The sequence below is a fragment of the Amia ocellicauda genome, chromosome 14 (assembly GCF_036373705.1).
Source record: "Amia ocellicauda isolate fAmiCal2 chromosome 14, fAmiCal2.hap1, whole genome shotgun sequence".
Lineage (NCBI taxonomy): Eukaryota > Metazoa > Chordata > Actinopteri > Amiiformes > Amiidae > Amia > Amia ocellicauda.
Window position 1 is genome coordinate 904,619 of NC_089863.1, and position 122,074 is coordinate 1,026,692.

The 122,074-nt window shown below is 43.3% G+C and overlaps 4 protein-coding genes and 7 long non-coding RNA genes across 13 annotated transcripts; 2 read left to right on the forward strand and 9 right to left on the reverse strand.

The window, feature by feature from the left end:
* Positions 1-1,880: 1,880 nt before the first annotated feature.
* LOC136767721 (uncharacterized) lies at positions 1,881-3,669 on the reverse strand. The gene is made up of 2 exons (XR_010821883.1): positions 3,155-3,669; positions 1,881-3,038 (listed from the first exon to the last, which is right to left on the reverse strand). It is a non-coding gene; the product is annotated as an uncharacterized LOC136767721 (long non-coding RNA).
* A 1,998-nt stretch (positions 3,670-5,667) lies between these two features.
* Positions 5,668-11,599, reverse strand: LOC136768056 (sialoadhesin-like). The gene is made up of 3 exons (XM_066722109.1): positions 11,347-11,599; positions 7,197-7,403; positions 5,668-6,336 (listed from the first exon to the last, which is right to left on the reverse strand). Exons 1-3 carry the CDS (start codon positions 11,597-11,599, stop codon positions 5,954-5,956), a joined length of 843 nt encoding a protein of 280 aa, XP_066578206.1. The 3' UTR covers positions 5,668-5,953.
* Positions 11,600-11,721: 122 nt separating this feature from the next.
* On the reverse strand, positions 11,722-15,534 carry LOC136768172 (uncharacterized). Its single transcript, XR_010821951.1, has 3 exons — positions 15,465-15,534; positions 12,367-12,455; positions 11,722-11,805 (listed from the first exon to the last, which is right to left on the reverse strand). It is a non-coding gene; the product is annotated as an uncharacterized LOC136768172 (long non-coding RNA).
* A 15,406-nt stretch (positions 15,535-30,940) lies between these two features.
* Positions 30,941-35,203, forward strand: LOC136768213 (lactose-binding lectin l-2-like). 2 transcript variants are annotated; one of them, XM_066722291.1, is made up of 6 exons: positions 30,941-31,066; positions 31,475-31,545; positions 33,578-33,699; positions 33,843-33,977; positions 34,492-34,600; positions 34,969-35,203. In XM_066722291.1, the coding sequence occupies exons 2-6, from the start codon at positions 31,485-31,487 to the stop codon at positions 35,040-35,042; spliced, it is 501 nt and encodes a 166-aa protein (XP_066578388.1). In that variant the 5' UTR covers positions 30,941-31,066; positions 31,475-31,484; the 3' UTR covers positions 35,043-35,203. The 2 variants fall into 2 exon arrangements, with proteins under 2 accessions (XP_066578388.1, XP_066578389.1); XM_066722292.1 differs by having other exon boundaries at positions 30,949-31,066; positions 31,478-31,545.
* Positions 35,204-40,909: 5,706 nt separating this feature from the next.
* Positions 40,910-45,819, reverse strand: LOC136768057 (B-cell receptor CD22-like). Its single transcript, XM_066722112.1, has 5 exons — positions 44,561-45,819; positions 42,114-42,383; positions 41,752-41,845; positions 41,437-41,494; positions 40,910-41,170 (listed from the first exon to the last, which is right to left on the reverse strand). The coding sequence occupies exons 1-5, from the start codon at positions 44,811-44,813 to the stop codon at positions 40,910-40,912; spliced, it is 936 nt and encodes a 311-aa protein (XP_066578209.1). The 5' UTR covers positions 44,814-45,819.
* Positions 45,820-46,381: 562 nt separating this feature from the next.
* On the reverse strand, positions 46,382-49,385 carry LOC136768007 (uncharacterized). The gene is made up of 3 exons (XR_010821932.1): positions 49,316-49,385; positions 47,324-47,412; positions 46,382-46,759 (listed from the first exon to the last, which is right to left on the reverse strand). It is a non-coding gene; the product is annotated as an uncharacterized LOC136768007 (long non-coding RNA).
* An 11,322-nt stretch (positions 49,386-60,707) lies between these two features.
* Positions 60,708-62,494, reverse strand: LOC136767722 (uncharacterized). Its single transcript, XR_010821884.1, has 2 exons — positions 61,982-62,494; positions 60,708-61,865 (listed from the first exon to the last, which is right to left on the reverse strand). It is a non-coding gene; the product is annotated as an uncharacterized LOC136767722 (long non-coding RNA).
* Positions 62,495-70,739: 8,245 nt separating this feature from the next.
* On the reverse strand, positions 70,740-74,552 carry LOC136768215 (uncharacterized). The gene is made up of 3 exons (XR_010821954.1): positions 74,483-74,552; positions 71,385-71,473; positions 70,740-70,823 (listed from the first exon to the last, which is right to left on the reverse strand). It is a non-coding gene; the product is annotated as an uncharacterized LOC136768215 (long non-coding RNA).
* Positions 74,553-89,958: 15,406 nt separating this feature from the next.
* Positions 89,959-94,219, forward strand: LOC136768214 (lactose-binding lectin l-2-like). Of its 2 annotated transcripts, none has more exons than XM_066722293.1 (6): positions 89,959-90,084; positions 90,493-90,563; positions 92,596-92,717; positions 92,859-92,993; positions 93,508-93,616; positions 93,985-94,219. In XM_066722293.1, the coding sequence occupies exons 2-6, from the start codon at positions 90,503-90,505 to the stop codon at positions 94,056-94,058; spliced, it is 501 nt and encodes a 166-aa protein (XP_066578390.1). In that variant the 5' UTR covers positions 89,959-90,084; positions 90,493-90,502; the 3' UTR covers positions 94,059-94,219. The 2 variants fall into 2 exon arrangements, with proteins under 2 accessions (XP_066578390.1, XP_066578391.1); XM_066722294.1 differs by having other exon boundaries at positions 89,966-90,084; positions 90,496-90,563.
* Positions 94,220-100,456: 6,237 nt separating this feature from the next.
* On the reverse strand, positions 100,457-101,354 carry LOC136768217 (uncharacterized). The gene is made up of 3 exons (XR_010821955.1): positions 101,107-101,354; positions 100,745-100,838; positions 100,457-100,499 (listed from the first exon to the last, which is right to left on the reverse strand). It is a non-coding gene; the product is annotated as an uncharacterized LOC136768217 (long non-coding RNA).
* A 3,773-nt stretch (positions 101,355-105,127) lies between these two features.
* Positions 105,128-107,903, reverse strand: LOC136768031 (uncharacterized). The gene is made up of 3 exons (XR_010821938.1): positions 107,834-107,903; positions 105,840-105,928; positions 105,128-105,283 (listed from the first exon to the last, which is right to left on the reverse strand). It is a non-coding gene; the product is annotated as an uncharacterized LOC136768031 (long non-coding RNA).
* Positions 107,904-122,074: the final 14,171 nt, after the last annotated feature.

Below are 122,074 nucleotides of genomic sequence, written 5' to 3' on the forward strand. Positions count from 1 at the left end.
ACATTTCAATATTTCAGTGAATCTTATTCAATTGAAAGTGTATTACAGAGATTACTTTGGAAGTATCTCTGTAGTGCACTTTCAAGTACACGTCAAAATATTCGAAAGTATACTTTTAAGTATTTCATGAAGTCTACTTTTGAAGTTGAAAGTGCATTACACAGATACATTTAAGTATTCAAAAGTAAACTTAAAACATAAAGTGGGCCAATTTAGTCTACTTAGTACAGAAATAGTGTGTGTGTGTGTGTGTGTGTGTGTGTGTGTATACACTCACCTAAAGGATTATTAGGAACACCTGTTCAATTTCTCAATAATGCAATTATCTAACCAACCAATCACATGGCAGTTGCTTCAATGCATTTAGGGGTGTGGTCCTGGTCAAGACAATCTCCTGAACTCCAAACTGAATGTCTGAATGGGAAAGAAAAGTGATTTAAGCAATTTTGAGCGTGGCATGGTTGTTGGTGCCAGACGGGCCGGTCTGAGTATTTCACAATCTGCTCAGTTACTGGGATTTTCACGCACAACCATTTCTAGGGTTTACAAAGAATGGTGTGAAAAGGGAAAAACATCCAGTATGCGGCAGTCCTGTGGGCGAAAATGCCTTGTTGATGCTAGAGGTCAGAGGAGAATGGGCCGACTGATTCAAGCTGATAGAAGAGCAACTTTGACTGAAATAACCACTCGTTACAACCGAGGTATGCAGCAAAGCATTTGTGAAGTCACAACACGTACAACCTTGAGGCGGATGGGCTACAACAGCAGAAGACCCCACCGGGTACCACTCATCTCCACTACAAATAGGAAAAAGAGGCTACAATTTGCACAAGCTCACCAAAATTGGACAGTTGAAGACTGGAAAAATGTTGCCTGGTCTGATGAGTCTCGATTTCTGTTGAGACATTCAGATGGTAGAGTCAGAATTTGGCGTAAACAGAATGAGAACATGGATCCATCATGCCTTGTTACCACTGTGCAGGCTGGTGGTGGTGGTGTAATGGTGTGGGGGATGTTTTCTTGGCACACTTTAGGCCCCTTAGTGCCAATTGGGCATCGTTTAAATGCCACGGCCTACCTGAGCATTGTTTCTGACCATGTCCATCCCTTTATGACCACCATGTACCCATCCTCTGATGGCTACTTCCAGCAGGATAATGCACCATGTCACAAAGGTCGAATCATTTCAAATTGGTTTCTTGAACATGACAGTGAGTTCACTGTACTAAACTGGCCCCCACAGTCACCAGATCTCAACCCAATAGAGCATCTTTGGGATGTGGTGGAACGGGAGCTTCGTGCCCTGGATGTGCATCCCACAAATCTCCATCAACTGCAAGATGCTATCCTATCAACATGGGCCAACATTTCTAAAGAATGCTTTCAGCACCTTGTTGAATCAATGCCACGTAGAATTAAGGCGAAAGGGGGTCAAACACAGTATTAGTATGGTGTTCCTAATAATCCTTTAGGTGAGTGTATATATATATATAGTACATCTCTAGTATACTTAAAAGTACATTCAAAATAGTGTATTTTATATACTTTAGTATACTTACAAAAATAAACTTAAGTATACTATTTTTTTGTAAGGGCTGGTTAAGGACGTCTGATAAGTAAATTATAAATAATACGGCAGAAAGTATTGTTTGCAGTTACAAATCTGTAGTAAGAGTAATAAATGAAGGTTTAAAATACATATATACCAGCACAAATGATGATGATGATAATATCAATACATATTCGCTATTTAGTATTATTGTTGCACATGGAACCGTATTCTTATGGGACGTGCCTGTCTGAATATAACGTTGTCTATACAAATGAATACTAAACATCTTAATACTTATTGACAAAATGTTGCTCTAAGAAAGAAAGACTTCATGAAAATTTGAGTTTTATTTTTAAAATGCATTCTATTCATTCAATTCAATTGTGTTTATAAAGCACTTTAAAGTCATACCAACGTGCTGTACAATTAAAAACATAATCAAACATACTAAAAAACAATGCATCAATACACACATAATCAGCCTAAAAACTTAATAATAAAAAACAGTACAACAGACAATCAATTCGCACCCTACACATAGACAAGGCCATACTATCAGCTCTCATATGCCCTGGAAAAGAAATCCGTTTTCAATCGTGTCTTAAATACTCCTACCGTGTCTGATGATCTAATCGACTGGGGCAAAGCATTGCACAGTTTCGGTGCCGCCGCAGCCAATGCACGGTCGCGCTTCCCCTGAAAACGTGTCCTTGGAATATTAAGCATCAGTTTCTTATTAGATCTAAGGAGTCTCACGGAAGAGTAAGTGTTCATCAACTCCGATATATAATCTGGGGCTATAGCATGTAATGCTTTAAACACAAACCTCAAAACCTTAAATTCTACTCTCTGGTTAATGGGCAGCCAGTGAAGAGAGGCTAAGATCGGAGTAATATGATCCCTCTTTCTGGTATTAGTTAGCAGCCTTGCTGCAGCGTTTTGTACCAGCTGCAATCGTGACAAAGAGGACTGACAGACCCCAGATACAGTGCATTACAGTAATCCAATACAAAAGCATGAATAACTTCTTCAAGGTCCTTAAAAACTAGGACCGATTTCAATTTGGCAATATTCCTAATCTGAAAAAAACTATTCATATTCATGCGTGTTAATATATTGCATACTTAGCTTTGCAAAGTGTAATTCAATAAGAGCTGGTGTGTACAGTGTGACTAAAGTGTGAGCTAACAGCTGACAGACGGGTTGCCTGCTAGATTTACAAACCCATGCTGTGCTAAAGATCCCGTTTATATACATTATACTCAAACAAATATGCATTTCCTCTGCTGAGGTTTGGTTTGCAAATCCTCAACAAGCTACATGTTGACACAAAATAGATGTATTTTAAACTTTCTCCTGCATGTCCTTTTGTCCCCACTGTGTCCATCCCTCTTCACTTCTCTGATCTCCTGATCGTCTCGTGCTCTGAGGACGGAGCTGGTCTGTGCAGTGCAGTGTAGGTGTCGCTGGCGCTGTGCTGAGAAAACTGAAAGACACAAAGCCAGACACACACTGTCACTCTGCAGCTGCTGGACTGGACGCTGTCCTGAGGGCCAGATCAGGCTCTTACTGTCCCCTCTGTCCTCCCACTGACACACTCACCTTCAGAGTGTCGTACTCTGCAGACACAGCCCTTATATCCAGAGCTGTGTAAGTGTCGCTGTGTGGGTCAGACGGGGCGCTCTGTGGAGAGAGAGAGAGAGAGAGAGAGAGAGGTGGGGAAAGGCTGGGACACAGTTCTACATGCACACAGAGCGATCAATAGCCCCCTGATAGTCACCATGTTTAGGGGAATCACCGTCTCTCTCCGTGTGCCCCTCAGTGCTCAGTGTGAAGACCTGTGTGGCCAGAGGCTCTGCTGTAGAGAGTGTGGATGGATCATGGAGTACAATGTGCTCCACACAATGTCCCTCCTTTCCCTGGTATTCTGTGCCAAACCTTTACCTGAGTCCCTGTGCTGCTCTCCTGTCCAGGTGGACCAGCCTTCCTCCTTCAGAGAGCAGAAGACAGAGATCAGAGCAAGCACACAGAGTCAACACCATATAGTGTATACAGTGGCGTGGTTTCCCAACACACAAACCACGCAATTGCATGGTTCCCTGAGGGGCTAGGGGGCCCCTGATGCCTAGTAGCAGTGTTACATTACAAGCTGAATTGTAACTTGCAACAAATTGCTTATTCTTTTCGATGAAAAATAATATATTGTTAATCCCGCCTTTTACTGTTAATGTAGCAATCTTGAAGCCTCTCGGTTTAGTGCTGTGGTAAGGTCTCTGCACTGTGGTGTGGGAGACCTGCGTTCAAATACCCCTGTGGGTCCATTAGCAGTTTTATGAGAATAAAGATACATTTTAAGTTAGAATCCTCATAGCCTATTATACCAGAAAATACACTAGGGCATGTTTTCATATATTTTGTATCATTGTGGGCTATTTTTGATTCAGTATTTAGTATTGTTATGCTAAGAAGTGTGTGTTTGTATACATAGCTCTGAAGTCACACGAATCAGACGAAACTCTGAGCGTTGACTAAATGGTCAGATTCCTGCAGAATGACCACGTCTGCAGGACGTGAACGGCACCCCGTGGAAACGAGCCGACAGAGTGATGCCTGGTACTTCTATAGTGTCTTAGGAAGCCTGCAGTTACAACCATGTAGCCAGAGTCATCAATTAAAACAGATGAGACTAAAGAGTTGAAAAGACTACAAGTGCCATGTGTAACTATGATGTAATTAAAGGCAGATTTGGAAGCATTGTTGGACATTAAGAAGTATTTGATCTCAATCAAACGAGACAGTAAGTGATCAGGTTTTATTTATCTAGCTACTGAATTGACTACATACTGTATCTATTGTGTAGTATTTATTATAATGCTATTTGTTTTTAGCACAGCTTAAATTGTGATTTCCAAAGGAAATGATGATCACAATATTTTGTCGATGACCTTATTGTTTGTGATTAAATGTGTGTGGCAAATTGACGGGATACCGTAGGCTCCATTTAAGAATTGTTTTTGAAACGAATCGTGTACATTGCAGCTCGCTGCAATCGTTAAAGCCAGTCATGTTGGTATTTTTGGCACAGAACCCCCACACACAACCTCACTGAAAGCACACGTGTGTAACACTGTCAATAACAACACTGAAACGGATTCATTTATATATAGTTCTTTAAAATATGTATTTGAATATAAAAAAAATGTATTATAAATGCTCCTTTTAAAGTCAGGATTTTAAGTCAGAAAACTTTATAACAATGAAACTATTTGCAATATAATTGCACATCCATCTTTTAAATATTTATTCAGTTTTTGTTGTGTATTTATTAATATTTAATAATACTACCTTTATTTTGTATTTGTTTAGTAACTAGTTCTACTGTTTGGTTGAACAATAAAACTGAAGACTCCATTTTTTCAGAAAGTGGAACAAAGCCCCTGCATTCTGCACGTCTGTCTATTTACAAATGGTGATTTCATTCAGCTTCATGACACATTTGAGGTACCGTAACTCTGCCAGCTTCAGTCAATGAAAGAGCGCAAAGTGAAGAAGTTCGAGAAGGTAAGAAAATCTTTCACTCTCCCATTTTAACTTTAGTTCGAGTGCACTGACGATACTCTACCCCCCTTATAAAGACATAAGATCGTGTCAGACACTGGTGTGAGGCGACGCTAAAATTGTCATGACAGATAAAGGTGGGGCCCCTAAACTGACAAATACGCCTCTGATTTTATAGCAGCAGCAATAGTACTAGCAGTAGCATTATCATTATTATTCAAATCCCGTAAAAAGCACTATTGTGAGAGCTGCACAGGACACTGCAGCTCCATCGTCTCACTCTGTGAAAGAGCCTGAACCTCACACTGACTCGCTGACTCGCTGACACGCAGACTCGCTGACTCGCTGACACGCAGACTCACTGAGACACTGACTCACTGACTCGCTGACACGCAGACTCACTGAGACACTGACTCGCTGACTCGCTGACACGCAGACTCGCTGACACACTGGCACACTGACTCGCTGACTCGCTGAGACACTGACTCACTGACTCGCTGAGACACTGACTCACTGACACGATCTCATTGAAGATTAGTGGATCCCACTGACCTTCTGACACAGATGAGAATCACTGCAGTGACAATACAGACGCACAGCGCACTCCCCAGGACAGCTGCCAGCACTGTCTCCCACTCGGCTGGAGCTCAGAGTCAGAGTAAAAACAGCATCAAATGACATTTTCAGCAGAGGGACTGAACTGCTTGTGTTGATGTGAAAGACACATATTATTAGATTACTGACACTGACTTTAAATGCCTTAAAGTAATGAACACAGTAAACCAGCCTTCAGAGCAGTGTGTGTAATCCCTCAGGTTCTTAATTAACCAGTGAGTCGGGATTTTAACACAGACTGATCTGACAGTTTCCACTGAATGCCACGCTCATGTCTCTGTGTGTAATACGCACTGTACCTGTTATAGTGAGAGGCACAGCTGTGGAGTTGTGCGCTCCATGTTTATTCTGTGCTTCACAGTAGTACTGCCCACTGTCTCCAGAGCTCAAATTAGAAATGATCAAACTCTGCCCTGATCCTTTCTCCCAGACAGCCGCTCCACTGCTCTGAAACCAGGAGTATCTCTGCACTGGTGGGTTTGCATTGCTGCTGCAGGTCAGGGTGACAGGACTGCCTTCCACTATTTCACCAGAGGGGCTGACGGACACCGAGGTGCTCTTTGGGGCGTCTGGAAGAAAAAGCGATCGACTGTTCAGTTTTTTTTCACTTTCTTAGCAGTGGATAAATATTAAACATATAAAACATAAGCTTTTAAGCGCTTCACTGATGGGAGAATGTGCCCCACTACTAAATGCACCATTTGTCTTTGACCGAAATCAATTATTATGTATGGGGAATTTAGATGCACTGTTTTTAACTTATCAATTGTGATGCGTGTGCACGTTTGTCCTGAAAACTCATGTGAATCAGGTTTGTGGCCAATAAAACACGGCCCCAGAGAAGGACATGGCCAATAGCAAATATTCAAGTAAATGATACAGAAATTATGAAAACACTGGAAATAAATCCCATTTCAACATGTAAACCCACATTTCACATGTAAATGCTTCAGAAATAATCGTATATATGTTTAAATACCCGCATTATAAAAGTTTCAGTTAACTGGTCCAGAGCTGGATGTCCGGGTACCCGAATGTGCCTTGAGCCAGAGACAGCAGATCTGCCCATAGGGGAAGCTGCCACGAAACACAGTCTGCGGGGCCACCTGGTCGCAACCAGGAGCACTGTCACTCACTCTCGCCGGATCTTCTCCAGGACCACTGGGAGAGGGGGGATCGGTGGGAATGCATAGAGAAGATGGTGCAGCCACTTGTGGGCTAATGTGTCAATCACTAGGGTTCGGGAGTGGTCTCGGACAGAGAACCAAGATGAGACACTCTGAGGGCTGGGTTTGGAAACTCCACCACAAACAGAGCTCTTTCCAGCACGCCTGAGTGACCCTCACACAGCTTGCACGATCACGGTGCAGGTGCATTCACTTAATACAGGTCGCTGGAAGCCTTCTGGGATGCGGCACGAGCGGCGGAGGGGGCGCTCTCTGCTTAGCGCGTGCCTTAGCACTGCCCCTACCAGGAGGAGCACGATGACCCCGGGCTGGCGGGGGGCGCATGGTGATCTGGTGTCGGAAGTGCGGTGCCCTCTGCCCCTGGATGCCTGGGTGCGAGCCAGAACTGGAGGCGTGGCAAGAGGGTATGCCTCTGCCAGCTGCCTGGTCTATGTCCCTCTGCTGGATAGAGCGGTTTAACATCTCCTCGACTGACAGCCTGAAGATGAAGCCTGGGGAGATGGTGGCATCCATGAGGCAAGTGCGGTCTGCCTTTGGCACTTGTCACGTCTGGGAGATCAAAACAACAACAAGGCTGCCAGGGAGCACCTGCACCGTCTGCGCCACTGCCTGGAGATTCAGGATTTCAACAACCTGGTCTACCCGGTGAATGCCTCCAGTGTGGCATCGCATGCTCTTCTCCAAGCACTGTGGCCCCTGTGGCGGTGTCTCGGAGACGGCACAGAGAGAGAGAGAGTGCACTGGCGGAGGCGAGGACGAAGAACAGGGGGACCGGGGGCACCGTGTGCCTAAAATACAGAGGGTACCGATGCACCGAAGGCACTGAAGGCATGGGGCCACCCTGAGGTGTGCCGAGTAGCGGAACAGCAAGCACCTCGGGGGGGTGAGCACCGTGGGCACCTAACACTGAAAGCGCCGAAGTACAAACAGCGCAGAGTCACACGGAGCGCGATAACTACCACCAGAGCGCCGCGCTGTCTCAGTGTGGAGGTGGCGGGTGCCATAGGTACTGCCGCACCCATGGACAGGGCAGCGACTCTGATGTGAAACGCAATCAATCCCAGGAAGCTGAGAGACAGATCACAGACCACAGCTGCGGCCACGGACTGTGGCATGAAAGTAGCTGGCAGAGAAGCCCCTCAAGCGGGCAAGATCTCTCACGGCAGACCGCCGCTCTGATGTAAACAACATGTTTTCAATAAGCTTCCATGGGAAACTAAATAACCCCTCCCCTTTGGGCAATGATTTTGATTTGAAAGATAACAATGTAAACCCAGGGAGGGAAGAGGGTCACTTCCTCTTTGACTGGAACTTATTGTCTCAACTCCAACTATGAAACTGAGATGCTGTTGGGGGCATCAGTCAACCCTCTTTCTTGTAACAGCTGCCAAGCAGAGTCAGTGATGTCATGATGTCCTTAAAACTTAAAAAAAGAAAATAACATTTAAAGGAGCAGATTTTACCTTTAAGGCAGATCAAGTGCAGAGTAAACCTGGATGAGAATTGGAGTAAATCATTTAAATGAATCTGACATTGTGCACAGGCTGTAACTGAAGGTACTCACAGTGGACGTCCACAGTGAACCCTTGAGATCGGGTCGCTCTATACTCTCTTACAGCACAGGAGTAGTTTCCAGAGTCTCTATAGGAAACAGGATTCAAGCGCAGTGTGTTGGCGGGTGTCTGTGTGAGAGAGACGGACCGGCCATTCTTAATCCAGATGATCTGTGTCTTTGTGGAAGAGCAGCTCCCTGTGTCACAGGTCAGGGTCACAGTGTCTCCTTCTCTCACTGTCCCATTCACCCCTGATGGGCTCATCTTCACCTGCAGCTCTGATGGGAATTAAAGGGTTCAGGATGACCAGTCAATATGAGATTAAACACCTTAGCTTACTTCTGAGGATCCCCAAGTAAGTATGTATGTGCAGTCAATTTCTACAGTTCACAGGAATTTTAACACACCTCTCATTCCTGATGGAAAATAAACCTACAGGTGCAAAGACTTGTGATGGGTTGTGAAACAAATAAGATTTATTGCAGCCTTCTAGTGTTTTAATGCATGTGCTGATTTCAGTATTGTCTCATTAGCTACTGATATTGTGAAAAGCATTCTCTTAAATGTAGACCTTGACTATAAATTAATGTTAATCTTTCTGCAATTTAAGTGTGGTTCTATGCAATAAAGCAACTTCGTTATAGTAAAGTTTAGATCTTCTGCATTTTTCATAACAGGACAAAATGACTGAATTCAATTCAGCAGACATGGCAACATATTGGAATACAGTGACAATCAAATCCATTTAGAAAAGGCATCGCCTCCATCGAGTGATATCTGTGGGTTTATAACTGTTGTAAGGGGTTGGTGTGTCAATCCTGAGTGCAGGCCTCGTCAATGGCCGGGGCAGCACACTGATTGTGAGTGAATGACAGAGACGTCCGTCTCCCCTGGACCTCTGCACTGTGGCCTCTATTGACTGAGTCCTCAGACTGATTCCTACTCTGTTCTACTTCAAGCTGCACTCGTCTTAAAACAGGTGTAGCATTATGTTGGGTGTATTTTGATAAGAGCATTTTATCTCTGAGCTGAAGCACTGATCTAAAGAAGACCTCCCCCCCCAAAGTTATCAGATTTCCTTAAAGCGTGGGACTGGTTTACATCAAAGTGACAGTTTTGGGGAGGATGGCACCGAGAAGAGGCCAAATAGTTTGTTATTCTGCTATGAGATGTCTGGAGAAAGGGGCCTGTAGGTAATAAAAACTCTTTGAAGTGGATGAGAGCCGAAATCCCGACACAGAGCTACGAACCCGGGCCAACCGGCATTTCCAAAAGATGGCATGGATTGACATCAGTCATAAATCAAGCCCCCCTCCAATAGGACACTGGGGGCTGAAACCGAAATCCAATCTCAAAAACTCAAGAACCAATCACCTATTGACCTGACAGACTATAAGGAACTGCACGGTCTTTCTCTCTCTCTCTCTCTCTCACCTGAACCAGTAACTCGGTGCCACAGCTCAACCTGTAGCTCTGTTGCCCGAACCAGAACCAGAAACCAACCAAGTCTTTGCCGGCAACAGAAGAGTTAAACTGGGAGAAGGAGATTGAGCCGTACGAAGAATTCTTTTAAAGGACTTTATTAAATAAAGAACTTTACAGACTGCGCTGCCCGCCTGTGCCCACCTGATCAGTGGAGTTTTACAGCTGGACAATTGACTAAGTCGACTGAATACGAAAGTGTCAGTCATTTAAATAGCTATTGAGTCTTAAGAAACTTGACCCTTGGAACGAACAGGGCCCTGCTTTCCTCAAAGTCTTTGTCTTCAAATAAGTACGGTGAGAGACCCTGCTTGCCAAGAAGATTTTGTGCACAACCTTGGAGCCTTCAAACCAGTGGAAAATCTGTTTGGAAACGACTCTACTTTCGCGAAACCCCAACTTCCAGGTGCATCGACTGAGTGGAAGTTCTTGGACAAAGCCGAACCGGACTGCCTTTGTTCCAAACCACACGGACCTCGTGCCATGTGCTGTTATCTGAGCCCGAAGCCAGAGAGGCCTCTCTGCGACGAAGTTCACATAAGTTTAACAGTTTGGAGTTCATGATTCATGACATTTGAGAAATCAATTAGAAATGTTAATCTGTGATTCATAACTCTAGAATGTGTAATATCATTTAGTTTTCTTAAATATAAATGTGTGTTGCATTAAACTGTTTTGTTGATAATTTTAGAAATAAAATCTGTCAACGCCGAGAAATATCTTCTCATTCCTGTTTAACTGTTTAGTCTGAAATTGACACAAGTGAATAGACGTTAGATTATTGGTGGCCCTGCCTATCCTTAATCATTGAATAATACTCAGTTAAGGGAAATTGTGGTAACAAGTAATGATAGGATCTTTCTCGGCACCTAAACGTAAATGAGACTGATATATATATAACGAGAAGTTACCTGACATAAAGACTAACCTGCGTAGTTATTTAATGTCTGACTAACAATACTAATGAGAGACTCACCTTCGTCTTACTAACCGGTATTGTAGTCAATGTGTTTATAACCTTTTTTGTTTAACGATTTGTGTTATCATATGCGATCCCATGGTCTTTGATTTGGTCACGGAAGTGATTTGTCTTTGATTTGTTGATCTAGAGTTGAATTTTAATTAGTTTTTCACTTTTGTATAATTAGTGTAGTGCTACATTTAGTCATGTTATGTTTTTGAATAAATTTGACAATTTATATCTTTGGAATTGGTTTCTGCGTCTAATTATTACAGAAATTGAGTTCTACAAGATTCCAGGATTCTTGAAAAGGTGATACTATAAATTGATTTCTTTAATTGAAATTTATAAGAGTACCTTACGCTACACAGGATTGAGCTCACACTGGCCGTGGCTTCTTGCTGAATCTACACTTCAGACACCAGACTCTTGATTAATTAAAACAATCCCAGATCTTACCAGAGACAGAGAGAGTCACTCCAGGCACACCAGTCCATTTACCTCCAGGATCATCGGTTTCAAATCTGAATCTATATGTCCCTCTGTCAGCTGTTCTTATGTCCTTTATCTTCAAAGTGCAGTTCTTCTGTTTATTCCCCAGGTACTCTGCTCTGTGTCGGTATTCAGTGCTGATTGAACCCCCTCCACTGTGATAAACATATGAGGTATCCCTATCCTTGTGACACCACATCACTGTCTGCACTGTAATTGTATATGTAAATATATAGGTATAGGTATCAAATAAGCTGCGAGCCTCAAAAGGAAAAGTGGATTGGAAACTGGGTGCAAGGATGGTATCAGGATAATCATATGAACAGGGAAGGACCACAGAGGAGCCTCTCACAGCACAGATCTTGTCAGGTTGATACCACACAGCCCAGCTCCCACCGAGGACACCTGCAGAAACAGCAGCTCAGTGGTCAGTGTTGACAGTGAAGAGTCCAGCAGAGCTCAGAGTCATGACAGCCTCACAGGACACAGACAAACCCCAGACACACCGTGCATTGTTAGGAGACAAACTCAATGATTTGATATATATTGTGACAGTGTGTGGGGTTGATCCAGCACTGCCGGGGCTCTCAGGGTCTCCTCCTGCCTCCCAGTACAGGATAGATTTGCTTATTTAGTTGAGATGCTATGATAGTTGTTTGTCTAAGTCAGCGACTGGGTGTTTCAATAAAATAGTTTTTCTCTGCGGAAATTATTTGTCTTGAACATTTTGATGTTAATCACGGCATTGTCCACCACTTGCAATTTACACTCTTAATATTTATCCATTCAGTCTTCACAATGTTGTCACTATATTACTTTAGTTTGCACTGTTGATCGGTTGTGATATATACAGACACATTTAACACAGAAGATATCTGTGATGTGATGAGATGCGAGAAACAGTTCAAACAGACGGTGTGCTCTCTAGTGCGCTGTGCGACACAGTGAGACAGAAGGCAGTGGTACCAGGCAGGAGGAGCAGAGTGGCCCCCAGTGAGCGCAGTGTCTCTTCCACACCCATCGCTGCAGCGTCAGTCCTGTCCTTCTCTCTCGCACTGCAGACACAGGACACAAGAGCTGTAGACACAGTGCAAACGCTCCTGAAATCCTTCCCCATCCCCAACTGTGTTTATTACAAATCATATTTTTATCCCAAGTCTATGTATTTCAGTAAATAAAATGATCCCTCACCCTTTTCAACTACAGTATATAATTTAGTGAAAGGCTGTTAAACGCATACACGTAATTTAGTAAATTTTGTTGAGCTTTTGTCAAGTTATCAAATCTATATGTTTAAACCCACTAGTAAATCCTGAATAACAAAAATAAAAACAAAACTGTTCTATATACGATTTATCGCTTCTTGAACTACTATTGCATTTATGACTAATCAACATTACATTCAATAATTAGTGAAACATATAGATTATAATTCCAACCTGCAATCAAACCTATCAGACTTTACCATATGAAAATGAATGTGTCTGTGATGACATCATTCAAATGTGAGGAAACACACATAACTCCACACAAACACGTCCGTGTCTACTTTTGTAGCAAATACACCCTCTTGATACCACCAGCGCTGCCGCCCCTCTGATGCCACAGCTTGAAGTTACATGGTGGTTTTGGGGTTTTCTTTACAACACATTTACGGAGAGTTGACTTTTCATTAATAAAGAAGAAACGTAAAATGTTATATACAGTGCATCTGGAAAGTATTCACAGCGCTTCACTTTTTCCACATTTTGTTATGTTGCAGCCTTATTCCAAAATGGATTAAATTCATTATTCCCATATTGACAACGTGAAAGAAGTTTGTTTGAAATCTTTGCAAATGTATTAAAAATAAAAAACAAAAAGCATAAGTATTCACAGCCTTTGCTCAATACTTTGTTGAAGCACTTTTGGCACCAATTACAGCCTCAAGTCTTTTTGAGTATGATGCTACAAGCTTGGCACACCTATTTTTGGGCAGTTTCTCCCATTCTTCTTTGCAGGACCTCTCAAGCCCCATCAGGTTGGATGTAGAGCGTCGGTGCACAGCCATTGTCAGATCTCTCCAGAGATGTTCATTCGGGTTCAAGTCTGGGGTCTGGGTGGGCCACTCAAGGACATTCACAGAGTTGTCCTGTAGCCACTCCTTTGTTATCTTGGCTGTGTGCTTAGGGTCGTTGTGCTACTGGAAGATGAACATTCACCCCAGTCTGAGGTCCAGAGCGCTCTGGAGCAGGTTTTCATCAATGATGTCTCTGCAGCAATGTACATTCATCTTTCCCTCGATCCTGACTAGTCTCCCAGTTCCTGCCGCTAAAAAACATCCCCACAGCATGATGCTGCCACCACCATGCTTCACTGTAGGGATGGTATTGGCCAGGTGGCCAGCGGTGCCTGGTTTCCTCCTTCAGCTCTAGGAAGAGTCCTGGTGGTTCCAAATTTCTTCCATTTATGGATGATGGAGGCCACTGTGCTCATTGGGACCTTCAATGTTGCAGACATTTTTCTGTACCCTTCCCCAGATCTGTGCCTCGATACAATCCTGTCTCGGAGGTCTACAGACAATTCCTTGTACTTCATAGCTTGGTTTGTGCTCTGACATGCACTGTTAACTGTGGGACCTTATATAGACAGGTGTGTGCCTTTCCAAATCATGTCCAATCAACTGCATTTACCACAGGTGGACTCCAATCAAGTTGTAGAAACATCTCAAGGATGATCAGTAGAAACAGGATGCACCTGAGCTCAATTTTGAGTGTCATGGCAAAGGCTGTGAATACTTATGTACATGTGCTATTTTTGTTTTTATTTTTAATAAAATTGCAAAGATTTCAAACTTCTTTCACGTTGTCATTATGGGGTATTGTTTGTAGAATTTTGAGGAAAATAATTAATTTAATCCATTTTGGAATAAGTCTGTAACATACCAAGACAGACAAGAGAAACAGGCTGAGGACTCGACTGTCGTGTTGAACTACAGGCAGTGTTTCATCGCTCTCAGTAGCCCAAAATGAAAAACACAACTTTCTAATTATAAATATTGGCTGTATTCAATGTGTCCACTAGCCCAGGTATTACTGCTGCTTCTGTCAATGCTATGAGCTGTTACTGTCAATGGAGCAAGAACCGAACCCACTTGGTGAATATGAATATGCTCTGGAAGATTGATATTAACAGTAGAATACAATTTAAAACCCACAGAAGAAAACACCCAACACCATTCTAGTGGACCATTCTGTAACAGAGAGAATAAGACTGCAGGACATTCAGAAATGTGTATTACAGCAAAACTGTGTAATTCATCTAAATACTAATATCTAGAACTGTCTCATATGCAGCACTACCCCAGGACACATATACAGCACGTCTCATTATTTGTAGAAACATGTTGATAATAACTACATACCCCTATTAAAAACATAATATATAATAGAAGTCTGTGCTCATATAACACAATTGGCCCCTTCTTGTTTATTTAAAATACAGGGGATGTACACACCCCAAGAACAAGCAGGAACTAAAGACACTGCAGTGCAGGCCTGGCAGAGCATCACCAGGGAAGAAACCCAGCATCTGGTGACGTCTATGGGTTCAGACTTCAGGCAGTCATTGACTGCAAAGGATGTGCAACCAAGTATTGAAACTCACAATTTAATTCATGATTATGTTACTTTTTCCAAATACATTTGAGCCCCTAAAACTGGGGGAACCACATATAAAAATGGGTGTAATTCCTACACCGTTCACCCAATTTGGATGTAACTGCTCTCAAATTAAAGATGAAAGTGTACTCTCATTGTTCGCTTTCAAATCCAATATGGTGGCATACAGAGCAAAAAGGATGACAAATGTGTCACTGTCCAAATATTTAAGGACCTCACTGTATGAACTGAAGGAAGACGCCCACAAGCACAAGCAGTGCAATCTGAGGGAGATGGAAATATCCTGCTCTATCCTTGCTCTTGCTATTGTACTGATTTGTATTTTAATTACTGCAGATCTGAGGCTGTGCTGAGATCAATGCACAGCTCTGTGCTGCTGTATGGTGTCAGTGCTGTATTACTCACAGTGGCTCCGGGTCCCTTGGGTTGCTCAGTGTCCAGTGTAGAGAGCTCCTCACACACAGGCTGTGCTCTGCGCTCTGACTGAGTTCAGTGACACTGCTGACTTCTTCCCACCACAAAAACCATAACTTTATATAGCATTTAATCTAATTGCCATCTTTAAAAAGCAGAGCACAGAACAGGAAATAACAGCTCACAGATATCTGACCACTGAGAGTGTCATTTTTTTTTATGCTAAAGTACATACCATCTAAAATGCAACAGAATAAGAAATTGCAGTGAAAATAAATCTGCAAATCAGTTTTTTCAGACGCAAAGAAGAGCACAAAGGACATTAATCAAATGCATTGACCAGCTTCACACCATTTCTTATATCTATTCACGACATGTGGTATATTTTAAATACTTAGTAGGCTTAGGCCAGAAAGAGAAATGCTGAGCTAGTTTGTAGTCTATGTTGATGCTATGCTATGCAGGTTTGCATTTGTATAGCACCCCTTTTTAGCTGTTTGATATGTACACTACTGGTCAAAAGTTTAAGAACACCTACATTTTTCCAGTTTTTATAGAAGTTTTCACAGTTTAATGTCTCAATGTACTCTGAAAATAAAGCATAGAACAAATAAACAATTGGAGATAAAAAAATAAATCATGGAATCAGTTCGTTTAACAGAATTTAACCCCTTAGCTGACAAACCCCTCTGGTCCCTTAAAAAGGCACCAAATCCGTGTGCTTCTCTTTAAGCCCATGTTTACTCGTCACTGTTATGTTGTTTGACAAGTGTTTTGTATCCCATGAAAGCTGATTCTCTCAGCTTTCTAATGCTGTGAAGCATTCTCTGATATTAAAAAAAAATGTTTTAATACCCCCTCCCCCCCTCCACATTCTGAAATGGGGGGCTGGGGGGATACTTGGTCTGAGTAGGAATACACAATCTCAGAAAATATTGACAATCATGACATATTCTGGAACCAGACAGTCTACTGATCAAAACAAGACCATCCACGTTTTGGTAGAAGAAACACACACCCGTAGAGAGCTCAACATGTCAGGATGGAAAACTCTGTTTACACTGAACTAATACATGATTTTACATAACTGGTAGCCAAGAGAATAAGCTTTCAAACGATGTGCGCATTGTAGGAATACAGTGTCACTTCTATGCACAGGAGCTGCGTCACACTGCCAAACAATGCTTAAGAGGGTGTAGTAACACAGTATATAACTCTGAAGTGTTTGGTAACCTAAACTTTTTTTTTAACCTCTGGCAGTTTACCGCTTACCTTTGTACCATTTCAGGTTATTCTCTGGACTTGAACTGCTTAAATGGGGGTGTTCTAAATCTTTTGACCGGTAGTGTATAACATATATTCTATGTGAATTCATTGTTTGTCTTTATCTGCAGATTTACAGTTAATATTCAGAATTAGTGCTATTGTGGTGTTTTCATCCAAGACTGATTATCACCAGGAGGCAATTTTGATAGATATTGGTGGATGTCATGCATTTTTGTATGGAGAAAGTTGAGGAACTTGTTACATTGTTCAGGGGAGGGGTCAGAAGGGAAGTTATCGGGTGGCTGAAGTAAATGTTTTACTGTGGAAAAGAGGACTTTTGAGTTATTTTTACCAGAATTGATGATGCTAGGGTAGTATAATGTTCTGGCAGCTGAGAGGGCATTCTTTAGATCAACAGGTGATCTGTGTATGCTTGGGAGTGAATTACCAGGCCAGTCCTCTTGCACAGGCGTACTAGACGCCGTCCACTAGTTTTTAACTGGCGTAATTCCGGGGCGTACCAGGGAGCAGTGTGAGTGAAAGAGACAGAGCGGGTTTTAAAGGGAGCGAGGGCATTCAGGGAAGAAGAAAGACAGTCATTGTAGTGCACAATGAGATTATGAATAGACTTGGAGTCAGGACTGGGGTAAGTCTGAATCAGATATAAAGTATAGAGTATTATTAACTAATTTACTGATGGATGTCACACCAAACGATAATCTGATGTATTATAAAATACCAAATCCATAGTCCTATTTGTTTTTAATTACCAAGCATTTTAAAACTGTTATAATAGCATTTATAGATATACAATATATATGTACATATTAATTGATATGTACATATAACAGTGATAATCAACGCATCGATTTTTCCACAGCTCCTGCCTGTGACCCCTGTGATGCATTTCTAACAGTAATTTCACAGTTTTTGAGAGTCGTAATCATCGCAAATCCACTTCACAGTATTTCTGACCCGTGTGGATAGGAATTGTTTTGAAAGTGGGGTTTATGAGGTTGTGTCATCATGTGTGTATTAGAATACGCTTGAAAGGACGTTTTTGGCGATTTGTTAATTCATGACATGTTGTGACGGCGGCCTCGATCACTCCATAGAGAATAAACAACAGACCTAATATCACGTCTCCTGTTTGCAGTGACTGACTCCTGTTTATCAGTTTTCTTGTGAGGCCGAGAGGTGTAAACCTTGTCAAATGCGTCTCGATGTGACTTCTCCTAAGCGAGAGCAATGCAAGAGTAATCTGTTCGTTTTTTCTTTAAGAGTGGAAACTTCTCTTCTGTTGTTTGAGACAGTCAGGATGAACTGGTATGGAAACAAACTGAGGTAAAGATAGTTTTATTTTCGATATTCATCACACATTCGACAGCTGTCTCCAATAGCTTCCAAAAAACACAGCAGATTCTTTTGAAATTGGTTGTGATTTGAAGGGGGACATGAGTACTACATTTCACAACCTGAATTTAATCATGTCCTCCGGATTTAAGTGTGCATTGCCGAGGTCTAAGTGCGCTCTACCGGGTCAGCACCAGCCACAAGGGGTTTGAGACCTAGAGAGTTAGGGACCAGGGTGAAAGTGCCTATTGGTGAGTTTTTAAAGCCTAAAAGCTTTTCCCTCTTAAATGATAGGGACATAAAACCAACTTCTTTATGTACAGGAAGACACCACACAACTTCCACAGCTATTCATTTTCACCCTATTGTAAAAAAAGGTACAAATTAGCATTTTTGTTTCTTTATTTTTGGATAATAACTTTTTTGTCTTTGTAGGTAGGAACTTGAAACCAAGTGCAGAATGGCCTTTTACAACTTTCACAATCATAAAATAGCATTTTAGGAGCTAGGAATCGGTCTTCGTGTGTTCGTTAGCGCCTTAGTTCGTCACACATTAATGTTGACTTGGTGCCACTAGGGGGCACTACTCTTTGGATAGCCTTTTAAACATGTCCTTGGCGGTGGTGATACCACACTGTGATGCATGCGGACAGGATCATCTAAATAATGCTGTAAGATATTATTTGTTAGAATGTATTTTTCTATGGGAAATTCTGTCCTATCTTGTTCAGTAGAGGAAACAGACTTCTTTCCTTTGATCTAGTTTCTTAAATTTGAGGGAGGCCCCTGGTAGCCCCTGGTAGCCTGGCTTATCTATGTGTCCAGAGACCAAAAGATACCTGTCCTCCGATTGACTCCTGGCCAAATTAAAAAAAAAAAAACACTTCCAAGTTATATTAGCATCAAGCACCCAACTCATGGTGGTGGCAAAATGTGATTGGTTGAAAGGAAACCTTATAAAACCAGGGACAGGACAAAGAGAAAGTGAGTTTTGAGATTTTGAGTTTTTTGGGAGATCAAAGAGAAGACAACGACAAAAGAAGAGCAGGAGGAAGAGAGAGAGAGAGACACACCGCTGCCTGACCAGACTGACCTAAGCTGCCCTGTGAGAGGAGAAAGGAGAAACCGGGTATTATGTTTCTTTCTGTAATCCAGCAGATGCTTAATATTACTTATTTTCAGTAATATAATTGAATGATATTAGTTTCCTATTTTTGTCAAAATAAATGATTATTGCACATCTGTGACTTGACCGCATCTTCCCTCTAAAAAGAATCTTAAAAGAGAAACCAATTGACCTATCAGTTTCCAGTTCGACTATTTATTTAGATTGACTGAAAAACCAAGCATTCAAATTCTCTTACATAGTGGTGGCCAATACGGGGGTGATGACGGATATTTGCTACAAGTCACAGATTGCTCTGCAGTATTAATGTGCATGCATTGACAGAATAGCCTGTATATCCGACTCGCGTAACGGTGTCGTCAGCAAAGCCAGGATTGTACGAACTGATCATTGACCTCAGGAGTGTGTAGTGATTTCAACTCCAAGGAGGAAAACCACATAAAGTGTGGGCGAGTGATTGAAAAGTGACCTTCTGTGAACAGAGGCAAACATGGATCATCTTTGTCAGAAGGCAAGCCGGTGTGTCCATAAGGACCGAATTAAAAACGCCATAGCAAAGTGTCCGAGCACTTCATTACAGAACAGAGTCCTGTTTAGCGGAGTTAACACACGAAAAAGAGAAGAAGTCACAACTGAAATTATCTGCTCTGTATGGGTTAGCTCAGTGTGTTAAGATCTTATCTGATCATTCTGCCGAGGTAGAAACTAAATTGAAACGTGTTGGCGATGACAAATCTGCCTGCTTTTACAAAATGCAGAGTTGAAACTTCAGATGCAGACAGTGAGCAATAATGCTGTGTTTCGATGAAGAGCAGCGCAGATCTGACAATGAGAGTCTGAGAAAAGAGAGCCGCACTTTACAGCAACAGTTCAATGATTAATGACTCCACAAATGTTGCTTATGCAGGGTAAACCACATGAGTGTCCATTGCCTGACACTGATATCTTGTCTAATGCTTTTGTTTTTGAGCCGCGTTCACAGGTTCCGAATGTGTAAATTGATGGATCAGCATACATTTGTAAGAACTCTGGTAGATTGCTAGCAGGTTTTGCAGTTTTGTTCCCTGAGTACACTGTTAAATTTTCTTGTCCAGGACAATCGTCACAATATTCTGAATTGGCAGCTTTGCTAGAAACCCTTAGGATAACTGATGATTCTGCAGATATTTATACAGATAGTGCTTATGTTGTTACTGCATGTACCTTGCTACCTCTCTATGCCAAAAACAATTTCCGATCATCAGATGATCGTCCCTTGAAACATGCTGTCACGGTCTCCCCTGGTTCCACCTTAGTTCACCACCAGAGGTCTCCCTCTCCCGAATACTAGTCTAGTGCTTCTCCTTTCCTTTGCCCAGTCAAACCAGTCTTTCCACATTCTTCCCTACCAGGTGCACCTGTTCTGTCCTCCTCTCCTATCATTGGTCAATCCTTCATTCACCTTGTTCAATCCCTCTCTCCTTCACAGTACTTAAACCCCTCTTTTTCCTAGATTCATCGTGAAGTCTTGCATTCTCTCCTGGATCAATTCTGAGCCTTGTTTCTTGTTTGCTAAACTGTGTATTTTACCCCTTTTGGATCTCCCTACTAGCCTGTTCCCTTATTGATTGACCTTGGACTGTCCCTGTTTACTCTCTCGTTTTGCCCTTATTGGATTATCTGCTCCATCTCTAAGCCTGCTCTTGGATCCTTTCCTTTGGTCCTTGAGGACATCACACATGCTACCTTACTACAACATATCTGGTCTGCTATTCAGTCTACAGCAGGCGAAATTGCTGTTTTGAAAGTTAAGGCCCATGTGACAAAAGATCGTAGAGGTGAACATCATATCGGAAAAATTAGTTTCCTATTTTTGTCAAAATAAATGATTATTGCACATCTGTGACTTGACCACGTCTTCCCTCTAAAAAGAATCTTAAAAGAGAAACCAATTGACCAATGAGTTTCCAGTTCAACTATTTATTTAGATTGAAAAACCAAGCATTTCACATTCTCTTACAATATATAGGAACATACAGGCTTAAAGTGTTTAAATCTTTCTCTGCACAGGGCTTGACTACATAAAAAATCAACTGAAAACCAACATGGACAACGATGTCCTCTCTTACAGCAGCAGCCAATCAGATGAAGATGACTTCTTTGCAACCTTGAAGATGGTAGACTCACAAGAAGGAGAGCTGGAGAGCTACCTTTCATGTCTGTCAACTGGAGGTATGGACATGTTCCATTCCTTCCCACAAGTGAAGAAGTTATGTCTCAAAGTAAACACAGCCATCCCAGCATCTGCAGCCTGAGAGACTTTTTAGTCATGAGGACTCGTGCTCACTGGTAAAAGAACAAGACTGAGAGCCGGTTACTTTTAAAGTTCAACAGTAAAATTCCATAAGACATTATTGTTCAGGACAGAAGTGTGCAAGCATACACTTTACAACACACACACACACACACACACACACACTTTTTCTCTGTGTCCATGTTCTGTCCTCTCCTGTACTCGTACTCAAGTAAATATTTTCATGATTACTTTTACTTTTACTGAAGTAATTGTTTTTTACTTGTGCTTTAGTAAATGTTTTGGCTACTCTACCCACCTCTGCCTATGGCAATGTGTATATATGTATTTTCCATGGACTGAATTGCAACATGAGGGGATTTTTAATGTTTGTTTCTCCTACCTTAAAGCACATCCAGTAATGTAACAGTAGCCTCCATACCAACCACAGATTTGCATTTGTGAATGGTGTGCTTTTAACAAATATTGATAAGACACAGGAACCGGATCAAAATAGTAACATTTATTTTAGTTTATTATGAGTGTTACTGACTGTGAATTAAATTATATTTCCCTGTGTAAACTCACACGATATGCTTGAGCAAAGCACACTCTGCTTTATGAAAATATTGACATTCCTCAGATACCGGATCTTCCTCCTCTCCACAGCTCACATGCTGGGGTTTATGCAGTGTGCTCCATGGGTTCTAGCCAACCCATTTGCTGGAGTGCCACAGCCCTGAAGGACTGACCCTGACCCTCACCCCCTCCGTAGTCCGAGAGCTGCAAACTGGGGCAATTAGAGCTCTTTGGTCAACATGGGTTCAGTCGAGTCACTGAGAGCTGCAGTGCAGTGAAATCCATGGGCTGAAGCTGACAGACACAAGTATGGTGACCTCTCGCCCATCACTGTCCTGGGAGTGGGGTGGGGGGTGGTTGAGTTTGTGGGGGTATCCAGGGAGACTGTTCTCCAAGGGTGTCACATGCCCTCGAACCAGCCCTCCTTGTCTTCGAGCCGATAATGACATTGCTTGTAGACTTGCTTTTGAATTGCGAATTGAACTGGATGTTGTGTCACACTGGAGGTTCGGTATGACACGTGATCCGACTACGCAACCTCAGTTTACAGGCGAGAGAGCAACTAAAAACACACCTTCCTTTTCTCTCTGGGCAGGCTTGATGGCACACAACAACAAAGGTAAGTAATAGCAATGATTTATTTTCACTGGGTTGAATTACCAAACACAGGGCATGGAGGCTGTGCTGGGTCAGTAAGGACACAGCACACAATGGGAAAACTATACAAATGAGAAAATTAGTACACATGGTAAAACCTATGTTGGGGAAATAAAATAATAAATTGCCTTACCCAAAATAGTAATAATAAACAAAATGCTCTAATAAAAGTATTTAAAAACACTTTCCCCCCTGTAAACCATTACACATAGTTAGCAGCAATAAATCAATCAATTTGCACAATCAAATAGCAGCAATAACCTGAAAAACAATAAGCAAGATATTATAGCAACAGGGAATTAATGAATTGTTACTTGTTTCATCAGGTGGAGCAGCAACACCACAAACCACCACAGGTAAGTGAGATGCATACCACAGGATGAATACTTAATCTGTGGCGCCTCGGAGGCTGGTAGCTGTTCTTTCCAGGCAAAACGTGGACTGACTCCCACATAACACTTCCAGCAGTATATTTCAATAAAGAAACCTAAAGCCGTGCCAGTGCTTTACAATCTCGAAACCACAAACACTGTTTTCTTCGACCAAGGAATAAATAAGGTACTTAGCTGTGCAGGGAGCCTTCACCTCTTGCCATGCCCTCCAAACGCTCGGTCCTTCTTTCCACTGATCTCGTTCCAATGCTTCTTTATAGTTCCGGTTTCCTGAGGCTGTGTCTTCACTGTTGCTTCCTTCCACTCTCCCCTCTAGCCCTTGCCCTTGCCCTTGCTGCAAATGTCTCTTGTTCAGGTGTTCAGTAAGTGTGAGATAGTCAACATGGGTTTAGACGAGGCAGATCATGTCTTACTAATTTACTAGAATTTTTTGATGTACATGTAACTGCAGCTGTACATCATGTGAAAGCATATGATATGATATACTTAGATTTTCAGAAAGCTTTTGATAAGGTTCCACACCAAAGACTGATCCTCAAATTGGAAGCTGTAGGCATTCAGGGTAACGTAAGTAGATGGATTATGAACTGGTTGATGTATAGGAAGCAGAGGGTGTTGATTAGAGGAGTCGCTTCTAACTGGAGTGAGGTTGTTAGTGGAGTTCCACAGGGATCAGTACTAGGGCCTTTGCTTTTTCTAATCTATATTAATGATCTGGACTCTGGGATAGTTAGCAAACTTGTCACATTTGCAGATGATACTAAAATAGGTGGCTCAGCAGATACAATCTCGGCAGCACAGGCTATTCAGAGGGCTTTAGATAATATTCAGTTGTGGGCGACACCTGGCAGTTGAAATTCAAGTTGCAAGGTAATACATGCAGGTAACAAAAATGTCCACTATAATTACACTATGGGAGGAATAGAACTATATGAAGTAATGCATGAGAAAGACTTTGTGAGTCTACATGGACTCCTCACTCCTCACTTTCTTGCTAGGGTATATTGTCAAAAGTGTAGAATTGAGAACAAGGGCAGTGATGTTCAGACTGTACAATGCACTAGTTAGAGCTCATCTGGATACTGTGGACAGTTCTGGGCTCCACACTTCAAGAAAGATATCGCTGCTCTAGAGGCAGTTCAGAGGAGAGCAACCAGACTTATTCCAGGTCTGAAGGGAAAGTCCTACTGAGAGACTGAGGACCTGAACCTTTTCACCCTGGAACAGAGGAGACTACGTGGGGACTTGATCCAAGTCTTCAAAATCATGAAAGGCATCGACCACATCAAACCAGAGGAGCTTTTCCAGATCAGCAGGGACACAAATGGAAATTGGGCTTCAAGGCATTCAAGACAGAAAACAGGAGACACTTCTTCACACAGAGAGGCGTCACAATCTGAACAAACTCCCCAGCGATGTGGCTGAAGAGACAATTTGGGAACATTCAAAAACAGACTGGATAGGATCCTTGATCACTTAGTTATTAATGGACACCAACCGAGCACGATGGGGTGAATGACCTCCTCTTATGTTCTTATGTTCTTAGGAGAGCAACCAGACTTATTCCAGGTCTGAAGGGAATGTCCTACTGAGAGACTGAGGGAACTGAACCTTTTCACCCTGGAACAGAGGAGACTACGTGGGGATTTGATCCAAGTCTTCAAAATCATGGAAGGCATTCAAGATAGAATCAGTCAATCAATCAATTTTTATTTGAATAGCGCCCTTCACAGGGTAGTCACTGAGCGCTCTACAGAGTGATAAACGTCGGGCTTCCATAGTGGGTGACGAGGTGCCTCATCGGACCCTCAGAGGAGGCTGTTGCTGGAAGATAAGAGGGCAGTCGTGCTCAGATACTGGTCATGCAGTGCAGGACATTTCCAAAGACAGTTGTGCAATTAAATGTCCATGGCACACCAACGGAACTATGGGCTAGAAAAACAGAGATTAAACAGATGAGTCTTCAGACGTGATTTAAAGGTTAAGACAGAGGAGGCATCTCTTACATTGGCTGGAAGATCATTCCACAGTTTCTGGGCCCTATAACTGAATGCTCTACCACCTGCGCTTCTCTTGTGTATTTTAGGGAGCACTAAGTAACCGGCTTCCTGTGATCTCAATGGCCGACCTGGAGTGTATTCCATAAGGAGATCTTTTAACTAGGGAGGTGCCAGTCCCTTTAGTGCTTTAAATGCTAGTGAGAGTACTTTAAAGTCTATCCTGTAGTGCACAGGCAGCCAGTGAAGAGAAGCCAATACTGGAGTGATGTGTTCATGCTTTTTTGTTTTTGTTAGGATTCTTGCAGCAGCATTTTGGACTGAAGTGCAGAAATAGCTCTGTTTGTGCTGCCTGACAGAATGGCATTACAGTAATCCAATCTAGATGTACCAAATGCGTGTATCAATTTCTCAGTGTCCTGTAACAAGAGGAATTGTCTCAGTCTAGCAATGTTTCTAAGCTGGAGGAAGGAAGATCTCGACACATTCTGACTGTGTGTTTCAAAGAGGAAGGTGGTGAAGTTAGTGATTAGTGATGGTTGGTCCTAATAAATCCAGGCTCCTCATCCACCCCCCAACCTCTCCTCACAGGTGTTCCCCAAGGCTCCATCCTGGGCCCGCTCCTGTTCTCTCTCTACACTCGCTCCCTGGGCCCCCTCATCGCTTCCCATGGTTTCGCCTACCACTTCTACGCTGATGATGCCCAGATCTTCCTGTCTTTTCCCTCTTCTGACCCTCTCATCCCCTCACGCATCTCTTCCTGCATGTCTGCCATTTCCACCTGGATGCACTCGCACCACCTCAAGCTCAACCTCTCCAAATCAGATCTCCTCTTTTTCCCCCACTCTTCCTCACCTTCTGCTGACCTCCCCATCTCGATCCCCTTGGAATCCACCACACTCTCTCCTTCTTCTTCCGCTAAAAATCTAGGAGTCACCCTCGATCCTGCGCTCTCCTACACCCAGCACATCACCACGCTGACGCACACCTGCAGATTCTTCCTGAGCAACATACGCCGGATCCGTCCCTTCCTCACCGACTACTCGACTCAGCTGCTCGTCCAGTCCCTGGTCCTCTCCCGCCTGGATACTGCAACTCCCTCCTGGCCGGCCTGCCTGCATCTAATACCCGCCGCTCCAGCTCATCCAGAACTCTGCGGCTCGTCTGGTGTCTCTCTGCCACGATTTGCACACGCTACTCCACTGCTCCGCTCCCTCCACTGGCTCCCGATAGCGGCACACATTCAGTTCAAGACTTTGACCCTCACCTACCGCTGTCTCGACCACACTGCACCAAGCTACCTTCAGACACTCGTCTCTCCATACATCCCCTCCAGACCACTGCGCTCCTCCAGTGCCAGAAGACTAACTCTGCCTCCTCTCCACTCTCCTTCCTCCAGAGCCGCTCCTTCTCATCCCTGGCCCCTAAGTGGTGGAACGACCTGCCCACTGAAGTCAAAACAGCGAGTCCTTGACCTCATTCCAGCGCTTACTCAAGACGCATCTCTTCCCACAGCACTTGTAATATTAGTCCTCTATCGCTGCTAGATGCACTTCAGCTTATTATGCTCCTCGCGTTCTTGATTGTTTTCCTCCTTACTCCCTTTCAAGTAGCCCTCGTCTGTGACCCTACATCTTGACAGCACTTAGCTTTCACTGTCCAGGATGTAGGAAGTCTCTTACTGTACTTGTCTAAATTGTAAATTGTACGAAGAATTCTTTTAAAGGACTTTATTAAATAAAGAACTTTACAGACTGCGCTGCCCGCCTGTGCCCACCTGATCAGTGGAGTTTTACAGCTGGACAATTGACTAAGTCGACTGTATACGAAAGTGTCAGTCATTTAAATAGCTATTGAGTCTTAAGAAACTCGACCCTTGGAACGAACAGGGCCCTGCTTTCCTCAAAGACTTCGTCTTCAAGTAACTACGGTGGAACCCTGCTTACAAAGAAGATTTTGTGCACAACCTTGGAGCCTTCAAACCAGTGGAAAATCTGTTTGGAAAAGACTCTACATTCGCGAAACCCCAACTTCCAGGTGCATCGACTGAGTGGAAGTTCTTGGACAAAGCCGAACCGGACTGCCTTTGTTCCAAAACACACGGACCTCGTGCCGTGTGCTGTTATCTGAGCCCGAAGACAGAGAGGCCTCTCTGCGACGAAGTTCAGATAAGTTTAACAGTTTGGAGTTTGTGATTCATGACATTTGAGAAATCAATTAGAAATGTTAATCTGTGATTCATAACTCTAGAATGTGTAATATCATTTAGTTTTCTTAAATATAAATGTGTGTTGCATTCAACTGTTTTGTTGATAATTTTACAAATAAAATCTGTCAACGCCGAGAAATATCTTCTCATTCCTGTTTAACTGTTTAGTCTGAAATTGACACAAGTTAATAGACGTTAGATTATTGGTGGCCCTGCCTATCCTTAATCATTGAATAATAATCAGTTAAGGGAAATTGTGGTAACAAGTAATGATAGGATCTTTCTCCGCACCTAAACGTAAATGAGACTGATATATATATATAACGAGAAGTTACCTGACATAAAGACTAACCTGCGTAGTTATTTAATGTCTGACTAACAATACTAATGAGAGACTCACCTTCGTCTTACTAACCGGTATTGTAGTCAATGTGTTCATAACCTTTTTTGTTTAACGATTTGTGTGATATCATATGCGATCCCATGGTCTTTGATTTGGTCACGGAAGTGATTTGTCATTGATTTGTTGATCTAGAGTTGAATTTTAATTCGTTTTTCCCTTTTGTATAATTAGTGTAGTGCTACATTTAGTCTTTGTTTTTGAATAAATTTGACAATTTATATCTTTGGAATTGGTGTCTGTGTCCAATTATTACAGAAATTGAGTTCTACAAGATTCCAGGAATCGTGATGTGATACTATAAATTCACTTCTTAAATTGAAATTTATAAGTGTACCTTATGCTACATCAGTATGTAGTGTATGCATCTCAGTATGTAGTGTATGCATCTCAGTATGTAGTGTATGCATCACAGTATATAGTGTATGCATTTCAGTATGTAGTGTATGCATCACAGTATATAGTGTATGCATTTCAGTATGTAGTGTATGCATCACAGTATGTAGTGTATGCATTTCAGTATGTAGTGTATGCACTTCAGTATGTAGTGTATGCGTCTCAGTATGTAGTGTATGTGTCTCAGTATGTAGTGTATGTGTCTCAGTATGTAGTGTATGTGTCTCAGTATGTAGTGTATGCATCACAGTATGTAGTGTATAAGTCTCAGTATAGTGTATGTACCATGTGTGTATTGTGGGTAATAATTTAATTTAAGGGATACATTGTGTATATAGTTCTACACTTAAATATCACAAAATACAACTTTACAATTTGAATCACTCTATTATAACGTACTGTATGTATTGACATTTAGTGCCTTAAATAGCTCCCTTTACCAGTTGAACACATTTGTGATAAGTATTTGTGTCTATCTGGGTCAGTGGCTGGATCCAGCACTGTCCCCCAGCCAAATCAGGCTGTTAACAGAGAGAGAGACATGGTAAGGACCCTGAGGGAGAGGGGAGAAGGAGCAGAGGGACAGGGTTCCCTGCCTGCAGGCTCAGCAAACTCTGGCTCCTGTCATGCATTCAATGCAAATTCTCTGGACATGCTTGGTTCCTGTGAACACCTACGTCTGCAAGCATCACACTCTTTACTGTATTTACAGAGACACGGTCTGTGAATATGACAATTATTTGACCTGTTTAAATAAGGCGTGTGTGACTTTTAATCCAATACATAATATTTTAATAATCATTCAGTAAATACAAATGTTATAATGCGAACATGATATTATTTTATTTTTAAAACTTGGTAGAGCACAAGTCAAGTCTAATCAAATCTAGATTGTTGCAATGTCTGTTTGTGCTCTTGATGTAAAACTTCACAGCCTTATTGTGTCCAGAGCTCAGGAACTAGATCCCAGACTCACATTGGTCTATCTCACTGTGACCCTGTGCTCTACACTGCCTCAGAGAAATAGTATCTGTATGTTTTATTTAGATGCACACTGTCTGTCTTGTATGACCCCTTTGGAAAACTCTAGTCCAGTTTACAGCAAGAAATGTAAACAGACCTGAGCTGTTCTGTACAGGAAGAACCCCAGAAAGGAGGCTATTAAGTATATATTGCTCTTTCAGTGGCTTCATACAGACTGAGCACTCTGTGTACATTACACTGTGTGTACAGCAATTTATATGTCTTTCAATATTTGTTACATTTTGTATTAATCATCTTATTTTCTGCATTGTAAAATGCAGATCTTCATCTTTTTTGGTTTCATTTGTTTTTCTTCTTACTACTATTATTATCCTGAACAACCACTTTTGTAAATACATCTCCTCCTGCAGTTTTTCATCTCTCAAAATGACACTGTGCACACTTTTTGATCTATATCTGAAACTTGATCTCTGACCTCTGCTTCAAGGTCAAATGTGATTTTCTTGCATTATAGGGTTACAGTTTTCAAATGCAGGGCCTCCAGGACATGTCATCCGAATTTCTGTGTTTCTCTGACAGGAGATGGGAGATGGGAAGCCCTGCAGCTGTTCGATCCAACCCTCCGACTCACAAAATGACATCAGCCAAAACAAGTCAGCATGGTCCATATGGTCGGTAGAGAGAAGGCCATACAGGTATTGCTTAAAGTCCCGCTCCAACTCCACGACCAATAGCAGCTCCTTCCGGGTCATGCAGTAGTTACTCTCGGGCTAGTCCTGAGTCCTGCTGAACTAAGCAACGTCTGCCTCACCTTCGGTCGTCTGCTGGGCCAAGACTGCACCAATGCCTCTATCACTGGGTCCGGGATGAACAGCCACTGGGGATCCAGGGCTACCAGCATGGGTGCACGCTAGAGGGCTCCCTTCAGCACAATGAAAACTTCCTCCCTCTCCCAGGACCAGGCAAAAGTCACATTTCAGTCAGTCGGTTAAGCAAAATGGGGCACAAATCTACAGTAGTAGGAGGCAAGCCTGAAGAATGATCTCAGCTGCCTCTGGTTGGTGAGCAGGGACCAGACAAAAACAGCCTCAATCTTATGCAGTCAGTGCAGTCAGAGCTCCCAGCTCAGGATTTGAACCGCACACCACAGGTATCCCTCCAAGCTCCGCACTGCAGCAGCTCCACCCAGTAGAGTGTTAAGGCTGCTATGGCAAAAGACCGTGTCTCCCAATGCAGGAGGCTTAACACTGTACTGATTTCACTGAGGGGTTATGCTCATATACCTAATTACACTGATCCACCTCAGTGGTGATCCCATTTCCATTCACACGGTGACTGAGCCAAGATACCTCCCTCCACAGCAGGTGACAATTCTCAACCCAGCCTTAGTCACCCTCTCCAGGGCCTCCTGCAGTGCAGTGATGGCATCATCGAAGATGCTCCCATGACCCTGCAGGTCATTCAGGCTGGGCAGTGTGTGGGGGGCACCCCGATGAGGACCCTCTCCATCAGACACTTGAACATCGCCAGTGCATTGCAGAAGCTGAAAGGCATGGCAGTGAACTGTCACTGGCCGCGCCCCATGGAGAAGGCCATCTTGGGTTTTGCCTCTGGGGTCAGAGTCACCTGCCAGTACCCCCTCCACAGATCCAGCAAAGATAACCACTTCCACCCTGCCACCAGATGAAGGGACTGGTTGGAATTAATTGGTGTAATGTTTAAGCAAAGATTGACATATTGACATAGGATGGAGTGATAAGGATGTTTATACTGTCTGTGTCAACATCACCAACCACAGCTCTGAGCCCCCTCTTGTCCCTGAACTGGATAAAAGAGCTGGGATCCAGCTCCACTCACCACTGACACCACTCACCACGCAAAGAGACAGAGACTCCCGCTGATTTACTGAAGACACTCGATACTTATCTCAGAGAGAGACAACCACTGACTCCCTGCCAACAGGTAAGAGAAGCACACCTGTCCTTCACCCCTGCATCCCTCTGCTGTCCTCTGACTGTAGATCTGAATGAGGACACAATGTGTTCCTGTGTGTCTGTGAAGCTGCATTATGTAAGTGTGTTTTCCCAGAGTGCTTCAGTCTGGGTCTGGGTGACTCATCTCGTTTTATTCATATTATTATTATACAGTGCAGTTCAAGGCATAAAACATTACAAATTCCAATGTACATATTACAGTGCAATTCAGTGCAATGTTAAGGGTTTGTGAGCTCCAGTCACTCTTCCTGTTTGGGGTTCAGCTGCATCTCAGATAATCCACAATGAGACTGAAACCTGAACAACTGCTGATTATAGCTGTGAGGAAAACACTGAGAAAAATGAAAGTCATTGCAGAGTGTCTGTGTTCCTCCAGAAGTGTTGCCATGGCCCTCCTCCAGATGTCTGCACTGCTCTGCACCGTCCTGGCGCTCAGTGTGGCTTCAGGTAGGAGCACTGCTGCTGCAGATTCATCTCTTCTCAATTACCATGGATTCAGTGTACTACTATTGTCTTTTGTAATTTATTTAGTTGGTTATAAAATTAAAATGTCTATGCAGCTTAACTGTGTCATGATTAATGGGTAAGTATATGTCCTTGTCCTCTGCTGACAGGGGGCAGTAGTCATGTAGCTTCTGCTCTACATGTGACAGCTGACCTCTAATGTAGTTTTCTATGGTCCACAGCTGCATTCTGTCTCCTGCAGTAACTTTCAGTGTAGACAGAAGTCTGAGGTCATTGAAGATGTAGATAAATATCATCATGCAGAACAACTGGCAAAACAATATTCTGCTCTGCTCCAAACTACTGAATTTACACTGCAGGAACACCCTGCGTCTTCAGCTCTCAGTTCTGTGCCTGGCATTGCAGTTCCCACAGTTTTCTTCTGCTCCATCTTTTCAGCCTCATAATTCTTCTGCAAATTTCTTCCCTTCTGTTTCACTTTCTACTCATCTTTGTTGCCTTCTTCTCCTGTCTTATACATGCCCTTCTGCCAAGGCATACTCCTTACTGTGCCTCAGGCCCCAGAACTCTGCTCATTGTTCTCTTATTCCCCTTTAACTCATTTTCTTTCTCTTTCTCTGTCCCTGCTGACATCCTACCCAGCACTGGCATTGCATGTCATCCTGTGCTGTCAGCTCCAGCTATTCTTACTGACACTTCTGCCCTCGGCGCCCAAGACGCGGCTCTTGCCACTGCAAGCATCCTACCTGTTGTCTCTCACTGCTTTTCGGCAGATGTCCCACATGGCTAGTTTAAGCCCCAATGACACTTTTCCTTTCTGTCACTGGCCCTAGCTTCTAGATCCTGCCTGCCAGCATCCTGGTGCAGCCTGGTTTCGTTATCTCCAGCTTTTCTTACAGACTCTACCGCCCATCGACACTCATGACTCGGCCCTTGCCGCTGCAAGCATCCTACCTGCGGTCCAAGCAGCCAGTGTATTTCTCAACGCCTTTCTGCTGGCATCTCTTGCAGCACAGTTCAGCCCCTGTGGCACTTCTTTCTTGCTGCCGGTACCAGCCTCTGCTCAAACTCCTGTTGCCAGGATGGCAGACCCAGCCCTTGCTCCAGCAAGTGTCCTACCCATTGCCCCAGCAGAAGGCTGCTTGTCCAGCTAAACTTCACCATTTCCAACTTCAGTTTTCTGTCCCTGCTAGGGCATAGCAAACATCCATGGGCCGCATACACTGTATAATATGGCACTATTGCACTCGGAACCAAATTAACTGGCTGCTAACCTGGTCTTTGCTGAATTCTGTCTAGGATTCAAATTAATGGAACCACTCCATGTTTATGCATCCATGCTTGAACAGTCTGTCCATTTGGGAGTCTATATATCGAGCATTTACCGCCATCTGTTTTGTGCCCTGGCTGCTGCTCATTGGAACTGGAACATTTATTCGGGCGCTTCAGACACTAACATCTACAGTCACCTGCACACACACTTCTCGGTCATCCACACATCCTATACCACTGAGCATTGCAACCTTTGTTACTTACAGTTACAGCCAAACAGTTATGGTCACCCAGCAATCATGTGTATAACAATCATCATGCTATAACTTTAACCGTGACTCTTCCTGACAAATTCTGAACATTTGCAGCCACCATGTTCACAACTGCTTAGCATGTGCACATCGCCTCCTAGCTTCCTCGTGCATCAGTAGCTCCTACAATTTGTGTTTTGGTTGCCTAGTGGGTCCAGTAAGGAAAGTTTTTCCCCCCTACAGGTTTTCAGTTGTGCACCAGTTTCTCTGCCACTGGTGTAGGCAAACAATTTTTTGGATCAAATGAGTTGGTAGCATAATTTCATAAAATGTCATTGTTGGTCTATGCAAAAACATCTCTAACGCACTCCTTCATGCCAAGCAGCATGAGTAATCACAGTGCATTGCACAATTTTTGGGGGGACGTTTAATCTACTAAAACACTCTCTGCACTACGTCTGACATGGTTCTGTGCTCCTGCTCCCCTGCAGCTTCTGTGATTGAGGTGGACAAGAGAGACTCGTGCCAGGGCTCCTGTGCTCATGGCTGGACCAGCTTCAAGAACCGCTGCTACCAATACTTCAGTGACCAGAAGGATTGGGCTGATGCTGAGGTAACTGTCTATCATCCAACCAGGGAAGTCACATGTGAAATGTAGCACTGTGTCCCAAAGCTTGTCCAGTGGGTGGGGGGTTCAGGAGATTCAACACTCAACACTGATTTTACACTAATCTCTCTCTGTCTCTCTCTTTCCAGGGATTCTGTCTCAGTGTAGGAGGGAACCTGGCCTCAGTGCACAGTGAGGAGGAGCACACTTTCCTCAAGCAGCTGATCAAGAAGAGTGACAATGCAGAGAATCCCACCTGGATCGGGGGAACTGACTGCCAGAAGGTACAGCACCATGTTTACTGAGAGGAGCAGTGCACTGCCCCCTGCAGGCAACCTGAGTCACAGCCTGGGGCCTATTCTTCATACGTGGATAACCGGGTTAGCCATCTAAGTTTCAGGATAACTTGACAGAAACATTTTATTTTTTTGTTTTCTGAAGCAAGCTTAAAGTAAACTATGTTACCAGAGTAAAATGTCTAGCATCTCAAACCTGCTTCCGGGCAGGTTAACTTGAAGTTAGCTGGCTAAGAATCTGAATGTATTTAATTAATTTAATTAAATGACAGCTGACACACCCCCGAAATGATGGCGCGTTCCTATCACCAGTGGGAGAAATCTTCATAAGGCAAGATTTTCAGCAAGAAAGAATTCTTAGAGATCTCCAAGCTCGTTTAAATCAGACAGATGATTATTTATTTCAGTGTTACAGGTTCGGTTGGCAAGGGATGATTTATGAGAAATGAACATCACTAATCTGTGTCTCTCCTCCCTCTCTCCTCTGTGCTCGTCTGTGCAGGAGGGTGTGTGGCACTGGAGTGATGGGACCAAATGGGACTTCACCAAGTGGAATGGTGGAGAGCCCAACAACCTTAATATTGAAAACTGCCTGCATATGGACTTTCCAGGTAAGAATCTCCTCTGCGAAAGATTCAGATGCGAGCTTTATCTTGCTGCTCCTTCAGACTGTGTCCTGAAGAGCCCCAGAGCCACGGCCTCACTGTCCTGGCTGGGTACACTGTGCCATCCCTGCACACTTCTCTGCCCAATGAAGAATCCAGACAGGGCAGAAAGGTGTGCCCTACAAACTATTCAGAATCACACTTATATTAAATTAAAACAGTATGAATGCAATACCAATAACTTGGTAGTAACTGTGTTCTGTGAATTCTGTGTCACTGCAGTGGCTGTACAGACTGTTTCTACAGTGCTGTATTCAGTGTCGGGAGTCACAGCCAGCAATGCTCAGCTTAATCTGTCTCCTGTGCTCTTTCAGCTGGAATGACTGGAAACTGGAATGACATAGCATGTGGCAATCAATACGCATTCATCTGTGTCTTGAGAGCTTGAGGTGATGCCAGACCTCAGTGAGAGAAGGAGGGCAGCAGAGCATCGCTGGGAGGAGCTTTATCACTTTGCCTCACACCTGCAGTTCTAGGGAGTGCGAGTGCCCTGGCATGGGCCTCTCAACCACTGTAATTCTGTTTCTTCAATAAATACTTGCAGCATCACTAGTGAGTCATCTATCTGTGTTCAGGAGTGATGTGAGAAAGTGTGTTTGTGAGCGTGTGTCTGTATCACTCTGCAGATCCGTGCATGTGTGAATGTGTGAATGTGTGTGTGTGTGTGTCTGTTTGTCTGTGCGTGTGTGCGTGTGTGTGCGTGCGTGTGTATGTGTGTGTGTCTGCGTGCGTGTGTGTGTGTGTGTGTGAGTGCGTGCGTGCGTGTGTGTGAGTGTGTGAGTGCGTGTGTGTGAGTGCGTGTGTGTGTCTGTGCGTGCGTGTGTGTGGGTGCGTGTGTGTGAGTGCGTGTGTATGTGTGTGTGTGTGTCTGTGTGTGTGTGAGTGCGTGTGTATGTGTGTGTGTGTGTCTGTGCGTGCGTGTGTGTGAGTGCGTGCGTGCGTGTGTGTGTGTGTGTGTGTGTGCGTGTGTGCGTGTGTGCGTGTGTGCGTGTGTGCGTGCGTGTGTGCGTGTGTGTGTGTGTGTGTGTGTGACGAGAGCTCAATTTGTTATTATTAGTTGTGATGTACCGTCACATGGCTGAACTTTAACACAGGTCGATATAGATGTACATTTCTCAATTGTAAATACATTTTTAAATATCATAAATAAATACGAAGTACTTATACTGATATATATATATATATATATATATATATATGATATTCTGATCCAGGTGCTGAGAGTAAGAAGGAGAAGGACTTGTAAATATTTGTAAATACTTGTATTGTTTATTGTCATGTTTAAGGTCAGGGCCCTGTTCCTCGTAGCTGGCTAACTAAGATAAGGTATTGTAAAGAGCGCACAGTCGTTGTATGTGTGAATGACACTAGCCGGGTTTCTACTATGGCTCTTCTTGATGTTATTGATCAGCAATGTGGATCTGTGAAAGTCTATGCCCCAAAGGCCTGATGAATATGAGCTTAGTGTAGTGAGCGCTGAAGTGGTGGATGCTTTATTGTTTGGTCTACACTACAGGTCAAAAGTTTTAGCACACCTACATTTTTCCAGTTTTATTGAAATTTACCACAGTTTAATGTCTCAATGTACTCTGAAATTAAAGAATAGAACAAATAAACAATTGCAAATAAAAAAGGAATCGGTTTATATAACAAAATGTAACCCCTTAAGTTGACAGACCCCTCTGGTTCCCTTAAAAGGCACCAAATCCGTGTTCTTCTCTTTAATCCCATGTGTACTCTTCACTGTTGTGTTGTTTGCCAAGTGTTTGGTATCTTATGAAAGCTGAGACTCAGCTTTCTAATGATGTAAAGCATTCTCTGATGTGAAAAATGGGGTGGGTGGGGGACATTCTGAAATGGGGGGCTGGGGGGATACTTGGTCTGAGTAGGAATACACAGTCTCAGAAAATATTGACAATCATGACATATTCTGGAACCAGACAGTCTACTGATCAAAACAAGACCATCCACGTTTTGGTAGAAGAAACACACACCCGTAGAGAGCTCAACATGTCAGGATGGAAAACTCTGTTTACAGTGAACTAATACATGATTTTACATAACTGGTAGCCAAGAGAATAAGCTTTCAAACGATGTGCGCATTGTAGGAATACAGTGTCACTTCTATGCACAGGAGCTGCGTCACACTGCCAAACAATGCTTAAGAGGGTGTAGTAACACAGTATATAACTCTGAAATGTACATTATTTATCGTTTTTGGAAACCTAAACTTTTTTTTAACCTCTGGCAGTTTACAGCTTACCTTTGTACCATTTCAGGTTATTTAACTGCTTAAATTTCAATAAAACCTGGAGAAATGGATGTATCTAAAACTTTTGACCGGTAGTGTAGACCAATGTCTGTCACCACTAATTGTTTTAGTTTCTATCGCAGCTGCAGGGTACTAAGCACAGCTTCCTATTTAAGAAAAAAAAAATTGTCACCCCACAAAAATAAATAAATACATGTTATGTCATTAAAAGATACAAATAATAATCAAATGAATCCATCCATCTTCAAAACCACTCATCCTGGTGAGGGTTGCAGGGAAGCCAGAGCTGATCTCAGCAGGCACAGTGTGCAAGGCAAGAATACACCCAGGACAGGATGCCAGTCCATCACAGGGCAACACACAGACAGACCAATTAACCTGCATGTCTTTGGACAGTGGGAGGAAACCAGAGTGCCTGAAGAAGACCCTCACAGACACAGGGAGAACATGCAAAGTCCACACAGACAGACCCCTGAGACGAGACTTGAACCCAGGACCCCAGAGGTGTGAGGTAGCAGCGTTAACCACCACAACACCGTGCCACCCATCAAATGAATCATATAAGCTTAATGACTACAGATATTGTAAGATGTCATTTTTAATATCAACTCACCTTAATCTGTGTTGAGTTGTATTGCCATTGAAGTTGTGAACTACAGTTCAACTAATCAGTCATAGGTGAGTCTGACTGCAGTGAAGACATGGGCAAACTGCAGTCATCTCAGCCTGTAGGACATCTCCAGTCCCAGATTAGTTTATATGATATTGTATAATATGGAAAGGCAGAGGGCAGGGTGTCTTTACCTGAGTTGACACTGAGGAACACAGGGACTAGTTTATCTCTGAAGGGTATTTTGCCATCTATTGCACACCAGTACCAGCCTTCGTCCTCGGCTCTGAGGTCCCTGACAGTGATGGTGAACTCTCTCGTCTCTGATTGAAGTCCTGCCTCCAGTGTGTTGGGAATCGGTGCTCACAACCGGGCTGCAGTGTTTTTGTTTGGCTCCTTGACACCAGTACTTTGTGTGAGTCTCATAGTATGAAGAATAGGAGCAGCGGATCGTTGTCTCGCCAGATAGCTGTCCAGTGATGTTCCCAGGACCCTGAAGGTCTGGTGTGGAAATTGTAATTTGTAATGCATTTCAGCCGATAGAAGAAGACAATCCTTACCTGTTCTCAAGAACAGTTTGATCATTTACTGGTGTATCTAACCACCTATGAGATTATTTATTCTGCTGATGGGATACTTCAGTATTAAATAGCAGGACATTCATTTTTATTGATGGTATTTGAAGGTATAGAGACTCTGAATGAGCAATTATTCTCTATCAAGACAAGAGGATCATATTAAATGCACCAGTGAGTACAGTTTCGGTTTACCTCTGTTGATGTTGACGTGCACAGCAGCACCATCATCACTTGTCAGTATTTCTGGTCTTGCTATCCCACACCAGTACCAGCCTTCATCCTCCGGTCTCAGATCCCTCATAGTGATGAGAGCGTTCCCCTTGACTGATCCTCACTGAGGGAAACCCTGCTGTCTGTCACAGAGCTGCCAGTCTTCGCCAGTGTTGTACAAGCAGTGTGGTATGATCCTCTACACCAGTACTTCACATGCTGTCTGTAGGCTTCATCATATCCACACAGTACAGTCACTGTGCCGTGAACCCAACTGCTCACCTGCTCTGGACCCCATATTGACCCAGAATGGGCACCTGAGAGGCAAAGCACACAGATCACAAACCTCACCAAACGTTAGACAATGATAAACACAAACACCCTGATTATAGCTGAGGATCCATGAACACATTCCTGAATGAGACTCAGGTACATTATATTGTATAATATAATTGTATAATGTATGAGAAATTACACTCAGCAAATTGAAAGTGACAGATATAGTTGCACTTTCAGTTTGTAAAGTCACAAGTAAGTGTCCTGTTACTATTTGCTTCATAACCAGCTGTTCTGAAAACCAGCCGATTAATTTATTGTTCGTCAAGCACTTTGATGCAGCTGGATCTCCAGCCGGTACGAATGTGAGTCTCTAAGTGCCGTCTGTGCGACTGAATCACACTAGAGCTGTCAGAGCAGAAACCAGCTCAACTCCCCTGTGTGGAGACTGAAAGCCTGAGGTCGCCACCAAGCCGTGCTGTTGTCCTGTCCTCTGATACACAGTGTCCTGTGACGTGTGAAAGCCCATATTGAGAGTCCAGCGCAGTGAGACGCTGTCTTAACCTGACAGGATCGCCTTGATGATCAGGAGCTGCATCGCCGGTGGAGAGGAGAGATCTGCAGAGGCCGTTGTGTCCAGAGGCGAGTCTACAGTCTGAAGGGACCTAGGCAGAAAGCCCCATCTTCTCTTTCCATAACCCTTTTAACTGATGTTCATCACCATTATATTCCCAAAACCCCCATTAAATAATCAAATGTCAAAATGCATTGACACAATCAGTTTTATTTCCACATTGGTTAAGAGTACAAACATAAAATAAAATGTGTTAACATAGCAGACAAAACAGGACACTAAAATAATTGTAAAAAAAAAAAACTTAAAGCAAATGTAAGTAAAGCAAGTGCTAAGCAAAGTTATCAAACTATTGTATTAACTGCAGCTTTGCAAGGGTCAGGCTACAGAGACAGCAGATAACACTGGCTACATTAGCTACAGCCCTTAAAACACAACCCCCACTGCTAATGTACTTTTTGGGCTTTCTGTGAAAGGGGTGGCTGCGGGTCGTTGCAACAGTAGTTAGGAGGGGGAGGGAATCCAGGGGTTTAATTTAGACGGTACTGTCAATGCTGTGGATTCAATTTGGTTGCTTCTTGGGGGCCCCAGACAGTTGCCTGCCTGGCCTGTCCTGACGCGTCGCCTCTGCTGATGAGCCCCAGTGAGAGACATGTCGGGGGTGCTGTTCCTGTCCAGGGCTGCGCAGGGCTGCTGCTCTGTGTCTGTGGATCCTCTGCAGGCTCCTCCAGGCTGCGCTCATTCGGGCTGTTTCAATGGGATCAGCCTGAGGAGGTTAGAGTGCTGCTCTGCTGTGCTGATGGGACACAGGCCTCCCTCCTCACGTCCACAGCTGGGCTGCTGCGCAGCCGTCTCTGCCGCTGCCTTGCTTGCCCATTGACAAGCGTGCCTCCAATGTGCTGGAGCCTGTCTCTTTCATCACAGACCAACCACAGGTCAGCGCTCCTTTAACCGTGTCCAGGGTTACAGAGCCCGTTTACTCAGCACTGAACAGCAGTATTTATTACAAACTGATTATTCACCCCAAACACAGGGATTCTGACACAACTGTCTGTCCGGTGACAGCGAGTGTCTAATCAGCCTCTAAACTAAACAAGTTTTGATCCCTGAGAAACTTCTCACGTCTCAAGAGGCAGCTGTGTGCAGTTCCTGAAGAGATCATTTCAGGACCTGTGAGTTTTACACAAACGTTTCAGTTCCACGCACAGCACAGTGCAGCGGATTCACTTCTGAAACCTGACAAGACTTTGAAGCACGGAGTGTCATGGTGTGTGTAGATCTGTCTTGAACTCGCCGGGCTGTGTGAGCGATGGCCGGGCCATGTGGACGAGGCATCGGACCCGCCCTCCCTCCCCGGTGTCGAATAGCCAGGCAGTTTGCTGCAAAGCTGGTGTTTGGTGAGGACGCAGGGATGAGAAGAGATGAATGCTGGGAAAGTAGGATTTTCTGTATTTAAGCATGGCGAGGGTGGGATTAGGGTTCAGACTCCTCTCCCAACATTTTTATTTACAGCTCCAAGTGTGTCGGGTCCAGATGTGGGTGCCCATCACTCTGTTGGCCTCTTCAGCACACTGTAGACAACTGAGGGGTCGTCTGGTTCGGCCCTTCATGGGGAACAAATATCAATAAATACTTAATTAACAACCTGAAAATGAAAGGGCTTTGATATTAGTTTCATTCAGCGATGCATGCAGAGAGTGACATTTCATTATTAACTGTCCCCTAGATCTGAGCCTCAGTTGACAGTTACAGATGCGTCAGTGTCTTCCTCTTCGACAAGCTGCGATTCTTCCAGTGCAGATCCAGCGCTAGAGCAGACAGACGGGCCCTGATGGCGACAGAGAGAGCTGGAGACTTGCCTAGCTGTTGTCTTTGACTGGAAGAAAACGGTGGTGTAGTTGAGGTCGTCCCACCCCTGTGCTGGAGCGCTGGGGTCCTGTCCTCTCTGTGGGGTGTCTGATGGGCCCACAATGCTGTATATGGCCCCTGTAGCTTCCTGTGTAGAGGTGGACACAGGGACACAGTGAGTCACTGCTCTGCCACTCTGTGTCTCTGAAGAGTGGGGTCCTGTGCCCATGTGCTGCGGCTGTAGTTTTCCTCCAGTGTCCTCAATGCCTGTAAGTCAGTTTAACTCACAATATGGATCTGCGACCTCAATATTAGTCAGTATGTAAATATATCACAGGACAGTAAAAGTTTACTGGTATATTAGTAGACTTCATATTCATATTAAATCTGTTGTTTAATTGTCAGTGTCTGTACCTTCACTGGAGTCCCAGTGTCTCTGTTGCTCTCCTCTGCAGATGGACCAGCCTTCCTCCTTTGGAGCAAACAAGACACACAGAGCAGAGTAAGTAAGTCTCTCTGTCAGCTCTTCTTTTTACACACCGTAAACCTCCCCTTTAATATGTCCTGACTGTAACAGTTCACAAGATGTCAAGAAACAACAAGACCAGCGTCCCTTCATCTCACAGTCCACGGCACTTTCTGAGACCCACACAGAGACACACGGCTGTATTCTGTATTGGCAGTTCAGAAGATACAAACTCACACTCATGCAGAGCTGAACCCACTGACCTTCTGACACAGATGAGAATCACTGCAGTGACAATACAGACGCACAGCGCACTCCCCAGGACAGCTGCCAGCACTGTCTCCCACTCGGCTGGAGCTCAGAGTCAGAGTAAAAACAGCATCAAATGACATTTTCAGCAGAGGGACTGAACTGCTTGTGTTGATGTGAAAGACACATATTATTAGATTACTGACACTGACTTTAAATGCCTTAAAGTAATGAACACAGTAAACCAGCCTTCAGAGCAGTGTGTGTAATCCCTCAGGTTCTTAATTAACCAGTGAGTCGGGATTTTAACACAGACTGATCTGACAGTTTCCACTGAATGCCACGCTCATGTCTCTGTGTGTAATACGCACTGTACCTGTTATAGTGAGAGGCACAGCTGTGGAGTTGTGCGCTCCATGTTTATTCTGTGCTTCACAGTAGTACTGCCCACTGTCTCCAGAACTAAAATTAGAAATGTTCAAACTCTGCCCTGATCCTTTCTCCCAGACAGCCGCTCCACTGCTCTGAAACCAGGAGTATCTCTGCACTGGTGGGTTTGCATTGCTGCTGCAGGTCAGGGTGACAGGACTGCCTTCCACTATTTCACCAGAGGGGCTGACGGACACCGAGGTGCTCTTTGGGGCGTCTGGAAGAAAAAGCGATCGACTGTTCAGTTTTTTTTCACTTTCTTAGCAGTGGATAAATATTAAACATATAAAACATAAGCTTTTAAGCGCTTCACTGATGGGAGAATGTGCCCCACTACTAAATGCACCATTTGTCTTTGACCGAAATCAATTATTATGTATGGGGAATTTAGATGCACTGTTTTTAACTTATCAATTGTGATGCGTGTGCACGTTTGTCCTGAAAACTCATGTGAATCAGGTTTGTGGCCAATAAAACACGGCCCCAGAGAAGGACATGGCCAATAGCAAATATTCAAGTAAATGATACAGAAATTATGAAAACACTGGAAATAAATCCCATTTCAACATGTAAACCCACATTTCACATGTAAATGCTTCAGAAATAATCGTATATATGTTTAAATACCCGCATTATAAAAGTTTCAGTTAACTGGTCCAGAGCTGGATGTCCGGGTACCCGAATGTGCCTTGAGCCAGAGACAGCAGATCTGCCCATAGGGGAAGCTGCCACGAAACACAGTCTGCGGGGCCACCTGGTCGCAACCAGGAGCACTGTCACTCACTCTCGCCGGATCTTCTCCAGGACCACTGGGAGAGGGGGGATCGGTGGGAATGCATAGAGAAGATGGTGCAGCCACTTGTGGGCTAATGTGTCAATCACTAGGGTTCGGGAGTGGTCTCGGACAGAGAACCAAGATGAGACACTCTGAGGGCTGGGTTTGGAAACTCCACCACAAACAGAGCTCTTTACAGCACGCCTGAGTGACCCTCACACAGCTTGCACGATCACGGTGCAGGTGCATTCACTTAATACAGGTCGCTGGAAGCCTTCTGGGATGCGGCACGAGCGGCGGAGGGGGCGCTCTCTGCTTAGCGCGTGCCTTAGCACTGCCCCTACCAGGAGGAGCACGATGACCCCGGGCTGGCGGGGGGCGCATGGTGATCTGGTGTCGGAAGTGCGGTGCCCTCTGCCCCTGGATGCCTGGGTGCGAGCCAGAACTGGAGGCGCGGCAAGAGGGTATGCCTCTGCCAGCTGCCTGGTCTATGTCCCTCTGCTGGATAGAGCGGTTTAACATCTCCTCGACTGACAGCCTGAAGATGAAGCCTGGGGAGATGGTGGCATCCATGAGGCAAGTGCGGTCTGCCTTTGGCACTTGTCACGTCTGGGAGATCAAAACAACAACAAGGCTGCCAGGGAGCACCTGCACCGTCTGCGCCACTGCCTGGAGATTCAGGATTTCAACAACCTGGTCTACCCGGTGAATGCCTCCAGTGTGGCATCGCATGCTCTTCTCCAAGCACTGTGGCCCCTGTGGCGGTGTCTCGGAGATGGCACAGAGAGAGAGAGAGTGCACTGGCGGAGGCGAGGACGAAGAACAGGGGGACCGGGGGCACCGTGTGCCTAAAATACAGAGGGTACCGATGCACCGAAGGCACTGAAGGCATGGGGCCACCCTGAGGTGTGCCGAGTAGCGGAACAGCAAGCACCTCGGGGGGGTGAGCACCGTGGGCACCTAACACTGAAAGCGCCGAAGTACAAACAGCGCAGAGTCACACGGAGCGCGATAACTTCCACGAGAGCGCCGCGCTGTCTCAGTGTGGAGGTGGCGGGTGCTATAGGTACTGCCGCACCCATGGACAGGGCAGCGACTCTGATGTGAAACGCAATCAATCCCAGGAAGCTGAGAGACAGATCTCCCACAGCTGCGGCCTCGGACTGTGGCATGAAAGTAGCTGGCAGAGAAGCCCCTCAAGCGGGCAAGATCTCTCACGGCAGACCGCCGCTCTGATGTAAACAACATGTTTTCAATAAGCTTCCATGGGAAACTAAATAACCCCTCCCCTTTGGGCAATGATTTTGATTTGAAAGATAACAATGTAAACCCAGGGAGGGAAGAGGGTCACTTCCTCTTTGACTGGAACTTATTGTCTCAACTCCAACTATGAAACTGAGATGCTGTTGGGGGCATCAGTCAACCCTCTTTCTTGTAACAGCTGCCAAGCAGAGTCAGTTGTCATGATGTCCTTAAAACTTAAAAAAAGAAAATAACATTTAAAGGAGCAGATTTTACCTTTAAGGCAGATCAAGTGCAGAGTAAACCTGGATGAGAATTGGAGGAAATCATTTAAATGAATCTGACATTGTGCACAGGCTGTAACTGAAGGTACTCACAGTGGACGTCCACAGTGAACCCTTGAGATCGGGTCTCGCTATACTCTCTTACAGCACAGGAGTAGTTTCCAGAGTCTCTATAGGAAACAGGATTCAAGTGCAGTGTGTTGTTGGGTGTCTGTGTGTGAGAGATGGGCCGGCCATTCTTAATCCAGGTGATCTGTGTCTGTGTGGAAGAGCAGCTCCCTGTGTCACAGGTCAGGGTCACAGCGTCTCCTTCTCTCACTGTCCCATTCGCCCCTGATGGGCTCATCTTCACCTGCAGCTCTGATGGGAATTAAAGGGTTCAGGATGACCAGTCAATATGAGATTAAACACCTTTGCTTATTTCTGAGAATCCCCAATAATTAATTCATATGATTGTCATTTTACAAACATTTTAATTCTGGGAAGAAAATTAATAAAAATATAAATGTGAACATGAGTCTTTCAATTCTAATCATTCTCAAATGATAAGGGGACCCTTGTTGTGTGGCATGATGCCATGGCATTGTAGTGTGCAAGTAATGTGCAATGATTCATCGCATTCGAGAATCCAGTATTGCAGTCCAGTCCATGAAGCAAATTGCAGATCTGGATTTGTTCTGGCAGGCAGATTTCTGCAGCTCACTGTAAGGAAACAGGTGTCGGGTGACTCACAGGTATTTTAACGTGCAGTGACAGATAAGACAGCAGTCAGGGGATCAAAACCTCTCATTCCTTATGGATAGGGTGACCAGACGCCCCACTGGAGAAAACAACGTCTGGAGAAAACTGCAGGGTGAACTAGGTAGGGCGGTGGTGGGCATAGGCTGTGCTGCGCTATATTATCCACAATTGTCTGCAAACAGCAGCGGATTGCCTTCTGATTGACTTGAGTGTTTTGCAGTGAAAGTGTACAAATACTTTTATATCTATAGTGTTCGAGTGGAGCAGTTTAAAGATGTCTGTCAGTTTGTTCATCTGGAGTATTCAAAATTAATACAACACGGCAACATACGTTTTCTCTCCCTTGGCCCAGTTCTTGAGAAGATATTGCTCTTATTTGATGCATATTATCTCAAGAAAAGTGCCCAACAATTTTGAGAAAACATTTCATTGACCCGTGCACTAAACTGTGGATTAGCTTTGCAACAAAGCCAACAATTAGATGAGCTCATTGACGCTGGTGATAATGTGATCATGTTATCCGGAGTGCAAATACTCTTTTGTTGTTCTTTCAATCCAATTCATGAATTTGTCTCATATGCAATATTTTATGACAGTATAGCTTTTACAGTTGAAACTGTTCATCTTTGCCTTCTTCAGAGAAGCATAATGTGTTGTTCTGAGTGAAACGCTCTTTTCTTGCTTCACTCCAATTCATTCTGTACAAACTCAATATACTGTACTTGTGTATTTGATAAAACAATTTGATGTACAGTAAAACAGTAGGCCCTACTCTGAAAAAAACATTTCTACAACATTATTATCAACTTAATATACATTTCATTTCCATAGTGTTTGTGTGTATCAATATAATATATATATTTAGATATTTACATTTTATATATAGATTAGCCTCGTTTTGTGTGCGTGTGTGAAAATAGCTCGTAGCAGGAGACTCGAGATCCTGAGGTAAGTTTTTTTTTTTTTATGTGATTAATGTTATCCGTACATCTTAATAAAAGAGATTTGTCAGGGTTCAAATATTTTATCATCCAAATTCACTTTAATTGAAATTTATAAGTGTACCTTACGCTACACAGGATTGAGCTCACACTGGCCGAGTCTTCTTGCTGAATCTACACTTCAGACACCAGACTCTTGATTAATTAAAACAATCCCAGATCTTACCAGAGACAGAGAGAGTCACTCCAGTCCAACCAGTCCATTTACCTCCAGGATGATTGGTTTCAAATCTGAATCTATATGTCCCTCTGTCAGCTGTTCTTATGTCCTTTATCTTCAAAGCGCAGTTCTTCTGTTTATTCCCCAGGTACTCTGCTCTGTGTCGGTATTCATGGCTGATTGAACTCCCTCCACTGTGATACACATATGAGGCGATAAGACAGTCACTATTATTGTGACACCACATCACTGTCTGCACTTCATATTTATAATAATTATTATTATTATCATTAGGATAGTCATATGAACAGGGCAGGACCACAGAGGAGCCTCTCACAGCACAGATCTTGTCAGGTTGATACCACACAGCCCAGCTCCCACCGAGGACACCTGCAGAAACAGCAGCTCAGTGGTCAGTGTTGACAGTGAAGAGTCCAGCAGAGCTCAGAGTCATGACAGCCTCACAGGACACAGACAAACCCCAGACACACCGTGCATTGTTAGGAGACAAACTCAATGATTTGATATATATTGTGACAGTGTGTGGGGTTGATCCAGCACTGCCGGGGCTCTCAGGGTCTCCTCCTGCCTCCCAGTACAGGATAGATTTGCTTATTTAGTTGAGATGCTATGATAGTTGTTTGTCTAAGTCAGCGACTGGGTTTATTTTCAATAAAATAGTTTTTCTCTGCGGAAATTATTTGTCTTGAACATTTTGATGTTAATCACAGCATTGTCCACCACTTGCAATTTACACTCTTAATATTTATCCATTCAATTTTCACAATGTTGTCACTATATTACTTTAGTTTGCAATGTTGATCGGTTGTGATATATACAGACACATTTAACACAGAAGATATCTGTGATGTGATGAGATGTGAGAAACAGTTCAAACAGACGGTGTGCTCTCTAGTGCGCTGTGCGACACAGTGAGACAGAAGGCAGTGGTACCAGGCAGGAGGAGCAGAGTGGCCCCCAGTGAGCGCAGTGTCTCTTCCACACCCATCGCTGCAGCGTCAGTCCTGTCCTTCTCTCTCGCACTGCAGACACAGGACACAAGAGCTGTAGACACAGTGCAAACGCTCCTGAAATCCTTCCCCAACCCCAACTGTGTTTATTACAAATCATATTTTTATCCCAAGTCTATGTATTTCAGTAAATAAAATGATCCCTCACCCTTTTCAACTACAGTATATAATTTAGTGAAAGGCTGTTAAATGCGTACACGTAATTTAGTAATTTTGTTGACCTTTTGTCAAGTTATCAAATCTATGTTTAAACCCACTAATAAATCCTGAATAACAAAAATAAAAACAAAACAGTTCTATATACGATTTATCGCTTCTTGAACTACTATTGCATTTATGACTAATCAACATTTAATTAAATAATTAGTGAAACATATAGATTATAATTCAAATTTGCAATCAAACCTGTACCATGTGAAGATGAATGTGTCTCTGATCACATCATTCAAATGTGAGGAAACACACATATCTCCACACAAACATGTCTGTCTACTTTTGTAGCAAATACACCCTCTTGATACCACCAGCGCTTCCGCCCCTCTGATGCCACAGCTTGAAGTTACATGGCGGTTTTGGTGTTTTCTTTAAATACATATACTGATAGATGACTTTTCATTAATTAAGAAGAAACGTACAATGTTATACACAGCAATATTATTTTATACTTCCACTCATTGATAACACCTGTGAAATCACTGTGACTGTGATCACTGTATTAATAGTCACATGGTGCTACGAGTCCAGTCTGTACTGCAGGAAGACAGACAAGAGAAACAGGCTGAGGACTCGACTGTCGTGTTGAACTACAGGCAGTGTTTCATCGCTCTCAGTAGCCCAAAATGAAAAACACAACTTTCTAATTATAAATATTGGCTGTATTCAATGTGTCCACTAGCCCAGGTATTACTGCTGCTTCTGTCAATGCTATGAGCTGTTACTGTCAATGGAACAAGAACCGAACCCACTTGGTGAATATGAATATGCTCTGGAAGATTGATATTAACAGTAGAATACAATTTAAAACCCACAGAAGAAAACACCCAACACCATTCTAGTGGACCATTCTGTAACAGAGAGAATAAGACTGCAGGACATTCAGAAATGTGTATTACAGCAAAACTGTGTAATTCATCTAAATACTAATATCTAGAACTGTCTCATATGCAGCACTACCCCAGGACACATATACAGCACGTCTCATTATTTGTAGAAACATGTTGATAATAACTACACACCCCTATTAAAAACATAATATATAATAGAAGTCTGTGCTCGTATAACACAATTGGCCCCTTCTTGTATATTTAAAATACAGGGGATGTACACACCCCAAGAACAAGCAGGAACTAAAGACACTGCAGTGCAGGCCTGGCAGAGCATCACCAGGGAAGAAACCCAGCATCTGGTGACGTCTATGGGTTCAGACTTCAGGCAGTCATTGACTGCAAAGGATGTGCAACCAAGTATTGAAACTCACAATTTAATTCATGATTATGTTAGTTTGTCCAAATACGTTTGAGCCCCTAAAACTGGGGGAACCACATATAAAAATGGGTGTAATTCCTACACTGTTCACCAAATTTGGATGTAACTACCCTCAAATGAAATGAAAGTCAAGTCATATTAAATGAAAGTCTACACTTATTGTTTCCTTTCAAATCCATTGTGGTGGAGTACAGAGCCAAAATGAGGACAACTGTGTCACTGTCCAAATATTTAAGGACCTCACTGTATGAACTGAAGGAAGCCGCCCACAAGCACAAGCAGTGCAATCTGAGGGAGATGGAAATATCCTGCTCTATCCTTGCTCTTGCTATTGTACTGATTTGTATTTTAATTACTGCAGATCTGAGGCTGTGCTGAGATCAATGCACAGCTCTGTGCTGCTGTATGGTGTCAGTGCTGTATTACTCACAGTGGCTCCGGGTCCCTTGGGTTGCTCAGTGTCCAGTGTAGAGAGCTCCTCACACACAGGCTGTGCTCTGCGCTCTGACTGAGTGCAGTGACACTGCTGACTTCTTCCCTCCACAAAAACATCATCTTTATATAGCATTTAATCTAATTGCCATCTTTAAAATGTAGGGCACAGAACAGGAAATAACAGCTCACAGATATCTGACCACTGAGAGGGTAACTTTTTTCATTTTATTTTTATGCTAAAGTACAGATGTCACAAATGTAGCCATCTACACCACCTAGGTTTAAGAAGGCTAGGACCTCTGCGAGTGCGAGTTCATTAAACTGATTAGAAAAATAAAGATACAACAACGTGTACATTTTTAACATAACAAGACCGTGAAAAACACCGTGAAATTGCAAACGATTACTGAATAAAAAAATTGTGATCATATGTAAGAAAAGCAATAAAGCAACCCGTGATATAAATCAATAAATACGAACAAGATAAAAAATAAGTAAAAACAACCATAATAATTATACAAACATAACGAAACAGGAGAATAATAAAAAAAAAACAGTATAAATAGTCACGTCTGTGACACATACCATCTAAAATGCAACAGAATAAGAAATTGCAGTGAAAATATGTTTTTACAGACGCATAGAAGAGCACAAAGGACATTAATCAAATGCATCGACCAGCTTCGCACCAAACTGTCATTTCTACACGGGGACGATTGCTCCCCAAAATATTGAACCTCATGTCAGATCAACGTTGTTTCAGACAAGTGTAAGGAATGCAGAGTTAGACAGACGTGCTTTTGTGAAGCCTCGACTCCACTCTGAACACTAGCTAACATTGGTACATGAATTATAGAGATGTACATTTAATTTAATAATCAAACACTTGATCAAGATCAACAATAGTTAATTTGGTAAAGTAAAAACACATTGCTAATGTGTTGTGCTCTTTGAGTTGCACACCTGGATATGTGGTGCCAGAATATTATAATATAAAGTGGCCTTACCTGAAACTTACCAAAAGTCGGATAGGAACGAAAACTGCAGTGTGGATGGTTCCCATTAAACAGTTAGAAGATGCTGTTGGTCTTCTCTCTTTTGATTGGTTGCTGGTGTCTTATTAATCCAAGGATCATCTTCAATAATGTGGCTGTTTGCCTTGTTCACGCTGCCCAACCTGCTGTGTAAAGTAAAGTAAATTTTAGCATTCTAAAATGCTTCTCCTCTTAAATGCCCAGGCGTTTGCACTACATGATGCCGGAGAAACAACAAAAGATTGAAGATAGATCGAAGCTGTCTAAGGCATATGAGACAAGGTCATTGGCCTCCATATCGTCAAAGGGGTCCAAAGATTCATCAGCAATTGCTGCAGTCAAAGCTCGTGCCACGCTAGTGGCTGCCCGCACCCGAGCTGACTTCTTTAGTCCACGAGCTGAGACCTGAGACACCTGTCAGACTTCATCGTACTACCCTGTACAACAATACAAGAGCTTCGCACATGAAAAGTGAAGACGGCATTATGGTACAGCAGCCTGTGAAGCAAACGCCATGCCAGACGACAGGGCTGAGATACCAACCCCATATTTTGCACATTTTCACACCCACCTGAAGTCCATAGCCCATCACATTCTTGCTCTGGATCCTGAAGCCCAGATTGTACTCTTGCTGGGTCGTGACATCATCCAAGTCCATAAAGTGCGAGAGCAACGCAATGGTGTTCATGACACCCTCAACGCTCAGCGGCTTGACCTAGGATGGGTCTTAGCAGGAGATGTCTGCTTAGGCACAGCTCACAAGCCTGCAATCGTCAGCTCTTACTGCACCAATATACTTGACATCAGACGTCCTTCCCTCCTCAAACCCCTCTGGTACCCTTAAAATAGCACCAAATCCATGTGCTTCTCTTTAATCCCATGTGTACTCTTCACTGTTGTGTTGTTTACCAAGTCAGCTTTCTAATGATGTGAAAAAACAGTTTTTTACCCCTCCCCCCCTCCACATTCTGAAATGGGGGGCTGGGGGGATACTTGGTCTGAGTAGGAATACACAGTCTCAGAAAATATTGACAATCATGACATATTCTGGAACCAGACAGTCTACTGATCAAAACAAGACCATCCACGTTTTGGTAGAAGAAACACACACCCGTAGAGAGCTCAACATGTCAGGATGGAAAACTCTGTTTACAGTGAACTAATACATGATTTTACATAACTGGTAGCCAAGAGAATAAGCTTTCAAACGATGTGCGCATTGTAGGAATACAGTGTCACTTCTATGCACAGGAGCTGCGTCACACTGCCAAACAATGCTTAAGAGGGTGTAGTAACACAGTATATAACTCTGAAGTGTTTGGTAACCTAAACTTTTTTTTTAACCTCTGGCAGTTTACCGCTTACCTTTGTACCATTTCAGGTTATTCTCTGGACTTGAACTGCTTAAATGGGGGTGTTCTAAATCTTTTGACCGGTAGTGTATAACATATATTCTATGTGAATTCATTGTTTGTCTGCAGATTTACAGTTAAATTCATGGAAGATTTAGTCAACAACCTCAACTTCATTCCTGCCTCTGATCTTCTTTGAAGCCATGTGTGCTATCTGTCGATTTGTGTAGCGTAACGCACATTGGGGACAGAATACCACTCGTGTCCTCAACTGCCTGTGTCCTTCTGGATCCTGAAGCAGTCTCTGGGTCAGCTGGTTCCCTTCAGGGCTTCTGAACTCGAGTCGCGTCCCCTGGGAACCATCTGTTCAATTCCAGAAGATCTGTTCTTCCAACTCATCTGTGCAGCCGAGGACCGCTTGCTTTTCGATAGACCTCTCAGGGCCTTTTTGTGATCTAGGCTCTATTCTGATTGTGGACGTGTCAATGTGTGGTTTCATTTTAACCACTTCCTGTGATTGTGTTCACACTTTGCCTGTGTAACCAAGTGTTCTGGTGGCCTTTTATAGATCAGACACATCCTTTCTTCTAACTGTGGACACTTCCATTCAAACCCTTGCATCAAATGTCAGAAGCTTTGCGTGTAATGGAACATTGATTTGAGATCAGTTTTATGCTCTTTTGTCAGGTTGATGTCTAACTAAAGATGCGACGCAGATTTGGAAAGCCCACCAATAGCGCACCCTCAAAATTGTGATTGTAATTGTGTGGTTTGTCTGAAACTCTGTGAGAGTTACTGAATGTCAAATATGCTCCACTGACTGATCTCCCTCCCCACTCGTTGTATTAATGTGTTTCTTTTAAGGGGAAGTTAGAGCATGTAATTAAAAATGGATTTCCTCATGTGCTGGCCATCCATTGGCTGACTGCTGCAGGCCAGTCCAGCAGTGCAATGACTTGTCCCATCTTATTTTACAGGACATCCTGAAGAGCAGATCAGAACACATTGGTAGCGGGTGCTACTGATTGGTCCTGATGACTTCCTGAAGCACTAAACACATACAGGTGTAGATCATTTTGCAGAATTTAAAAGAGCACGGAAGGTACTCTCTATTGAACCTGAGCACGATTGCCGTGTGTTAGTGAGAGCGGCCCAGTGTGATATTTTAATTGTTGAATGTTGATTTTTAACTTTGATTTTGTACTTGTAGGGCAAGCAGTAGAGGACTGAATGAGGACTCACCTGAGGTGACCCTGTTCAAAGGTATGTGTGGGGCAAACTGCATACATTTACATTTTATATATATGTGTGTGTGTGTTTTAGATTAATTGTCACCAGCAGTGTGCCTGAGGTATTGTGACTTTGTTTTACTTGTTTTTTAAAGTGATAACCGGATTGATAGTGGAGACACTTTTTAACTCTTGTTGTTGTTTCCTTCGTATAGGAAGAATAGCACCTCCACTGTTTTTCTGATCTCATAGTTTTACTATTGTTTTGACTGGTTTTATATTTGCATACTTTTAATAGTTTTTATTACAAATGTCTCTAATTATATTTGTCTGGAGGCAGTTGAACTCCAGTCACTGTGATGAGGATAGGGTCTCAGTGTTTTCTTGTTGTTGTTTGTGGTTTGAGCATGATTAGTATAAGTAGAAAGGTTTTACTTTCAATGCACATTTGATGGTTGTGGTAATCTGTTTGTCTTTCTAACATAACAGAATGTGTGAGGTTGGATTAACACTGACTCCAGATCCCATGGGCATTGGTAACACCTTAAAGGGGACAATGGCATCTGATATTAGATGGCAGGAAATACTGGGGTCCGGGGTCAAGGGTCAGAGGTATAAATGGGGTGCCCCGGTTCCTGCGAGGCAGTTAAGTGTAGAGTAGGTTCAGGTTACTGAGTGACTGATAGAGCACAATGGTATAGTATATCACACTTATAACACAATAAGAGCAACATGTATCACAATTCAGAGAGAGACCAGTTAAATTCATGTATGAATGGTACTTATAGGCTTACCTTATAGGGGGAGCTATAACATAACAAGTCGTATTCATATAGTACATGTAATTAAATAGCATTATAATAGCAATATTAATCAATGGCATGGCACATTATGATAATAGATTGATGTCGGCATGTAAATGTCATGTTTTAATACCTGTTATAATGTATGTTATTAAATATAGCAACAAATATAATATTTTTATAATTTATAATATAACAATGAATATAATGAATAAGATGTGAATAGATTGTTCATAGTTGTTAATAATCCCTGTGCTCAGACTCTGCTGTGCTCACTGGCTGCCCCACAGAGCTGTGCTCAGCTATAGCCTATGAAATGGATTGCAGTTTGGCTGGATTAGCTGACTTCTCACAATGAAGGAGGGGTTCTCACTTCTCTTTTCAGAAGTCTGTATTTCCCAGGCAATAAAGTGTAAAATATTGTCTGCAAAATGAACCCCAAAACAACCTGCACCCAGCCGAGAGTCAACGCAGGCCCCAGTCACCCCTGGGGTCCGTTCTTCATAAGTGGTTTAACAAATCCAGGCTAAATTGATTTATCCCGGCTTAAGATAACACGCTAACTGATATCCGGGATATTCAATTCTTCAAACCCTTATCTCAGATGTAATTAACTCTTTAGCTTAAACCAGACTTAGCTCATCGAGGATAAATGCGCGTTCCTGTTTGGACATGGCGCGTCGAAAATAAGATTTGGCGAAGGCTAAAGTGTGCTTATTATGGAAGGGCTCTTGATAAATAGATATTAGTCAGTGAGTCAAACTGGTCTAAAAGGCAGTAATATAAGAACTAGACTTAATCTGTATCTGTGAAAATGCTCAGTTACATTCCAAAATACACACTTGCTTGCAACATACCATGGCAGATGAAGAGTAGTCCTCTTCACCGCTGGGATCGGGTATGTCATCGTCCTCTTCACCGCTGGGATCGGGTATGTCATCGTCCTCTTCACCGCTGGGATCGGGTATGTCATCGTCCTCTTCACCGCTGGGATTGGGTATGTCATCGTCCTCTTCACCGCTGGGATCGGGTATGTCATCGTCCTCTTCACCGCTGGGATCGGGTATGTCATCGTCCTCTTCACCGCTGGGATCGGGTATGTCATCGTCCTCTTCACCGCTGGGATCGGGTATGTCATCGTCCTCTTCACCGCTGGGATCGGGTATGTTATCGTCCTCTTCACCGCTGGGATCGGGTATGTCATCGTCCTCTTCACCGCTGGGATCGGGTATGTCATTGTCCTCTTCACCGCTGGGATCGGGTATGTCATCGTCCTCTTCACCGCTGGGATCGGGTATGTCATCGTCCTCTTCACCGCTGGGATCGGGTATGTCATCGTCCTCTTCACCGCTGGGATCGGGTATGTCATCGTCCTCTTCACCGCTGGGATCGGGTATGTCATCGTCCTCTTCACCGCTGGGATCGGGTATGTCATCGTCCTCTTCACCGCTGGGATCGGGTATGTCATCGTCCTCTTCACCGCTGGGATCGGGTATGTCATCGTCCTCTTCACCGCTGGGATCGGGTATGTCATCGTCCTCTTCACCGCTGGGATCGGGTATGTCATCGTCCTCTTCACCGCTGGGATCGGGTATGTCATAGTTGGAGACATCAACTCGATGAACCTGTTCCTTTAAAATTATTTATGATGAACTAATGGACCTATCTTGTTTATCTTGTTAACTAACGTGTTATTTCTTTTTACAGACAACTACAAATAGCTTTGTGAGAAACAGGAGCATTTCATTAAAGGAGAAGACATCTGGACCAATGAACCTCACCTTAAAAGGAAAGTAAAGCTCAAGAAAACGTTTGATGGAGAAGAAGACCGACCAGCAAAAGTCAAAAAGGTATCATTCAAAAGAGATCAATCTACCAGCAATGTAATATGTGAATGTGTTTAAATAAATCAGTACTAGTCCAATTGTTAGCCATTGACCAATTAAATCCAGTGGTTTTATGAGTTATTTTTTTATTTACAATAATATCATTATTTTATTTTGTTTTTAAAGCGCAATAAGGAACGCTGCCCTGAGAAGGAGGCCGCAAACAAAATGATAGAAAGTTTAAAAGAAGAGTTGATGGTTAAAATGAAAAGCACTTCTGATCAGCAAGTAAGCATTATGTTATTACCTTTTTGAAATTAGAAAATTAGGCAGCAAATATGCAATTGTATTCTGTTAAGTGAGTTATATGGATAGATTGTATGCAGGCTACATTATGAATATTTTAGTGGAGTTGCTTGGTGTGTGAGTTGAAACTACCGTACTGTACACTTGATTTGTGTTGTAGCCTTCTGAATCAGAGGAAGATGAGGCCTCCAGAAGGAAGTAAAGTCAGGAGGTAAAAAGGCTTAAAGAGGAAAATGAAAGGCTGAAGGAATGACTTGTCAGTAATAGTGATGAAATCCTCAGTGTCCTCAAAGGTAATTTCTCCAGGAAAGGAACGTTTCATAATGTAAAACTGCAGTGTGCCCAGACATCACAGTTGTGTGCCTTCATGCCCATGTTAAAATATCATAAGGCTGCTTCTAATTATACATGTGATTTTCATGGTCATTGCATGATAAATATAATTCTTATCCTTCTTCTTCACCTTTACTTTTTTTATAAAGACTTTCCATCAATTGTGAGTTCCTTGAAAGCAATGCTGGAGCGACGTCCATCGTCATGGTCCACCCCACCATGCAGTGCATCAGATAATCCTTGTCCATCTCTGTGTTTGAGTGTTATGCCAGGGAATGTTATTGATGAGGTACGTTTCTAATACACAGGATGCTGTGCTATCAACTAAAAGCTGCTATAGCAGATAAACATACCTGTATGAGGGGTGCTACAGTATATAAACACAATCTTTTGTTTGTTATTACTGTCATTTAAGGTGTTGTTTAATGATGTATACTAATGAAGAATTGTATTGTTCTGAAGAACTCACCAGCGCTGAACTGGTGCTGAGTAAGACAGCTTCCAAAGTGTAAGAAATACCTGTTTTTAAAAACAATTGCAAACCGCCAGTGCTACGACACATGCCTTCAGATTTTTTAATGTTTTATTGTCGCTGCACTGAAGGTGCATTTCTTATGCTTTGGATACTGTTCCACTACCATTAGGAACGGCTGTGGAGGAATTTAGTGCTGGTGAGTTCTTCAGAATGACACAATTCTGAACTTCCTTTGAATTAACATTTTTCAGATACCTTTGATGCCAGGATCTGCAGTTTGTGTATCTGCTCGCCAATTGAAGTCTCTAAAGAGCCTGAACCCTTCCGTCTACATTGGAGATCTTGCTGTCCTGGTGATTGGAAGGGAAACCTTGGCTGCATCCAGTCTGACTGGCCGGCAATCTGGAGCACACAAAGACCTTGAATCCAAGCCAGCCTTGGACCCTGAGAAGATTGCTGCCATAATCGGTGTGTAGGATGCATTAAGTACACATTTTAAAGTCTATGTACTATGTTAAAGGCACTGTGAATTTCTTGTTAGTGTTTTGTTAATTATTTCGCTGTTCAATCAGTAGTGATTGTGCGTTATGATTTCAGTAAACAAATGAGAACATTCCCTCCACAAGAGAGCCTATGAAATAGCTTCTATTAGGTATTTTCAGTCTGAAGGAAAAATCCTTGAATTCCTCTTTTCTGATATACTTCTGTATTCAGAGTCTCTTGTCGTCTTGCCCGGCTCACTAACGTGCAAAAATCAAATCACTGATTTTTTTGTGCAATCGATAAGGGATTCGTTGGTAGCGTATTTGAAACTGGAGATATTTCATGTTTTTTGACATGGTTTTGTGGACAGCTTCAAAATCCCAGAAAATACACACACGTTTTAAAACGAATAGTGCTTATGGTTAAGTGACAGTATGCTTTTTTTATTTTATTTTTATTTTACAGGGCATGCTATGGAGAAATTCAAAGAAGTAACAGTGCAAGATGTCCGGAGAATCATACGCAAGAAATGCAACAATGCTTCAAACAAGTGAAGGCAGACAGTATGTGAGCCTGCATTTCATGTACGGAAAAAAAAAAAAGAAATATATTGTTACTTAAAATAACCATGTTCATTTTAACATACCGTAGGTCAAAATAGGTCAACCAGTTGTTTAGTTTTTTTGTTTATATACAACCAGAATTCTTAGTTATTTGTAATTTCAAAGTCCATCCTATGCACAGATTATGGCATCAATATTTTCAATGTTCAAAGCTGGTTCTAGTGCTTATGCTATTGTTTAGCCCCCTTTCGGACTGAAACTATATAGCTAGATTGTCGGTATTGTCAGTTTTACAATATTGCTTTAAGTTTGTTAAATACTGTTATTATGTTTAAATATTCTTTCACTAAACAATAAATGTGTCTGAGTCACAACTTGTGTCTTGAGTTTCTACCAGTAAGGGTATACAAGTGATTCCTTTATTTTAAAGATGTTAAATATACAGTAGTATGTTTCTTGTAAAGTCTGAAGTGGAAGTCATACCAGACACATGACCCCAAGTGTTAAAGTATTGTTTAAGTAAACAGTAAACATGGCTCGTAGGTATACTGAAAATGTATAGTTATAGTATACGGTCACAACTACCTAGCACTTACACTACATCCCCGCTAGATGTCGTCATTACCTTGTCATGTTCAGTCACTTCTGCCAGCTTCAATCATCCCATTAACATTTCGGAAACCCTCATGTACTTGTTCTCTCACACGCTGCTCCCATTCGCCCTGCACCTCCCAACCTAGTTCACTGTTCCGTTTATAATCCCCTCACTTCCCTCAGTCTGGGTGAAGTTTTGTTAGTTCACGCTACATCTCTGAGCATTTCTCCTTGAGCCGTTTGACCGTAGTATTTTCGAACCCTTGTCCGACATCCCGACCACGACTCTGTCTCTCCCTTGTTACTCTGTTTGCCTGATCCCACGACCCTCGCCTGTGACCTCGACACCGACTCTGTCTTGCCTTTCTTGCCCTGATCTGCCAGCACCCGACCTACGCCTGTTCAACCACCCTTTCCGCGCTCTGCAACTGGGTCCACTGATCCCGTACCCGAGGTACCCGTGACATATACATTTCAATATTTCAGTGAATCTTATTCAATTGAAAGTGTATTACAGAGATTACTTTGGAAGTATCTCTGTAGTGCACTTTCAAGTACACGTCAAAATATTCGAAAGTATACTTTTAAGTATTTCATGAAGTCTACTTTTGAAGTTGAAAGTGCATTACACAGATACATTTAAGTATTCAAAAGTAAACTTAAAACATAAAGTGGGCCAATTTAGTCTACTTAGTACAGAAATAGTGTGTGTGTGTGTGTGTGTATATATATATATATATATATATATATATATATATATATATATATATATATACACACTCACCTAAAGGATTATTTGGAACACCTGTTCAATTTCTCAATAATGCAATTATCTAACCAACCAATCACATGCCAGTTGCTTCAATGCATTTAGGGGTGTGGTCCTGGTCAAGACAATCTCCTGAACTCCAAACTGAATGTCTGAATGGGAAAGAAAGGTGATTTAAGCAATTTTGAGCGTGGCATGGTTGTTGGTGCCAGACGGGCCGGTCTGAGTATTTCACAATCTGCTCAGTTACTGGGATTTTCACGCACAACCATTTCTAGGGTTTCCAAAGAATGGTGTGAAAAGGGAAAAACATCCAGTATGCGCCAGTCCTGTGGGCGAAAATGCCTTGTTGATGCTAGAGGTCAGAGGAGAATGGGCCGACTGATTCAAGCTGATAGAAGAGCAACTTTGACTGAAATAACCACTCGTTACAACCGAGGTATGCAGCAAAGCATTTGTGAAGCCACAACACGTACAACCTTGAGGCAGATGGGCTACAACAGCAGAAGACCCCACCGGGTACCACTCATCTCCACTACAAATAGGAAAAAGAGGCTACAATTTGCACAAGCTCACCAAAATTGGACAGTTGAAGACTGGAAAAATGTTGCCTGGTCTGATGAGTCTCGATTTCTGTTGAGACATTCAGATGGTAGAGTCAGAATTTGGCGTAAACAGAATGAGAACTTGGATCCATCATGCCTTGTTACCACTGTGCAGGCTGGTGGTGGTGGTGTAATGGTGTGGGGGATGTTTTCTTGGCACACTTTAGGCCCCTTAGTGCCAATTGGGCATCGTTTAAATGCCACGGCCTACCTGAGCATTGTTTCTGACCATGTCCATCCCTTTATGACCACCATGTACCCATCCTCTGATGGCTACTTCCAGCAGGATAATGCACCATGTCACAAAGGTCGAATCATTTCAAATTGGTTTCTTGAACATGACAATGAGTTCACTGTACTAAACTGGCCCCCACAGTCACCAGATCTCAACCCAATAGAGCATCTTTGGGATGTGGTGGAACAGGAGCTTCGTGCCCTGGATGTGCATCCCACAAATCTCCATCAACTGCAAGATGCTATCCTATCAATATGGGCCAACATTTCTAAAGAATGCTTTCAGCACCTTGTTGAATCAATGCCACGTAGAATTAAGGCAGTTCTGAAGGCGAAAGGGGGTCAAACACAGTATTAGTATGGTGTTCCTAATAATCCTTTAGGTGAGTGTATATATATATATATAGTACATCTCTAGTATACTTAAAAGTACATTCAAAATAGTGTATTTTATATACTTAAGTATACTTACAAGTATACTATTTTTTTGTAAGGGCTGGTTAAGGACGTCTGATAAGTAAATTATAAATAATACGGCAGAAAGTATTGTTTGCAGTTACAAATCTGTAGTAAGAGTAATAAATGAAGGTTTAAAATACATATATACCAGCACAAATGATGATGATGATAATATCAATACATATTCGCTATTTAGTATTATTGTTGCACATGGAACCGTATTCTTATGGGACGTGCCTGTCTGAATATAACGTTGTCTATACAAATGAATACTAAACATCTTAATACTTATTGACAAAATGTTGCTCTAAGAAAGAAAGACTTCATGAAAATTTGAGTTTTATTTTTAAAATGCATTCTATTCATTCAATTCAATTGTGTTTATAAAGCACTTTAAAGTCATACCAACGTGCTGTACAATTAAAAACATAATCAAACATACTAAAAAACAATGCATCAATACACACATAATCAGCCTAAAAACTTAATAATAAAAAACAGTACAACAGACAATCAATTCGCACCCTACACATAGACAAGGCCATACTATCAGCTCTCATATGCCCTGGAAAAGAAATCCGTTTTCAATCGTGTCTTAAATACTCCTACCGTGTCTGATGATCTAATCGACTGGGGCAAAGCATTGCACAGTTTCGGTGCCGCCGCAGCCAATGCACGGTCGCGCTTCCCCTGAAAACGTGTCCTTGGAATATTAAGCATCAGTTTCTTATTAGATCTAAGGAGTCTCACGGAAGAGTAAGTGTTCATCAACTCCGATATATAATCTGGGGCTATAGCATGTAATGCTTTAAACACAAACCTCAAAACCTTAAATTCTACTCTCTGGTTAATGGGCAGCCAGTGAAGAGAGGCTAAGATCGGAGTAATATGATCCCTCTTTCTGGTATTAGTTAGCAGCCTTGCTGCAGCGTTTTGTAGCAGCTGCAATCGTGACAAAGAGAACTGACAGACCCCAGATACAGTGCATTACAGTAATCCAATACAAAAGCATGAATAACTTCTTCAAGGTCCTTAAAAACTAGGACCGATTTCAATTTGGCAATATTCCTAATCTGAAAAAAACTATTCATATTCATGCGTGTTAATATATTGCATACTTAGCTTTGCAAAGTGTAATACAATAAGAGCTGGTGTGTACAGTGTGACTAAAGTGTGAGCTAACAGCTGACAGACGGGTTGCCTGCTAGATTTACAAACCCATGCTGTGCTAAAGATCCCGTTTATATACATTATACTCAAACAAATATGCATTTCCTCTGCTGAGGTTTGGTTTGCAAATCCTCAACAAGCTACATGTTGACACAAAATGGATGTATTTTAAACTTTCTCCTGCATGTCCTTTTGTCCCCACTGTGTCCATCCCTCTTCACTTCTCTGATCTCCTGATCGTCTCGTGCTCTGAGGACGGAGCTGGTCTGTGCAGTGCAGTGTAGGTGTCGCTGGCGCTGTGCTGAGAAAACTGAAAGACACAAAGCCAGACACACACTGTCACTCTGCAGCTGCTGGACTGGACGCTGTCCTGAGGGCCAGATCAGGCTCTTACTGTCCCCTCTGTCCTCCCACTGACACACTCACCTTCAGAGTGTCGTACTCTGCAGACACAGCCCTTATATCCAGAGCTGTGTAAGTGTCGCTGTGTGGGTCAGACGGGGCGCTCTGTGGAGAGAGAGAGAGAGAGAGAGAGAGGTGGGGAAAGGCTGGGACACAGTTCTACATGCACACAGAGCGATCAATAGCCCCCTGATAGTCACCATGTTTAGGGGAATCACCGTCTCTCTCCGTGTGCCCCTCAGTGCTCAGTGTGAAGACCTGTGTGGCCAGAGGCTCTGCTGTAGAGAGTGTGGATGGATCATGGAGTACAATGTGCTCCACACAATGTCCCTCCTTTCCCTGGTATTCTGTGCCAAACCTTTACCTGAGTCCCTGTGCTGCTCTCCTGTCCAGGTGGACCAGCCTTCCTCCTTCAGAGAGCAGAAGACAGAGATCAGAGCAAGCACACAGAGTCAACACCATATAGTGTATACAGTGGCGTGGTTTCCCAACACACAAACCACGCAATTGCATGGTTCCCTGAGGGGCTAGGGGGCCCCTGATGCCTAGTAGCAGTGTTACATTACAAGCTGAATTGTAACTTGCAACAAATTGCTTATTCTTTTCGATGAAAAATAATATATTGTTAATCCCGCCTTTTACTGTTAATGTAGCAATCTTGAAGCCTCTCGGTTTAGTGCTGTGGTAAGGTCTCTGCACTGTGGTGTGGGAGACCTGCGTTCAAATACCCCTGTGGGTCCATTAGCAGTTTTATGAGAATAAAGATACATTTTAAGTTAGAATCCTCATAGCCTATTATACCAGAAAATACACTAGGGCATGTTTTCATATATTTTGTATCATTGTGGGCTATTTTTGATTCAGTATTTAGTATTGTTATGCTAAGAAGTGTGTGTTTGTATACATAGCTCTGAAGTCACACGAATCAGACGAAACTCTGAGCGTTGACTAAATGGTCAGATTCCTGCAGAATGACCACGTCTGCAGGACGTGAACGGCACCCCGTGGAAACGAGCCGACAGAGTGATGCCTGGTACTTCTATAGTGTCTTAGGAAGCCTGCAGTTACAACCATGTAGCCAGAGTCATCAATTAAAACAGATGAGACTAAAGAGTTGAAAAGACTACAAGTGCCGTGTGTAACTATGATTTAATTAAAGGCTGATTTGGAAGCGTTGTTGGACATTAAGAAGTATTTGATCTCAATCAAACGAGACAGTAAGTGATCAGGTTTTATTTATCTAGCTACTGAATTGACTACATACTGTATCTATTGTGTATTATTTATTATAATGCTATTTGTTTTTAGCACAGCTTAAATTGTGATTTCCAAAGGAAATGATGATCACAATATTTTGTCGATGACCTTATTGTTTGTGATTAAATGTGTGTGGCAAATTGACGGGATACCGTAGGCTCCATTTAAGAATTGTTTTTGAAACGAATCGTGTACATTGCAGCTCGCTGCAATCGTTAAAGCCAGTCATGTTGGTATTTTTGGCACAGAACCCCCACACACAACCTCACTGAAAGCACACGTGTGTAACACTGTCAATAACAACACTGAAACGGATTCATTTATATATAGTTCTTTAAAATATGTATTTGAATATAAAAACAATGTATTATAAATGCTCCTTTTAAAGTCAGGATTTTAAGTCAGAAAACTTTATAACAATGAAACTATTTGCAATATAATTGCACATCCATCTTTTAAATATTTATTCAGTTTTTGTTGTGTATTTATTAATATTTATTAATACTACCTTTATTTTGTATTTGTTTAGTAACTAGTTCTACTGTTTGGTTGAACAATAAAACTGAAGACTCAATTTTTTCAGAAAGTGGAACAAAGCCCCTGCATTCTGCACGTCTGTCTATTTACAAATGGTGATTTCATTCAGCTTCATGACACATTTGAGGCACCGTAACTCTGCCAGCTTCAGTCAATGAAAGAGCGCAAAGTGAAGAAGTTCGAGAAGGTAAGAAAATCTTTCACTCTCCCATTTTAACTTTAGTTCGAGTGCACTGACGATACTCTACCCCCCTTATAAAGACATAAGATCGTGTCAGACACTGGTGTGAGGCGACGCTAAAATTGTCATGACAGATAAAGGTGGGGCCCCTAAACTGACAAATACGCCTCTGATTTTATAGCAGCAGCAATAGTACTAGCAGTAGCATTATCATTATTATTCAAATCCCGTAAAAAGCACTATTGTGAGAGCTGCACAGGACACTGCAGCTCCATCGTCTCACTCTGTGAAAGAGCCTGAACCTCACACTGACTCGCTGACTCGCTGACACGCAGACTCGCTGACTCGCTGACACGCAGACTCACTGAGACACTGACTCACTGACTCGCTGACACGCAGACTCGCTGACACACTGACTCGCTGACACGCTGAGACACTGACACACTGACTCGCTGACACGCAGACTCACTGAGACACTGACTCACTGACTCACTGACACACTGACTCGCAGACTCGCTGAGACACTGACTCGCTGACACGCAGACTCGCTGACACACTGGCACACTGACTCGCTGACACGCAGACTCACTGAGACACTGACACGCAGACTCGCTGACACACTGACTCGCTGACACGCAGACTCGCTGACACACTGACACACTGACTCGCTGACATGCAGACTCGCTGACACACTGACTCACTGACACACTGACAGGAAGCTGATTGAAGATTAGTGGATCCCACTGACCTTCTGACACAGATGAGAATCACTGCAGTGACAATACAGACGCACAGCGCACTCCCCAGGACAGCTGCCAGCACTGTCTCCCACTCGGCTGGAGCTCAGAGTCAGAGTAAAAACAGCATCAAATGACATTTTCAGCAGAGGGACTGAACTGCTTGTGTTGATGTGAAAGACACATATTATTAGATTACTGACACTGACTTTAAATGCCTTAAAGTAATGAACACAGTAAACCAGCCTTCAGAGCAGTGTGTGTAATCCCTCAGGTTCTTAATTAACCAGTGAGTCGGGATTTTAACACAGACTGATCTGACAGTTTCCACTGAATGCCACGCTCATGTCTCTGTGTGTAATACGCACTGTACCTGTTATAGTGAGAGGCACAGCTGTGGAGTTGTGCGCTCCATGTTTATTCTGTGCTTCACAGTAGTACTGCCCACTGTCTCCAGAGCTCAAATTAGAAATGATCAAACTCTGCCCTGATCCTTTCTCCCAGACAGCCGCTCCACTGCTCTGAAACCAGGAGTATCTCTGCACTGGTGGGTTTGCATTGCTGCTGCAGGTCAGGGTGACAGGACTGCCTTCCACTATTTCACCAGAGGGGCTGACGGACACCGAGGTGCTCTTTGGGGCGTCTGGAAGAAAAAGCGATCGACTGTTCAGTTTTTTTTCACTTTCTTAGCAGTGGATAAATATTAAACATATAAAACATAAGCTTTTAAGCGCTTCACTGATGGGAGAATGTGCCCCACTACTAAATGCACCATTTGTCTTTGACCGAAATCAATTATTATGTATGGGGAATTTAGATGCACTGTTTTTAACTTATCAATTGTGATGCGTGTGCACGTTTGTCCTGAAAACTCATGTGAATCAGGTTTGTGGCCAATAAAACACGGCCCCAGAGAAGGACATGGCCAATAGCAAATATTCAAGTAAATGATACAGAAATTATGAAAACACTGGAAATAAATCCCATTTCAACATGTAAACCCACATTTCACATGTAAATGCTTCAGAAATAATCGTATATATGTTTAAATACCCGCATTATAAAAGTTTCAGTTAACTGGTCCAGAGCTGGATGTCCGGGTACCCGAATGTGCCTTGAGCCAGAGACAGCAGATCTGCCCATAGGGGAAGCTGCCACGAAACACAGTCTGCGGGGCCACCTGGTCGCAACCAGGAGCACTGTCACTCACTCTCGCCGGATCTTCTCCAGGACCACTGGGAGAGGGGGGATCGGTGGGAATGCATAGAGAAGATGGTGCAGCCACTTGTGGGCTAATGTGTCAATCACTAGGGTTCGGGAGTGGTCTCGGACAGAGAACCAAGATGAGACACTCTGAGGGCTGGGTTTGGAAACTCCACCACAAACAGAGCTCTTTCCAGCACGCCTGAGTGACCCTCACACAGCTTGCACGATCACGGTGCAGGTGCATTCACTTAATACAGGTCGCTGGAAGCCTTCTGGGATGCGGCACGAGCGGCGGAGGGGGCGCTCTCTGCTTAGCGCGTGCCTTAGCACTGCCCCTACCAGGAGGAGCACGATGACCCCGGGCTGGCGGGGGGCGCATGGTGATCTGGTGTCGGAAGTGCGGTGCCCTCTGCCCCTGGATGCCTGGGTGCGAGCCAGAACTGGAGGCGTGGCAAGAGGGTATGCCTCTGCCAGCTGCCTGGTCTATGTCCCTCTGCTGGATAGAGCGGTTTAACATCTCCTCGACTGACAGCCTGAAGATGAAGCCTGGGGAGATGGTGGCATCCATGAGGCAAGTGCGGTCTGCCTTTGGCACTTGTCACGTCTGGGAGATCAAAACAACAACAAGGCTGCCAGGGAGCACCTGCACCGTCTGCGCCACTGCCTGGAGATTCAGGATTTCAACAACCTGGTCTACCCGGTGAATGCCTCCAGTGTGGCATCGCATGCTCTTCTCCAAGCACTGTGGCCCCTGTGGCGGTGTCTCGGAGACGGCACAGAGAGAGAGAGAGTGCACTGGCGGAGGCGAGGACGAAGAACAGGGGGACCGGGGGCACCGTGTGCCTAAAATACAGAGGGTACCGATGCACCGAAGGCACTGAAGGCATGGGGCCACCCTGAGGTGTGCCGAGTAGCGGAACAGCAAGCACCTCGGGGGGGTGAGCACCGTGGGCACCTAACACTGAAAGCGCCGAAGTACAAACAGCGCAGAGTCACACGGAGCGCGATAACTACCACCAGAGCGCCGCGCTGTCTCAGTGTGGAGGTGGCGGGTGCCATAGGTACTGCCGCACCCATGGACAGGGCAGCGACTCTGATGTGAAACGCAATCAATCCCAGGAAGCTGAGAGACAGATCACAGACCACAGCTGCGGCCACGGACTGTGGCATGAAAGTAGCTGGCAGAGAAGCCCCTCAAGCGGGCAAGATCTCTCACGGCAGACCGCCGCTCTGATGTAAACAACATGTTTTCAATAAGCTTCCATGGGAAACTAAATAACCCCTCCCCTTTGGGCAATGATTTTGATTTGAAAGATAACAATGTAAACCCAGGGAGGGAAGAGGGTCACTTCCTCTTTGACTGGAACTTATTGTCTCAACTCCAACTATGAAACTGAGATGCTGTTGGGGGCATCAGTCAACCCTCTTTCTTGTAACAGCTGCCAAGCAGAGTCAGTGATGTCATGATGTCCTTAAAACTTAAAAAAAGAAAATAACATTTAAAGGAGCAGATTTTACCTTTAAGGCAGATCAAGTGCAGAGTAAACCTGGATGAGAATTGGAGTAAATCATTTAAATGAATCTGACATTGTGCACAGGCTGTAACTGAAGGTACTCACAGTGGACGTCCACAGTGAACCCTTGAGATCGGGTCGCTCTATACTCTCTTACAGCACAGGAGTAGTTTCCAGAGTCTCTATAGGAAACAGGATTCAAGCGCAGTGTGTTGGCGGGTGTCTGTGTGAGAGAGACGGACCGGCCATTCTTAATCCAGATGATCTGTGTCTTTGTGGAAGAGCAGCTCCCTGTGTCACAGGTCAGGGTCACAGTGTCTCCTTCTCTCACTGTCCCATTCACCCCTGATGGGCTCATCTTCACCTGCAGCTCTGATGGGAATTAAAGGGTTCAGGATGACCAGTCAATATGAGATTAAACACCTTAGCTTACTTCTGAGGATCCCCAAGTAAGTATGTATGTGCAGTCAATTTCTACAGTTCACAGGAATTTTAACACACCTCTCATTCCTGATGGAAAATAAACCTACAGGTGCAAAGACTTGTGATGGGTTGTGAAACAAATAAGATTTATTGCAGCCTTCTAGTGTTTTAATGCATGTGCTGATTTCAGTATTGTCTCATTAGCTACTGATATTGTGAAAAGCATTCTCTTAAATGTAGACCTTGACTATAAATTAATGTTAATCTTTCTGCAATTTAAGTGTGGTTCTATGCAATAAAGCAACTTCGTTATAGTAAAGTTTAGATCTTCTGCATTTTTCATAACAGGACAAAATGACTGAATTCAATTCAGCAGACATGGCAACATATTGGAATACAGTGACAATCAAATCCATTTAGAAAAGGCATCGCCTCCATCGAGTGATATCTGTGGGTTTATAACTGTTGTAAGGGGTTGGTGTGTCAATCCTGAGTGCAGGCCTCGTCAATGGCCGGGGCAGCACACTGATTGTGAGTGAATGACAGAGACGTCCGTCTCCCCTGGACCTCTGCACTGTGGCCTCTATTGACTGAGTCCTCAGACTGATTCCTACTCTGTTCTACTTCAAGCTGCACTCGTCTTAAAACAGGTGTAGCATTATGTTGGGTGTATTTTGATAAGAGCATTTTATCTCTGAGCTGAAGCACTGATCTAAAGAAGACCTCCCCCCCCAAAGTTATCAGATTTCCTTAAAGCGTGGGACTGGTTTACATCAAAGTGACAGTTTTGGGGAGGATGGCACCGAGAAGAGGCCAAATAGTTTGTTATTCTGCTATGAGATGTCTGGAGAAAGGGGCCTGTAGGTAATAAAAACTCTTTGAAGTGGATGAGAGCCGAAATCCCGACACAGAGCTACGAACCCGGGCCAACCGGCATTTCCAAAAGATGGCATGGATTGACATCAGTCATAAATCAAGCCCCCCTCCAATAGGACACTGGGGGCTGAAACCGAAATCCAATCTCAAAAACTCAAGAACCAATCACCTATTGACCTGACAGACTATAAGGAACTGCACGGTCTTTCTCTCTCTCTCTCTCTCTCACCTGAACCAGTAACTCGGTGCCACAGCTCAACCTGTAGCTCTGTTGCCCGAACCAGAACCAGAAACCAACCAAGTCTTTGCCGGCAACAGAAGAGTTAAACTGGGAGAAGGAGATTGAGCCGTACGAAGAATTCTTTTAAAGGACTTTATTAAATAAAGAACTTTACAGACTGCGCTGCCCGCCTGTGCCCACCTGATCAGTGGAGTTTTACAGCTGGACAATTGACTAAGTCGACTGAATACGAAAGTGTCAGTCATTTAAATAGCTATTGAGTCTTAAGAAACTTGACCCTTGGAACGAACAGGGCCCTGCTTTCCTCAAAGTCTTTGTCTTCAAATAAGTACGGTGAGAGACCCTGCTTGCCAAGAAGATTTTGTGCACAACCTTGGAGCCTTCAAACCAGTGGAAAATCTGTTTGGAAACGACTCTACTTTCGCGAAACCCCAACTTCCAGGTGCATCGACTGAGTGGAAGTTCTTGGACAAAGCCGAACCGGACTGCCTTTGTTCCAAACCACACGGACCTCGTGCCATGTGCTGTTATCTGAGCCCGAAGCCAGAGAGGCCTCTCTGCGACGAAGTTCACATAAGTTTAACAGTTTGGAGTTCATGATTCATGACATTTGAGAAATCAATTAGAAATGTTAATCTGTGATTCATAACTCTAGAATGTGTAATATCATTTAGTTTTCTTAAATATAAATGTGTGTTGCATTAAACTGTTTTGTTGATAATTTTAGAAATAAAATCTGTCAACGCCGAGAAATATCTTCTCATTCCTGTTTAACTGTTTAGTCTGAAATTGACACAAGTGAATAGACATTAGATTATTGGTGGCCCTGCCTATCCTTAATCATTGAATAATACTCAGTTAAGGGAAATTGTGGTAACAAGTAATGATAGGATCTTTCTCGGCACCTAAACGTAAATGAGACTGATATATATATAACGAGAAGTTACCTGACATAAAGACTAACCTGCGTAGTTATTTAATGTCTGACTAACAATACTAATGAGAGACTCACCTTCGTCTTACTAACCGGTATTGTAGTCAATGTGTTTATAACCTTTTTTGTTTAACGATTTGTGTTATCATATGCGATCCCATGGTCTTTGATTTGGTCACGGAAGTGATTTGTCTTTGATTTGTTGATCTAGAGTTGAATTTTAATTAGTTTTTCACTTTTGTATAATTAGTGTAGTGCTACATTTAGTCATGTTATGTTTTTGAATAAATTTGACAATTTATATCTTTGGAATTGGTTTCTGCGTCTAATTATTACAGAAATTGAGTTCTACAAGATTCCAGGATTCTTGAAAAGGTGATACTATAAATTGATTTCTTTAATTGAAATTTATAAGAGTACCTTACGCTACACAGGATTGAGCTCACACTGGCCGTGGCTTCTTGCTGAATCTACACTTCAGACACCAGACTCTTGATTAATTAAAACAATCCCAGATCTTACCAGAGACAGAGAGAGTCACTCCAGGCACACCAGTCCATTTACCTCCAGGATCATCGGTTTCAAATCTGAATCTATATGTCCCTCTGTCAGCTGTTCTTATGTCCTTTATCTTCAAAGTGCAGTTCTTCTGTTTATTCCCCAGGTACTCTGCTCTGTGTCGGTATTCAGTGCTGATTGAACCCCCTCCACTGTGATAAACATATGAGGTATCCCTATCCTTGTGACACCACATCACTGTCTGCACTGTAATTGTATATGTAAATATATAGGTATAGGTATCAAATAAGCTGCGAGCCTCAAAAGGAAAAGTGGATTGGAAACTGGGTGCAAGGATGGTATCAGGATAATCATATGAACAGGGAAGGACCACAGAGGAGCCTCTCACAGCACAGATCTTGTCAGGTTGATACCACACAGCCCAGCTCCCACCGAGGACACCTGCAGAAACAGCAGCTCAGTGGTCAGTGTTGACAGTGAAGAGTCCAGCAGAGCTCAGAGTCATGACAGCCTCACAGGACACAGACAAACCCCAGACACACCGTGCATTGTTAGGAGACAAACTCAATGATTTGATATATATTGTGACAGTGTGTGGGGTTGATCCAGCACTGCCGGGGCTCTCAGGGTCTCCTCCTGCCTCCCAGTACAGGATAGATTTGCTTATTTAGTTGAGATGCTATGATAGTTGTTTGTCTAAGTCAGCGACTGGGTGTTTCAATAAAATAGTTTTTCTCTGCGGAAATTATTTGTCTTGAACATTTTGATGTTAATCACGGCATTGTCCACCACTTGCAATTTACACTCTTAATATTTATCCATTCAGTCTTCACAATGTTGTCACTATATTACTTTAGTTTGCACTGTTGATCGGTTGTGATATATACAGACACATTTAACACAGAAGATATCTGTGATGTGATGAGATGCGAGAAACAGTTCAAACAGACGGTGTGCTCTCTAGTGCGCTGTGCGACACAGTGAGACAGAAGGCAGTGGTACCAGGCAGGAGGAGCAGAGTGGCCCCCAGTGAGCGCAGTGTCTCTTCCACACCCATCGCTGCAGCGTCAGTCCTGTCCTTCTCTCTCGCACTGCAGACACAGGACACAAGAGCTGTAGACACAGTGCAAACGCTCCTGAAATCCTTCCCCATCCCCAACTGTGTTTATTACAAATCATATTTTTATCCCAAGTCTATGTATTTCAGTAAATAAAATGATCCCTCACCCTTTTCAACTACAGTATATAATTTAGTGAAAGGCTGTTAAACGCATACACGTAATTTAGTAAATTTTGTTGAGCTTTTGTCAAGTTATCAAATCTATATGTTTAAACCCACTAGTAAATCCTGAATAACAAAAATAAAAACAAAACTGTTCTATATACGATTTATCGCTTCTTGAACTACTATTGCATTTATGACTAATCAACATTACATTCAATAATTAGTGAAACATATAGATTATAATTCCAACCTGCAATCAAACCTATCAGACTTTACCATATGAAAATGAATGTGTCTGTGATGACATCATTCAAATGTGAGGAAACACACATAACTCCACACAAACACGTCCGTGTCTACTTTTGTAGCAAATACACCCTCTTGATACCACCAGCGCTGCCGCCCCTCTGATGCCACAGCTTGAAGTTACATGGTGGTTTTGGGGTTTTCTTTACAACACATTTACGGAGAGTTGACTTTTCATTAATAAAGAAGAAACGTAAAATGTTATATACAGTGCATCTGGAAAGTATTCACAGCGCTTCACTTTTTCCACATTTTGTTATGTTGCAGCCTTATTCCAAAATGGATTAAATTCATTATTCCCATATTGACAACGTGAAAGAAGTTTGTTTGAAATCTTTGCAAATGTATTAAAAATAAAAAACAAAAAGCATAAGTATTCACAGCCTTTGCTCAATACTTTGTTGAAGCACTTTTGGCACCAATTACAGCCTCAAGTCTTTTTGAGTATGATGCTACAAGCTTGGCACACCTATTTTTGGGCAGTTTCTCCCATTCTTCTTTGCAGGACCTCTCAAGCCCCATCAGGTTGGATGTAGAGCGTCGGTGCACAGCCATTGTCAGATCTCTCCAGAGATGTTCATTCGGGTTCAAGTCTGGGGTCTGGGTGGGCCACTCAAGGACATTCACAGAGTTGTCCTGTAGCCACTCCTTTGTTATCTTGGCTGTGTGCTTAGGGTCGTTGTGCTACTGGAAGATGAACATTCACCCCAGTCTGAGGTCCAGAGCGCTCTGGAGCAGGTTTTCATCAATGATGTCTCTGCAGCAATGTACATTCATCTTTCCCTCGATCCTGACTAGTCTCCCAGTTCCTGCCGCTAAAAAACATCCCCACAGCATGATGCTGCCACCACCATGCTTCACTGTAGGGATGGTATTGGCCAGGTGGCCAGCGGTGCCTGGTTTCCTCCTTCAGCTCTAGGAAGAGTCCTGGTGGTTCCAAATTTCTTCCATTTATGGATGATGGAGGCCACTGTGCTCATTGGGACCTTCAATGTTGCAGACATTTTTCTGTACCCTTCCCCAGATCTGTGCCTCGATACAATCCTGTCTCGGAGGTCTACAGACAATTCCTTGTACTTCATAGCTTGGTTTGTGCTCTGACATGCACTGTTAACTGTGGGACCTTATATAGACAGGTGTGTGCCTTTCCAAATCATGTCCAATCAACTGCATTTACCACAGGTGGACTCCAATCAAGTTGTAGAAACATCTCAAGGATGATCAGTAGAAACAGGATGCACCTGAGCTCAATTTTGAGTGTCATGGCAAAGGCTGTGAATACTTATGTACATGTGCTATTTTTGTTTTTATTTTTAATAAAATTGCAAAGATTTCAAACTTCTTTCACGTTGTCATTATGGGGTATTGTTTGTAGAATTTTGAGGAAAATAATTAATTTAATCCATTTTGGAATAAGTCTGTAACATACCAAGACAGACAAGAGAAACAGGCTGAGGACTCGACTGTCGTGTTGAACTACAGGCAGTGTTTCATCGCTCTCAGTAGCCCAAAATGAAAAACACAACTTTCTAATTATAAATATTGGCTGTATTCAATGTGTCCACTAGCCCAGGTATTACTGCTGCTTCTGTCAATGCTATGAGCTGTTACTGTCAATGGAGCAAGAACCGAACCCACTTGGTGAATATGAATATGCTCTGGAAGATTGATATTAACAGTAGAATACAATTTAAAACCCACAGAAGAAAACACCCAACACCATTCTAGTGGACCATTCTGTAACAGAGAGAATAAGACTGCAGGACATTCAGAAATGTGTATTACAGCAAAACTGTGTAATTCATCTAAATACTAATATCTAGAACTGTCTCATATGCAGCACTACCCCAGGACACATATACAGCACGTCTCATTATTTGTAGAAACATGTTGATAATAACTACATACCCCTATTAAAAACATAATATATAATAGAAGTCTGTGCTCATATAACACAATTGGCCCCTTCTTGTTTATTTAAAATACAGGGGATGTACACACCCCAAGAACAAGCAGGAACTAAAGACACTGCAGTGCAGGCCTGGCAGAGCATCACCAGGGAAGAAACCCAGCATCTGGTGACGTCTATGGGTTCAGACTTCAGGCAGTCATTGACTGCAAAGGATGTGCAACCAAGTATTGAAACTCACAATTTAATTCATGATTATGTTACTTTTTCCAAATACATTTGAGCCCCTAAAACTGGGGGAACCACATATAAAAATGGGTGTAATTCCTACACCGTTCACCCAATTTGGATGTAACTGCTCTCAAATTAAAGATGAAAGTGTACTCTCATTGTTTGCTTTCAAATCCAATATGGTGGCATACAGAGCAAAAAGGATGACAAATGTGTCACTGTCCAAATATCTATGGACCTCACTGTATGAACTGAAGGAAGACGCCCACAAGCACAAGCAGTGCAATCTGAGGGAGATGGAAATATCCTGCTCTATCCTTGCTCTTGCTATTGTACTGATTTGTATTTTAATTACTGCAGATCTGAGGCTGTGCTGAGATCAATGCACAGCTCTGTGCTGCTGTATGGTGTCAGTGCTGTATTACTCACAGTGGCTCCGGGTCCCTTGGGTTGCTCAGTGTCCAGTGTAGAGAGCTCCTCACACACAGGCTGTGCTCTGCGCTCTGACTGAGTTCAGTGACACTGCTGACTTCTTCCCACCACAAAAACCATAACTTTATATAGCATTTAATCTAATTGCCATCTTTAAAAAGCAGAGCACAGAACAGGAAATAACAGCTCACAGATATCTGACCACTGAGAGTGTCATTTTTTTTTATGCTAAAGTACATACCATCTAAAATGCAACAGAATAAGAAATTGCAGTGAAAATAAATCTGCAAATCAGTTTTTTCAGACGCAAAGAAGAGCACAAAGGACATTAATCAAATGCATTGACCAGCTTCACACCATTTCTTATATCTATTCACGACATGTGGTATATTTTAAATACTTAGTAGGCTTAGGCCAGAAAGAGAAATGCTGAGCTAGTTTGTAGTCTATGTTGATGCTATGCTATGCAGGTTTGCATTTGTATAGCACCCCTTTTTAGCTGTTTGATATGTACACTACTGGTCAAAAGTTTAAGAACACCTACATTTTTCCAGTTTTTATAGAAGTTTTCACAGTTTAATGTCTCAATGTACTCTGAAAATAAAGCATAGAACAAATAAACAATTGGAGATAAAAAAATAAATCATGGAATCAGTTCGTTTAACAGAATTTAACCCCTTAGCTGACAAACCCCTCTGGTCCCTTAAAAAGGCACCAAATCCGTGTGCTTCTCTTTAAGCCCATGTTTACTCGTCACTGTTATGTTGTTTGACAAGTGTTTTGTATCCCATGAAAGCTGATTCTCTCAGCTTTCTAATGCTGTGAAGCATTCTCTGATATTAAAAAAAAATGTTTTAATACCCCCTCCCCCCCTCCACATTCTGAAATGGGGGGCTGGGGGGATACTTGGTCTGAGTAGGAATACACAATCTCAGAAAATATTGACAATCATGACATATTCTGGAACCAGACAGTCTACTGATCAAAACAAGACCATCCACGTTTTGGTAGAAGAAACACACACCCGTAGAGAGCTCAACATGTCAGGATGGAAAACTCTGTTTACAGTGAACTAATACATGATTTTACATAACTGGTAGCCAAGAGAATAAGCTTTCAAACGATGTGCGCATTGTAGGAATACAGTGTCACTTCTATGCACAGGAGCTGCGTCACACTGCCAAACAATGCTTAAGAGGGTGTAGTAACACAGTATATAACTCTGAAGTGTTTGGTAACCTAAACTTTTTTTTTAACCTCTGGCAGTTTACCGCTTACCTTTGTACCATTTCAGGTTATTCTCTGGACTTGAACTGCTTAAATGGGGGTGTTCTAAATCTTTTGACCGGTAGTGTATAACATATATTCTATGTGAATTCATTGTTTGTCTTTATCTGCAGATTTACAGTTAATATTCAGAATTAGTGCTATTGTGGTGTTTTCATCCAAGACTGATTATCACCAGGAGGCAATTTTGATAGATATTGGTGGATGTCATGCATTTTTGTATGGAGAAAGTTGAGGAACTTGTTACATTGTTCAGGGGAGGGGTCAGAAGGGAAGTTATCGGGTGGCTGAAGTAAATGTTTTACTGTGGAAAAGAGGACTTTTGAGTTATTTTTACCAGAATTGATGATGCTAGGGTAGTATAATGTTCTGGCAGCTGAGAGGGCATTCTTTAGATCAACAGGTGATCTGTGTATGCTTGGGAGTGAATTACCAGGCCAGTCCTCTTGCACAGGCGTACTAGACGCCGTCCACTAGTTTTTAACTGGCGTAATTCCGGGGCGTACCAGGGAGCAGTGTGAGTGAAAGAGACAGAGCGGGTTTTAAAGGGAGCGAGGGCATTCAGGGAAGAAGAAAGACAGTCATTGTAGTGCACAATGAGATTATGAATAGACTTGGAGTCAGGACTGGGGTAAGTCTGAATCAGATATAAAGTATAGAGTATTATTAACTAATTTACTGATGGATGTCACACCAAACGATAATCTGATGTATTATAAAATACCAAATCCATAGTCCTATTTGTTTTTAATTACCAAGCATTTTAAAACTGTTATAATAGCATTTATAGATATACAATATATATGTACATATTAATTGATATGTACATATAACAGTGATAATCAACGCATCGATTTTTCCACAGCTCCTGCCTGTGACCCCTGTGATGCATTTCTAACAGTAATTTCACAGTTTTTGAGAGTCGTAATCATCGCAAATCCACTTCACAGTATTTCTGACCCGTGTGGATAGGAATTGTTTTGAAAGTGGGGTTTATGAGGTTGTGTCATCATGTGTGTATTAGAATACGCTTGAAAGGACGTTTTTGGCGATTTGTTAATTCATGACATGTTGTGACGGCGGCCTCGATCACTCCATAGAGAATAAACAACAGACCTAATATCACGTCTCCTGTTTGCAGTGACTGACTCCTGTTTATCAGTTTTCTTGTGAGGCCGAGAGGTGTAAACCTTGTCAAATGCGTCTCGATGTGACTTCTCCTAAGCGAGAGCAATGCAAGAGTAATCTGTTCGTTTTTTCTTTAAGAGTGGAAACTTCTCTTCTGTTGTTTGAGACAGTCAGGATGAACTGGTATGGAAACAAACTGAGGTAAAGATAGTTTTATTTTCGATATTCATCACACATTCGACAGCTGTCTCCAATAGCTTCCAAAAAACACAGCAGATTCTTTTGAAATTGGTTGTGATTTGAAGGGGGACATGAGTACTACATTTCACAACCTGAATTTAATCATGTCCTCCGGATTTAAGTGTGCATTGCCGAGGTCTAAGTGCGCTCTACCGGGTCAGCACCAGCCACAAGGGGTTTGAGACCTAGAGAGTTAGGGACCAGGGTGAAAGTGCCTATTGGTGAGTTTTTAAAGCCTAAAAGCTTTTCCCTCTTAAATGATAGGGACATAAAACCAACTTCTTTATGTACAGGAAGACACCACACAACTTCCACAGCTATTCATTTTCACCCTATTGTAAAAAAAGGTACAAATTAGCATTTTTGTTTCTTTATTTTTGGATAATAACTTTTTTGTCTTTGTAGGTAGGAACTTGAAACCAAGTGCAGAATGGCCTTTTACAACTTTCACAATCATAAAATAGCATTTTAGGAGCTAGTAATCGGTCTTCGTGTGTTCGTTAGCGCCTTAGTTCGTCACACATTAATGTTGACTTGGTGCCACTAGGGGGCACTACTCTTTGGATAGCCTTTTAAACATGTCCTTGGCGGTGGTGATACCACACTGTGATGCATGCGGACAGGATCATCTAAATAATGCTGTAAGATATTATTTGTTAGAATGTATTTTTCTATGGGAAATTCTGTCCTATCTTGTTCAGTAGAGGAAACAGACTTCTTTCCTTTGATCTAGTTTCTTAAATTTGAGGGAGGCCCCTGGTAGCCCCTGGTAGCCTGGCTTATCTATGTGTCCAGAGACCAAAAGATACCTGTCCTCCGATTGACTCCTGGCCAAATTAAAAAAAAAAAAACACTTCCAAGTTATATTAGCATCAAGCACCCAACTCATGGTGGTGGCAAAATGTGATTGGTTGAAAGGAAACCTTATAAAACCAGGGACAGGACAAAGAGAAAGTGAGTTTTGAGATTTTGAGTTTTTTGGGAGATCAAAGAGAAGACAACGACAAAAGAAGAGCAGGAGGAAGAGAGAGAGAGAGACACACCGCTGCCTGACCAGACTGACCTAAGCTGCCCTGTGAGAGGAGAAAGGAGAAACCGGGTATTATGTTTCTTTCTGTAATCCAGCAGATGCTTAATATTACTTATTTTCAGTAATATAATTGAATGATATTAGTTTCCTATTTTTGTCAAAATAAATGATTATTGCACATCTGTGACTTGACCGCATCTTCCCTCTAAAAAGAATCTTAAAAGAGAAACCAATTGACCTATCAGTTTCCAGTTCGACTATTTATTTAGATTGACTGAAAAACCAAGCATTCAAATTCTCTTACATAGTGGTGGCCAATACGGGGGTGATGACGGATATTTGCTACAAGTCACAGATTGCTCTGCAGTATTAATGTGCATGCATTGACAGAATAGCCTGTATATCCGACTCGCGTAACGGTGTCGTCAGCAAAGCCAGGATTGTACGAACTGATCATTGACCTCAGGAGTGTGTAGTGATTTCAACTCCAAGGAGGAAAACCACATAAAGTGTGGGCGAGTGATTGAAAAGTGACCTTCTGTGAACAGAGGCAAACATGGATCATCTTTGTCAGAAGGCAAGCCGGTGTGTCCATAAGGACCGAATTAAAAACGCCATAGCAAAGTGTCCGAGCACTTCATTACAGAACAGAGTCCTGTTTAGCGGAGTTAACACACGAAAAAGAGAAGAAGTCACAACTGAAATTATCTGCTCTGTATGGGTTAGCTCAGTGTGTTAAGATCTTATCTGATCATTCTGCCGAGGTAGAAACTAAATTGAAACGTGTTGGCGATGACAAATCTGCCTGCTTTTACAAAATGCAGAGTTGAAACTTCAGATGCAGACAGTGAGCAATAATGCTGTGTTTCGATGAAGAGCAGCGCAGATCTGACAATGAGAGTCTGAGAAAAGAGAGCCGCACTTTACAGCAACAGTTCAATGATTAATGACTCCACAAATGTTGCTTATGCAGGGTAAACCACATGAGTGTCCATTGCCTGACACTGATATCTTGTCTAATGCTTTTGTTTTTGAGCCGCGTTCACAGGTTCCGAATGTGTAAATTGATGGATCAGCATACATTTGTAAGAACTCTGGTAGATTGCTAGCAGGTTTTGCAGTTTTGTTCCCTGAGTACACTGTTAAATTTTCTTGTCCAGGACAATCGTCACAATATTCTGAATTGGCAGCTTTGCTAGAAACCCTTAGGATAACTGATGATTCTGCAGATATTTATACAGATAGTGCTTATGTTGTTACTGCATGTACCTTGCTACCTCTCTATGCCAAAAACAATTTCCGATCATCAGATGATCGTCCCTTGAAACATGCTGTCACGGTCTCCCCTGGTTCCACCTTAGTTCACCACCAGAGGTCTCCCTCTCCCGAATACTAGTCTAGTGCTTCTCCTTTCCTTTGCCCAGTCAAACCAGTCTTTCCACATTCTTCCCTACCAGGTGCACCTGTTCTGTCCTCCTCTCCTATCATTGGTCAATCCTTCATTCACCTTGTTCAATCCCTCTCTCCTTCACAGTACTTAAACCCCTCTTTTTCCTAGATTCATCGTGAAGTCTTGCATTCTCTCCTGGATCAATTCTGAGCCTTGTTTCTTGTTTGCTAAACTGTGTATTTTACCCCTTTTGGATCTCCCTACTAGCCTGTTCCCTTATTGATTGACCTTGGACTGTCCCTGTTTACTCTCTCGTTTTGCCCTTATTGGATTATCTGCTCCATCTCTAAGCCTGCTCTTGGATCCTTTCCTTTGGTCCTTGAGGACATCACACATGCTACCTTACTACAACATATCTGGTCTGCTATTCAGTCTACAGCAGGCGAAATTGCTGTTTTGAAAGTTAAGGCCCATGTGACAAAAGATCGTAGAGGTGAACATCATATCGGAAAAATTAGTTTCCTATTTTTGTCAAAATAAATGATTATTGCACATCTGTGACTTGACCACGTCTTCCCTCTAAAAAGAATCTTAAAAGAGAAACCAATTGACCAATGAGTTTCCAGTTCAACTATTTATTTAGATTGAAAAACCAAGCATTTCACATTCTCTTACAATATATAGGAACATACAGGCTTAAAGTGTTTAAATCTTTCTCTGCACAGGGCTTGACTACATAAAAAATCAACTGAAAACCAACATGGACAACGATGTCCTCTCTTACAGCAGCAGCCAATCAGATGAAGATGACTTCTTTGCAACCTTGAAGATGGTAGACTCACAAGAAGGAGAGCTGGAGAGCTACCTTTCATGTCTGTCAACTGGAGGTATGGACATGTTCCATTCCTTCCCACAAGTGAAGAAGTTATGTCTCAAAGTAAACACAGCCATCCCAGCATCTGCAGCCTGAGAGACTTTTTAGTCATGAGGACTCGTGCTCACTGGTAAAAGAACAAGACTGAGAGCCGGTTACTTTTAAAGTTCAACAGTAAAATTCCATAAGACATTATTGTTCAGGACAGAAGTGTGCAAGCATACACTTTACAACACACACACACACACACACACACACACTTTTTCTCTGTGTCCATGTTCTGTCCTCTCCTGTACTCGTACTCAAGTAAATATTTTCATGATTACTTTTACTTTTACTGAAGTAATTGTTTTTTACTTGTGCTTTAGTAAATGTTTTGGCTACTCTACCCACCTCTGCCTATGGCAATGTGTATATATGTATTTTCCATGGACTGAATTGCAACATGAGGGGATTTTTAATGTTTGTTTCTCCTACCTTAAAGCACATCCAGTAATGTAACAGTAGCCTCCATACCAACCACAGATTTGCATTTGTGAATGGTGTGCTTTTAACAAATATTGATAAGACACAGGAACCGGATCAAAATAGTAACATTTATTTTAGTTTATTATGAGTGTTACTGACTGTGAATTAAATTATATTTCCCTGTGTAAACTCACACGATATGCTTGAGCAAAGCACACTCTGCTTTATGAAAATATTGACATTCCTCAGATACCGGATCTTCCTCCTCTCCACAGCTCACATGCTGGGGTTTATGCAGTGTGCTCCATGGGTTCTAGCCAACCCATTTGCTGGAGTGCCACAGCCCTGAAGGACTGACCCTGACCCTCACCCCCTCCGTAGTCCGAGAGCTGCAAACTGGGGCAATTAGAGCTCTTTGGTCAACATGGGTTCAGTCGAGTCACTGAGAGCTGCAGTGCAGTGAAATCCATGGGCTGAAGCTGACAGACACAAGTATGGTGACCTCTCGCCCATCACTGTCCTGGGAGTGGGGTGGGGGGTGGTTGAGTTTGTGGGGGTATCCAGGGAGACTGTTCTCCAAGGGTGTCACATGCCCTCGAACCAGCCCTCCTTGTCTTCGAGCCGATAATGACATTGCTTGTAGACTTGCTTTTGAATTGCGAATTGAACTGGATGTTGTGTCACACTGGAGGTTCGGTATGACACGTGATCCGACTACGCAACCTCAGTTTACAGGCGAGAGAGCAACTAAAAACACACCTTCCTTTTCTCTCTGGGCAGGCTTGATGGCACACAACAACAAAGGTAAGTAATAGCAATGATTTATTTTCACTGGGTTGAATTACCAAACACAGGGCATGGAGGCTGTGCTGGGTCAGTAAGGACACAGCACACAATGGGAAAACTATACAAATGAGAAAATTAGTACACATGGTAAAACCTATGTTGGGGAAATAAAATAATAAATTGCCTTACCCAAAATAGTAATAATAAACAAAATGCTCTAATAAAAGTATTTAAAAACACTTTCCCCCCTGTAAACCATTACACATAGTTAGCAGCAATAAATCAATCAATTTGCACAATCAAATAGCAGCAATAACCTGAAAAACAATAAGCAAGATATTATAGCAACAGGGAATTAATGAATTGTTACTTGTTTCATCAGGTGGAGCAGCAACACCACAAACCACCACAGGTAAGTGAGATGCATACCACAGGATGAATACTTAATCTGTGGCGCCTCGGAGGCTGGTAGCTGTTCTTTCCAGGCAAAACGTGGACTGACTCCCACATAACACTTCCAGCAGTATATTTCAATAAAGAAACCTAAAGCCGTGCCAGTGCTTTACAATCTCGAAACCACAAACACTGTTTTCTTCGACCAAGGAATAAATAAGGTACTTAGCTGTGCAGGGAGCCTTCACCTCTTGCCATGCCCTCCAAACGCTCGGTCCTTCTTTCCACTGATCTCGTTCCAATGCTTCTTTATAGTTCCGGTTTCCTGAGGCTGTGTCTTCACTGTTGCTTCCTTCCACTCTCCCCTCTAGCCCTTGCCCTTGCCCTTGCTGCAAATGTCTCTTGTTCAGGTGTTCAGTAAGTGTGAGATAGTCAACATGGGTTTAGACGAGGCAGATCATGTCTTACTAATTTACTAGAATTTTTTGATGTACATGTAACTGCAGCTGTACATCATGTGAAAGCATATGATATGATATACTTAGATTTTCAGAAAGCTTTTGATAAGGTTCCACACCAAAGACTGATCCTCAAATTGGAAGCTGTAGGCATTCAGGGTAACGTAAGTAGATGGATTATGAACTGGTTGATGTATAGGAAGCAGAGGGTGTTGATTAGAGGAGTCGCTTCTAACTGGAGTGAGGTTGTTAGTGGAGTTCCACAGGGATCAGTACTAGGGCCTTTGCTTTTTCTAATCTATATTAATGATCTGGACTCTGGGATAGTTAGCAAACTTGTCACATTTGCAGATGATACTAAAATAGGTGGCTCAGCAGATACAATCTCGGCAGCACAGGCTATTCAGAGGGCTTTAGATAATATTCAGTTGTGGGCGACACCTGGCAGTTGAAATTCAAGTTGCAAGGTAATACATGCAGGTAACAAAAATGTCCACTATAATTACACTATGGGAGGAATAGAACTATATGAAGTAATGCATGAGAAAGACTTTGTGAGTCTACATGGACTCCTCACTCCTCACTTTCTTGCTAGGGTATATTGTCAAAAGTGTAGAATTGAGAACAAGGGCAGTGATGTTCAGACTGTACAATGCACTAGTTAGAGCTCATCTGGATACTGTGGACAGTTCTGGGCTCCACACTTCAAGAAAGATATCGCTGCTCTAGAGGCAGTTCAGAGGAGAGCAACCAGACTTATTCCAGGTCTGAAGGGAAAGTCCTACTGAGAGACTGAGGACCTGAACCTTTTCACCCTGGAACAGAGGAGACTACGTGGGGACTTGATCCAAGTCTTCAAAATCATGAAAGGCATCGACCACATCAAACCAGAGGAGCTTTTCCAGATCAGCAGGGACACAAATGGAAATTGGGCTTCAAGGCATTCAAGACAGAAAACAGGAGACACTTCTTCACACAGAGAGGCGTCACAATCTGAACAAACTCCCCAGCGATGTGGCTGAAGAGACAATTTGGGAACATTCAAAAACAGACTGGATAGGATCCTTGATCACTTAGTTATTAATGGACACCAACCGAGCACGATGGGGTGAATGACCTCCTCTTATGTTCTTATGTTCTTAGGAGAGCAACCAGACTTATTCCAGGTCTGAAGGGAATGTCCTACTGAGAGACTGAGGGAACTGAACCTTTTCACCCTGGAACAGAGGAGACTACGTGGGGATTTGATCCAAGTCTTCAAAATCATGGAAGGCATTCAAGATAGAATCAGTCAATCAATCAATTTTTATTTGAATAGCGCCCTTCACAGGGTAGTCACTGAGCGCTCTACAGAGTGATAAACGTCGGGCTTCCATAGTGGGTGACGAGGTGCCTCATCGGACCCTCAGAGGAGGCTGTTGCTGGAAGATAAGAGGGCAGTCGTGCTCAGATACTGGTCATGCAGTGCAGGACATTTCCAAAGACAGTTGTGCAATTAAATGTCCATGGCACACCAACGGAACTATGGGCTAGAAAAACAGAGATTAAACAGATGAGTCTTCAGACGTGATTTAAAGGTTAAGACAGAGGAGGCATCTCTTACATTGGCTGGAAGATCATTCCACAGTTTCTGGGCCCTATAACTGAATGCTCTACCACCTGCGCTTCTCTTGTGTATTTTAGGGAGCACTAAGTAACCGGCTTCCTGTGATCTCAATGGCCGACCTGGAGTGTATTCCATAAGGAGATCTTTTAACTAGGGAGGTGCCAGTCCCTTTAGTGCTTTAAATGCTAGTGAGAGTACTTTAAAGTCTATCCTGTAGTGCACAGGCAGCCAGTGAAGAGAAGCCAATACTGGAGTGATGTGTTCATGCTTTTTTGTTTTTGTTAGGATTCTTGCAGCAGCATTTTGGACTGAAGTGCAGAAATAGCTCTGTTTGTGCTGCCTGACAGAATGGCATTACAGTAATCCAATCTAGATGTACCAAATGCGTGTATCAATTTCTCAGTGTCCTGTAACAAGAGGAATTGTCTCAGTCTAGCAATGTTTCTAAGCTGGAGGAAGGAAGATCTCGACACATTCTGACTGTGTGTTTCAAAGAGGAAGGTGGTGAAGTTAGTGATTAGTGATGGTTGGTCCTAATAAATCCAGGCTCCTCATCCACCCCCCAACCTCTCCTCACAGGTGTTCCCCAAGGCTCCATCCTGGGCCCGCTCCTGTTCTCTCTCTACACTCGCTCCCTGGGCCCCCTCATCGCTTCCCATGGTTTCGCCTACCACTTCTACGCTGATGATGCCCAGATCTTCCTGTCTTTTCCCTCTTCTGACCCTCTCATCCCCTCACGCATCTCTTCCTGCATGTCTGCCATTTCCACCTGGATGCACTCGCACCACCTCAAGCTCAACCTCTCCAAATCAGATCTCCTCTTTTTCCCCCACTCTTCCTCACCTTCTGCTGACCTCCCCATCTCGATCCCCTTGGAATCCACCACACTCTCTCCTTCTTCTTCCGCTAAAAATCTAGGAGTCACCCTCGATCCTGCGCTCTCCTACACCCAGCACATCACCACGCTGACGCACACCTGCAGATTCTTCCTGAGCAACATACGCCGGATCCGTCCCTTCCTCACCGACTACTCGACTCAGCTGCTCGTCCAGTCCCTGGTCCTCTCCCGCCTGGATACTGCAACTCCCTCCTGGCCGGCCTGCCTGCATCTAATACCCGCCGCTCCAGCTCATCCAGAACTCTGCGGCTCGTCTGGTGTCTCTCTGCCACGATTTGCACACGCTACTCCACTGCTCCGCTCCCTCCACTGGCTCCCGATAGCGGCACACATTCAGTTCAAGACTTTGACCCTCACCTACCGCTGTCTCGACCACACTGCACCAAGCTACCTTCAGACACTCGTCTCTCCATACATCCCCTCCAGACCACTGCGCTCCTCCAGTGCCAGAAGACTAACTCTGCCTCCTCTCCACTCTCCTTCCTCCAGAGCCGCTCCTTCTCATCCCTGGCCCCTAAGTGGTGGAACGACCTGCCCACTGAAGTCAAAACAGCGAGTCCTTGACCTCATTCCAGCGCTTACTCAAGACGCATCTCTTCCCACAGCACTTGTAATATTAGTCCTCTATCGCTGCTAGATGCACTTCAGCTTATTATGCTCCTCGCGTTCTTGATTGTTTTCCTCCTTACTCCCTTTCAAGTAGCCCTCGTCTGTGACCCTACATCTTGACAGCACTTAGCTTTCACTGTCCAGGATGTAGGAAGTCTCTTACTGTACTTGTCTAAATTGTAAATTGTACGAAGAATTCTTTTAAAGGACTTTATTAAATAAAGAACTTTACAGACTGCGCTGCCCGCCTGTGCCCACCTGATCAGTGGAGTTTTACAGCTGGACAATTGACTAAGTCGACTGTATACGAAAGTGTCAGTCATTTAAATAGCTATTGAGTCTTAAGAAACTCGACCCTTGGAACGAACAGGGCCCTGCTTTCCTCAAAGACTTCGTCTTCAAGTAACTACGGTGGAACCCTGCTTACAAAGAAGATTTTGTGCACAACCTTGGAGCCTTCAAACCAGTGGAAAATCTGTTTGGAAAAGACTCTACATTCGCGAAACCCCAACTTCCAGGTGCATCGACTGAGTGGAAGTTCTTGGACAAAGCCGAACCGGACTGCCTTTGTTCCAAAACACACGGACCTCGTGCCGTGTGCTGTTATCTGAGCCCGAAGACAGAGAGGCCTCTCTGCGACGAAGTTCAGATAAGTTTAACAGTTTGGAGTTTGTGATTCATGACATTTGAGAAATCAATTAGAAATGTTAATCTGTGATTCATAACTCTAGAATGTGTAATATCATTTAGTTTTCTTAAATATAAATGTGTGTTGCATTCAACTGTTTTGTTGATAATTTTACAAATAAAATCTGTCAACGCCGAGAAATATCTTCTCATTCCTGTTTAACTGTTTAGTCTGAAATTGACACAAGTTAATAGACGTTAGATTATTGGTGGCCCTGCCTATCCTTAATCATTGAATAATAATCAGTTAAGGGAAATTGTGGTAACAAGTAATGATAGGATCTTTCTCCGCACCTAAACGTAAATGAGACTGATATATATATATAACGAGAAGTTACCTGACATAAAGACTAACCTGCGTAGTTATTTAATGTCTGACTAACAATACTAATGAGAGACTCACCTTCGTCTTACTAACCGGTATTGTAGTCAATGTGTTCATAACCTTTTTTGTTTAACGATTTGTGTGATATCATATGCGATCCCATGGTCTTTGATTTGGTCACGGAAGTGATTTGTCATTGATTTGTTGATCTAGAGTTGAATTTTAATTCGTTTTTCCCTTTTGTATAATTAGTGTAGTGCTACATTTAGTCTTTGTTTTTGAATAAATTTGACAATTTATATCTTTGGAATTGGTGTCTGTGTCCAATTATTACAGAAATTGAGTTCTACAAGATTCCAGGAATCGTGATGTGATACTATAAATTCACTTCTTAAATTGAAATTTATAAGTGTACCTTATGCTACATCAGTATGTAGTGTATGCATCTCAGTATGTAGTGTATGCATCTCAGTATGTAGTGTATGCATCACAGTATATAGTGTATGCATTTCAGTATGTAGTGTATGCATCACAGTATATAGTGTATGCATTTCAGTATGTAGTGTATGCATCACAGTATGTAGTGTATGCATTTCAGTATGTAGTGTATGCACTTCAGTATGTAGTGTATGCGTCTCAGTATGTAGTGTATGTGTCTCAGTATGTAGTGTATGTGTCTCAGTATGTAGTGTATGTGTCTCAGTATGTAGTGTATGCATCACAGTATGTAGTGTATAAGTCTCAGTATAGTGTATGTACCATGTGTGTATTGTGGGTAATAATTTAATTTAAGGGATACATTGTGTATATAGTTCTACACTTAAATATCACAAAATACAACTTTACAATTTGAATCACTCTATTATAACGTACTGTATGTATTGACATTTAGTGCCTTAAATAGCTCCCTTTACCAGTTGAACACATTTGTGATAAGTATTTGTGTCTATCTGGGTCAGTGGCTGGATCCAGCACTGTCCCCCAGCCAAATCAGGCTGTTAACAGAGAGAGAGACATGGTAAGGACCCTGAGGGAGAGGGGAGAAGGAGCAGAGGGACAGGGTTCCCTGCCTGCAGGCTCAGCAAACTCTGGCTCCTGTCATGCATTCAATGCAAATTCTCTGGACATGCTTGGTTCCTGTGAACACCTACGTCTGCAAGCATCACACTCTTTACTGTATTTACAGAGACACGGTCTGTGAATATGACAATTATTTGACCTGTTTAAATAAGGCGTGTGTGACTTTTAATCCAATACATAATATTTTAATAATCATTCAGTAAATACAAATGTTATAATGCGAACATGATATTATTTTATTTTTAAAACTTGGTAGAGCACAAGTCAAGTCTAATCAAATCTAGATTGTTGCAATGTCTGTTTGTGCTCTTGATGTAAAACTTCACAGCCTTATTGTGTCCAGAGCTCAGGAACTAGATCCCAGACTCACATTGGTCTATCTCACTGTGACCCTGTGCTCTACACTGCCTCAGAGAAATAGTATCTGTATGTTTTATTTAGATGCACACTGTCTGTCTTGTATGACCCCTTTGGAAAACTCTAGTCCAGTTTACAGCAAGAAATGTAAACAGACCTGAGCTGTTCTGTACAGGAAGAACCCCAGAAAGGAGGCTATTAAGTATATATTGCTCTTTCAGTGGCTTCATACAGACTGAGCACTCTGTGTACATTACACTGTGTGTACAGCAATTTATATGTCTTTCAATATTTGTTACATTTTGTATTAATCATCTTATTTTCTGCATTGTAAAATGCAGATCTTCATCTTTTTTGGTTTCATTTGTTTTTCTTCTTACTACTATTATTATCCTGAACAACCACTTTTGTAAATACATCTCCTCCTGCAGTTTTTCATCTCTCAAAATGACACTGTGCACACTTTTTGATCTATATCTGAAACTTGATCTCTGACCTCTGCTTCAAGGTCAAATGTGATTTTCTTGCATTATAGGGTTACAGTTTTCAAATGCAGGGCCTCCAGGACATGTCATCCGAATTTCTGTGTTTCTCTGACAGGAGATGGGAGATGGGAAGCCCTGCAGCTGTTCGATCCAACCCTCCGACTCACAAAATGACATCAGCCAAAACAAGTCAGCATGGTCCATATGGTCGGTAGAGAGAAGGCCATACAGGTATTGCTTAAAGTCCCGCTCCAACTCCACGACCAATAGCAGCTCCTTCCGGGTCATGCAGTAGTTACTCTCGGGCTAGTCCTGAGTCCTGCTGAACTAAGCAACGTCTGCCTCACCTTCGGTCGTCTGCTGGGCCAAGACTGCACCAATGCCTCTATCACTGGGTCCGGGATGAACAGCCACTGGGGATCCAGGGCTACCAGCATGGGTGCACGCTAGAGGGCTCCCTTCAGCACAATGAAAACTTCCTCCCTCTCCCAGGACCAGGCAAAAGTCACATTTCAGTCAGTCGGTTAAGCAAAATGGGGCACAAATCTACAGTAGTAGGAGGCAAGCCTGAAGAATGATCTCAGCTGCCTCTGGTTGGTGAGCAGGGACCAGACAAAAACAGCCTCAATCTTATGCAGTCAGTGCAGTCAGAGCTCCCAGCTCAGGATTTGAACCGCACACCACAGGTATCCCTCCAAGCTCCGCACTGCAGCAGCTCCACCCAGTAGAGTGTTAAGGCTGCTATGGCAAAAGACCGTGTCTCCCAATGCAGGAGGCTTAACACTGTACTGATTTCACTGAGGGGTTATGCTCATATACCTAATTACACTGATCCACCTCAGTGGTGATCCCATTTCCATTCACACGGTGACTGAGCCAAGATACCTCCCTCCACAGCAGGTGACAATTCTCAACCCAGCCTTAGTCACCCTCTCCAGGGCCTCCTGCAGTGCAGTGATGGCATCATCGAAGATGCTCACATGACCCTGCAGGTCATTCAGGCTGGGCAGTGTGTGGGGGGCACCCCGATGAGGACCCTCTCCATCAGACACTTGAACATCGCCAGTGCATTGCAGAAGCTGAAAGGCATGGCAGTGAACTGTCACTGGCCGCGCCCCATGGAGAAGGCCATCTTGGGTTTTGCCTCTGGGGTCAGAGTCACCTGCCAGTACCCCCTCCACAGATCCAGCAAAGATAACCACTTCCACCCTGCCACCAGATGAAGGGACTGGTTGGAATTAATTGGTGTAATGTTTAAGCAAAGATTGACATATTGACATAGGATGGAGTGATAAGGATGTTTATACTGTCTGTGTCAACATCACCAACCACAGCTCTGAGCCCCCTCTTGTCCCTGAACTGGATAAAAGAGCTGGGATCCAGCTCCACTCACCACTGACACCACTCACCACGCAAAGAGACAGAGACTCCCGCTGATTTACTGAAGACACTCGATACTTATCTCAGAGAGAGACAACCACTGACTCCCTGCCAACAGGTAAGAGAAGCACACCTGTCCTTCACCCCTGCATCCCTCTGCTGTCCTCTGACTGTAGATCTGAATGAGGACACAATGTGTTCCTGTGTGTCTGTGAAGCTGCATTATGTAAGTGTGTTTTCCCAGAGTGCTTCAGTCTGGGTCTGGGTGACTCATCTCGTTTTATTCATATTATTATTATACAGTGCAGTTCAAGGCATAAAACATTACAAATTCCAATGTACATATTACAGTGCAATTCAGTGCAATGTTAAGGGTTTGTGAGCTCCAGTCACTCTTCCTGTTTGGGGTTCAGCTGCATCTCAGATAATCCACAATGAGACTGAAACCTGAACAACTGCTGATTATAGCTGTGAGGAAAACACTGAGAAAAATGAAAGTCATTGCAGAGTGTCTGTGTTCCTCCAGAAGTGTTGCCATGGCCCTCCTCCAGATGTCTGCACTGCTCTGCACCGTCCTGGCGCTCAGTGTGGCTTCAGGTAGGAGCACTGCTGCTGCAGATTCATCTCTTCTCAATTACCATGGATTCAGTTTACTACTATTGTCTTTTGTAATTTATTTAGTTGGTTATAAAATTAAAATGTCTATGCAGCTTAACTGTGTCATGATTAATGGGTAAGTATATGTCCTTGTCCTCTGCTGACAGGGGGCAGTAGTCATGTAGCTTCTGCTCTACATGTGACAGCTGACCTCTAATGTAGTTTTCTATGGTCCACAGCTGCATTCTGTCTCCTGCAGTAACTTTCAGTGTAGACAGAAGTCTGAGGTCATTGAAGATGTAGATAAATATCATCATGCAGAACAACTGGCAAAACAATATTCTGCTCTGCTCCAAACTACTGAATTTACACTGCAGGAACACCCTGCGTCTTCAGCTCTCAGTTCTGTGCCTGGCATTGCAGTTCCCACAGTTTTCTTCTGCTCCATCTTTTCAGCCTCATAATTCTTCTGCAAATTTCTTCCCTTCTGTTTCACTTTCTACTCATCTTTGTTGCCTTCTTCTCCTGTCTTATACATGCCCTTCTGCCAAGGCATACTCCTTACTGTGCCTCAGGCCCCAGAACTCTGCTCATTGTTCTCTTATTCCCCTTTAACTCATTTTCTTTCTCTTTCTCTGTCCCTGCTGACATCCTACCCAGCACTGGCATTGCATGTCATCCTGTGCTGTCAGCTCCAGCTATTCTTACTGACACTTCTGCCCTCGGCGCCCAAGACGCGGCTCTTGCCACTGCAAGCATCCTACCTGTTGTCTCTCACTGCTTTTCGGCAGATGTCCCACATGGCTAGTTTAAGCCCCAATGACACTTTTCCTTTCTGTCACTGGCCCTAGCTTCTAGATCCTGCCTGCCAGCATCCTGGTGCAGCCTGGTTTCGTTATCTCCAGCTTTTCTTACAGACTCTACCGCCCATCGACACTCATGACTCGGCCCTTGCCGCTGCAAGCATCCTACCTGCGGTCCAAGCAGCCAGTGTATTTCTCAACGCCTTTCTGCTGGCATCTCTTGCAGCACAGTTCAGCCCCTGTGGCACTTCTTTCTTGCTGCCGGTACCAGCCTCTGCTCAAACTCCTGTTGCCAGGATGGCAGACCCAGCCCTTGCTCCAGCAAGTGTCCTACCCATTGCCCCAGCAGAAGGCTGCTTGTCCAGCTAAACTTCACCATTTCCAACTTCAGTTTTCTGTCCCTGCTAGGGCATAGCAAACATCCATGGGCCGCATACACTGTATAATATGGCACTATTGCACTCGGAACCAAATTAACTGGCTGCTAACCTGGTCTTTGCTGAATTCTGTCTAGGATTCAAATTAATGGAACCACTCCATGTTTATGCATCCATGCTTGAACAGTCTGTCCATTTGGGAGTCTATATATCGAGCATTTACCGCCATCTGTTTTGTGCCCTGGCTGCTGCTCATTGGAACTGGAACATTTATTCGGGCGCTTCAGACACTAACATCTACAGTCACCTGCACACACACTTCTCGGTCATCCACACATCCTATACCACTGAGCATTGCAACCTTTGTTACTTACAGTTACAGCCAAACAGTTATGGTCACCCAGCAATCATGTGTATAACAATCATCATGCTATAACTTTAACCGTGACTCTTCCTGACAAATTCTGAACATTTGCAGCCACCATGTTCACAACTGCTTAGCATGTGCACATCGCCTCCTAGCTTCCTCGTGCATCAGTAGCTCCTACAATTTGTGTTTTGGTTGCCTAGTGGGTCCAGTAAGGAAAGTTTTTCCCCCCTACAGGTTTTCAGTTGTGCACCAGTTTCTCTGCCACTGGTGTAGGCAAACAATTTTTTGGATCAAATGAGTTGGTAGCATAATTTCATAAAATGTCATTGTTGGTCTATGCAAAAACATCTCTAACGCACTCCTTCATGCCAAGCAGCATGAGTAATCACAGTGCATTGTACAATTTTTGGGGGGACGTTTAATCTACTAAAACACTCTCTGCACTACGTCTGACATGGTTCTGTGCTCCTGCTCCCCTGCAGCTTCTGTGATTGAGGTGGACAAGAGAGACTCGTGCCAGGGCTCCTGTGCTCATGGCTGGACCAGCTTCAAGAACCGCTGCTACCAATACTTCAGTGACCAGAAGGATTGGGCTGATGCTGAGGTAACTGTCTATCATCCAACCAGGGAAGTCACATGTGAAATGTAGCACTGTGTCCCAAAGCTTGTCCAGTGGGTGGGGGGTTCAGGAGATTCAACACTCTACTGATTTTACACTAATCTCTCTCTGTCTCTCTCTTTCCAGGGATTCTGTCTCAGTGTAGGAGGGAACCTGGCCTCAGTGCACAGTGAGGAGGAGCACACTTTCCTCAAGCAGCTGATCAAGAAGAGTGACAATGCAGAGAATCCCACCTGGATCGGGGGAACTGACTGCCAGAAGGTACAGCACCATGTTTACTGAGAGGAGCAGTGCACTGCCCCCTGCAGGCAACCTGAGTCACAGCCTGGGGCCTATTCTTCATACGTGGATAACCGGGTTAGCCATCTAAGTTTCAGGATAACTTGACAGAAACATTTTATTTTTTTGTTTTCTGAAGCAAGCTTAAAGTAAACTATGTTACCAGAGTAAAATGTCTAGCATCTCAAACCTGCTTCCGGGCAGGTTAACTTGAAGTTAGCTGGCTAAGAATCTGAATGTATTTAATTAATTTAATTAAATGACAGCTGACACACCCCCGAAATGATGGCGCGTTCCTATCACCAGTGGGAGAAATCTTCATAAGGCAAGATTTTCAGCAAGAAAGAATTCTTAGAGATCTCCAAGCTCGTTTAAATCAGACAGATGATTATTTATTTCAGTGTTACAGGTTCGGTTGGCAAGGGATGATTTATGAGAAATGAACATCACTAATCTGTGTCTCTCCTCCCTCTCTCCTCTGTGCTCGTCTGTGCAGGAGGGTGTGTGGCACTGGAGTGATGGGACCAAATGGGACTTCACCAAGTGGAATGGTGGAGAGCCCAACAACCTTAATATTGAAAACTGCCTGCATATGGACTTTCCAGGTAAGAATCTCCTCTGCGAAAGATTCAGATGCGAGCTTTATCTTGCTGCTCCTTCAGACTGTGTCCTGAAGAGCCCCAGAGCCACGGCCTCACTGTCCTGGCTGGGTACACTGTGCCATCCCTGCACACTTCTCTGCCCAATGAAGAATCCAGACAGGGCAGAAAGGTGTGCCCTACAAACTATTCAGAATCACACTTATATTAAATTAAAACAGTATGAATGCAATACCAATAACTTGGTAGTAACTGTGTTCTGTGAATTCTGTGTCACTGCAGTGGCTGTACAGACTGTTTCTACAGTGCTGTATTCAGTGTCGGGAGTCACAGCCAGCAATGCTCAGCTTAATCTGTCTCCTGTGCTCTTTCAGCTGGAATGACTGGAAACTGGAATGACATAGCATGTGGCAATCAATACGCATTCATCTGTGTCTTGAGAGCTTGAGGTGATGCCAGACCTCAGTGAGAGAAGGAGGGCAGCAGAGCATCGCTGGGAGGAGCTTTATCACTTTGCCTCACACCTGCAGTTCTAGGGAGTGCGAGTGCCCTGGCATGGGCCTCTCAACCACTGTAATTCTGTTTCTTCAATAAATACTTGCAGCATCACTAGTGAGTCATCTATCTGTGTTCAGGAGTGATGTGAGAAAGTGTGTTTGTGAGCGTGTGTCTGTATCACTCTGCAGATCCGTGCATGTGTGAATGTGTGAATGTGTGTGTGTGTGTGTCTGTTTGTCTGTGCGTGTGTGCGTGTGTGTGCGTGCGTGTGTATGTGTGTGTGTGTGCGTGCGTGTGTGTGTGTGTGTGTGAGTGCGTGCGTGCGTGTGTGTGAGTGTGTGAGTGCGTGTGTGTGAGTGCGTGTGTGTGTCTGTGCGTGCGTGTGTGTGGGTGCGTGTGTGTGAGTGCGTGTGTATGTGTGTGTGTGTGTCTGTGTGTGTGTGAGTGCGTGTGTATGTGTGTGTGTGTGTCTGTGCGTGCGTGTGTGTGAGTGCGTGCGTGCGTGTGTGTGTGTGTGCGTGTGTGCGTGTGTGCGTGTGTGCGTGTGTGCGTGCGTGTGTGCGTGTGTGTGTGTGTGTGTGTGTGACGAGAGCTCAATTTGTTATTATTAGTTGTGATGTACCGTCACATGGCTGAACTTTAACACAGGTCGATATAGATGTACATTTCTCAATTGTAAATACATTTTTAAATATCATAAATAAATACGAAGTACTTATACTGATATATATATATATATATATATATATATGATATTCTGATCCAGGTGCTGAGAGTAAGAAGGAGAAGGACTTGTAAATATTTGTAAATACTTGTATTGTTTATTGTCATGTTTAAGGTCAGGGCCCTGTTCCTCGTAGCTGGCTAACTAAGATAACGTATTGTAAAGAGCGCACAGTCGTTGTATGTGTGAATGACACTAGCCGGGTTTCTACTATGGCTCTTCTTGATGTTATTGATCAGCAATGTGGATCTGTGAAAGTCTATGCCCCAAAGGCCTGATGAATATGAGCTTAGTGTAGTGAGCGCTGAAGTGGTGGATGCTTTATTGTTTGGTCTACACTACAGGTCAAAAGTTTTAGCACACCTACATTTTTCCAGTTTTATTGAAATTTACCACAGTTTAATGTCTCAATGTACTCTGAAATTAAAGAATAGAACAAATAAACAATTGCAAATAAAAAAGGAATCGGTTTATATAACAAAATGTAACCCCTTAAGTTGACAGACCCCTCTGGTTCCCTTAAAAGGCACCAAATCCGTGTTCTTCTCTTTAATCCCATGTGTACTCTTCACTGTTGTGTTGTTTGCCAAGTGTTTGGTATCTTATGAAAGCTGAGACTCAGCTTTCTAATGATGTAAAGCATTCTCTGATGTGAAAAATGGGGTGGGTGGGGGACATTCTGAAATGGGGGGCTGGGGGGATACTTGGTCTGAGTAGGAATACACAATCTCAGAAAATATTGACAATCATGACATATTCTGGAACCAGACAGTCTACTGATCAAAACAAGACCATCCACGTTTTGGTAGAAGAAACACACACCCGTAGAGAGCTCAACATGTCAGGATGGAAAACTCTGTTTACAGTGAACTAATACATGATTTTACATAACTGGTAGCCAAGAGAATAAGCTTTCAAACGATGTGCGCATTGTAGGAATACAGTGTCACTTCTATGCACAGGAGCTGCGTCACACTGCCAAACAATGCTTAAGAGGGTGTAGTAACACAGTATATAACTCTGAAATGTACATTATTTATCGTTTTTGGAAACCTAAACTTTTTTTTAACCTCTGGCAGTTTACAGCTTACCTTTGTACCATTTCAGGTTATTTAACTGCTTAAATTTCAATAAAACCTGGAGAAATGGATGTATCTAAAACTTTTGACCGGTAGTGTAGACCAATGTCTGTCACCACTAATTGTTTTAGTTTCTATCGCAGCTGCAGGGTACTAAGCACAGCTTCCTATTTAAGAAAAAAAAAATTGTCACCCCACAAAAATAAATAAATACATGTTATGTCATTAAAAGATACAAATAATAATCAAATGAATCCATCCATCTTCAAAACCACTCATCCTGGTGAGGGTTGCAGGGAAGCCAGAGCTGATCTCAGCAGGCACAGTGTGCAAGGCAAGAATACACCCAGGACAGGATGCCAGTCCATCACAGGGCAACACACAGACAGACCAATTAACCTGCATGTCTTTGGACAGTGGGAGGAAACCAGAGTGCCTGAAGAAGACCCTCACAGACACAGGGAGAACATGCAAAGTCCACACAGACAGACCCCTGAGACGAGACTTGAACCCAGGACCCCAGAGGTGTGAGGTAGCAGCGTTAACCACCACAACACCGTGCCACCCATCAAATGAATCATATAAGCTTAATGACTACAGATATTGTAAGATGTCATTTTTAATATCAACTCACCTTAATCTGTGTTGAGTTGTATTGCCATTGAAGTTGTGAACTACAGTTCAACTAATCAGTCATAGGTGAGTCTGACTGCAGTGAAGACATGGGCAAACTGCAGTCATCTCAGCCTGTAGGACATCTCCAGTCCCAGATTAGTTTATATGATATTGTATAATATGGAAAGGCAGAGGGCAGGGTGTCTTTACCTGAGTTGACACTGAGGAACACAGGGACTAGTTTATCTCTGAAGGGTATTTTGCCATCTATTGCACACCAGTACCAGCCTTCGTCCTCGGCTCTGAGGTCCCTGACAGTGATGGTGAACTCTCTCATCTCTGATTGAAGTCCTGCCTCCAGTGTGTTGGGAATCGGTGCTCACAACCGGGCTGCAGTGTTTTTGTTTGGCTCCTTGACACCAGTACTTTGTGTGAGTCTCATAGTATGAAGAATAGGAGCAGCGGATCGTTGTCTCGCCAGATAGCTGTCCAGTGATGTTCCCAGGACCCTGAAGGTCTGGTGTGGAAATTGTAATTTGTAATGCATTTCAGCCGATAGAAGAAGACAATCCTTACCTGTTCTCAAGAACAGTATGATCATTTACTGGTGTATCTAACCACCTATGAGATTATTTATTCTGCTGATGGGATACTCAGTATTAAATAGCAGGACATTCATTTTTATTGATGGTATTTGAAGGTATAGAGACTCTGAATGAGCAATTATTCTCTATCAAGACAAGAGGATCATATTAAATGCACCAGTGAGTACAGTTTCGGTTTACCTCTGTTGATGTTGACGTGCACAGCAGCACCATCATCACTTGTCAGTATTTCTGGTCTTGCCATCCCACACCAGTACCAGCCTTCATCCTCCGGTCTCAGATCCCTCATAGTGATGAGAGCGTTCCCCTTGACTGATCCTCACTGAGGGAAACCCTGCTGTCTGTCACAGAGCCGCCAGTCTTCGCCAGTGTTGTACAAGCAGTGTGGTATGATCCTCTACACCAGTACTTCACATGCTGTCTGTAGGCTTCATCATATCCACACAGTACAGTCACTGTGCCGTGAACCCAACTGCTCACCTGCTCTGGACCCCATATTGACCCAGAATGGGCACCTGAGAGGCAAAGCACACAGATCACAAACCTCACCAAACGTTAGACAATGATAAACACAAACACCCTGATTATAGCTGAGGATCCATGAACACATTCCTGAATGAGACTCAGGTACATTATATTGTATAATATAATTGTATAATGTATGAGAAATTACACTCAGCAAATTGAAAGTGACAGATATAGTTGCACTTTCAGTTTGTAAAGTCACAAGTAAGTGTCCTGTTACTATTTGCTTCATAACCAGCTGTTCTGAAAACCAGCCGATTAATTTATTGTTCGTCAAGCACTTTGATGCAGCTGGATCTCCAGCCGGTACGAATGTGAGTCTCTAAGTGCCGTCTGTGCGACTGAATCACACTAGAGCTGTCAGAGCAGAAACCAGCTCAACTCCCCTGTGTGGAGACTGAAAGCCTGAGGTCGCCACCAAGCCGTGCTGTTGTCCTGTCCTCTGATACACAGTGTCCTGTGACGTGTGAAAGCCCATATTGAGAGTCCAGCGCAGTGAGACGCTGTCTTAACCTGACAGGATCGCCTTGATGATCAGGAGCTGCATCGCCGGTGGAGAGGAGAGATCTGCAGAGGCCGTTGTGTCCAGAGGCGAGTCTACAGTCTGAAGGGACCTAGGCAGAAAGCCCCATCTTCTCTTTCCATAACCCTTTTAACTGATGTTCATCACCATTATATTCCCAAAACCCCCATTAAATAATCAAATGTCAAAATGCATTGACACGATCAGTTTTATTTCCACATTGGTTAAGAGTACAAACATAAAATAAAATGTGTTAACATAGCAGACAAAACAGGACACTAAAATAATTGTAAAAAAAAAAAACTTAAAGCAAATGTAAGTAAAGCAAGTGCTAAGCAAAGTTATCAAACTATTGTATTAACTGCAGCTTTGCAAGGGTCAGGCTACTGAGACAGCAGATAACACTGGCTACATTAGCTACAGCCCTTAAAACACAACCCCCACTGCTAATGTACTTTTTGGGCTTTCTGTGAAAGGGGTGCTTGCAGGTCGTTGCAACAGTAGTTAGGAGGGGGAGGGAATCCAGGGGTTTAATTTAGACGGTACTGTCAATGCTGTGGATTCAATTTGGTTGCTTCTTGGGGGCCCCAGACAGTTGCCTGCCTGGCCTGTCCTGACGCGTCGCCTCTGCTGATGAGCCCCAGTGAGAGACATGTCGGGGGTGCTGTTCCTGTCCAGGGCTGCGCAGGGCTGCTGCTCTGTGTCTGTGGATCCTCTGCAGGCTCCTCCAGGCTGCGCTCATTCGGGCTGTTTCAATGGGATCAGCCTGAGGAGGTTAGAGTGCTGCTCTGCTGTGCTGATGGGACACAGGCCTCCCTCCTCACGTCCACAGCTGGGCTGCTGCGCAGCCGTCTCTGCCGCTCCCTTGCTTGCCCATTGACAAGCGTGCCTCCAATGTACTGGAGCCTGTCTCTTTCATCACAGACCAACCACAGGTCAGCGCTCCTTTAACCGTGTCCAGGGTTACAGAGCCCGTTTACTAAGCACTGAACAGCAGTATTTATTACAAACTGATTATTCACCCCAAACACAGGGATTCTGACACAACTGTCTGTCCGGTGACAGCGAGTGTCTAATCAGCCTCTAAACTAAACAAGTTTTGATCCCTGAGAAACTTCTCACGTCTCAAGAGGCAGCTGTGTGCAGTTCCTGAAGAGATCATTTCAGGACCTGTGAGTTTTACACAAACGTTTCAGTTCCACGCACAGCACAGTGCAGCGGATTCACTTCTGAAACCTGACAAGACTTTGAAGCACGGAGTGTCATGGTGTGTGTAGATCTGTCTTGAACTCGCCGTGCTGTGTGAGCGATGGCCGGGCCATGTGGACGAGGCATCGGACCCGCCCTCCCTCCCCGGTGTCGAATAGCCAGGCAGTTTGCTGCAAAGCTGGTGTTTGGTGAGGACGCAGGGATGAGAAGAGATGAATGCTGGGAAAGTAGGATTTTCTGTATTTAAGCATGGCGAGGGTGGGATTAGGGTTCAGACTCCTCTCCCAACATTTTTATTTACAGCTCCAAGTGTGTCGGGTCCAGATGTGGGTGCCCATCACTCTGTTGGCCTCTTCAGCACACTGTAGACAACTGAGGGATCGTCTGGTTCGGCCCTTCATGGGGAACAAATATCAATAAATACTTAATTAACAACCTGAAAATGAAAGGGCTTTGATATTAGTTTCATTCAGCGATGCATGCAGAGAGTGACATTTCATTATTAACTGTCCCCTAGATCTGAGCCTCAGTTGACAGTTACAGATGCGTCAGTGTCTTCCTCTTCGACAAGCTGCGATTCTTCCAGTGCAGATCCAGCGCTAGAGCAGACAGACGGGCCCTGATGGCGACAGAGAGAGCTGGAGACTTGCCTAGCTGTTGTCTTTGACTGGAAGAAAATGGTGGTGTAGTTGAGGTCGTCCCACCCCTGTGCTGGAGCGCTGGGGTCCTGTCCTCTCTGTGGGGTGTCTGATGGGCCCACAATGCTGTATATGGCCCCTGTAGCTTCCTGTGTAGAGGTGGACACAGGGACACAGTGAGTCACTGCTCTGCCACTCTGTGTCTCTGAAGAGTGGGGTCCTGTGCCCATGTGCTGCGGCTATAGTTTTCCTCCAGTGTCCTCAATGCCTGTAAGTCAGTTTAACTCACAATATGGATCTGCGACCTCAATATTAGTCAGTATGTAAATATATCACAGGACAGTAAAAGTTTACTGGTATATTAGCAGACTTCATATTCATATTAAATCTGTTGTTTAATTGTCAGTGTCTGTACCTTCACTGGAGTCCCTGTGTCTCTGTTGCTCTCCTCTGCAGATGGACCAGCCTTCCTCCTTTGGAGCAAACAAGACACACAGAGCAGAGTAAGTAAGTCTCTCTGTCAGCTCTTCTTTTTACACACCGTAAACCTCCCCTTTAATATGTCCTGACTGTAACAGTTCACAAGATGTCAAGAAACAACAAGACCAGCGTCCCTTCATCTCACAGTCCACGGCACTTTCTGAGACACACAGCTGTATTCTGTATTGGCAGTTCAGAAGATACAAACTCACACTCATGCAGAGCTGAACCCACTGACCTTCTGACACAGATGAGAATCACTGCAGTGACAATACAGACGCACAGCGCACTCCCCAGGACAGCTGCCAGCACTGTCTCCCACTCGGCTGGAGCTCAGAGTCAGAGTAAAAACAGCATCAAATGACATTTTCAGCAGAGGGACTGAACTGCTTGTGTTGATGCGAAAGACACATATTATTAGATTACTGACACTGACTTTAAATGCCTTAAAGTAATGAACACAGTAAACCAGCCTTCAGAGCAGTGTGTGTAATCCCTCAGGTTCTTAATTAACCAGTGAGTCGGGATTTTAACACAGACTGATCTGACAGTTTCCACTGAATGCCACGCTCATGTCTCTGTGTGTAATACGCACTGTACCTGTTATAGTGAGAGGCACAGCTGTGGAGTTGTGCGCTCCATGTTTATTCTGTGCTTCACAGTAGTACTGCCCACTGTCTCCAGAGCTAAAATTAGAAATGTTCAAACTCTGCCCTGATCCTTTCTCCCAGACAGCCGCTCCACTGCTCTGAAACCAGGAGTATCTCTGCACTGGTGGGTTTGCATTGCTGCTGCAGGTCAGGGTGACAGGACTGCCTTCCACTATTTCACCAGAGGGGCTGACGGACACTGAGGTGTTCTTTGGGGCGTCTGGAAGAGAGAGCAGTCTGTGATCATTCAGGGTTTGACTGAACAGAGTGTCCTGGCAGTGAAGCCCCATAGTGCTCAGGAGCTCAGAGAGAAGGATGACGGTCCTGGAGGTCCTGGGTTTGAGTCCCAGCTGGATAACTGGACACTGAGTGACCCCAGGGAGGTCACTGACCCCTCTGACCTTCAGTGATATCAGATGAGAAGAAAATATACTCACACTGTACGTCCACAGTCACAGCTGTAGATGTGTGGTTTCCAATCCTGTTCTGTGCTTCACAGTAGTACTGCCCACTGTCTCCAGAGCTGATATTAGCAAAGAATAAACTCTGTTTTCTCTCCAGCATATCACTGCTCTTAAACCAGGAGTATCTCTGCACTGGTGGGTTTGCATTGCTGTGGCAGGTCAGGGTGACAGGACTGCCTTCCACTATTTCACCAGAGGGGCTGACGGACACCGAGGTGCTCTTTGGGGCGTCTGGAAGAAAAAGCGATCGACTGTTCAGTTTTTTTTCACTTTCTTAGCAGTGGATAAATATTAAACATATAAAACATAAGCTTTTAAGCGCTTCACTGATGGGAGAATGTGCCCCACTACTAAATGCACCATTTGTCTTTGACCGAAATCAATTATTATGTATGGGGAATTTAGATGCACTGTTTTTAACTTATCAATTGTGATGCGTGTGCACGTTTGTCCTGAAAACTCATGTGAATCAGGTTTGTGGCCAATAAAACACGGCCCCAGAGAAGGACATGGCCAATAGCAAATATTCAAGTAAATGATACAGAAATTATGAAAACACTGGAAATAAATCCCATTTCAACATGTAAACCCACATTTCACATGTAAATGCTTCAGAAATAATCGTATATATGTTTAAATACCCGCATTATAAAAGTTTCAGTTAACTGGTCCAGAGCTGGATGTCCGGGTACCCGAATGTGCCTTGAGCCAGAGACAGCAGATCTGCCCAAAGGGGAAGCTGCCACGAAACACAGTCTGCGGGGCCACCTGGTCGCAACCAGGAGCACTGTCACTCACTCTCGCCGGATCTTCTCCAGGACCACTGGGAGAGGGGGGATCGGTGGGAATGCATAGAGAAGATGGTGCAGCCACTTGTGGGCTAATGTGTCAATCACTAGGGTTCGGGAGTGGTCTCGGACAGAGAACCAAGATGAGACACTCTGAGGGCTGGGTTTGGAAACTCCCCCACAAACAGAGCTCTTTACAGCACGCCTGAGTGACCCTCACACAGCTTGCACGATCACGGTGCAGGTGCATTCACTTAATACAGGTCGCTGGAAGCCTTCTGGGATGCGGCACGAGCGGCGGAGGGGGCGCTCTCTGCTTAGCGCGTGCCTTAGCACTGCCCCTACCAGGAGGAGCACGATGACCCTGGGCTGGCGGGGGGCGCATGGTGATCTGGTGTCGGAAGTGCGGTGCCCTCTGCCCCTGGATGCCTGGGTGCGAGCCAGAACTGGAGGCGCGGCAAGAGGGTATGCCTCTGCCAGCTGCCTGGTCTATGTCCCTCTGCTGGATAGAGCGGTTTAACATCTCCTCGACTGACAGCCTGAAGATGAAGCCTGGGGAGATGGTGGCATCCATGAGGCAAGTGCGGTCTGCCTTTGGCACTTGTCACTTCTGGGAGATCAAAACAACAACAAGGCTGCCAGGGAGCACCTGCACCGTCTGCGCCACTGCCTGGAGATTCAGGATTTCAACAACCTGGTCTACCCGGTGAATGCCTCCAGTGTGGCATCACATGCTCTTCTCCAAGCACTGTGGCCCCTGTGGCGGTGTCTCGGAGACGGCACAGAGAGAGAGAGAGTGCACTGGCGGAGGCGAGGGCGAAGAAGAGGGGGACCGGGGGCACCGCGTGCCTAAAATACAGAGGGTACCGATGCACCGAAGGCACTGAAGGCATGGGGCCACCCTGAGGTGTGCCGAGTAGCGGAACAGCAAGCACCTCGGGGGGGTGAGCACCGTGGGCACCTAACACTGAAAGCGCCGAAGTACAAACAGCGCAGAGTCACACGGAGCGCGATAACTACCACCAGAGCGCCGCGCTGTCTCAGTGTGGAGGTGGCGGGTGCTATAGGTACTGCCGCACCCATGGACAGGGCAGCGACTCTGATGTGAAACGCAATCAATCCCAGGAAGCTGAGAGACCGATCTCCCACAGCTGCGGCCACGGACTGTGGCATGAAAGTAGCTGGCAGAGAAGCCCCTCAAGCGGGCAAGATCTCTCACGGCAGACCGCCGCTCTGATGTAAACAACATGTTTTCAATAAGCTTCCATGGGAAACTAAATAACCCCTCCCCTTTGGGCAATGATTTTGATTTGAAAGATAACAATGTAAACCCAGGGAGGGAAGAGGGTCACTTCCTCTTTGACTGGAACTTATTGTCTCAACTCCAACTATGAAACTGAGATGCTGTTGGGGGCATCAGTCAACCCTCTTTCTTGTAACAGCTGCCAAGCAGAGTCAGTGATGTCATGATGTCCTTAAAACTTAAAAAAAGAAAATAACATTCAAAGGAGCAGATTTTACCTTTAAGGCAGATCAAGTGCAGAGTAAACCTGGATGAGAATTGGAGTAAATCATTTAAATGAATCTGACATTGTGCACAGGCTGTAACTGAAGGTACTCACAGTGGACGTCCACAGTGAACCCTTGAGATCGGGTCGCTCTATACTCTCTTACAGCACAGGAGTAGTTTCCAGAGTCTCTATAGGAAACAGGATTCAAGCGCAGTGTGTTGTTGGGTGTCTGTGTGAGAGAGACGGACCGGCCATTCTTAATCCAGGTGATCTGTGTCTGTGTGGAAGAGCAGCTCCCTGTGTCACAGGTCAGGGTCACAGCGTCTCCTTCTCTCACTGTCCCATTCGCCCCTGATGGGCTCATCTTCACCTGCAGCTCTGATGGGAATTAAAGGGTTCAGGATGACCAGTCAATATGAGATTAAACACCTTTGCTTATTTCTGAGAATCCCCAATAATTAATTCATATGATTGTCATTTTACAAACATTTTAATTCTGGGAAGAAAATTAATAAAAATATAAATGTGAACATGAGTCTTTCAATTCTAATCATTCTCAAATGATAAGGGGACCCTTGTTGTGTGGCATGATGCCATGGCATTGTAGTGTTCTACAACATTATTATCAACTTAATATACATTTCATTTCCATAGTGTTTGTGTGTATCAATATAATATATATATTTAGATATTTACATTTTATATATAGATTAGCCTCGTTTTGTGTGCGTGTGTGAAAATAGCTCGTAGCAGGAGACTCGAGATCCTGAGGTAAGTTTTTTTTTTTTATGTGATTAATGTTATCCGTACATCTTAATAAAAGAGATTTGTCAGGGTTCAAATATTTTATCATCCAAATTCACTTTAATTGAAATTTATAAGTGTACCTTACGCTACACAGGATTGAGCTCACACTGGCCGTGGCTTCTTGCTGAATCTACACTTCAGACACCAGACTCTTGATTAATTAAAACAATCCCAGATCTTACCAGAGACAGAGAGAGTCACTCCAGGCACACCAGTCCATTTACCTCCAGGATGATTGGTCTCATATCTGAATCTATATGTCCCTCTGTCAGCTGTTCTTATGTCCTTTATCTTCAAAGTGCAGTTCTTCTGTTTATTCCCCAGGTACTCTGCTCTGTGTGGGTATTCAGGGCTGATTGAACTCCCTCCACTGTGATACACATATGAGGCGATAAGACAGTCACCATTATTGTGACACCACATCACTGTCTGCACTTCATATTTATAATCATGATCATTAGGATAGTCATATGAACAGGGCAGGACCACAGAGGAGCCTCTCACAGCACAGATCTTGTCAGGTTGATACCACACAGCCCAGCTCCCACCGAGGACACCTGCAGAAACAGCAGCTCAGTGGTCAGTGTTGACAGTGAAGAGTCCAGCAGAGCTCAGAGTCATGACAGCCTGACAGGACACAGACAAACCCCAGACACACCGTGCATTGTTAGGAGACAAACTCAATGATTTGATATATATTGTGACAGTGTGTGGGGTTGATCCAGCACTGCCGGGGCTCTCAGGGTCTCCTCCTGCCTCCCAGTACAGGATAGATTTGCTTATTTAGTTGAGATGCTATGATAGTTGTTTGTCTAAGTCAGCGACTGGGTGTTTCAATAAAATAGTTTTTCTCTGCGGAAATTATTTGTCTTGAACATTTTGATGTTAATCATTGTCCACCAATTGCAATTTACACTCTTAATATTTATCCATTCAGTCTTCACAATGTTGTCACTATATTACTTTAGTTTGCACTGTTGATCGGTTGTGATATATACAGACACATTTAACACAGAAGATATCTGTGATGTGATGAGATGTGAGAAACAGTTCAAACAGACGGTGTGCTCTCTAGTGCGCTGTGCGACACAGTGAGACAGAAGGCAGTGGTACCAGGCAGGAGGAGCAGAGTGGCCCCCAGTGAGCGCAGTGTCTCTTCCACACCCATCGCTGCAGCGTCAGTCCTGTCCTTCTCTCTCGCACTGCAGACACAGGACACAAGAGCTGTAGACACAGTGCAAACGCTCCTGAAATCCTTCCCCAACCCCAACTGTGTTTATTACAAATCATATTTTTATCCCAAGTCTATGTATTTCAGTAAATAAAATGATCCCTCACCCTTTTCAACTACAGTATATAATTTAGTGAAAGGCTGTTAAATGCGTACACGTAATTCAGTAATTTTGTTGACCTTTTGTCAAGTTATCAAATCTATGTTTAAACCCACTAATAAATCCTGAATAACAAAAATAAAAACAAAACAGTTCTATATACGATTTATCGCTTCTTGAACTACTATTGCATTTATGACTAATCAACATTTAATTAAATAATTAGTGAAACATATAGATTATAATTCAAATTTGCAATCAAACCTGTACCATGTGAAGATGAATGTGTCTCTGATCACATCATTCAAATGTGAGGAAACACTCATATCTCCACACAAACATGTCTGTCTACTTTTGTAGCAAATACACCCTCTTGATACCACCAGCGCTGCCGCCCCTCTGATGCCACAGCTTGAAGTTACATGGCGGTTTTGGGGTTTTCTTTAAATACATATACTGATAGATGACTTTTCATTAATTAAGAAGAAACGTACAATGTTATACACAGCAATATTATTTTATACTTCCACTCATTGATAACACCTGTGAAATCACTGTGACTGTGATCACTGTATTAATAGTCACATGGTGCTACGAGTCCAGTCTGTACTGCAGGAAGACAGACAAGAGAAACAGGCTGAGGACTCGACTGTCGTGTTGAACTACAGGCAGTGTTTCATCGCTCTCAGTAGCCCAAAATGAAAAACACAACTTTCTAATTATAAATATTGGCTGTATTCAATGTGTCCACTAGCCCAGGTATTACTGCTGCTTCTGTCAATGCTATGAGCTGTTACTGTCAATGGAGCAAGAACCGAACCCACTTGGTGAATATGAATATGCTCTGGAAGATTGATATTAACAGTAGAATACAATTTAAAACCCACAGAAGAAAACACCCAACACCATTCTAGTGGACCATTCTGTAACAGAGAGAATAAGACTGCAGGACATTCAGAAATGTGTATTACAGCAAAACTGTGTAATTCATCTAAATACTAATATCTAGAACTTTCTCATATGCAGCACTACCCCAGGACACATATACAGCACGTCTCATTATTTGTAGAAACATGTTGATAATAACTACACACTCCTATTAAAAACATTTTCTATATAATAGAAGTCTGTGCTCATATAACACAATTGGCCCCTTCTTGTATATTTAAAATACAGAGGATGTACACACCCCAAGAACAAGCAGGAACTAAAGACACTGCAGTGCAGGCCTGGCAGAGCATCACCAGGGAAGAAACCCAGCATCTGGTGACATCTATGGGTTCAGACTTCAGGCAGTCATTGACTGCAAAGGATGTGCAACCAAGTATTGAAACTCACAATTTAATTCATGATTATGTTAGTTTGTCCAAATACTTTTGAGCCCCTAAAACTGGGGGAACCACATATAAAAATGGGTGTAATTCCTACACCGTTCACCAAATTTGGATGTAACTACCCTCAAATGAAATGAAAGTCAAGTCATATTAAATGAAAGTCTACACTTATTGTTTCCTTTCAAATCCATTGTGGTGGAGTACAGAGCCAAAATGAGGACAACTGTGTCACTGTCCAAATATTTAAGGACCTCACTGTATGAACTGAAGGAAGCCGCCCACAAGCACAAGCAGTGCAATCTGAGGGAGATGGAAATATCCTGCTCTATCCTTGCTCTTGCTATTGTACTGATTTGTATTTTAATTACTGCAGATCTGAGGCTGTGCTGAGATCAATGCACAGCTCTGTGCTGCTGTATGGTGTCAGTGCTGTATTACTCACAGTGGCTCCGGGTCCCTTGGGTTGCTCAGTGTCCAGTGTAGAGAGCTCCTCACACACAGGCTGTGCTCTGCGCTCTGACTGAGTGCAGTGACACTGCTTACATTTTCCCACCACAAAAAACGTATCTTTATATAGCATTTAATGTAATTTGCCATCTTTAAAAGGCAGAGCACAGAACAGGAAATTGCAGTTCACACATATCTGAGCACTGAGAGTGTTATTTTTATGCTAAAGTACATACCGTCTAAAATGCAACAGAATAAGAAATTGCAGTGAAAATATGTTTTACAGACGCATAGAAGAGCACAAAGGACATTAATCAAATGCATCGACCAGCTTCGCACCAAACTGTCATTTCTACACGGGGACAATTGCTCCCCAAAATATTGAACCTCATGTCAGATCAACGTTGTTTCAGACAAGTGTAAGGAATGCAGAGTTAGACAGACGTGCTTTTGTGAAGCCTCGACTCCACTCTGAACACTAGCTAACATTGGTACATGAATTATAGAGATGTACATTTAATTTAATAATCAAACACTTGATCAAGATCAACAATAGTTAATTTGGTAAAGTAAAAACACATTGCTAATGTGTTGTGCTCTTTGAGTTGCACACCTGGATATGTGGTGCCAGAATATTATAATATAAAGTGGCCTTACCTGAAACTTACCAAAAGTCGGATAGGAACGAAAACTGCAGTGTGGATGGTTCCCATTAAACAGTTAGAAGATGCTGTTGGTCTTCTCTCATTTGATTGGGTGCTGGTGTCTTATTAATCCAAGGATCATCTTCAATAATGTGGCTGTTTGCCTTGTTCACGCTGCCCAACCTGCTGTGTAAAGTAAAGTAAATTTTAGCATTCTAAAATGCTTCTCCTCTTAAATGCCCAGGCGTTTGCACTACATGATGCCGGAGAAACAACAAAAGATTGAAGATAGATCGAAGCTGTCTAAGGCATATGAGACAAGGTCATTGGCCTCCATATCGTCAAAGGGGTCCAAAGATTCATCAGCAATTGCTGCAGTCAAAGCTCGTGCCAAGCTAGAGGCTGCCCGCACCCGAGCTGACTTCTTTAGTCCACGAGCTGAGACCTGAGACACCTGTCAGACTTCATCGTACTACCCTGTACAACAATACAAGAGCTTCGCACATGAAAAGTGAAGACGGCATTATGGCACAGCAGCCTGTGAAGCAAACGCCATGCCAGACGACAGGGCTGAGATACCAACCCCATATTTTGCACATTTTCACACCCACCTGAAGTCCATAGCCCATCACATTCTTGCTCTGGATCCTGAAGCCCAGATTCTACTCTTGCTGGGTCGTGACATCATCCAAGTCCATAAAGTGCGAGAGCAACGCAATGGTGTTCATGACACCCTCAACGCTCAGCGGCTTGACCTAGGATGGGTCTTAGCAGGAGATGTCTGCTTAGGCACAGCTCACAAGCCTGCAATCGTCAGCTCTTACTGCACCAATATACTTGACATCAGACGTCCTTCCCTCCTCAGTCCATGTCCTAACCAGGTCCATGCCAAAAAGAACCTAACCTTGGCAAGCACCATCTTCGAGAGATCCAAGGACGATGAGAAAGTCAGACTCTCCATCGAAGACGGGCTTCCTTGGAGTTCATGGATAAAGAGAGGTTCATGGACGACACCAACAGTTGGGTGGCACTGCTTCCTTTCAGAACGCCATGCCAGAGACTCCCTAGCAATCATCAACGCCAGGCCTCTCACTCCCATCTCCACGGACCTAGATTCACCTTCTTGTCTGACACCTTTTGGGTCAGATGGAGGCGGGAATACCTCACAACACTACAAGGCTGCAGCAATCGCAAGACAAACATCAGAACATCAACAGTGGAGAGCTGGTTCTTGAAGTTGCTCGAATCAGCCGCAACGAATGGCCCATGCCTCTTGTCTCCAAGACATTTCCCAGTAGTGATCGAAAGGTCAGGAAGATCAGGAAGATTGAGCTCAGGATCACCAAACATTGAAGTTTTCACAGTTTAATGTCTCAATGTACTCTGAAATTAAAGCATAGAACAAATAAACAATTGGAGATAAAAAATAAATCTTAAATATTCTGGAACCAGACAGTCTACTGATCAAAACAAGACCATCCATGTTTTGGTAGAAGAAACTGTGACATCCTCTAGGACCAAAGGAAAGGATCCAAGTGCAGGCTTTTAGAGTTGAAGCAGATAATCCAAAAAGGGCAAAACGAGAGAGCATAAACAGGGACAGTCCAGGTCAAACAATCAAGCAAACAGGCTAGTAGGGAGATCCGAAAGGGGTAAACGAGAGAAGGAAACAAGAGGTCAAAAATACACAGGAAGGCAATCAAGAAACAAGGCTTAGAAATGATCCAGGAGAGAATGCAAGACTTCGCGATTAATCTAGGAAACAGAGGGGTTTAAGTACTGTGAAGGAGAGAGGGATTGAACAAGGTGAATGAAGGATTGACCAATGATAGGAGAGGAGGACAGAACAGGTACACCTGGTAGGGAAGAATGTGGAAAGACTGGTTTGACTGGATAAAGGAAAGGAGAAGCACTAAACTAGTATTCGGGAGAGGGAGACCTCTGGTGGTGAACTAAGGTAGAAACAGGGGAGACCGTGACAGTACCCCCCTCCCCAGAATCGGCCTCGGCCGGACTAGGGTGGCGAAGACAATGGCGAGGACGGCCACGAGGCCGAGGAGCAGGAGCAGTGGGATGAGCCCTGTGAAAGTCCGCAATGAGAGACGGATCCAGGATATCTAAGGCAAAAACCCAAGAGCGTTCTTCAGGACCATACCCCTCCCAGTCGACCAAGAACTGCAGGGGTCCTCTGTGGCGACGAGACCGTAACAGGGTCCTGAATGCATATGCCGGACCGTCGTCGAGATCCAAGGGAGGAGGAGGCGGCGGAATAGAAGAAGAAGAGACCTGAGGAGAATCAGAAGGAGAGGAGGGATCGGGGCAAACAGGTTTTAACAGAGAAACATGAAATGTTGATGCTATTTTGTAGTGAGGAGGTAACTGGAGACGATAGGTGACTGGATTAATTTATCGGAGGATAGGAAAGGGACCGATGAAGCGAGGACTCAATTTCTTGGATGGGAGTTTAAGTTTAATATCTCTAGTTGATAACCAAACCAACTGTCCTGGATGATATTGCGGAGCAGGTTGTCGATGACGGTCTGCCAAGGTCTTTTGACGGCGGATAGCTCTATGGAGACGGACATGTGTTGCATTCCAGACATCTGCACTGTGATGGAACCAATCATCGACTGCTGGGATTTCGGTGGATTCCTCATTCCAAGGAAACGGAGGCGGTTGGTATCCTAAGACACACTGAAAGGGGGTGAGGCCTGTAGAAGTACTGTTTAGGGAATTGTGGGCATACTCTGCCCATGGCAAAAAACAACTCCAATCATCTTGGGAAGTATTGCAGTAGGATCAAAGAAAGTGTATGATCTCCTGGTTTAGACGTTCTGTTTATCCATTAGATTGTGGATGATAACCGGAGGTGAGACTGACCTTAATATTTAGAGCCTTGAAGAATGCAGACCAGATGCGGGATGTGAATTGGGGACCTCGGTCAGACACAATGTCTTCGGGAATCCCATAAATGCGAAACACATGATGGAACAGGATCTCTGCAGTTTCAAGAGCAGTGGGAAGCTTCTGTAAGGGTACAAGCCGACATGAATTGGAAGAGGTTCCAAGAGACCAGAGAGGGGATGTCGTGAAGACTTAGACTGGGCACAGATGGAGCAAGCGTTGACAAACTGGGTAGCATCTTGTACCAGAGTGGGCCACCAGAATTTCTGTCTTATCAAGGTAATGGTACGATGAATCCCTGGATGTCCAGAAGTAGGGTTAGAATGAATCCATTGAAGGAGTGTGTGACGCTTGGATGAAGGTACATAGATCTTATTAGAAGGACATGTGGAAGGGGCAGGATTAGAGGAAAGTTCCCTTTGAAGTTGATCCAAGAAATTCCGGTAGATACAGGTAGAAGGTAGAATGGGATCATCAGACAGAGGTTCATGATTGTGTGGTTTGTCTGAAACTCTGTGAGAGTTACTGAATGTGAAATATGCTCCACTGACTGATCTCCCTCCCCACTCGTTGTATTAATGTGTTTCTTTTAAGGGGAAGTTAGAGCATGTAATTAAAAATGGATTTCCTCATGTGCTGGCCATCCATTGGCTGACTGCTGCAGGCCAGTCCAGCAGTGCAATGACTTGTCCCATCTTATTTTACAGGACATCCTGAAGAGCAGATCAGAACACATTGGTAGCGGGTGCTACTGATTGGTCCTGATGACTTCCTGAAGCACTAAACACATACAGGTGTAGATCATTTTGCAGAATTTAAAAGAGCACGGAAGGTACTCTCTATTGAACCTGAGCACGATTGCCGTGTGTTAGTGAGAGCGGCCCAGTGTGATATTTTAATTGTTGAATGTTGATTTTTAACTTTGATTTTGTACTTGTAGGGCAAGCAGTAGAGGACTGAATGAGGACTCACCTGAGGTGACCCTGTTCAAAGGTATGTGTGGGGCAAACTGCATACATTTACATTTTATATATATGTGTGTGTGTGTTTTAGATTAATTGTCACCAGCAGTGTGCCTGAGGTATTGTGACTTTGTTTTACTTGTTTTTTAAAGTGATAACCAGATTGATAGTGGAGACACTTTTTAACTCTTGTTGTTGTTTCCTTCGTATAGGAAGAATAGCACCTCCACTGTTTTTCTGATCTCATAGTTTTACTATTGTTTTGACTGGTTTTATATTTGCATACTTTTGATAGTTTTTATTACAAATGTCTCTAATTATATTTGTCTGGAGGCAGTTGAACTCCAGTCACTGTGATGAGGATAGGGTCTCAGTGTTTTCTTGTTGTTGTTTGTGGTTTGAGCATGATTAGTATAAGTAGAAAGGTTTTACTTTCAATGCACATTTGATGGTTGTGGTAATCTGTTTGTCTTTCTAACATAACAGAATGTGTGAGGTTGGATTAACACTGACTCCAGATCCCATGGGCATTGGTAACACCTTAAAGGGGACAATGGCATCTGATATTAGATGGCAGGAAATACTGGGGTCCGGGATCAAGGGTCAGAGGTATAAATGGGGTGCCCCGGTTCCTGCGAGGCAGTTAAGTGTAGAGTAGGTTCAGGTTACTGAGTGACTGATAGAGCACAATGGTATAGTATATCACACTTATAACACAATAAGAGCAACATGTATCACAATTCAGAGAGAGATCAGTTAAATTCATGTATGAATGGTACTTATAGGCTTACCTTATAGGGGGAGCTATAACATAACAAGTCGTATTCATATAGTACATGTAATTAAATAGCATTATAATAGCATTATTAATCAATGGCATGGCACATTATGATAATAGATTGATGTCGGCATGTAAATGTCATGTTTTAATACCTGTTATAATGTATTTTATTAAATATAGCAACAAATATAATATTTTTAAAATTTATAATATAACAATGAATATAATGAATAAGATGTGAATAGATTGTTCATAGTTGTTAATAATCCCTGTGCTCAGACTCTGCTCTGCTCACTGGCTGCCCCACAGAGCTGTGCTCAGCTATAGCCTATGAAATGGATTGCAGTTTGGCTGGATTAGCTGACTTCTCACAATGAAGGAGGGGTTCTCACTTCTCTTTTCAGAAGTCTGTATTTCCCAGGCAATAAAGTGTAAAATATTGTCTGCAAAATGAACCCCAAAACAACCTGCACCCAGCCGAGAGTCAACGCAGGCCCCAGTCACCCCTGGGGTCCGTTCTTCATAAGTGGTTTAACAAATCCAGGCTAAATTGATTTATCCCGGCTTAAGATAACACGCTAACTGATATCCGGGATATTCAATTCTTCAAACCCTTATCTCAGATGTAATTAACTCTTTAGCTTAAACCAGACTTAGCTCATCGAGGATAAATGCGCGTTCCACGTTATGGAAGGGCTCTTGAAAAATAGATATTAGTCAGTGAGTCAAACTGGTCTAAAAGGCAGTAATATAAGAACTAGACTTAATCTGTATCTGTGAAAATGCTCAGTTACATTCCAAAATACACACTTGCTTGCAACATACCATGGCAGATGAAGAGTAGTCCTCTTCACCGCTGGGATCGGGTATGTCATCGTCCTCTTCACCGCTGGGATCGGGTATGTCCTCGTCCTCTTCACCGCTGGGATCGGGTATGTCATCGTCCTCTTCACCGCTGGGATCGGGTATGTCATCGTCCTCTTCACCGCTGGGATCGGGTATGTCATCGTCCTCTTCACCGCTGGGATCGGGTATGTCATCGTCCTCTTCACCGCTGGGATCGGGTATGTCATCGTCCTCTTCACCGCTGGGATCGGGTATGTCATCGTCCTCTTCACCGCTGGGATCGGGTATGTCATAGTTGGAGACATCAACTCGATGAACCTGTTCCTTTAAAATTATTTATGATGAACTAATGGACCTATCTTGTTTATCTTGTTAACTAACGTGTTATTTCTTTTTACAGACAACTACAAATAGCTTTGTGAGAAACAGGAGCATTTCATTAAAGGAGAAGACATCTGGACCAATGAACCTCACCTTAAAAGGAAAGTAAAGCTCAAGAAAACGTTTGATGGAGAAGAAGACCGACCAGCAAAAGTCAAAAAGGTATCATTCAAAAGAGTTCAATCTACCAGCAATGTAATATGTGAATGTGTTTAAATAAATCAGTACTAGTCCAATTGTTAGCCATTGACCAATTAAATCCAGTGGTTTTATGAGTTATTTTTTTATTTACAATAATATCATTATTTTATTTTGTTTTTAAAGCGCAATAAGGAACGCTGCCCTGAGAAGGAGGCCGCAAACAAAATGATAGAAAGTTTAAAAGAAGAGTTGATGGTTAAAATGAAAAGCACTTCTGATCAGCAAGTAAGCATTATGTTATTACCTTTTTGAAATTAGAAAATTAGGCAGCAAATATGCAATTGTATTCTGTTAAGTGAGTTATATGGATAGATTGTATGCAGGCTACATTATGAATATTTTAGTGGAGTTGCTTGGTGTGTGAGTTGAAACTACCGTACTGTACACTTGATTTGTGTTGTAGCCTTCTGAATCAGAGGAAGATGAGGCCTCCAGAAGGAAGTAAAGTCAGGAGGTAAAAAGGCTTAAAGAGGAAAATGAAAGGCTGAAGGAATGACTTGTCAGTAATAGTGATGAAATCCTCAGTGTCCTCAAAGGTAATTTCTCCAGGAAAGGAACGTTTCATAATGTAAAACTGCAGTGTGCCCAGACATCACAGTTGTGTGCCTTCATGCCCATGTTAAAATATCATAAGGCTGCTTCTAATTATACATGTGATTTTCATGGTCATTGCATGATAAATATAATTCTTATCCTTCTTCTTCACCTTTACTTTTTTTATAAAGACTTTCCATCAATTGTGAGTTCCTTGAAAGCAATGCTGGAGCGACGTCCATCGTCATGGTCCACCCCACCATGCAGTGCATCAGATAATCCTTGTCCATCTCTGTGTTTGAGTGTTATGCCAGGGAATGTTATTGATGAGGTACGTTTCTAATACACAGGATGCTGTGCTATCAACTAAAAGCTGCTATAGCAGATAAACATACCTGTATGAGGGGTGCTACAGTATATAAACACAATCTTTTGTTTGTTATTACTGTCATTTAAGGTGTTGTTTAATGATGTATACTAATGAAGAATTGTATTGTTCTGAAGAACTCACCAGCGCTGAACTGGTGCTGAGTAAGACAGCTTCCAAAGTGTAAGAAATACCTGGTTTTAAAAACAATTGCAAACCGCCAGTGCTACGACACATGCCTTCAGATTTTTTAATGTTTTATTGTCGCTGCACTGAAGGTGCATTTCTTATGCTTTGGATACTGTTCCACTACCATTAGGAACGGCTGTGGAGGAATTTAGTGCTGGTGAGTTCTTCAGAATGACACAATTCTGAACTTCCTTTGAATTAACATTTTTCAGATACCTTTGATGCCAGGATCTGCAGTTTGTGTATCTGCTCGCCAATTGAAGTCTCTAAAGAGCCTGAACCCTTCCGTCTACATTGGAGATCTTGCTGTCCTGGTGATTGGAAGGGAAACCTTGACTGCATCCAGTCTGACTGGCCGGCAATCTGGAGCACACAAAGACCTTGAATCCAAGCCAGCCTTGGACCCTGAGAAGATTGCTGCCATAATCGGTGTGTAGGATGCATTAAGTACACATTTTAAAGTCTATGTACTATGTTAAAGGCACTGTGAATTTCTTGTTAGTGTTTTGTTAATTATTTCGCTGTTCAATCAGTAGTGATTGTGCGTTATGATTTCAGTAAACAAATGAGAACATTCCCTCCACAAGAGAGCCTATGAAATAGCTTCTATTAGGTATTTTCAGTCTGAAGGAAAAATCCTTGAATTCCTCTTTTCTGATATACTTCTGTATTCAGAGTCTCTTGTCGTCTTGCCCGGCTCACTAACGTGCAAAAATCAAATCACTGATTTTTTTGTGCAATCGATAAGGGATTCGTTGGTAGCGTATTTGAAACTGGAGATATTTCATGTTTTTTGACATGGTTTTGTGGACAGCTTCAAAATCCCAGAAAATACACACACGTTTTAAAACGAATAGTGCTTATGGTTAAGTGACAGTATGCTTTTTTTATTTTATTTTTATTTTACAGGGCATGCTATGGAGAAATTCAAAGAAGTAACAGTGCAAGATGTCCGGAGAATCATACGCAAGAAATGCAACAATGCTTCAAACAAGTGAAGGCAGACAGTATGTGAGCCTGCATTTCATGTACGGAAAAAAAAAAAAGAAATATATTGTTACTTAAAATAACCATGTTCATTTTAACATACCGTAGGTCAAAATAGGTCAACCAGTTGTTTAGTTTTTTTGTTTATATACAACCAGAATTCTTAGTTATTTGTAATTTCAAAGTCCATCCTATGCACAGATTATGGCATCAATATTTTCAATGTTCAAAGCTGGTTCTAGTGCTTATGCTATTGTTTAGCCCCCTTTCGGACTGAAACTATATAGCTAGATTGTCGGTATTGTCAGTTTTACAATATTGCTTTAAGTTTGTTAAATACTGTAAATATGTTTAAATATTCTTTCACTAAACAATAAATGTGTCTGAGTCACACTTTGTGTCTTGAGTTTCTACCAGTAAGGGTATACAAGTGATTCCTTTATTTTAAAGATGTTAAATATACAGTAGTATGTTTCTTGTAAAGTCTGAAGTGGAAGTCATACCAGACACATGACCCCAAGTGTTAAAGTATTGTTTAAGTAAACAGTAAACATGGCTCGTAGGTATACTGAAAATGTATAGTTATAGTATACGGTCACAACTACCTAGCACTTACACTACATCCCCGCTAGATGTCGTCATTACCTTGTCATGTTCAGTCACTTCTGCCAGCTTCAATCATCCCATTAACATTCCGGAAACCCTCATGTACTTGTTCTCTCACACGCTGCTCCCATTCGCCCTGCACCTCCCAACCTAGTTCACTGTTCCGTTTATAATCCCCTCACTTCCCTCAGTCTGGGTGAAGTTTTGTTAGTTCACGCTACATCTCTGAGCATTTCTCCTTGAGCCGTTTGACCGTAGTATTTTCGAACCCTTGTCCGACATCCCGACCACGACTCTGTCTCTCCCTTGTTACTCTGTTTGCCTGATCCCACGACCCTCGCCTGTGACCTCGACACCGACTCTGCCTTGCCTTTCTTGCCCTGATCTGCCAGCACCCGACCTACGCCTGTTCAACCACCCTTTCCGCGCTCTGCAACTGGGTCCACTGATCCCGTACCCGAGGTACCCGTGACATATACATTTCAATATTTCAGTGAATCTTATTCAATTGAAAGTGTATTACAGAGATTACTTTGGAAGTATCTCTGTAGTGCACTTTCAAGTACACGTCAAAATATTCGAAAGTATACTTTTAAGTATTTCATGAAGTCTACTTTTGAAGTTGAAAGTGCATTACACAGATACATTTAAGTATTCAAAAGTAAACTTAAAACATAAAGTGGGCCAATTTAGTCTACTTAGTACAGAAATAGTGTGTGTGTGTGTGTGTGTGTGTGTGTGTATGTATATGTATATATATATATATATATATATATATATATACACACACACACTCACCTAAAGGATTATTTGGAACACCTGTTCAATTTCTCATTAATGCAATTATCTAACCAACCAATCACATGGCAGTTGCTTCAATGCATTTAGGGGTGTGGTCCTGGTCAAGACAATCTCCTGAACTCCAAACTGAATGTCTGAATGGGAAAGAAAGGTGATTTAAGCAATTTTGAGCGTGGCATGGTTGTTGGTGCCAGACGGGCCGGTCTGAGTATTTCACAATCTGCTCAGTTACTGGGATTTTCACGCACAACCATTTCTAGGGTTTACAAAGAATGGTGTGAAAAGGGAAAAACATCCAGTATGCGGCAGTCCTGTGGGCGAAAATGCCTTGTTGATGCTAGAGGTCAGAGGAGAATGGGCCGACTGATTCAAGCTGATAGAAGAGCAACTTTGACTGAAATAACCACTCGTTACAACCGAGGTATGCAGCAAAGCATTTGTGAAGCCACAACACGTACAACCTTGAGGCGGATGGGCTACAACAGCAGAAGACCCCACCGGGTACCACTCATCTCCACTACAAATAGGAAAAAGAGGCTACAATTTGCACAAGCTCACCAAAATTGGACAGTTGAAGACTGGAAAAATGTTGCCTGGTCTGATGAGTCTCGATTTCTGTTGAGACATTCAGATGGTAGAGTCAGAATTTGGCGTAAACAGAATGAGAACTTGGATCCATCATGCCTTGTTACCACTGTGCAGGCTGGTGGTGGTGGTGTAATGGTGTGGGGGATGTTTTCTTGGCACACTTTAGGCCCCTTAGTGCCAATTGGGCATCGTTTAAATGCCACGGCCTACCTGAGCATTGTTTCTGACCATGTCCATCCCTTTATGACCACCATGTACCCATCCTCTGATGGCTACTTCCAGCAGGATAATGCACCATGTCACAAAGGTCGAATCATTTCAAATTGGTTTCTTGAACATGACAATGAGTTCACTGTACTAAACTGGCCCCCACAGTCACCAGATCTCAACCCAATAGAGCATCTTTGGGATGTGGTGGAACGGGAGCTTCGTGCCCTGGATGTGCATCCCACAAATCTCCATCAACTGCAAGATGCTATCCTATCAATATGGGCCAACATTTCTAAAGAATGCTTTCAGCACCTTGTTGAATCAATGCCACGTAGAATTAAGGCAGTTCTGAAGGCGAAAGGGGGTCAAACACAGTATTAGTATGGTGTTCCTAATAATCCTTTAGGTGAGTGTATATATATATATAGTACATCTCTAGTATACTTAAAAGTACATTCAAAATAGTGTACACTGTCACTCTGCAGCTGCTGGACTGGACGCTGTCCTGAGGGCCAGATCAGGCTCTTACTGTCCCCTCTGTCCTCCCACTGACACACTCACCTTCAGAGTGTCGTACTCTGCAGACACAGCCCTTATATCCAGAGCCGTGTAAGTGTCGCTGTGTGGGTCAGACGGGGCGCTCTGTGGAGAGAGAGAGAGAGAGAGAGAGAGAGAGAGAGAGAGAGGTGGGGAAAGGCTGGGACACAGTTCTACATGCACACAGAGCGATCAATAGCCCCCTGATAGTCACCATGTTTAGGGGAATCACCGTCTCTCTCCGTGTGCCCCTCAGTGCTCAGTGTGAAGACCTGTGTGGCCAGAGGCTCTGCTGTAGAGAGTGTGGATGGATCATGGAGTACAATGTGCTCCACACAATGTCCCTCCTTTCCCTGGTATTCTGTGCCAAACCTTTACCTGAGTCCCTGTGCTGCTCTCCTGTCCAGGTGGACCAGCCTTCCTCCTTCAGAGAGCAGAAGACAGAGATCAGAGCAAGCACACAGAGTCAACACCATATAGTGTATACAGTGGCGTGGTTTCCCAACACACAAACCACGCAATTGCATGGTTCCCTGAGGGGCTAGGGGGCCCCTGATGCCTAGTAGCAGTGTTACATTACAAGCTGAATTGTAACTTGCAACAAATTGCTTATTCTTTTCGATGAAAAATAATATATTGTTAATCTCGCCTTTTACTGTTAATGTAGCAATCTTGAAGCCTCTCGGTTTAGTGCTGTGGTAAGGTCTCTGCACTGTGGTGTGGGAGACCCGCGTTCAAATACCCCTGTGGGTCCATTAGCAGTTTTATGAGAATAAAGATACATTTTAAGTTAGAATCCACATAGCCTATTATACCAGAAAATACACTAGGGCATGTTTTCATATATTTTGTATCATTGTGGGCTATTTTTGATTCAGTATTTAGTATTGTTATGCTAAGAAGTGTGTGTTTGTATACATAGCTCTGAAGTCACACGAATCAGACGAAACTCTGAGCGTTGACTAAATGGTCAGATTCCTGCAGAATGACCACGTCTGCAGGACGTGAACGGCACCCCGTGGAAACGAGCCGACAGAGTGATGCCTGGTACTTCTATAGTGTCTTAGGAAGCCTGCAGTTACAACCATGTAGCCAGAGTCATCAATTAAAACAGATGAGACTAAAGAGTTGAAAAGACTACAAGTGCCATGTGTAACTATGATTTAATTAAAGGCTGATTTGGAAGCGTTGTTGGACATTAAGAAGTATTTGATCTCAATCAAACGAGACAGTAAGTGATCAGGTTTTATTTATCTAGCTACTGAATTGACTACATACTGTATCTATTGTGTAGTATTTATTATAATGCTATTTGTTTTTAGCACAGCTTAAATTGTGATTTCCAAAATAAATGATGATCACAATATTTTGTCGATGACCTTATTGTTTGTGATTAAATGTGTGTGGCAAATTGACGGGATACCGTAGGCTCCATTTAAGAATTGTTTTTGAAACGAATCGTGTACATTGCAGCTCGCTGCAATCGTTAAAGCCAGTCATGTTGGTATTTTTGGCACAGAACCCCCACACACAACCTCACTGAAAGCACACGTGTGTAACACTGTCAATAACAACACTGAAACGGATTCATTTATATATAGTTCTTTAAAATATGTATTTGAATATAAAAACAATGTATTATAAATGCTCCTTTTAAAGTCAGGATTTTAAGTCAGAAAACTTTATAACAATGAAACTATTTGCAATATAATTGCACATCCATCTTTTAAATATGTATTCAGTTTTTGTTGTGTATTTATTAATATTTATTAATACTACCTTTATTTTGTATTTGTTTAGTAACTAGTTCTACTGTTTGGTTGAACAATAAAACTGAAGACTCCATTTTTTCAGAAAGTGGAACAAAGCCCCTGCATTCTGCACGTCTGTCTATTTACAAATGGTGATTTCATTCAGCTTCATGACACATTTGAGGCACCGTAACTCTGCCAGCTTCAGTCAATGAAAGAGCGCAAAGTGAAGAAGTTCGAGAAGGTAAGAAAATCTTTCACTCTCCCATTTTAACTTTAGTTCGAGTGCACTGACGATACTCTACCCCCCTTATAAAGACATAAGATCGTGTCAGACACTGGTGTGAGGCGACGCTAAAATTGTCATGACAGATAAAGGTGGGGCCCCTAAACTGACAAATACGCCTCTGATTTTATAGCAGCAGCAATAGTACTAGCAGTAGCATTATCATTATTATTCAAATCCCGTAAAAAGCACTATTGTGAGAGCTGCACAGGACACTGCAGCTCCATCGTCTCACTCTGTGAAAGAGCCTGAACCTCACACTGACTCGCTGACTCGCTGACACGCAGACTCGCTGACACACTGACACACTGACTCGCTGACTCGCTGAGACACTGACTCACTGACTCACTGACACACTGAGACACTGACACGAAGCTCATTGAAGATGAATGGATGCCACTGACCTTCTGACACAGATGAGAATCACTGCAGTGACAATACAGACGCACAGCGCACTCCCCAGGACAGCTGCCAGCACTGTCTCCCACTCGGCTGGAGCTCAGAGTCAGAGTAAAAACAGCATCAAATGACATTTTCAGCAGAGGGACTGAACTGCTTGTGTTGATGTGAAAGACACATATTATTAGATTACTGACACTGACTTTAAATGCCTTAAAGTAATGAACACAGTAAACCAGCCTTCAGAGCAGTGTGTGTAATC

Excerpts from the sequence above, each read along its gene's own strand:
- LOC136768214 (XM_066722293.1), top strand. The coding sequence starts at position 90,503 with ATGGCCCTCCTCCAGATGTCTGCACTGCTCTGCACCGTCCTGGCGCTC. Across the intron at positions 92,718-92,858 it reads AGGATTGGGCTGATGCTGAG|GGATTCTGTCTCAGTGTAGG; the intron begins GTAACTGTCTAT and ends CTCTCTTTCCAG. Across the intron at positions 92,994-93,507 it reads GGGGAACTGACTGCCAGAAG|GAGGGTGTGTGGCACTGGAG; the intron begins GTACAGCACCAT and ends TCGTCTGTGCAG.
- LOC136768056 (XM_066722109.1), bottom strand. The coding sequence starts at position 11,599 with ATGTGGTGTCACAAGGATAGGGATACCTCATATGTTTATCACAGTGGA. Across the intron at positions 7,404-11,346 it reads TAAGATCTGGGATTGTTTTA|GCTTCATCTTCAGGCTGTCA; the intron begins ATTAATCAAGAG and ends CCATCTCCCCAG. Across the intron at positions 6,337-7,196 it reads GGGTCATCGTGCTCCTCCTG|AAAGTGAAAAAAAACTGAAC; the intron begins GTAGGGGCAGTG and ends TCCACTGCTAAG.
- LOC136768057 (XM_066722112.1), bottom strand. The coding sequence starts at position 44,813 with ATGAGCCCATCAGGGGCGAATGGGACAGTGAGAGAAGGAGACGCTGTG. Across the intron at positions 42,384-44,560 it reads GTTCACTGTGGACGTCCACT|ACGCCCCAAAGAGCACCTCG; the intron begins GTGAGTACCTTC and ends TTTTTCTTCCAG. Across the intron at positions 41,171-41,436 it reads ACACTGGGACTCCAGTGAAG|GAAGCTACAGGGGCCATATA; the intron begins GTACAGACACTG and ends ACCTCTACACAG.
- LOC136768213 (XM_066722291.1), top strand. The coding sequence starts at position 31,485 with ATGGCCCTCCTCCAGATGTCTGCACTGCTCTGCACCGTCCTGGCGCTC. Across the intron at positions 33,978-34,491 it reads GGGGAACTGACTGCCAGAAG|GAGGGTGTGTGGCACTGGAG; the intron begins GTACAGCACCAT and ends TCGTCTGTGCAG. Across the intron at positions 34,601-34,968 it reads CCTGCATATGGACTTTCCAG|CTGGAATGACTGGAAACTGG; the intron begins GTAAGAATCTCC and ends GTGCTCTTTCAG.